The 122,828-nt window shown below is 39.7% G+C and overlaps 2 protein-coding genes across 2 annotated transcripts; both read right to left on the reverse strand.

Moving 5' to 3' along the window:
• Positions 1 to 1,635: 1,635 nt before the first annotated feature.
• LOC125373214 lies at positions 1,636 to 7,309 on the reverse strand. Its single transcript, XM_048384204.1, has 5 exons — positions 7,178 to 7,309; positions 5,218 to 5,362; positions 4,637 to 4,759; positions 3,655 to 3,723; positions 1,636 to 1,768 (listed from the first exon to the last, which is right to left on the reverse strand). The coding sequence occupies exons 1-5, from the start codon at positions 7,208 to 7,210 to the stop codon at positions 1,722 to 1,724; spliced, it is 417 nt and encodes a 138-aa protein (XP_048240161.1). The 5' UTR covers positions 7,211 to 7,309; the 3' UTR covers positions 1,636 to 1,721.
• Positions 7,310 to 23,857: 16,548 nt separating this feature from the next.
• Positions 23,858 to 104,874, reverse strand: LOC124126383 (probable cytochrome P450 CYP44). Its single transcript, XM_048384577.1, has 11 exons — positions 104,821 to 104,874; positions 69,451 to 69,506; positions 57,494 to 57,721; positions 56,430 to 56,652; positions 55,519 to 55,700; positions 55,080 to 55,278; positions 54,109 to 54,283; positions 52,390 to 52,556; positions 51,287 to 51,368; positions 47,205 to 47,417; positions 23,858 to 27,417 (listed from the first exon to the last, which is right to left on the reverse strand). Exons 3-11 carry the CDS (start codon positions 57,693 to 57,695, stop codon positions 27,304 to 27,306), a joined length of 1,557 nt encoding a protein of 518 aa, XP_048240534.1. The 5' UTR covers positions 57,696 to 57,721; positions 69,451 to 69,506; positions 104,821 to 104,874; the 3' UTR covers positions 23,858 to 27,303.
• Positions 104,875 to 122,828: the final 17,954 nt, after the last annotated feature.

Raw genomic sequence — 122,828 nt, forward strand, 5'->3', positions numbered from 1 at the left:
AAACATCCCATAATAGGTGAATATCATCAACATCTCTCCACTTGTTCCTGCATGTACATTTAATATTCTGTAGGTGTCCGCAAAATAACACAGACCTGGGCAAGCCGAGCAGAACTAGAAATGTATGCTCGTGTCTACACAGAGCTAATAAAAAATAATGAATTTCTATCACCATGCATCTTCCCGAGGCAAGGGCGTTAACTGACCATGCAAAGTCAAGTTTCCACCCTTTAGCCGAACTAGACAACATGCAGATTTCAGTGGAATGAAGGATTGCAAAGCATGTGCACGCCATCTGGGCGTCGACTGATATTTTGCAAATCTTTTCATGTTCTCTCATGGTGTAATTTGATGCACTTCGCAAGGTTTATGCCCGTTTCCTTACAATATAGAATCTGTTATATACTCTTATAATTACAACCAAACACCTTGCTCACTCATATACGTATAATAACAGCAGTCGTGGTGACTAGGTAACACGGCTGATAAACTGACATGCACAGTTTGCTCCCTCTTGCTTCGGTATGTCGCTGACATGTTTCGTAGTGAATCCTGCATCTCCAGTACAATAAACCTCTCCTTCCTTTATCTTTCTGATTGTATACACGAAACCACCATCACACAAATAACTACAACCTCAGGGCGTGGGAAGAGTGGGTGAGTGAGTATGGTTTTACGCCGCTTTTAGCAATATTCCAGTAATATCACGGCGGGGGTCACCAGAAATGGGCTTCACACATTGTACCCATGTCGGGGATTCAACCCGGGTCTTCGGCGTGACGAGCAAACGCTTTAACCACCAGGCTATCCGACCGCCCAGGGCGTGGGAAGACATGTTGAATGAGATGCACATAACTTCAGCAAATTATATGTATAGGGGAAAACACGCCTCCGAGGTTTGGGTTGAAAACTTAGGGGTAGTGTTTTCCCTGGCTGGAAGTGAAAATTAAGTTATGCTTCTGCTATTTAATTCATTCCAAACTGTATAATGTCCCTTTGAATCAGGTAATATCCTAATAGATCATGTTCCCCTGCCAAGTTGATGTACATAACTGTTACTAACAAACTTTCTGTCCCTATCATCTTGAAAAGTGTCTGGAAATGGTGTAATCTATTCCGGTAGATAGAAATATCAGAACGTTGAAGATAACGTTACAAGATCTTGGTATATTATTATTCGACCACTCTTCCTCCACGAACTGATCCGAACCCTAGCATCAACATAATGATTTTGATGAAGTTTGCATTTCAAAATCATTTAGCAAAAGTCATATCACGAAGGGCAAAATGAGAAATGACTTCCAAACTTGTTTATAGTTCTGGATTCAAACTAGGACCTTCGGCTCGTAACCAACAATTTGGCCATCATGTTACATATAGGACTCTTTCATTGACAATAATATCTCTACACGGTTTAGCACAAAATTCCAATCTGTATAAGATATAATTATGTCATTGATGTTTTAAGTGTAAGCACGTAAAGTGATCTCCATCGACCAGAACGACGAGAGGACAGAAGGAATTAACATAATTGACACTAAATATAGAACTGGACAAACACAAGTAACCCGCAGATAATTGACTATTTCAAGATTTTAGTTTAAGTTAAAATCAAAACACGATCAAAACAGTCAATAGTTTTAACAATGCAAATTTATTGACCGATGTTTACACATGTGCACCCAATGTGCTAACCGAGGCAGGAAACATGAACCGTGGAACTATTCCCTCATCATAGACTCTTCCAGAGACCGCGCAAAGTCAGCATCTGAAATGATATCAACATATAAAGTGGTCATAACTCTATGGCATTTAAGTCATTGTATAGCCTATAGGAATAAGTGTCAGCACATCAGACTGTATTGTTTTTTTTAGGAATCATGCCGACGGGTACGATGACACGCAACAGATCAAGTCACCTATCCTGCCCAGCCGACCTATTTTGTTGCCTCCTACGACAAGCATATGTAATATATGTGACAATAATTTTTTTTAATTACATGTGTACAACTTAAATATTGGTATTTTTAGTTGAAACAGGTCTTATACGTTACGTACAATCCCCGGCATAATGTATTATGGGACGATACTTCTGTATACCCTTATCTATCCGAGTTGTGGATACGTCGGTCGATTGTACGATTCTTCCTGGTAAATATTTGTTTGATGCTAAATGTTTTTTTCAGTAGATTCAGCTTGCACAGTGAAACATTGAATTTTGATTGCCGTTAGATCACGACGTGTCAGCTTGATGTGGGGCGTTTACTTCTTTGATGTAAACTCACGAAATACACATGACTAATCTGTGATTGGCATCCACAATTACAGGTCTGAGTCACGCCAGAGCTTATCAACTGGTCACAGCGAATTGCGGACCACACGACAACTATCGGGGTCACTCCGTAGAGAAACAAGTTCTTGTGTTGGAAGGATTTTGTGGAAAATGGGGATTACTACACGAGTGTCTGTCGGATACCATTGATCTTACACTTAACGAGTTGTTTCAAAACGTATCCAACGAGCGAAAGCGTCGTCGTTGTGCGTGATTTAGCGTCAGTCATGGCGTCACACAGGACGGAAACTTTAACGGTTTCTGTTGAATTCACCACATCATTGCAATGTATATATTTGAAATTCCATAATTAATGCAACGATACTCTTCCCATGAATATTCTCAAACGCGTGACCGAGCCAAAGTATGCAACAATTAGACGACATTACCTCCACAAATGCTACACAGTATAAAATCTGAATATTACTTTGTTTACATATCCGCAAGTACGGTTTTCCGAGCACAGTGTTCGTTTCCACACCTAATTTATTTCCCATGATTTCATCTAGATAATTTGCATTGGTGACAAAGTCCATTTGTCATTTATTTCTAAAGTGTATGAGGAATTCAGGGATGTATATATAGCAGTTGAGTTTGAAATATACCTGATCGAGTAGGCGTCTCATAACCGGCATTTTGTAAACACAATATGGCAGAACGTACACTTCGGCGTTAGTGTATGTGCCTTTTCCAAAACATTCTAAAGGATTCTAGGCTCATCTGCGACGTTTCAGAATTATCATGAATGATTTGATACCCGTGATCACTAATATGCTATTTTTCTACTTAAATTATTCGAGTAAATATCCGATATTTAGATTTATAAGCACATAGTAAATAACGCTGTGAATTGTGATTTGGCGAGATTTACGATGTACCTAATTTTTCAGCGGTCACTTTCAGTAATTTGACTTTGCCCCAAATGACAGTAAATGATAAACAGAAGGGGGAATTCGAAACTGTGAAGAATATTAGTTTGCGTGATGTATTTGGAATTTTATTCGTCTTCGAAGTGGGTGTTGAAGAGGAAGGACATATGTATCGCTGTGGCTCCAAAAAAGTTAACGTTGACATAACAACAGATAATGTAACTGTTAATAATAACAAACAAACTCGCAGACAAGGACGAGTTCGATCTCACACATATGTTTGATACCAGTTATCTAAAATGGGTTTCTCACCCACAGGTGTGTAAGAAATCATTACATCACAACTTAGATGGGATTCCCGGGATACCCGCATGTCCAGGGTAGCATAGGTAAAATTTTAATCCAGGCATACCTAATCCGTGACATTAATACAGAAACAAGATGAATACATACCCCTGTCTGTGAGTTTCAAGATGTTGTTTAGGCTTTCTTCAAATTCACCGAGACTCACGGTGGCATCACCTTTTGTCAAACATAAGATTATTAATAATTTTACATCACTTCAAATCAACGTGTATGTTCCACAGATACGGAACTGGGGTTTTGTTACTGATGAAACAGAGGATATTTCCTGTGTCGAGTTTTAAACAGAGTTCAAAACATATTCTTGAAAGCTGCGGGACCGCTGTTAGAAACGAAGAAATACTTGCTGGTCAAGTAACAAAATGGCGCTTTGCGAAACGAACAGTCTCGATTGACGAGTCAAATGAGAAATTTACAGCTCATAACGAAACATCTCCGAGAGAATAACAAACAACAAGAAGCGATATTAATTCCATAAATGACCATCTGTCATTATTTTGTCTTGTCAATGTGGAACCGTCAAAGTGTAATGTTCACTGCAATGAAAATATCCCCTTTCTCAACTTCAGAAAACATTGTATATAGGTATATGATAATTATGTTCATGAACGTAAATCAAAAAGTGATATTTGTACTTGAAGGGGCATTTACCCATCATGTCTGTAAGACAATTGTAAATCATGCGGTGTTATTCGATGGTTCCATGTAAAAGAAATATATGAGTAATATTTTATCTGACCAATGACGATAAATGTTCATATATTCCGCTACAGTGGTGTACAACTGGACAAAATATACCCCGCTGTCATGGCAACATACGTTTTGGTGATAACTCTGTAATCTCTTCAACTCAAGCTACTTACTGGGAAACAGCGTCGCATCTTACTCTCCGTTTGTTTTTAAATTCTGATAAATGATAAGCATGACGGTAAGGTAAGTCGTTGTCGGCGTATCCCTCGTGGAATACAGTTTGATGTACTCTCTGGGCGGCCGTATATACCTTGTGATAAGCTTACCACTTATAATACACTCACCATAACGCTACTGACTACGACTACGAATGTGTACGTACCATCCGTATCAGCCAAACTCAAGAACTCCTCAGCGTCCCGAGCTTCGAATATCTTCTCTGCCTCTGATTGGTCAATCTGTCCGTCCCCATTCAGATCATAACTTTCAGTGTCACGCTTTCCTTCTGGTGTAAAAGAAGGAGTCTTTCACATAATGTTTATGAATAGATACGGTAAATAATTTTATAATAATGACACTTTACACGATCACAATGCAGATCCGATAAATTGTTAAAGGGGTGCAGGTTCGGATCAACTGGCAATCCCAGCAAATGTGATTCCAGTCATCCAACACACTTACTTTAAAATACCAGTTCACACTACATTGTGTGTATCAGTCATGATCTCAACTACTCGGACAGAATGTCACAGTTTGAAATTTACAATTCATCATGATAATCTGGACCTTGCCTGGCCTGATTGAGTCAACTGTGTTCAATATATGTAGTGTACATAATACACAGATTTCCAATTACGCTAAATGCGATTCATGTTTAATTTATGGCATATTTTACGACAAAACTTAAAACAAAAACATATTTTCAAATACACGTCATAAGCTTCATGATGAATATGTCATTACTTATAATGGCTTCTGCTATAGGCAGGACTGTGCGCACAACCCTGATAACTCTTGGGACTCGGATACGAATCCTGAGCCATCGGCGACGAGCGTCGACATCTTGCAGCACCAGAACTGCCACTAGGAACAACAACGCCAGACGCATCTGTGGAGATCAACAATATCGGGGGTGAGCTACGAGGCCCTGTACAACATGAAGACCTGATAAATAATAATCAGTTTAACTATGGCTTCCCAACATAGACACACACATCTTACATTGACTCCTTGCCATTTTCGTGGTGGTAGGGCTGGGGGTTTTGAGGAGTGCGGTTGTTTGCGGATGGGAAGAGGGTGATCACTGCACATGCAAATGTTCCAGGGACGGCATTACCAGGTTACATGTATACAGTGGGCGATAAGGCAGCCAACTTGACAAAACGAATACCGGCGTTAGATTCTCCGCTAGTGAACGGGTTGTTATTTAGCCTTGGGATCAACAACGTTTACAGGTCTTTACAATGTGATCACCACCCCTAGAGTATAGTACATTCACTCTACGCAGTCAACATAACCAACTCGTCTGATGGTAGTTGACCATTTGGTGGAAACACGAACATACGAACATAGACCAGAAACACAAGTGACAAAACGTGTGGTGTCACCCTGGGCAAGTAACTTATTTCAAATGTGCCAGGGAATGGGTACCCGATATGTGATGTACAACGTGGATGTAAAAACTCTCTAGCCTAGGCTGTATACTCCTAAGGGAGTTGACAATGACAGCCGGCATGCAAACTGGGCGGGGAACAAATATAACAGCATTTAAGCAGATACTAGTATCTGGATACCTGCGATATATAAATGTGTTATATAATAATATTATGATAACAATATATATTAGAGATGCATACACACGTTGATATTAACATTAGGAATTTTAGAGACAATATTATATATCATAAATCATTATTATCATCGGGTTATAAGGAGTATGTACACAAGGGCACGAGTAGGCAAGTAGATGGTTGATCTTGAGTGTCATGGCACCCTTATGTACTACAACCACTACTACTACTACTACTACTACTACTACTACTACTACTACTACTACTACCACTACTACTACTACTACTACTACTACTACTACTACTACTACTACTACTACTACTACTACTACTACTACTACTACTACTACTACTACTACCACTACTACTACTACTACTACAACTACTACTACTACTACTACCACTACTACTACTACTATTACTACCACCACTACTACTACTACTACTACTACTACTACTACTACTACTACTACAACTACTACTACTACTACTACTACTATTACTACCACTACTACTACTACTACTACTACTACTACCACTACTACTACTATTACCACTACTACTACTACTACTACTACTACTACAACTACTACTACTACTACTACTACTATTACTACCACTACTACTACTACTACTACTACTACTACCACTACTACTACTATTACCACTACTACTACTACTACCACTACTACTACTATTACCACTACTACTACTACTACTACTACTACTACAACTACTACAACTACTACTACTACTACTACTATTACTATTACTACTATTACTACTACTACTATTACTGCTACTATTACTACTACTACTATTACTACTACGTATACTAGGCCATGTAAAAAGCACAATATTCCACACTACTGAGGGGTATGTCAAAAGTTCATGACACTATACTAGCATCTTCAGCTCCCTGGGGAGTATACAAACCACACTGCCTGTTTGGCACTTGAATGTTTCGAAGTTCACAAACCCATAACAAACCCACGAACAACACGTTACAACGTTAACTACATTGACTTATGTTATGTACACTCGCCCTTCGTTGTTGGAAATGAAATCTTTCAGGTTAACACACTACAAAACACGTCGACGTACGGGTACCCCAAATAAACATAGTAACTCACCTTGTAGAATCGAATGAAGAGATAAATCTGCATTATACCTGTCTCCTTATATACGTATGTGATTCAGGATGCAGACAAGCTGTCGATGTATCCGACTATGGTCGTGTGTCGCCTCTCCGTACAGGTGTCAGAAAACATAACAAACTCTCCTTTTAACAAACAAACCCTCCTGTTGCTGTCACGTCCATTGACGCTTCCAATCACATGATATTGTTATTGAATTGGAAATGATATATTGTTACACATACATGTAGCTGAATATATAAAAATGCAATACTTTCAAACAAGTATTTAAACTAAAAAACAAAAATGTGTTTGAGGGTCTATGCCAATATTTATCTCATCGTACGTGTGACCTGAGAAAGATGATATCATATTGACTTTCGAGATATCATACATGTATGTTCTACACATAAATATATGTATAGAGTATTAATTAAATGAAACATGATATTACAGACATAATATTTCATATTGTTTAATGTAGTCATTTCACATTGTACACCTTCTAGCAAATGAGCATGAGAGTTGTTTAGTCTATTCTGTCACCAAAGGACGGGGCACCGGAACATGTTTAGGATCAATTATGAAATACCTGAGTACACTCATTTTTCAGTTGCTCATAACTCAGTGGCATATGTATTGATAATACTAGCCAATGAAATATAATTCTTTGAGCGAAACCTGAGAACTAGGTTTTATTTTTCAAATTCGTTTTGGAGAGGCACCTTTTCCCTCCGACGATAATTCTTCTCCGCTTGGTTGATGCATGTCATCGATCCCAATTGCGTGGATCGATGCTCATGACATCAATAACCGGATTGTCTTGCCAGACTCGATTATTTACAGTCCGCCGCTATATGGCTGAAATATTGCTGAGTGCGGCGTTAAACAACAAACAAACACACTTCTCCGCTTTCTCCATGAAGTTCAATCAGATAAATAACATATATAACTGTATTGACATTTTCTTTTCTGAATACATTCATTACCAAATCGTAAAACTGTATTTTAACAAACTGCCTCAGCAAATTACAGTTTGATTTATTCGCGAAAATAATAATCTGGTTAATTCAGACGATACCAAGTTTTCATTTGAGACAAGTGTGTATCTAATGGTGGCATTAATAAAAATCATAAACAAGGCTGAGTGAGAGTCTAGCGACACTTTGAACAGTATGTCAGTTGTATAACCATTTTTATGTGAGAGGAAATCCCGAAGTGAGTGAGCGAGTAGGGTTTTACGCTGCTTTTAGCAATATTCCAGCAATATCACGGCAGGAGACATCAGAAATGGGTTTCACAAATTGTACCCATGTGGGGAATCGAACCCGTGACTTCGGCTTGACGAGCGAACGCTTTAACCACTAGGCTACCCAACAGCCCTAACCCGAAGTGATGCGGGTCTCAGACGTTGGTGAATCCAACGAGTATGGATGACTTCAACAGATTCCTGTATCCATCGGACATAAATGTAATGGTATGATGACCGTCAACATTCGCTTGTGAGGAAAGTTATGAAAATGGATATTCAAGATCATTATATAACATCGTGTGAGAGCCTTAAACGCCCAGGTATCTTTTGTGCTTTATTTGATACTGTATAGTGCGTGACATAATGTATGCCAGTTGCAGACAGACAGACAGACAGACAGAAACACAATAACCATGTGCAAGACATATATGCTGCTCACAATAGGCTTCAGCATCACATTTGAAAACAAAAGTATGAATGAATGGTAATGAAGAGACTGTTTTCATTTCCATTGAAAAATTACAAAGGGCTGTAAATAAAATTAAATCAAATTCAATCAATCTGTTTAATGAGACAATAATTATTTCTCATATCCTTATAATCAGGTAATCTCAAAGTATTTCAAAACTAAGCAAAGTGCTGATTAACCCTTTTCGCGAACACATGGTGTCGTCATTGATTTTCCGAACTGTTGTGTTATTGGCCGTTCCAACCGACGTGAGATGTGACTGTAGAGTAGGTCCCTGTCTTTGTTTGGTTAACGGTATTGTGTAGGGAGTGTCTGATTGAACACTGTCGTGTCAAAGACAATTCTCGTACATCAAACATTACAGCTGATGCTGACACTGATAGCTTCAACAGATGGTTGTATCCTGGACCAATCCTTCACGATACTGGTCAACATTCATCTCGCCAACAATGCACTTCATGAACCTTCAGTCATTGTAGGGCGGTGGGGTAGCCTAGTGGTTAAAGCGTTCGATCGTCACGCCGAAGACCAGATTCCCTACTTTGGTATATTGTGTGAAGCCCTTTTCTGGTGTCCCCCGCCGTGATATTGCTAGAATATTGCGTTTTGCGGCGTTAAACCTTACTAACTCACTCAGTCATGATGTCTCTGCATATGTTCTTGTACTCAGTTGAACCCTGTATATATTCCGAGTTGGAATAGCCCCCCCGCAACTTGTGCTGGAAATAAGATTTGTTTTTTTGTTTGTTGTTAAATGCCCCACTCAGCAATATTCCAGCTATATGACGGCGGTCTGAAAAAAATCGAGTCTTGACCGGACAATCCCGTGATTGACATCATGAGCATCAATCCACGCAACTGGGATACGATGAAATGCATGAACTAAGTCAACGAACCTGACCACCCGATCCCGTTAGTCGTCTCTTACGACAAGCACAGTCGCCTTTTACGGCAAGCGTGGGTTGCTGAAAACATAAACATGTATTCTACCCCGGATCCTCACGGGTCTGGAAATAAGAGGCGACTATATAGATCGAGTGTTCAGACTCGATGACGTGGTTGACTGTGTACAGAAACAAAACAGTGGATTCCATTGGATTTTCAGTGGGATGCAACGGAAATTGTACACGTGAGTCGTAATTCAAAATTAACATATATCGCTTTTAGTTTCAACGAAATCACTAAACGCGCTGTCGTGTCACTGTAGTTTCTGGTCCACTACGTCACAGAGCGTCTGGTTGCATGGCAGGAGAACTGCTGTGCGGCGGCAGACAACAAACAAACAGTTCTCCTTTTAGGCAAATCGTGTGAGTGGCGGATGGTACCTGTAGTGCAGGGCCAGGTAACCCCTGTGTCATCGCTGTGACGTCGTTCTATTGTTTGAACACTCCATTTTTTTCAGGAATGGAGAGTTGTTTGTCAACTATACATTATCTTGAATCAACATTTAAATGACTTCAACTTGGAACAGACGGAATTATTTTTTTACATTTATTGACAAGTAAATAATTTCATAATTTTTCGGAAAACATGTGTCGCCAGGCGGGGTTCGAACCCGCATTGTTTGATCTGAGGTCGTGTCATTGTCAACCTCAGCTAGGGCGGCACATGAAGGTATGGTGTGAAATTAACTATTAAGTATTTTCATAATTTTGCATAATGCTTAAAAGCAAGTATATATTCTGTGTTAGAGCAGGTTACCTACAAACATGTTTATAGTTATATCAATTAAATCAATTAGATCAATAAATAATAGTTCAGGACACACCGAGATTATGAAGAGCCGTGTACCATGCATTGTAAATGTTAGCTCGCGACGTAGCTTGGTGCACGTGCAACAGCGACAGAGAACGTATTCCTCGTGCATCACACAGTATGAATACAGACGACAGGGATTGCCTAAAAGTCGGGCCAAGAAAAGTCGGGCCGGGCCGGGCCAGCGGGTAATACTAAAAATGGATTGCAGAATAATAAAACGAAACGTGCATATCTAGGCAGCTCTCAAATGTCCAGAAACGGATAGTTTTGCTCATTTAATTGAGTTTGAATCAAAATGTATCTTCAGCAATGTAATAAACTGATAATTATAGCTACATACCGAGAGTTCATACCGAAAAGTCAGTGTCTTGACTGTGTCTTTACTTTGATGAGAAGGTTTCTCACCGACCTTAGCGTGCAGGGGTGTGATGTCCTGGCCAGGAATTCGAAATGACAGTGTTTTGACTACTCTTCTTTCATTCATTAACGTGTTTGGCATACCTAATTAACCTTTACTAATTCATGTTAAACCAACACAGGATGTTTTATGCAAGTTGATTTTCGCGAATGTCATAGGACTGACACGATACGTGTTAATAACTGTCAAAGCGCTTCTAAAATTACAACACATACTTTACATCTATAGGTTAATTATAATATCATATCTACCTATATAACACTTTAGTGTCTCATATTGCTGTAGCAAACACGGTGCTCAAAAGTGAAGCCCTTTTCCCTCTACATTCTCTCTATCAGAAGTGTTTTGCTTGTGTTGGGTCCGACTTGGCCCTGCCGGTCAAAATCAATTTTAAACACACATATGTATCTTCAAATGTGTTTACATCTATAGATTAGTGTTATATCTACCTACATACCACTTTATAATGTCACGGTACATCGTATTTAAAGAAGACAAGGTGCTCAAAGTGAAGCATTTCTACTGTATTTTCTTAAGAAAATCTATGTCAGAAGTGTTCTGTCCGACTTGGCCCGGGCTCTCAAAATCAACTTAAACCTCACAGATGTATCATCAAATGGATTCACATCTATAGATTAGTGTTATATCTACCTATATGAAACTTTAAATTGTCACGGTACATCGTATTCAAAGAAAACAAGGTGCTCAAAGTGAAGTATTTTTACTGTATTTTCTTAAGAAAATCTATGTCAGAAGTGTTCTGTCCGACTTGGCCCGGGCTCTCAAAATCAACTTAAACCTCAAAGATGTATTATCAAATGGATTCACATCTATAAGATTAGTGTTATATCTACGTATATAACACTTTATAATGTCACGGTACATCGTATTTAAAGAAAACAAGGGGCTCAAAGTGAAGCAATATTACTGTATTTTCTTAAGAAAATGCATTTCAGAAGTGTTTGGCTTGTGTTGGGTCCGACTTGGCCCGGGCTCTCAAAATCAACTTTAAACACACAGACGTATCTTCAAATGTGTTTACATCTATAGATTAGTGTTATATCTACCCATATACCACTTAATAATGTTATGGTACATCGTATGTAAAGAAAACAAGGTGCTCAAAGTGAAGCCCTTTTCCCTTTACATTCTCAACATAGTCTCTATCAGAAGTGTTTGGCTTGTGTTGGGTCCGACTTGGCCCGGGCGGTCAAAATCAACCTTAAACACACAGACGTATCTTCAAATGTGTTTACATCTATAGATTAGTGTTATATCTACCTATATACTACTTTATAATGTCATGGTACATCGTATGTAAAGAAAACAAGGTGCTCAAAGTGAAGCCCTTTTCCCTTTACATTCTCAACATAGTCTCTATCAGAAGTGTTTGGCTTGTGTTGGGTCCGACTTGGCCCGGGCTCTCAAAATCAACTTTAAACACACAGACGTATCTTCAAATGTGTTTACATCTATAGATTAGTGTTATATCTACCTACATACCACTTTATAATGTCACGGTACATCGTATTTAAAGAAAACAAGGTGCTCAAAGTGAAGTATTTCTACTGTATTTTCTTAAGAAAATCTATGTCAGAAGTGTTCGGTCCGACTTGGCCCGGGCTGTCTAAATCATCTTAAACCTCACAGATGTATCATCAAATGGATTCACATCTATAGATTAGTGTTATATCTACCTACATACCACTTTATAATGTCACGGTACATCGTATTTAAAGAAAACAAGGTGCTCAAAGTGAAGCATTTCTACTGTATTTTCTTAAGAAAATCTATGTCAGAAGTGTTCGGTCCGACTTGGCCCGGGCTGTCTAAATCATCTTAAACCTCACAGATGTATCATCAAATGGATTCACATCTATTGATTAGTATTATATCCACCTAAATACCACTTTATAGTGTCTCAGATCGCTGTAATTAAAGAAAACAAGGTGCTCAAATTGAAGCCCTTTTCCGTCTACATTCTCAACATAGTCTCTATCAGAAGTGTTTGGCTTGTGTTGGGTCCGACTTGGCCCGGGCTGTCAAAATCAACCTTAAACAAACAGACGTATCTTCAAATGTGTTTACATCTATAGATTAGTGTTATATCTACCTATATACTACTTTATAAAACACGGTACATCGTATTTAAAGAAAAGAAGGGGCTCAAAGTGAAGCCCTTTTCCCTTTACATTCTCAACATAGTCTCTATCAGAAGTGTTTGGCTTGTGTTGGGTCCGACTTGGCCCGGGCTGTCAAAATCAACCTTAAACACACAGACGTATCTTCAAATGTGTTTACATCTATAGATTAGTGTTATATCTACCTATATACCACTTTATAATGTCATGGTACATCGTATGTAAAGAAAACAAGGTGCTCAAAGTGAAGCCCTTTTCCCTTTACATTCTCAACATAGTCTCTATCAGAAGTGTTGGGCTTGTGTTGGGTCCGACTTGGACCGGGCTATCAAAATCAACTTTAAACACACAGACGTATCTTCAAATGTGTTTACATCTATAGATTAGTGTTATATCTACCTAAATACCACTTTATAATGTCACGGTACATCGTATTTAAAGAAAACAAGGTGCTCAAAGTGAAGCATTTCTACTGTATTTTCTTAAGAAAATCTATGTCAGAAGTGTTCGGTCCGACTTGGCCCGGGCTGTCTAAATCATCTTAAACCTCACAGATGTATCATCAAATGGATTCACATCTATTGATTAGTATTATATCCACCTAAATACCACTTTATAGTGTCTCAGATCGCTGTAATTAAAGAAAACAAGGTGCTCAAATTGAAGCCCTTTTCCGTCTACATTCTCAACATAGTCTCTATCAGAAGTGTTTGGCTTGTGTTGGGTCCGACTTGGCCCGGGCTGTCAAAATCAACCTTAAACACAGACGTATCTTCAAATGTGTTTACATCTATAGATTAGTGTTATATCTACCTATATACTACTTTATAAAACACGGTACATCGTATTTAAAGAAAAGAAGGGGCTCAAAGTGAAGCCCTTTTCCCTTTACATTCTCAACATAGTCTCTATCAGAAGTGTTTGGCTTGTGTTGGGTCCGACTTGGCCCGGGCTGTCAAAATCAACCTTAAACACACAGACGTATCTTCAAATGTGTTTACATCTATAGATTAGTGTTATATCTACCTATATACCACTTTATAATGTCACGGTACATCGTATTTAAAGAAAACAAGGGCCTCAAAGTGAAGTATTTTTACTGTATTTTCTTAAGAAAATCTATGTCAGAAGTGTTCGGTCCGACTTAGTTTTCTGTATGCTTACACATCATCACGTAATACTGGATTTAATTTAGTTTCCTATTCTAATACTGCTAATCTTTGTCAGTGGCCAGTGAAAGTATCACAAGGGAAAATTCCAATATATACAAAATATACAATTTGTTTATATGGTATATCCAAAAATATACAATTTTGTATATATGGTATATCCAAAAATATAGAATTTTGTATATATGGATAGATTTTACCACTGCTTTACTCAGTTCCTTTTTACTGGATTCTCACAATATGTGGTTGATATTGAAAATATTACAAATAATACCGGACAGTACTATTGCATGTGACAAATATACTTTAAAACTATGTTCATTATGACAACAATATTTGGAGTGTTTTACATAATAAAGAAATAGAAGATTTCAGCAGACTTTTGTAACTGTTAGATATATAATACGTCCACCTACTGTTTACAAATAAGATGATCTATACATACAAGTAGTGTAGAGTAGTTTTAAACAGTGACGGTAAAATAAATTTATCGTGAATAGCGACAAATATGAATATATACAATTTAGTATATATGTTTCTGTTATGTCATGGTATGTTGATTCTGAATCTAAAATATTGCTTGATATTGTTTGCCAAACAGTTGTATGCACTGTCCATCGTGATACTTCTTCTTAAGTATATAAAAAAGGATGTTTGTTTAGACATGCGTTCATTGTAAACAACGGCGCCGTGTTTCGTTTGCTGGTTAGCTTTTACAGGTCAAAAGCAAAGTCAATCGCATTACTTTCGTGACGCATTTTAGGCCTGTCATACAGTTCCTGAAACAAATATATCCAATACAGCCGATGCAAGTCAATCATGTTTGGCAAGACTAGATTACTGCAGTTATATATTTTATCAATATAATCAAACAATTGTTTTTATTTTGGTAAAATATGTTCATTTCAGAAACTAGATGTTAGTCTAGCCAGCTGTCTAAACTCGCATTAATTTGGTTACACGTTTCATGATTTACAGTATTCGTGAAGAAGATGTAACAATTAGCCACAATTAGAGCCTTTGGTAGGAGTAAAGGGAATGATAAGCATAGACTTGCTAAGTATTTTATGATATTCATGATAGCTCAAAAGAAACTTTGATTTATGTTTGTAGTACACCCCAAAAAGAGGGATAACACAAGTGATATATGAAGATGACATACAACTTATACATACTTACGTGTATAAACTACTATCAAACAGTGAGGATAACAGGTGTTTGCATAGAGGTGAGCGTATCCTGCACCACCGGTGGAACAAACACACGCAAAGGCAAGTTAGTTGTTAAACCCGAAAAACACGGAAACGATTAGCACAAGTCAAAACAGAGAATTTCATCGGACATAATTCCATTTGCTACTTCTGTGGTAGTCACCAATCAACCCATTTATTCTTCCAAAAATAGCTTTAACCCTTTTAAAGCTTTTGAGAAATTCAACAGTATGGGTTTGGTCTGACAAAGCAAGAAGCGCAAATGGGGCATGTTCCGGCCAATGATTAGAGTATTCTTGCAAGTCTAAGGGTCCAACAGGAGTTATTTCTGCGAGATGCTATTTCAAAACCCAAAATTCAGAGGGAAATATATGAAAAGAAAAATTGAAATAATACAAATATTAATTCCTTCCAGGTGAAGGCTATCACTTGAAATCAAATTAACAAAGCAGATTTTAGTCAATGACACATCTCTTGGGGTAGAAGTTCATCTCTGTCACCATGCTTTGGTATTTCTGGAAAGGAAAGTTAACTTACAAAGTTGTAATATACGTGAAAGGCTTAATGTTGCTGATTAAGCGCAAAGATATAAATTCTAACTGACTGCTCAGTAACATTCATGTAATATTAGTAATATTCAAATAAGTGTACTTGTTCTAGGTGTGTGTGACGTGGATACATATATATAAGCGTATAGAACGTCAACAAACTTGTAACTATGTATAAAATAATAAATAAGCCATGTCCTTCATATATAACTGATCTTATACCACCAGCTGTGTCACAGCAGGTCAGTTATAATTTCAGAAACCGCCATGATTTTGTAGTTCCATTTGCACGGACATCTACGTTTAAAGGGTCTTATATTATAGATGCATTAGGCCAATGGAATAATCTATCATCAGGAATCAGGGATAGTCCGTCAATATCTTATTTTAAAGCTGTCGCATCTGAGCAGCCTACATCACCACCTATGCACTATAATTGCGGTGAGAGATCTACAAACATATTGCACACTAGATTGAGACACAATTGTAGCACTATAAATTCCAACCTGTTTCGTGTTAATTATCTGATACTATTTCCTGTAAATGCGGAGCTCCTTGTGAAAATTCATTCCATTTCTTCTTCCAATGTACCTTATATGATGATATTAGGGTGACATTACTGACAGCTATCGATAATCTTGGAGGACAAAAAACTCTAAATAGTATTCTTTTTTGTGATTCAAACTTAGATGTTTTCCTGAATACAAAAATATTCTTGTCTGTACACAAATTTATAGAAACGACTAACAGATTCAGTAGCTAGCATATTATTGTTTCCAAACTGTTAATCATTAATATTGTTAAATCTATATACAACACTAACATGTATAATATTAGCATATGTATGAGATGCACACTGTCTTCACTTTCCAGCACATTGTACATATCCTTCATATGAGCACTGTATATAAATTTATATTGCGCACTATGTTTCCACAATGTGATGCTTCAACTATAAATTGTTAATTTTCATTATGCAATATTATGTATTACTATATATGCATGTAGGGAGAAGGTGGTAATAAGTCCTGCACTTGTGCCCAATCCCTTTTGACTTTTTGGACAATACAATATGTTTAATAGTAATAATAACCAACCAATGTATTATGATCAGGGTCCATTGGTATCCCTTCAGCAAGTGCGAATCAGGTCCTAACACATCTGTTTTGTCATGTATCACGCGCTATACAGTCGAACCTCGCTTATCCGGACAATTGCTTTTTCTAAAATGTTGTCCGGATAAACGAGTTTCTGGATATCTGAATACCTTGTTATCTGACCAGAAGTCATTCCCCTACCTCAATTCTACCGAGGCATATGTGAAATGAATGGCAAATATATGATTTATGAAGGATCGACCAATTACTAATAAAATACATTGTGCTGTACAGACCTACGCAGCATGCTGTGACAGTGCACTGCATTATTGAAACGGCTGAAGAAATGCACATGTAGCCTAGTTTAGACTATGCACTTGTTTTGTGTACAGATACGACGGCGAGGTTGGGGCAACCTGACACACATAAGCATTAATAGCCATGTTTACCTGTACTAGTTGAGAGCAAAGGTTGAACTCATTCATGTGTGAAAAATGTTGTCGAGGCATCTGTAAACGGCTAAAGAAATGCAAATGTAGCCTAGTTTAAACTATGCACTTGCTTTGTGTACAGATGTGACGGCAAGGTAAGGGCAACCTGACACACATGAGCATTAATAGCCATGTTTACCTGTACTTGTAGTTGACTGCTAAAAATGCTGTCGAGGCATCTGTACATCTTCTTTGTCGAATTGCATTATTAAAGTACATCAAGATGAGACATCATATACATTCATATATATTTGTTGAGCACGAAACCTTGAAGTGTAGCCAGGACATTTCCTCGAAACTATGGGCGGCCATGTAGCTTCAATATCTTGTAAATTATATCACTGAACATAGGTCAAGGTGTATTCAGTAAACAAAGATCTGAAGGGCTGTATTTCCTTCATCGAACACACTATGCGTTCATCACAGTTTGTGACGGATTACGGATACGAACGAACTAGTACTTGTTTGGCAGGTAGGTTTTGTTAAGATTTGTTATCTTGTTCTCTCTCTACCCTCTACTTCCTTAATCACAATTTAAATCCTAAACAGACTTTCGGGCTTAACACTGTGGCAATTTTAGACCCTCTGTTTCTGTATTTACTTGAGCTCATTTCCCCCAATGTTTACATCATCTCATAAGACTAAGTCATCAATGATGTCAAAGCTGTCTGACATGTATCTTATGAACAGTTGATGAAGCTAAACAATGTCCAAGTGACTTAAGCACAAAAATACGCGAACACTTCTGACATAGATTTTCTTAAGAAAATACAGTAGAAATGCTTCACTTTGAGCACCTTGTCTTCTTTAAATACGATGTACCGTGACATTATAAAGTGGTATGTAGGTAGATATAACACTAATCTATAGATGTAAACACATTTGAAGATACATCTGTGTGTTTAAATGTGATTTGACCGCCCGGTCCAAGTCGGACCCAACACAAGCCCAACACTTCTGATAGAGACTATGTTGAGAATGTAGAGGGAAAAGGGCTCACTTTGAGCACCTTGTTTTCTTTAAGTACATCGATCTGAGACAGTATAAAGTGGTATGTAGGTAGATATAATACTAATCTTAAGATGTGAATCCATTTGATGATACATCTGTGAGGTTTAAGTTGATTTTGAGAGCCCGGGCCAAGTCGGACCCAACACAAGCCAAACACTTCTGATAGAGACTATGTTGAGAATGTAAAGGGAAAAGGGCTTCACTTTGAGCACCTTGTTTTCTTTAATTACAGCGATCTGAGACACTATAAAGTGGTATTTAGGTGGATATAGTACTAATCTATAGATGTGAATCCATTTGATGGTACATATGTGAGGTTTAAGTTGATTTTGAGAGCCCGGGCCAAGTCGGACCGAACACCTGTGTGACTGTTGAGAGTATAGGGAGAAGAGGTCTACTTTAACCAACGTGTCTGCTTTAAATACGACGATCAGTGACATTATAAAGTGGTATTTACTTATATAAAGAACGTTCCTATAAATATAAACACTATGCTCACAGATGGAACGTTGTATCACGATAGCTAGAAGTATTTGATACGTTTCAAATCTTATTTCGTTTAACGATTGCTCTTTTACATGTTACCAAGATCAGCGACGCTTACACACTGCTCCACTTTCTGGTTTTCAAGCGATTTACTCCGAATTACTTATTTATGGTGCACTTTTTTGTTTGGTGATTGTTCATTAATGTCATGTGTGTATGTGTGTATGTTGCATCAATATATGTAGGTATGATCGCCGATAATGAAGTAATTAGCCAGTAACACTTTGGCCCGTCTTGGCCCGACCCGGCCCGAATTTTAGGCAATGCCCAAAGAGTTCTGGTTTATTTTTCAAATATTTTCCACAACAGAATATTTTGTCAAAGTGTAAAAGAAGGGATGAGTTTTAAGTAGGGGAATTTCCTCGTAACTCTCCATTCTTTAAAAACAATGGGTCTCGGCCCCTCCGGTGCCTCTGCTCCATTATTTTTAAGGAATGGAGAGTCACTCGAACATTCCCCTCTACGTAATCGACACTGATTATTCTCTGGCATTGGCGTTTCATATTTCAGAAACTCATCAACTCAAAACTCATAATACTATTCCTATAAATAATTCTAATCAACGCTTCCTTTTATATTCGCAAACTGTTATTTGAGATACTCGTTGTAATTACCCGAAACATCCCATAATAGGTGAATATCATCAACATCTCTCCACTTGTTCCTGCATGTACATTTAATACTCTGTAGGTGTCCGCAAAATAACACAGACCTGGGCAAGCCGAGCAGAACTAGAAATGTATGCTCGTGTCTACACAGAGCTAATAAAAAATAATGAATTTCTATCACCATGCATCTTCCCGAGGCAAGGGCGTTAACTGACCATGCAAAGTCCAGTTTCCACCCTTTAGCCGAACTAGACAACATGCAGATTTCAGTGGAATGAAGGGTTGCAAAGCATGTGCACGCCATCTGGGCGTCGACTGATATTTTGCAAATCTTTTCATGTTCTCTCATGGTGTAATTTGATGCACTTCGCAAGGTTTATGCCCGTTTCCTTACAATATAGAACCTGTTATATACTCTTATAATTACAACCAAAAACCTTGCTCACTCATATACGTATAATAACAGCAGTCGTGGTGACTAGGTAACACGGCTGATAAACTGACATGCACAGTTTGCTCCCTCCTGCTTCGGTATGTCGCTGACAGGTTCCTTTTCAATGGTTCGTAGTGAATCCTGCATCTCCAGTACAATAAACCTCTCCTTCCTTTATCTTTCTGATTGTATACACGAAACCACCATCACACAAATAACTACAACCTCAGGGCGTGGGAAGACATGTCGAATGAGATGCACATAACTTCAGCAAATTATACATGTATGTATAGGAGAAAACACGCCTCCGAGGTTTGGGTTGAAAACTTAGGGGTAGTGTTTTCTCTGGCTGGAAGTGAAAATTAAGTTATGCTTCTGCTATTTAATTCATTCCAAACTGTATAATGTCCCTTTGAATCAGGTAATCTCCTAATAGATCATGTTCCCCTGCCAAGTTGATGTACATAACTGTTACTAACAAACTTTCTGTCCCTATCATCTTGAAAAGTGAAAAGATAGAAATATCAGAACGTTCAAAACACTTTACTGACAGAATACAAAAACTAAAAGACTGACAGCAAAACATCCCAGTGAAATATTTATTCAACAACATTTATTCAACAACAATGTCACTGCCTATTTTCCTAATATAGAATATACATAACGCTCTCATGTAATTCAGATATTATTATGATGAAGAAAAGAATTTTCGTAAGGTATCTGAATTAATATGAAAACAAAATGGGAAATTTTGTCGCGTTGTAAGGATAAACGTTGTGGCACACGTAAATACAGTTAAACACCGTTGTGTCGAACTTTGATGTGTCGAACTTTGATGTGTCGAACTTATGGTAATCTCAGTGTAAAAGCTTGATTCCTGCGTATTCCTGATTTATTTATGATTTTCGGTTGTGTCTGGCCTCGGATAACTCGAAGTATTTCCGTAGGCCCCTTCAACTATAACACAACGGTGTTTTGACTGTATGCGTTTATAAGCACGTAGGCGGAGACATTAAAGGAATGAGCAATACGATTCCTTTTTGAATGCAATTATTATATATAAAGTTATTGAGATACTATCATGTACCGAAAGATTGACGGTATACAGGAAGTATGTGCACGTGGACATGCAGGTGCACAAAGTCCCTTTAACTTTTTTTAAACTCACTCACCGTTAACCAAATGTTAGGTTCGACCTTAGACTTTTCCTGTCTTCACATGGAGTCATTATATAATAACGCATGTCTGATTTACCCTTTTAACGATGAAACAGTCACATCAAACTGGCAAGAATCTTCATTAAAGGCATATAAGGATGTTTAACAAGTATCAAGTGGAGACAACCAATGGAAGGAAGAAAGTTTAATGGAGTTTTGTATGCTTTTGTAACACAGCAATGAAATAGAATAAAATAGGAAAACAAACGTTTTACAGTGGAACACAAGCGAAAATGTGAGGTTTTGACCATCTAATTTGCATAAACATAACGGCCGCCAAATTGCCAATATTTTACCTATCTTGAACCTTTTTCTGCAATAACTCTGTAACCAAACAGGCAAAAATGACAAATAAAATGTTTATACCAGAGAATCGGATTAAACATTTCTGACGTAATTAGTGGTAAACAGTACTCATAAATCTGCAAATTAGTGGCCGCCATTGCAGCAAACAATCATTTCTCTCCAACAAGGCACGCAAACATGACAAATGAAGTGTCTTTACCTATGTTTACAGGGTCAGGCAATGTGATCAGCGACAAACCATATACTTAATTATGCAAATGAGCTACATATCAGTGGATTTCATAACAATCCATGTATCAAATCTCAATGTTTAGATTCCAAATTTTACCCCAATTTACTCCTTGATGCTAATACAGGCATGGCTGGGCAATTGGCTTTACTCACAAATACCTCATCTTTGGTCTGGTATAGAATAATAAACTGTTTGTTTGACTAGACCATATTCATACAAGAGTTTGATCATTAATCTGTTGCTGACATGCACACATAGCTGTGCATCGTAACCCGGACTTGCGGCATTTGCAACGACGCGTTCTGCATTGCTTCTGGCATGCACACGGAATCATGTCCAGGCAACTTTCGAGGATTGGACTCAATGACGTCAGTATGGGCTGTAGTCCTGAATAACTATGTTTCTATCCAATGTCCACGGGCGTAGGAAGCTCAGATACAGCTCAGTGAGCATTTCTCCAAACCATTGCTTGATAGTGTACACGCAAATGGAGAGCATCACTCGTTGGGGACATTCTTGTTTCCCAGTCTTAGAGAACAGGATATGCCTTGATTCATCAACAGAGTCTGTTTGGTGCACATCATATATTCTGCAGGCAAAGGCTTCTGCAGATCGAACGGTCTCCTCTCTGTGTTGGCCGATTCCCAAGTTTTTGAGCTCTTTGAAGACTTTCCATGAGGACCATTAGATGTGATTTGCGAAGTAGGATATGGTGTCACACCCAGTTAATCTCTTGGTGGGTTGTTGAAAACTGCAACAATGGGTATACATCGGTACCAGACAACATCCAGAGGCGTTCACATTGTACACGTGGGAAGTTGGAAACCATAAGCGCGCGAATATAGGTGTCCCTTGATGACACAACACGTGTATTAAACTGGGTATCCACAGCATGTACATCGACCTAGTGTCAGCTTCTTCATGTGTGGCTCTCATTTGAGTCAAATCGGTGGTTTTCTTTGACGAAATTCCTCTCTGAATTCCCCGGTAACTACAATCTCCTTATCACCAGGTGCCTTAAAACACCGTTCCTCTGACAAAAAAATACGCAAGATTAACTTTATTATCAGGAAGCGACAGAAAGTTTGTCCAGTTATTGGGACATCACGATCTCCAAGCTGTCTTATTGGTCGAGCTAATTCGCGCGTCGTGTCCTGGTAGCACCCTTGATTGTCTCGTCTCTATATCTGTCGAACACCACCGGCCAAATCAGAATTCAAGACATTCTCAAGACGGTCGGTCAAAACGATATGTCTTGAGTCCCCAAGCTTTCTTCTGGCACTGGTTACATTTCACTTGCTTTACTAAGTGCAACCCTGGCTGTATGAGGTTGGCAGATTATGCCCAAGTTGTAACCTACAGATGAAGGCCCCTTAAAGCTAACTACTTGATCCACCGTAGTCTCCAAACAATTAGTTACACGTCTACACTGCGAGTGATAATTCTGTAAAATTGTTCTCTGAGAGTAGCCTACTTACTCAATTTGAGAAAGTCAAGCAAATAGCAATGGTTATCAGGTTATCGGATTCACCATACCTGAATTTTGTCATAAAGTCTCGTTCCCAACTTATATCCACAAATGTTCCTTGAACTTTAAACAGGGTCTTTTTTCAGAAACCCCATAAGTCTAGATCTACAACATATGTGACCAAAAGAATACAGTTTATGCAAGTAATGCATACAGGTTAGTGCATATTCAAGTGATCGTAGGAAGATTAGATGTTGTTAAAAAAAATAATAGAAGTTCAATAATTGCACTTGACAAAAACATATGATCAACAATTTATTCATTAATGAATACATATATATTGTACATAACAATTAGCATTTTGAGAGATTGATGTTGGTATGTGTTATCAAGCTGTTCGCAAGCAGAGAGTAGTGATTATTCACTGGATTGCTTTTCAACTAATTAAACGAGCAACTTGCATTGTTAATCTTAAGTGAGTTGGAGAACCCAAGCACCTATGCACCCGGAACTTATAGTTGTTAGTGGTATTAAATTATCAGGAATAACAAAATCAAACATTACCAAACGGTATTATTTAGTTTGGGGATGTTTGCTCGCTAGCCAGAGAAGACTTAACGAAGGCTAAACAGGGAACTCCCGATAATTAGAAGTCCCGGTGACAACTGATAATATGTTCAGTAATCCTTTTTTTGAGACAAGCAGAGTACCGCTTTTTGACCATCATACCGATAGGCATCTTCCGGGACCATTGACGTGCATCGTCTTAAACACTATAACGAGATGATGGATTTACGAGGTTTCGATGACCAGCAGGTACAGTGTCTAGTTTCACCAGCAGTTGCCCATGCTAGGACCTAATTTGCCTTTATCTGTTTTCATCTTATCCGAAGCTTAGCGTATAGGAAATGACCCTTATGTCATATTGCATGTCCATACCTCAATCTTCCAAATGCAAAACGAAAGGAACGCAGTAATGTTATAGACTTGCATGTAAGCACGCCCGTTGCGTTTGTGAACTGAAGTACGAAGGGACCGACAATTTGATATTCCTGTTTTTTGTGTGTTTTTTTCAACAGTATTTTGGGGTATGACATCCCAGTCCCCTCCACCTCGAAAATCAAATGGTCGGTCCCTAAGTGGGTAAACTTTGTAACACGTAACAAATGAAAACTCTCTTCCTGGAGTACACAATGACACGCCGTGAGGAAGCCAGTGTGATACACTATTTACAAATATACATGCATATATACAAATAACAGTGTTAGCCCTTGATAGCTAATCATATACTGCACGCATCTCATGTCTATACAAAGTGCTATACATTTCAACAAACGATCGCTTTCCATGAAGGAAATTGTCATTGATCGCAACAATCCATAATCATTCATTGTTAATGACGAGTCTGTAATAACCATCTCGATAAACAATCCTTAGCACGAAATATTATGTACATCTAAGGACCTCTATCATCTTCAACAATAGAAAGCAATTTGAGGCCACAAATAAGACTTGGCTGGGGGATGTGATGGATGTTGAGAGATGGGGTGGGTGTAGGGTGTGGTGTGGTGTGGTGTGGTGTGGTGTGGTGTGGTAGTAGGGTGGGATGGAGGGTAAGGAGGTGGTGGAATGTTCTACTATAGGAGGAAGAAAACTAAGGATAGTGTAAGATATAAAACTGTTTCCTGGTTGAAAGTTTTGACAAAAAATAAACAACAAATGATCACCAACAAGAAATTAATTAATATAAAACATCCAACCCAACCATGTCAACATTTTTGGAATAAAACAGTAGACCCCCTCATTTTGTTAATACTGAATATAATATCATATTAAAATTTCATCAATAAATAATACAAATTATATCATCATTGTGAAGTGTATACCTTTTATACATTCTGTGAGATTGTAATGTTGGCTGAATGCACTCCCAGAATCCCCAAACGCACTGTGTGTATGCATTATATGTACATTCAGATCTGCTGATATATTTTGTAATGTTGAAACAGTTTATATTGCACGGTTATTGATATTTCGCTTAGCAATGACCACTTGCCTTTATACTAACAAGACGGCAGCACTAGTTGTAGAAAGGTTAATTGTAGAGTGTTTATTCACAAGTTCCTATACAAAAGCTGCTTCTTCGGCATCAGTTATATTATTTTCCAGTGAATTGACAAGACAAGATAAATGTCCTTTTGAGATCACCGAAAATGTCAAATTTCAAGCGATAGTCTAACTATCATATTTAAGAAACAGCTTTGGTCAAAAGAATAAAAGAAAACCCCTTCCGTATATTCTCTACAATCAACCTTTGTGACATATAAAGTCTGAAATATCCATTTAGTGGTGTCATATGTCCCAAATATACAAATGTTGAAATAAACAGTCTACTTTGTATCATAAGAAAACATCTGATAACAGTAATAACGATTTCTGAAGGTTATAATAATTTCCTAATCATTATTAATATTGTTATTATTATTATTATTATTATTATTATTATTATTATTATTATTATTATTATACAGCACAGTTTAAGATTAAAATAATATTCCTCAGTATATATGCTACTCAAAAGAAGATAAACTATAGTAATATGAAAGCATCGGGTGTTCTGTAACGTCTTGAGAATAGTATATAATCCAGGGATGTTCTCGGGTGACGTACAACTTCCTACATCCACATTGAAAATCGCATCAAAAGAAATAAATATGTGTCAGATTACATATATGTACATCCAGTTCTGACTAACACTCTTCGATACACATTTGTATAATGTTCTCCGGGTATTGCGAAACCAATTTTCAATTTCAAAATATGAAGCGGGCGTAAAATACTGTGTTCGGAAGAACAATCTGACTGACGCTCTAACTTCATGCGATACAAGCATTTCCACGTTGAATAATCCCTGTAATGTAAAATCGATTTTTGCAAAACAAAATCATTCGAAGCGGACGTCAAATGTTCGCTTTAAAAGTGATCGTGCTGCCACTAATCTATCAGTAACACCGGGTGAGGCAAAATGAAGAATGGACCATCTTCCACAATGATGATAAAACAGTATGAAGCTCTGGGTTAGATTGTATCTTTTTTCGTATTCGTGGCCCGTTGGATGAGGAGAATTCTTATGATATATACACAGTTAGACTGACGAACAAATGACAATTCTAGTTTGTGGGAGATGGAAATGCATGGTACGAAACGTAGTGATTTCTTAAACTTGAACATAGTCAGTCTTGAGCCACTTCCGCTGTGTTGACATCAGGAGTATAAACTTCTGAGCTGTGTATAATGGATAGATATTTATGGAATGTTTGCAGCCATACCTGTTAGCACTAGTTTGTAACCACATTAAGTTCATAGTGATAAAAATATTTTTTTAATAATCCTGCAATAATTTACGACCGTATAAAGAGAACAGTTTAATTTACCAAAGTAAAGGAAACAAATGTAATTAACTGAATGCAACTGCAGGAACAAAGCAAATTATCAAAACAAAGCATAACACAGTTTACATTTGTACAGAAAATATGACACATTAAGGTTATATATATGTACATGTATACAAGATATATACAACCGCAACTGTATAATCTATACACAAGTTGTTTAGAATCAGGTACATGGTTCCTCTCTCAGATTACGAAGTTGAGCCAAGCCAGTTTTAGTTCGTGTAGAGCTAAAGCTCTTATCCTCATTGGTCAGTCTCTTTACTACTTGCACCAATCAGAAACAGCGTGACGTCTCAACGTCTTGTAAACTTGAACCTTACTGGCTGAGTCGGTGAGACGAACGTGAAGTACTCAACTTCCAGGTCCTCGTGATTGGGCTCCAGTTCAATTTTGAATTTCTGAATCAGCTGCAACAAAGATAAATAGATGGTACAATAATCTGCTTGATACATGGTCATGCTCATACGCATCTACCCGTCTGCACGATACGATACGCCATTAAAGATATAAAAATTTCAGATTAGTCTTTCAGCGTTAAACCGTACCTGCATGGCTACCTCAAACTCAACTACCAGGAAAAAGAAAGTATGAAGAATGAAACAAACAAGAAATGTTTTTTTTCGATGGTGATATGTTTGATACTGGTATCATAGTTGTGTTTTGGACCTGTTTGCAATATTTTGTCGACTGTTTTCAGCCTAGCAGTTAACGTTTTAGTAACGCTTGTAATGTGTTTTGACAAATCCAATTTTCAAGTGTATACTTTCTTTTGCCGGCAGTTGTTAATCCAAAGTTTACGAATCATGTCAGACGAGGTACACTCTGGAATTTGTAGAGTGTGCAAAAGTCACTTTTACAGCAGTAACAGGGGAGACAGAGAAACACACATCCGATAACCAACCTTTCACACCGCGACCTTTCTGTTGTCGTTCAACGTAGCCACGTGCACGGGATAAGGTTACACATGTTTATTTTATGCTTATTGACATTTTGCTAACCATTCGGGTAGTTCAATACATCATATTTTATTTGACATTGAGTGGATGGGATTGGTCGGTACAACGGGGAAAACAGTTGCTATAGTGCCGGATGTTTATTATTTTTACAGCAAGATGTAAACGTATTATAAATGCAATCTCATCAAAATCAGATCTAAGTTCTCGCTCCCGCTAAACAAAGATCTGAGGACATCCCATTACGGGTCACGTCAGAACGACCTTTCGCGAACTTTGACCGACCACTGAAATGAATAACAAGAAGTCGATATCAGCCAATGAGAAAGCAGCTTTCTCGAGCTTTACGGCACTTGTTTCAACCTGGCGACTTCCATTTCAGACTACGCTTGAAAAATATGTTGACACAGTTCTCGATTAAAATTTTGAAAACTGAACAAACGAACATTCCGGAATGTCTAATATATGGCTGAGATTGTATGGCAGTGCTTCCCACGTACTGTGTAACGCCTCCTCCGTTCAAATGTGTATCCCGCGGAAGCGAGAGATAGACGATAATTTTGACGGAATCAGTCGTACGGGCCGTAACTGTCGTTCGGAATACCCCGTGTTAACGTTTTCGAGGTTGCATGATTGGAAAACACATTCCGACTGTCACTTTTATGATCTGGTAAGCGGTTGATTGGTCGGATGAAAGGTCGTTCTGACGTGACCCGAATTGGGATGTCCTCAGATCTTTGTTTAGCGATAACGAGAACTAAGATCTGATTTTAATGAGATTGATTATAAATATTACTTCTGTCAGCGAGGATGGTGTCATCTTCATAAGGATGTTGCCGTGGCCAGAGACTATATACAATTCATCTCACTAATTGATACTTAACAAGTTAACCGTTACTTTTATTCAGATCGCCTCCGTCAGATTGCCATGACGACGCAAAAACGGTAGAACAACAGGGCCAATGATCTCGTCGCGGTAGCGCTGTCCATTGAGATTTCACTCTACCACTATCAAACGGGTCCTCTGTCTTGCTGTAAACCCACCCCATACCATAACGCTCCCGCCCCTGAACCGATCTTCTTCTATGACACAATGACTGACGTAACGTTCACCTCGACGTCGGTACACTGTGGCTGATGTGAAAACCAGATTCGTCAGTGAATAGACGCTGTCTGTACCACTGTAGACGTGCTTGACGTTGGTTTCCTGTCACGTTGATCATGACTCGATCCTGCTTCAAGCATACCAATGGCTCGCAGACGGTCATTTTCGGACAGGCCTGGCATTTCGTAATGTTGAATAATTGCGTAAATTTGTTGTTTTTCTGAGTGGTTGTTGTCAGGACGATGCTAAACAATGCATATGGAATCCCGTTAACGCACATGTTTTTATACCCATTCTTGGGTAGTGAAATGCATGGGGCTTGCATAAAAGTCAACTTTTGCATGGAATGCATGCTTTTCTGTAGCAGTTGCGTTGTTGTGACCTCATTCCATACATGTACTACAATACTGAAAACCAAACTTAACTTGTTTGAAAAATACACTTAGTCTATAATATTGGTGTCACAGGAACTTTTGCTGTTGAGTATATGTTCATGTACATGCTTTTAGGCTTGTACACCATGTTGGGGATCATCCTTTTTTCATTTTTATGTGGTCTCATAATGAACTGTCATTCGTGGTTCCAGGTGTTGGTATGTGTGTGTATGACTGTATGTGTGTGTTTGTGTGTGTAAGAATGTGTTTATTTGTGCGTCTATGTGTTTGCATTTGTGTGTGTATGTGTAGTTGAGTGTGTGTGAATTTTGTGTGTGTATGACTGTGTGTATGAGTGTGTGTGCGTTTGTGTTTGCATGTGTGTTTAGGTATGGATGAGCGTGTGTGTGTATGTGTGTGTGTGTGTGTGTGTGTGTGTGTGTGTGTGCGAGTGCGTACGTGCAGGGGTTCATATTATCTCCCCTAGTGTCGATTCCACAGCAGAATAGTACCCCAATAACCTATGCTTGCCGTAAAGGCTGACTGAAACGGGGGGGGGGGGGCGGCGGTCAGGTAGCCTAGTGGTTAAAGCATTCGCTCGTCACGCAGAAGACCCGGGTTCGATTTCCGACATGGGTACAATGCGTGAAGCCCATTTCTGGTGTCCCCCGCCGTGATATTGCTGGAATATTGCTAAAAGCAACGTGAAACCATACTCACTCACTCACTGAAACGAGAATGTGATGATGTGATGTGATGTTACCCTGATGGCACGCTATGGACTAAGATACTGGTTTCATTGGTCTCAGCTAGCAACAGACCACGGTGACAAACGTGTCCTAAACCTACACAAGTTTAAAAACGAGGGAGAGTCTTAAAACTTCACGCAAGATGAAAAATGCGCAAGAGTTTTAAACCTACACTCAAGATAAAAACCACGGGAACAAGGCCCCTGGAGAGATATACGAAATATTTCATCAAAAATGAAAATTCTTCACACACAAAAAAAATCAAGAACAGATGCCGTGAAGCGTGAAATAGAGTTGCCTTATTTAGCAATATCTAATGTTTCGCACCTACAAAAAATGATATATAACACCAGGTATATCACAATGCTAAGTTCGTGTATTCTTTCATGACCCTGTCCTCTGATCTAGTCCCATACATAGCTATTTTCCGGGTGAGCAGTAACACGACAAAGTAATAGATTGTGAAAAGGTGACCCCTGGCAAATACAGTACATGTGTTCTACGCTAGATTTACATAAGTAGCAACAGAAGCACTAACCACCTACAGACGGTCCTTTGCGTCAGTGTCTGTGTACGTGAACATACGTCAGGGCACTTGCACTGGTTTGTGATCACGGCATTCACACAATGTACGTATGATGGATATCTGACGGCTGGCTGTTGATCATATTGCGACAAAGATGTATGCGTTTGAAATATGAGCTTACAATGCAGCGGTTTTTGTCTACAATCATGGAAACAACATAGTCGTCAAATCCGGTTGCTCACGTTTACCACTTGGTGAAACCCGTTACAGGATTGTCGAGGGACGAAACTCTTCACAACGAATTTAATGGAATTGCTCATTTCCCAGTAGGCATGGTATATGAACTAAAGCTTTTGTGAGAAAATGCCCTACGTGTTACTTTCTCCGTTTTCGCTATGAGTCAAATTGACGCTTTTCAGACAACATATTATCTTCGTCATTCCTGAGACAAATAGGGTGCTTTGATGGGTATACATTCACCATATTTGACATATATTATTTCATTCGAAATAGAATTGATCTCAAACAAGCCATTCTTGTCGACTAACGGGATCGGCTGTTTTAGTTGATGCTTGTCATATCCCAATTACAAAAAATACTATTTCGCATTCCAAGGTTCATGACATGAGCGATGACATTTCTTTTTTCGATAATATTCCCGTCATGGCATGCGATACATCCTAGGTCACGACAGTATGTATGTCTAGTATTATGTAGATACCTGAGAGCAATGTCCTTTCTGCCGGTTTCAAGAAATTGTGTGTGATCAAAAGGTATAAATACATATTTGGTCCAAAATTTGTTCAGAAGACTCTTCTTGTAAAAGTATGTCTTCTTTGCGGACATACTTCTAGGTCCGGGTATAATGCCTCTTGTTGTTGCGAAGTGTGTGATTGTCTTAACAACGCACTTCAGTATCCACATTTCTTTCAGCAACAGCAGTGATCATCAACTCGTCAATCTAATGTTGCCTCCGTAGGTAGATTGTATCAATGCCACGGTCCGAAATGTTACCTGTCTTGAGAACTATTGATGTCTTGAACTGGTCTATCTAAGCAGGCCATCATGTAGGCCCACTCTGATTATTACGTTACCTACATAATACCCAGGGCACAAGGCAGCAGTGACACCGCATGTTTTCACTGGAGGCCGCATACCGATCTCTCTGTATTATACAATATGGCGGTCAATTGCTTGACACATAGTACCCATAGTACCCATAGTACCCATGTGGGGAATGGAACCTGGGCGTGACTATCCAACGCAATACGGTTATGGCGAGTAGCTTTTCGCATCTCAATCAACATTATTGCAAATATATCACGACAGGGCGACATATATATGAAAACAACGCGGTTACCCCAGAACCAGTGACTTTTATAATTGTACTTTAAACTAAATAGGTGTTTTAATTGCGACGTATCAGTCAAACTGTGTGAATGACCACTCAGTCCTAGAAAAAGTTTCCAAAATACCACGACAGGTGCGTGTATTTTGATAAGCTGGTGAACTCAAATAATTTCTGTTGATATTAAATTTGCAGGTGGCTAGACAATCTTTTGTTATGGAGAATTTGTCATCCATTATCTAAACGCTACAAACTGAAATGGATAATGTCACACGTGAAAGTATATACTGCCTTGAAGCGAGGACAGGAAAAAAACACTCTAACCGTACCGATTCTAATCAGTTTCTGTTATTCAATACTTCAAAGTTCACTTTGCCAAGCAATAGATTTTAATGTGTATTAAATTGCCATAGCCTCGAGGAATAAGGGTTATTGCATTATATACTAAACCGCAAAAGAAACGTCACCCCAAGTAACATTGAAAAACATGAAAAGTTGTCATTTATATATCTGGATAACTTTTGCTAAAGTTTCTCAAATTTAACATTACCTTGTCCGGAAAAAGTGAAATTTGATGATAAAAAAACAGGAGGATGACAAGGGGATGACAATAGACCCGATCGTCCAAACGCATCACGGCAACGGCCATGGTAACCTGATGCACGTGAGTTCCGTGCAAATTGAAATGCACATGCGTTCCCAAATTTCTTGCCCTATAAAGATCCACCCAGATCGGATAACATTAATTCCTTATTGAATTGCTACCAAATGCCAAGATTGACAAGAAATCAGCGACACCAAGCCCTTGGACGATTGCTAGCTGGACAAACCGCCAGGCAAGTAGCCAATGCATTCCAAGTCCACGTAAGGACCATATACAGGCTCCAGCAACGACCACGTAGTGAAAGACCAAGGGTCACCGACCGACGTCAGGATCGTCAAATTGTGCGACAGCATCTTCAAGATTGCTTTGTTACTGCTGCGGAAACTGCTCGACAGACCATGGGGACACACCAGCAACACATTAGTGCGGACACCGTGCGTCGACGATTGACGAGCAGACACCTCCGCCGTACAGGCCACACCGAGGACCCATTCTAACACCACGTCATCGCCAGGAGCGTCTTCAGTGGGCAACACAGCACCAGCATTGGCGCCAACAGCAGTGGAGAAGAGTCCTCTTCTCAGACGAGAGCCGTCACTCTATCTCAACAGCAGATGGCAGAGGGAGAGTCTGACGCCGTCGTGGGGAACGTTATTCGGATACTTGTGTTGTTGAGAGAGACTCGTGGGGTGGTCCGAGCATCATGGTGTGGGGTGGATTTGGTCTTGCACAGAGGGTCGGCCTGTGGTCTTCCAGAACATCGGTCCAGGGAGAGGCAATGGTGTCACAGCAGCTCGGTACATTGATCAAGTCTTGAGACCACACGCCATACCTCATTTGGCACGTCGCCGCAACCACGAGTTTCAGCATGATAACGCCCGTGCCCACACTGCGAGAGCAACAAGAGACTTCTTCCAGCAGAATGGCATAGTAACCATTAGTGGCCTTCCCTCAGTCCCGATTTAAATCCCATTGAGCACCTGTGGGACGTGATTCAATGACGGCTGAATGACGTCCGACCAAGGCTGACAACTGCAGCTGAACTGCGTCAGGCGTTCCTCAGTGTGTGGGCTCAAATGCCTATGGCCTTCATCGACCGCCTCATCCATTCCATGTATTGACGTTGCACGGTAGTCATCAATGCACATGACGGATACACGAGATACTGACTTGCGGTGCCATTTTCTCAGAGACCAGTGTTGAGTTTCACTTTAAGAACATTTGACACTTTAGTTTCAACCTTGATGGTCAGTTTTGCCAAGTTTCACCTTTTTAATATGTCTCAAAGTATGTTTACAGTGTTTGAACAAATAAGGTTTCTCATATATCTATCCATGGTGACGTTTCTTTTGCGGTTCAGTATATAAGCACAACTAGCACTACCTTACTAACCTTCGTACAACGTTTGTGCTCGTTGAAGTGCAGACAGAGTTTTATGTTGCAAGATCACGACCCAGATACCATAGGGCTTGTAATCATGCCATGAACGCAAAATACGGTAATTTCAGGTCCCATATCATGACTATTTGGCTCTCTGCCACAGCCATTGCAGTGAGGGCTATCGTGGGTATAGTCCTCTCGGGTTACTTTTGCAGCTGCACAATCGCACAGGTCACTGAGGTGTACACCATATCCTGAACTGGACATTATACGAGTATATGCAGTTCACATTCGACACATGAAATGGAAACATGTATAAACCTTCAAATCTAACTTTTCAATATATTGTTGATCAGGGACACATGTATCCGAGAAACGTTTGGGTAGAAGTATTGAAATGCCACTTCCCTGTAAAGTGTTGAACCTCATTTATCTCAAATGTATATATAAAATATATAAAAATAAAATTGATTGCAAAGTGTAATATATTCATTTACAAGACCATGATGAAATATAAAGAGGGGAGAAGCTTCTGTGTTATGGTAGAAAATAGTCTGTATGTATATGAAAACATGATGAAATGTGTGAAGGAGAGAAGCGTATGTGTGGTAGTAGAAGATAGTCAGTATACAAGAACATGATGTAATCTACAACGGAGAGAAGTGTCTGTGTGGTAGTAGAAGATGGTCAGTTTACAAGAACATGGTGTAATGCACAAAGGAGAGAAGTGTATGTGTGGTTGTAGAAGATAATCAGCATACAAGATCATGATGTAATCTACAACGGAGAGAAGTGTCTGTGTGGTAGTAGAAGATAGTCAGTATACAAGAACATGATGAAATGTACAACGGAGAGAAGTGTCTGTGTGGTAGTAGAAGATAGTCAGTATACAAGAACATGATGAAATGTACAACGGAGAGAAGTGTCTGATTGGTAGTAGAAGATGGTCAGTTTACAATAATATAATGAAATATACAAAGGAGAGAAGTGTCTGATTGGTAGTAGAAGATAATCAGTAAACAAGAAAATGATTAATGTACAAAGGTGCGAAATGTCTGTGTGGGAGAAGTAGATAGTTAGTATACAAGAACATGATATATGTGTGAGGAGAGAAGTGTCTGTGTGGTAGTAGAAGATGGTCAGTTTACAAGAATATAATGAAATGTACAAAGGAGAGAAGTGTCTGTGTGGTAGTAGAAGATAGTCAGTATAAAAGAATATAATGAAATGTACAAAGGAGAGAAGTGTCTGTGTGGGAGTAGAAGATAGTCAGTATAAAAGAATATAATGAAATGTACAAAGGAGAGAAGTGTCTGTGTGGGAGTAGAAGATGGTCAGTATACAAGAACATGATGTAATGTGCAAAGGAGAGAAGTGTCTGTGTGGTAGTCGAAGATGGTAAGTATACAAGAACATGATGTAATGAACAAAGGAGAGAAGTGTCTGTGTGGTAGTAGAAGATGGTCAGTATACAAGAACATGATGTAATGTACAGTGGAGAGAAGTGTCTGTGTGGTAGTAGAAGATGGTCAGTATACAAGAACATGATGAAATGTACAACGGAGAGAAGTGTCTGTGTGGTAGTAGAAGATAGTCAGTATACAAGAACATGATGAAATGTACAAAGGAGAGAAGTGTCTGTGTGGGAGTAGAAGATGGTCAGTTTACAATAATATAAAGAAATGTACAAAGGAGAGAAGTGTCTGTGTGGTAGTAGAAGATGGTCAGTTTACAAGAATATAATGAAATGTACAAAGGAGGGAAGTGTCTGTGTGGTAGTAGAAGATGGTCAGTATACAAGAACATGATGTAATGAACAAAGGAGAGAAGTGTCTGTGTGGTAGCAGAAGATGGTCAGTATACAAGAACATGATGTTATGTACAATGGAGAGAAGTGTCTGTGTGGTAGTAGAAGATGGTCAGTATGCAATAATATAATGAAATGTACAAAGGAGAGAAGTGTCTGTGTGGTAGTAGAAGATAATCAGTATACAAGAACATGATGTAATGAAAAAAGGAGAGAAGTGTCTGTGTGGGAGTAGAAGATGGTCAGTTTACAAGAATATAATGAAATGTACAAAGGAGAGAAGTGTCTGTGTGGTAGTAGAAGATAGTCAGTATACAAGAACATGATGTAATGTACAAAGGAGAGAAGTGTCTGTGTGGTAGTAGAAGATAATCAGTATGCAATAATATAATGAAATGTACAAAGGAGAGAAGTGTCTGTGTGGTAGTAGAAGATAATCAGTACACAAGAGCATGTTGGAATGTACAAAGGAGAGAAGTGTCTGTGTGGTAGTAGAAGATAGTCAGTATACAAGAACATGATGTAATGAGCAAAGGAGAGAAGTGTCTGTGTGGTAGTAGAAGATGGTCAGTATGCAATAATATAATGAAATGTACAAAGGAGAGAAGTGTCTGTGTGGTAGTAGAAGATAATCAGTACACAAGAGCATGTTGGAATGTACAAAGGAGAGAAGTGTATGTGTGGTAGTAGAAGATGGTCAGTTTACAAGAATATAATGAAATGTACAAAGGAGATATGTGTCTGTGTGGTAGTAGAAGATAGTCAGTATACAAGAATATAATGAAATGTACAAAGGAGAGAAGTGTCTGTGTGGGAGTAGAAGATGGTCAGTATACAAGAACATGATGTAATGAGCAAAGGAGAGAAGTGTATGTGTGGTAGTAGAAGATGGTCAGTATACAAGAACATGGTGTAATGTAGAAAGGAGAGAAGTGTCTATGTGGTATTAGAAAATGATCAGTATACAAGAACATGAAGCAAGCTACAACGGAGAGAAGTGTCTGTGTGGTAGTAGAAGATAGTCAGTATACAAGAACATGATGAAATGTACAAAGGAGAGAAGTGTCTGTGTGGTAGTAGAGGATAGTCAGTATACAAGAACATGATGAAATGTACAAATGAGAGAAGTGTCTGTGTGGTAGTAAAAGATGGTCAGTTTACTATAATAAAATGAAATGTACAAAGGAGAGAAGTGTCTGATTGGTAGTAGAAGATAATCAGTAAACAAGAAAATGATTAATGTACAAAGGAGAGAAATGTCTGTGTGGGAGAAGTAGATAGTTAGTATACAAGAACATGGTATATGTGTGAAGGAGAGAAGTGTCTGTGTGGGAGTAGAAGATGGTCAGTTTACAATAATATAAAGAAATGTACAAAGGAGAGAAGTGTCTGTGTGGTAGTAGAAGATGGTCAGTTTACAAGAATATAATGAAATGTACAAAGGAGGGAAGTGTCTGTGTGGTAGTAGAAGATGGTCAGTATACAAGAACATGATGTAATGAACAAAGGAGAGAAGTGTCTGTGTGGTAGCAGAAGATGGTCAGTATACAAGAACATGATGTTATGTACAATGGAGAGAAGTGTCTGTGTGGTAGTAGAAGATGGTCAGTATGCAATAATATAATGAAATGTACAAAGGAGAGAAGTGTCTGTGTGGTAGTAGAAGATAATCAGTATGCAATAATATAATGAAATGTACAAAGGAGAGAAGTGTCTGTGTGGTCGTAGAAGATAATCAGTATGCAATAATATAATGAAATGTACAAAGGAGAGAAGTGTCTGTGTGGTAGTAGAAGATAATCAGTATGCAATAATATAATGAAATGTACAAAGGAGAGAAGTGTCCGTGTGGGAGTAGAAGATGGTCAGTTTACAAGAATATAATGAAATGTACAAAGGAGAGAAGTGTCTGTGTGGTAGTAGAAGATAGTCAGTATACAAGAACATGATGTAATGAGCAAAGGAGAGAAGTGTCTGTGTGGTAGTAGAAGATAGTCAGTATCAAGGATATAATGACATGTACAAAGGAGAGAAGTGTCTGTGTGGTAGTAGAAGATAATCAGTACACAAGAGCATGTTGCAATGTACAAAGGAGAGAAGTGTCTGTGTGGTAGTAGAAGATGGTCAGTTTACAAGAATATAATGAAATGTACAAAGGAGAGAAGTGTCTGTGTGGTAGTAGAAGATAGTCAGTATCAAGGATATAATGACATGTACAAAGGAGAGAAGTTTCTGTGTGGGAGTAAAAGATGGTCAGTATACAAGAACATGATGTAATGAGCAAAGGAGAGAAGTGTATGTGTGGTAGTAGAAGATAATCAGTATGCAATAATATAATGAAATGTACAAAGGAGAGAAGTGTCTGTGTGGTAGTAGAAGATAATCAGTACACAAGAGCATGTTGCAATGTACAAAGGAGAGAAGTGTCTGTGTGGTAGTAGAAGATGGTCAGTTTACAAGAATATAATGAAATGTACAAAGGAGAGAAGTGTCTGTGTGGTAGTAGAAGATAGTCAGTATCAAGAATATAATGAAATGTACAAAGGAGAGAAGTGTCTGTGTGGGAGTAGAAGATGGTCAGTATACAAGAACATGATGTAATGAGCAAAGGAGAGAAGTGTATGTGTGGTAGTAGAAGATGGTCAGTTTAAAGGAATATAATGAAATGTACAAAGGAGAGATGTGTCTGTGTGGTAGTAGAAGATAGTCAGTATACAAGAATATAATGAAATGTACAAAGGAGAGAAGTGTCTGTGTGGGAGTAGAAGATGGTCAGTATACAAGAACATGATGTAATGAGCAAAGGAGAGAAGTGTATGTGTGGTAGTAGAAGATGGTCAGTATACAAGAACATGGTGTAATGTAGAAAGGAGAGAAGTGTCTATGTGGTATTAGAAAATGATCAGTTATACAAGAACATGATGCAAGCTACAACGGAGAGAAGTGTCTTTGTGGTAGTAGAAGATACTCATTATACAAGAGCATGATGCAATCTACAACGGAGAGAAGTGTCTGTGTGGTAGTTGAAGATAATCAGTACATAAGAGCATGATGTAATCTTCAAAGGAGAGAAGTGTCTGTGTGGGAGTAGTAGACAATCAGTATACAAGAACATGATGCAATCTACAACGGAGAGAAGTGTCTGTGTGGGAGTAGAAGATGGTCAGTTTACAAGAACATGATGTTATGTGCAAAGGAGAGAAGTGTCTGTGTTGGAGTAGAAGATAATCAGTATACAAGAGCATGATGTAACGTACAAAGGAGAGAAGTGTCTGTGTGGGAGTAGTAGACAATCAGTATACAAAAACATGATGCAATCTACAACGGAGAGAAGTGTCTGTGTGGGAGTAGAAGATGGTCAGTATACAAGAACATGATGTTATGTAAAATGGAGAGAAGTGTCTGTGTGGTAGTAGAAGATGGTCAGTATACAAGAACATGATGTAATGTACAAAGGAGAGAAGTGTATGTGTGGTAGTAGAAGATAATCAATATACATGAATATGATGAAATGTACAAAGGAGAGAAGTGTCTGTGTGGGAGTAGAAGATAGTCAGTATACAAGAACATGATGTAATGTGCAAAGGAGAGAAGTGTCCGTGTGGTAGTAGAAGATGGTCAGTATACAAGAACATGGTGTAATGTAGAAAGGAGAGAAGTGTCTATGTGGTATTAGAAAATGATCAGTATACAAGAACATGATGTAAGCTACAACGGAGAGAAGTGTCTGTGTGGTAGGAGAAGATAGTCATTATACAAGAGCATGATGCAATCTACAACGGAGAGAAGTGTCTGTGTGGTAGTTGAAGATAATCATTATACAAGAGCATGATGTAATGTACAAAGGAGAGAAGTGTCTGTGTGGGAGTAGAAGATGGTCAGTATACAAGAACATGATGTAATGTGGAAAGGAGGGAAGTGTCTGTGTGGGAGTAGAAGATAATCAGTATACAAAAACATGATGTTATGTACAATGGTGAGAAGTGTCTGTGTGGTAGTAGAAGATAGTCAGTATACAAGAACATGATGAAATGTACAACGGAGAGAAGTGTCTGTGAGGGAGTAGAAGATGGTCAGTATACAAGAGCATGATGTAATGTACAAAGGAGAGAAGTGTCTGTGTAGGAGTAGAAGATAGTCAGTATACAAGAGCATGTTGATATGTACAAAGGAGAGAAGTGTCTGTGAGGGAGTAGAAGATGGTCAGTATAGAAGAGCATGATGTCATCTACAACAGAGAGAAGTGTCTGTGTGGTCGTAGAAGATGGTCAGTATACAAGAACATGGTGTAATGTTCAAAGGAGAGAAGTGTCTGTGTGGTAGTAGAAGATAATCAGTACACAAGAGCATGTTGAAATGTACAAAGGAGAGAAGTGTCTGTGTGGGTGTAGAAGATAATCAGCATACAAGAACATGATGAAATGTACAACGGAGAGAAGTGTCTGTGTAGGAGTTGAAGATGGTCAGTATACAAGAGCATGTTGATATGTACGAAGGAGAGAAGTGTCTGTGTGGGAGTAGAAGATGGTCAGTATACAAGAACATGATATAATGTGCAAAGGAGAGAAGTGTCTGTGTGGGAGTAGAAGATAATCAGTATACAAAAACATGATGTTATGTATAATGGTGAGAAGTGTCTGTGTGGGAGTAGAAGATAGTCAGTATACAAGAGCATGTTGATATGTACAAAGGAGAGAAGTGTCTGTGTGGGAGTAGAAGATAGTCAGTATACAAGAGCATGTTGATATGTACAAAGGAGAGAAGTGTCTGTGTGGGAGTAGAAGATGGTCAGTATACAAGAGCATGATGTAATGTACAAAGGAGAGAAGTGTCTGTGTAGTAGTAGAAGATAGTCAGTATACAAGAGCATGTTGATATGTACAAAGGAGAGAAGTGTCTGTGTGGGAGTAGAAGATGGTCAGTATACAAAAACGTGATGTAATGTGCAAAGGAGAGAAGTGTCTGTGTGGTAGTAGAAGATAATCAGTATACAAAAACATGATGTTATGTATAATGGTGAGAAGTGTCTGTGTGGGAGTAGAAGATGGTCAGTATACAAGAACATGATATAATGTGCAAAGGAGAGAAGTGTCTGTGTGGGAGTAGAAGATAATCAGTATACAAAAACATGATGTTATGTATAATGGTGAGAAGTGTCTGTGTGGGAGTAGAAGATGGTCAGTATACAAGAGCATGTTGATATGTACAAAGGAGAGAAGTGTCTGTGTGGGAGTAGAAGATGGTCAGTATACAAGAGCATGATGTAATGTACAAAGGAGAGAAGTGTCTGTGTAGGAGTAGAAGATAGTCAGTGAACAAGAGCATGTTGATATGTACAAAGGAGAGAAGTGTCTGTGTGGGAGTAGAAGATGGTCAGTATACAAAAACGTGATGTAATGTGCAAAGGAGAGAAGTGTCTGTGTGGGAGTAGAAGATAATCAGTATACAAAAACATGATGTTATGTATAATGGTGAGAAGTGTCTGTGTGGGAGTAGAAGATGGTCAGTATACAAGAGCATGATGTAATGTACAAAGGAGAGAAGTGTCTGTGTAGGAGTAGAAGATAGTCAGTAAACAAGAGCATGTTGATATGTACAAAGGAGAGAAGTGTCTGTGTGGGAGTAGAAGATGGTCAGTATACAAAAACGTGATGTAATGTGCAAAGGAGAGAAGTGTCTGTGTGGGAGTAGAAGATAATCAGTATACAAAAACATGATGTTATGTATAATGGTGAGAAGTGTCTGTGAGGGAGTAGAAGATGGTCAGTATAGAAGAGCATGATGTCATCTACAACAGAGAGAAGTGTCTGTGTGGGAGTAGTAGATAATCAGTATACAAGAGCATGGTGTAATGTACAAAGGAGAGGAGTGTCTGTGTGGTCGTAGAAGATAATCAGTACACAAGAGCATGTTGAAATGTACAAAGGAGAGAAGTGTCTGTGAGGGTGTAGAAGATAATCAGTATACAAGAACATGATGAAATGTACAACGGAGAGAAGTGTCTGTGTAGGAGTAGAAGATAGTCAGTATACAAGAGCATGTTGAGATGTACAAAGGAGAGAAGTGTCTGTGTGGTAGTAGAAGATAATCAGTATACAAGAACATGATGCAATCTACAACGGAGAGGAGTGTCTGTGTGGTAATAGAAGATGGTCAGTATAGAAGACCATGATGGAATGTGTGAAGGATAGAAGTGTATGTGTGGTAGTAGAAGATAATCAATATACATGAATATGATGAAATGTACAAAGGAGAGAAGTGTCTGTGTAGGAGTAGAAGATAATCAGTATACAAGAGCATGATGTAACGTACAAAGGAGAGAAGTGTCTGAGTGGGAGTAGTAGACAATCAGTATACAAGAACATGATGCAATCCACAAAGGAGAGAAGTGTCTGTGTGGTAATAGAAGATGGTCAGTATACAAGAACATGATGTAATGTGCAAAGGAGAGAAGTGTCTTTGTGGGAGAAGTAGATAGTCATTATAAAAGAGCATGATGAAATGTTCAAAGGAGAGAAGTGATAGTCTGTGTGCTAGCAGTAGATAGTCAGTGTACAAGAACATGATGCAATGTACATAGGAGAAAAGTGTCTGTGTGGTAGTAGAAGATGGTCAGTAGAGAAGACCATGATGTAATCTACAACGGAGAGAAGTGTCTGTGTGGTAGTAGAAGATGGTCAGTAGAGAAGACCATGATGTAATCTACAACGGAGAGAAGTGTCTGTGTGGTAGTAGAAGATGGTCAGTAGAGAAGACCATGATGTAATATGTGAAGGAGAGAAGTGTCTGTGTGGTAGTAGAAGATGGTCAGTAGAGAAGACCATGATGTAATCTACAACGGAGAGAAGTGTCTGTGTGGTAGTAGAAGATGGTCAGTAGAGAAGACCATGATGTAATCTACAACGGAGAGAAGTGTCTGTGTGGTAGTAGAAGATGGTCAGTAGAGAAGACCATGATGTAATCTACAACGGAGAGAAGTGTCTGTGTGGTAGTAGAAGATGGTCAGTAGAGAAGACCATGATGTAATCTACAACGGAGAGAAGTGTCTGTGTGGTAGTAGAAGATGGTCAGTAGAGAAGACCATGATGTAATCTACAACGGAGAGAAGTGTCTGTGTGGTAGTAGAAGATGGTCAGTAGAGAAGACCATGATGTAATCTACAACGGAGAGAAGTGTCTGTGTGGTAGTAGAAGATGGTCAGTAGAGAAGACCATGATGTAATCTACAACGGAGAGAAGTGTCTGTGTGGGAGTAGAAGATGGTCAGTAGAGAAGACCATGATGTAATCTACAACGGAGAGAAGTGTCTGTGTGGTAGTAGAAAATGGTCAGTAGAGAAGACCATGATGTAATCTAAAACGGAGAGAAGTGTCTGTGTGGTAGTAGAAGATGGTCAGTAGAGAAGACCATGATGTAATCTACAACGGAGAGAAGTGTCTGTGTGGTAGTAGAAGATGGTCAGTAGAGAAGACCATGATGTAATCTACAACGGAGAGAAGTGTCTGTGTGGTAGTAGAAGATGGTCAGTAGAGAAGACCATGATGTAATCTACAACGGAGAGAAGTGTCTGTGTGGTAGTAGAAGATGGTCAGTAGAGAAGACCATGATGTAATCTACAACGGAGAGAAGTGTCTGTGTGGTAGTAGAAGATGGTCAGTAGAGAAGACCATGATGTAATCTACAACGGAGAGAAGTGTCTGTGTGGTAGTAGAAGATGGTCAGTAGAGAAGACCATGATGTAATCTACAACGGAGAGAAGTGTCTGTGTGGTAGTAGAAGATGGTCAGTAGAGAAGACCATGATGTAATCTCCAACGGAGAGAAGTGTCTGTGTGGTAGTAGAAGATGGTCAGTAGAGAAGACCATGATGTAATCTACAACGGAGAGAAGTGTCTGTGTGGTAGTAGAAGATGGTCAGTAGAGAAGACCATGATGAAATCTACAACGGAGAGAAGTGTCTGTGTGGTAGTAGAAGATGGTCAGTAGAGAAGACCATGATGTAATCTACAACGGAGAGAAGTGTCTGTGTGGTAGTAGAAGATGGTCAGTAGAGAAGACCATGATGTAATATGTGAAGGAGAGAAGTGTCTGTGTGGTAGTAGAAGATGGTCAGTAGAGAAGACCATGATGTAATCTACAACGGAGAGAAGTGTCTGTGTGGTTGTAGAAGATGGTCAGTAGAGAAGACCATGATGTAATCTACAACGGAGAGAAGTGTCTGTGTGGGAGTAGAAGATGGTCAGTAGAGAAGACCATGATGTAATCTACAACGGAGAGAAGTGTCTGTGTGGTAGTAGAAGATGGTCAGTAGAGAAGACCATGATGTAATCTACAACGGAGAGAAGTGTCTGTGTGGTAGTAGAAGATGGTCAGTAGAGAAGACCATGATGTAATCTACAACGGAGAGAAGTGTCTGTGTGGTAGTAGAAGATGGTCAGTAGAGAAGACCATGATGTAATCTACAACGGAGAGAAGTGTCTGTGTGGTAGTAGAAGATGGTCAGTAGAGAAGACCATGATGTAATCTACAACGGAGAGAAGTGTCTGTGTGGGAGTAGAAGATGGTCAGTAGAGAAGACCATGATGTAATCTACAACGGAGAGAAGTGTCTGTGTGGTAGTAGAAGATGGTCAGTAGAGAAGACCATGATGTAATCTACAACGGAGAGAAGTGTCTGTGTGGTAGTAGAAGATGGTCAGTAGAGAAGACCATGATGTAATATGTGAAGGAGAGAAGTGTCTCTGTGGGAGTGAAAGATGGTCGATGTACTAGAAGATGAAGAACTGTACAAAGGAGACAAGTTTCTGTGTGGTAGTGGAAGATGGTCAGTATGCAAGAACATGATGTAACACAGACGATGTTATGTGGGAATATTTTATTGTCGCCTGATGTCAGATTATAACGGGAAATGTGATCAGAGTTACCTCTGTATGATAGTATAAACTTGCTAGTATAAAAGTACAGGGTAGTTGATGCAAAAAAAACCCCAGCTGATATCTGTCTATCTATCAACAGTACCACATTAACATGTGAAGAGGGCATTACCTAGACGAAACATGTGAAATATGTGAAACAATACATCATGTGATTCTGACTAGTATTCTCAAAGGACATTAATGAAGCTGTAAAATGAAGGGGGAAATACGACATAAACTTTGTGGAGACGCATCATGACATTTACGATAACACATAATACATCAGGCTAGGGAACGTACCATACACTCAGAGGCGTTATGTAAACTGGTCGTGCTGCTTGATTGTTGCTTTGACCCAGTGTTGACACCTTCAACTGCGATCAACTGTGTAGCTGATTCTGACTAACAGGTTACGACGAATTACGGACAGAAATACATATCCCGGAACGCTGTAGGTGAAGGCCTTACATAATTCAATCACGAATTCGTAGGAGATTTACACATTGTTACTTTTAGAAAGAACTTGCTTGAAAACATTTGATTAACATTTATCAACCGTGTAAAAATTGTTTACTTGAGGTAACCTATTGAGCTGTCTTTTTGACATCATCAACATCATGATGCCATACCATATTGTTTTTACAACTGTTTCCTTATAACGTCATACAATTATTTGTGCACGCTTTGTAAATTTCTAAAATGCACATATGTCAATGTAGGAAAGTAAATACATCCTTTTCTTTCACCCCTTTTGAGAAAGAGTTGCCGATTATATCGCCCAACGAGTTTCGGTGTGATGTTACTTTTGATCATGGCATTCTCGATTCTAATACTATGGGTGCGCGTTCTCCTATTTGCAATGGTTCTGAAACATATTGACACATATGCAAGGTATGATAGATAGATATTTTTCATCCGTGCATCTGTAGAAGATCGTATGGTTGATACAAGTGAGATAATCTGGTCTTAAACCGACAGTCCCCGATGCATGCACATCGCTATATGAGTGGAATAATCTTGAACGCGATGTGAAACCCCATTTCATCTCTCCTACAGAACGTGTAGAAACCCTACAGCCGAATCACCATGAGTGACACCAAGAAGGGCTTCACAAATCCTATAAAGATTTAATGAATGTTCAGACAACCGAAATCTTAGTCCGTTACGACTTGTTCAACCAGCGGTCTCCTATGCTATTCGGGGCCGTAAATGTATCGTATTTTATAGGTTAATCGTTTCCTTTGTGCTTTGTGTAATTGATATGGTATCTGGAACACAGATAATTTAATATTCGAAGGTTAGAAATTGAGACAAGAGTCGGATTTGTATCTTGACTTTATTCGTGTTCGTACAGTGTGACCGTTATTGCATGAGTTTGTTGTCACTCGTGGTTTTTTATCCTACTTAAACTCAATACACATATACTCAGGGCGTAACATAAGTACGATTTGTGAACACAATACCCTACGTTATATACTACGGTTATAACGAACTCGAAGGGACCACTAATTGTAGTTCGTAATAACCATACATCGTTTTATACAACATTTATACAACAAATGGTCGGGACTAAAACAAAGTTCTTTATATCGGTCCGTTCTTTATAAGCGTGTTCGTTATACACGTAGTTTACTGTAATTATAAGTTTATGGACATATTTTGCTCCTTTATCATACAAGAGGTCGGGAAGTCGTCGGTTCGAGCACCCGTCCGCGTCTTACCAAATGACATTACAAGATGCTAATTAACGTCACCGTGCCATTGTCGGCGCTCAAAAGACACAAGGACTGGTCGGCTCGGAGTCAGTATATTGTGTCTGAGTGGGGCATCCATGTTTAACTGCCACATGGTATCTCAGTGGGCTAGCACTATAAAGGAAAGTAGTAAAAGCAGACACACACATACACACACATGCGCACACATGTGCATGCCGTACGCCGTGCAAACAGTCTCAACAGCGACGTTAAACCCCATCTAAACCCTTATATCACACAATAAATCTTGTGTTATCAAGTTTATATAATTCACATATTGATGGGCACCTATTTAGATGCTCGCAGGAAAAAGCACTTTCGATGAGAAATCCATGACACATCATTTAGTGTCACACCTTAACTCGAACACACCTCATCAACAACCTCCACCAATGTTGATCCATGTTAGCTTGCGCTAAGGTTGAACGAAGTTTCATGTATAACGGATCATGTTAATGTTGAATGTAAGCCAAAATATGGTCAAAAGCATTTACTTTGGTGAAAAAAGCAAGCAAAGCTTTGGAGCCTGCAGCACAATACCATAATGGAGAAGAATCTGGGATTCATCCTCATAACCAGACTCATCATAATTTCACATAATCCTGGTTTCGCCGCCTTCGACCATCAGTACCTCATACCAAAACATAATGGGCGAAGGATGTCCTACTAAATTTTCACACACCTTTATAGCCGCCAGGTATATCTCCTGCTCCGCAAACCGCCTCCCCAGACAGTTTCTAGGTCCGAATCCAAAAGGCAGAAGAGCCATAGGGGGGATCATGCGTTTTCTGTTGCCATCTTCATCTCGGATCCAGCGTTCGGGTATAAACTCGTCCGGACGGTCAAAATATTTCTTGTTTCTCACTGACCGCTGGTTATTCATCACAATCAGCGTCTGCAATAGAGAAGAATGGATCTCCGCATATGCACAATGCTTCAAGTCGTCAAGTGTTCTTATTCATTAAGAAGCTACTCCATCCTCCCCTGAATCCCCAACATCATCATTTTTTCATTGTCTCATTGTTCACCCCTGTATCCCGAACACCATCATTTTTTCATTGTCTCATTGTTCACCCCTGAATCCCGAACACCATCATTTTTTCATTCTCTCATTGTTCACCCCTGAATCCCAAACATCATCATTTTTTCATTGTCTCATTGTTTACCCCTGAATCCCGAACATCATCATTTTTTCATTGTCTCATTGTTCACCCCTGAATCCCGAACACCATCATTTTTTAACTACGAGTCTCATTGTCCACCCCTGAATCCCGAACATCATCATTTTTTCATTGTCTCATTGTTCACCCCTGAATCCCGAACACCATCATTTTTTCATTGCCTCATTGCTCACCCCTGAATCCCGAACATCATCATTTTTTCATTGTCTCATTGTTCACCCCTGAATCCCGAACACCATCATTTTTCACTCCGAGTATCATTGTTCACCCCTGAATCCCGAACACCATCATTTTTTCATTGTCTCATTGTTCACCCCTGAATCCCGAACACCATCATTTTTTCATTGTCTAATTGTTCACCCCTGAATCCCCAACATCATCATTTTTTGATTGTCTCATTGTTCACCCCTGAATCCCCAACATCATCATTTTTTCATTGTCTCATTGTTCACCCCTGAATCCCGAACACCATCATTTTTCACTCCGAGTCTCATTGTTCACCCCTGAATCCCGAACACCATCATTTTTTCATTGTCTCATTGCTCACCCCTGAATCCCGAACACTATCATTTTTTCATTGTCTCATTGTTCACCCCTGAATCCCGAACATCATCATTTTTCACTCCGAGTCTCATTGTTCACCCCTGAATCCCGACAACCATCATTTTTTAATTGTCTCATTGCTCACCCCTGAATCCCGAACACCATCATTTTTTCATTGCCTCATTGTTCACCCCTGAATCCCGAACATCATCATTTTTTCATTGTCTCATTGTTCACCCCTGAATCCCGAACACCATCATTTTTCACTCCGAGTCTCATTGTTCACCCCTGAATCCCGAACACCATCATTTTTTCATTGTCTCATTGTTCACCCCTGAATCCCGAACACCATCATTTTTTTATTGTCTCATTGTTCACCCCTGAATCCTGAACATCATCATTTTTTCATTGTTGTCTCATTGTTCACCCCTGAATCCCGAACACCATCATTTTTCACTCCGAGTATCATTGTTCACCACTGAATCCCGAACACCATCATTTTTTCATTGCCTCATTGTTCACCCCTGAATCCCGAACATCATCATTTTTTCATTGTCTCATTGTTCACCCCTGAATCCCGAACACCATCATTTTTTCATTGCCTCATTGCTCACCCCTGAATCCCGTACATCATCATTTTTTAATTGTCTCATTGTTCACCCCTGAATCCCGAACACCATTATTTTTTCATTGTCTCATTGTTCACCCCTGAATCCCGAACACCATCATTTTTTCATTGTCTCATTGTTAACCTCTAAATCCCGAACACCATCATTTTTTCGTTGTCTTATTGTCCACCCCTGAATCCTGAACACCATCATTTTACACTCCGAGTTTCATTGTTCACCCCTGAATCCCGAACACCATCATTTTTTCATTGTCTCATTGTTCACCCCTGAATCCCGAACACCATCATTTTTTCATTGTCTCATTGTTCACCCCTGAATCCCGAACACCATCATTTTTTCATTGTCTCATTGTTCACCCCTGAATCCCGAACATCATCATTTTTTCATTGTCTCATTGTTCACCCCTGAATCCCGAACACCATCATTTTTTCATTGTCTAATTGTTCACCCCTGAATCCCGAACATCATCATTTTTTCATTGTCTCATTGTTCACCCCTGAATCCCGAACACCATCATTTTTTCATTGTCTAATTGTTCACCTCTAAATACCGAACACCGTCATTTTTTCATTGTCTCATTGTTCACCCCTGAATCCCGAACATCATCATTTTTTTATTGTCTCATTGTTCACCCCTGAATCCCGAACACCATCATTTTTTCATTGTCTCATTGTTCACCCCTGAATCCCGAACATCATCATTTTTTCATTGTCTCATTGTTCACCCCTGAATCCCGAACACCATCATTTTTTCATTGTCTCATTGTTCACCCCTGAATCCCGAACATCATCATTCTTTCATTGTCTCATTGTTCACCCCTGAATCCCGAACACCATTATTTTTTCATTTTCTCATTGTTCACCCCTGAATCCCGAACACCATCATTTTTCACTCCGAGTCTCATTGTTCACCCCTGAATCCCCAACATCATCATTTTTTCATTGTCTCATTGTTCACCCCTGAATCCCGAACACCATCATTTTTTCATTGTCTCATTGTTCACCCCTGAATCCCGAACACCATCATTTTTTCATTGTCTAATTGTTCACCCCTGAATCCCGAACATCATCATTTTTTCATTGTCTCATTGTTCACCCCTGAATCCCGAACACCATCATTTTTTCATTGTCTAATTGTTCACCTCTAAATACCGAACACCGTCATTTTTTCATTGTCTCATTGCTCACCCCTGAATCCCGAACACCATCATTTTTTCATTGTCTCATTGTTCACCCCTGAATCCCGAACACCGTCATTTTTTCATTGTCTCATTGTTCACCCCTGAATCCCGAACATCATCATTTTTTCATTGTCTCATTGTTCACCCCTGAATCCCGAACACCATCATTTTTTCATTGTCTCATTGTTCACCCCTGAATCCCGAACACCATCATTTTTCACTCCGAGTTTCATTGTTCACCCCTGAATCCCGAACATCATCATTTTTTCATTGTCTCATTGTTCACCCCTGAATCCCGAACACCATCATTTTTTCATTGTCTCATTGTTCACCCCTGAATCCCGAACACCATCTTTTTTTCATTGTCTAATTGTTCACCCCTGAATCCCGAACATCATCATTTTTTCATTGTCTCATTGTTCACCCCTGAATCTCGAACACCATCATTTTTTCATTGTCTCATTGTTCACCCCTGAATCCCGAACACCATCATTTTTCACTCCGAGTCTCATTGTTCACCCCTGAATCCCGAACACCATCATTTTTTTTTATTGTCCCATTGTTCACCCCTGAATCCCGAACACCATCATTTTTCACTCCGAGTCTCATTGTTCACCCCTGAATCCCGAACACCATCATTTTTTCATTGCCTCATTGTTCACCCCTGAATCCCGAACATCATCATTTTTTCATTGTCTCATTGTTCACCCCTGAATCCCGAACACCATCATTTTTCACTCCGAGTCTCATTGTTCACCCCTGAATCCCGAACATCATCATTTTTTGATTGTCTCATTGTTCATCCCTTAATCCCGAACACCATTATTTTTCATTCCGAGTCTCATTGTTTACACCTGAATCTTGAATACTACTTAAAGGAAATCTCAAAGGCATTGAGAAAAGGGTGCGATTTGAAGTTACATTACTGAAATAAATATCGAAAAAAATAAAATATATAAAAGTATTTATTACGTTTATCAATCTTTTTGTGAAATTTAAATCTTGCGTCCCAAATACGATTTCATTTGTGCCTCGCGTACCAAAAATGGGTTGGCAGCCTCATTCAAGTTAGTATTACTGAGTGAGTGAGTGAGTGAGTGAGTGAGTGAGTGAGTGAGTGAGGGAGGGAGGGAGGGAGGGATTGGTTTTACGCCGCTTTTAGCAATATTCCAGCAATATCACGGCACCAGAAATGGGCACCACATATTGTACTAACGTTGTACTAACTTACCCCTGCAGGGACGTTGTAGCCACCCAGCACCAAGTCTTTGGGTATGATTCTGCCAGTACCCGACGCAGTAGGATAAATAAATCTGCAACAACCATACACACGTACATTAGTGCTTTGTTTGTCAATCACTTTTATCTCGCAGACATCGCAGAGAATCTCACTTAGCTACATTACATATATTGTATATACTGTCTCTTACGATCTCTGGACTAGATTGGCGGGGAGCTGACAGAATCTGAAAGTAGTCATATTTAACTTTCATGTCATGACACGGCAACTGCCATGGGAAACAATCGACGTTTAGTATTAATTGGTCATGAGATGGGTAGATGTTTAAGTGATCAGTCTCCAAGTGAAATAAATAAGTATCAAGTTGTAGCTAACATCTAACAAATGTATGTGACAGGCAGGAGATTTGGGATCTACTAATAAGGGCGATAGGAATCAGATGGCTGGAATGACCTCTTTGTTTATATACAGTGGGAGCTTCCTCCTGCTGGTCTCCCAATCGCAAGCCTCTACCGACTCTCCGTAGTGAGCCTTGCTCCAAGGCTCTACTGAATGATAAGTCCATGAGTGTAATGTAGTTCTATCCTTATAAGAGGCAAGTCTAGATTAGCGGACAGTTTAAAGACGCAAGTCTTTTATAGGGACAACTTGTTATTATAAATTATAAATCAATAATCTTCGCCTTTGAGACTTGTACAAGTCTATCTCTCTAGTCTGCTTGCCACATTGATAAACCAGCCCACAAGTGTTTATCAGATATTTACATCTTTTACTTATAAGAACATATAAGAACATTCGGGAACGTTGCTGATCTTTCCCAATCACTCAATGCATGTCGTTATAGCCGACTTAAACCAGGACCAAGTTGTCATATCAGTAAACCCAGCCGGCAGGGATATATAGATGTTCATGCTTTCACCAGCCCGTGTTTCGTGCCATAGACATGATAATCTACAGGATGTCGTGATCAAGATGGAATATAGCTGACTGTGTTAAACAAAATTCAAACCATCACTCCAACATGATACAACTATTACCGACACTAATTGAACCGAGAACCCCGATTGAGGTCACCTTTTGAATATATTGCCTACCGGAAGGATTCTCTGAGACAGGCCTTGAGGTATCCAAGCTTCCCCATGTGATCTTCTGTAAGAGGGCCCGAATCGCCCATTACGGAGTGTATCTCGTCAAACAGTTTCTGTTGCTTGTCAGGGTGCCGGGCGATGTTGTACAGAAACACCTGAAGGTTCTTTGCGGTCTGAAAAATCATTGCCCCGTCAATGCGTGGTTGATCACTTAAAGGACGCCAACGAGTGATACCTTAAGGCTGCAACACTTATAAGACCTTATACGTGACATTGAAATTCCTTTTTTCCACTTTGGATTATAGTCACGCGACACATACCCTGCTTTCTGATTAAGCAGCTCTTGGACCGAGCACTCGCTGGCAACCTTTAATGATGAATCTATTTATATAGAAACAGACTACATCTGTAGGTACAAGGCTTACCCAAAATCAGAAAAGAGCATCATACAATCAGAGCAAAGTCCCCCTAAAGGGCCTGTACTGCGGCGGTTTCGGGTCAGTGAGGTTCAACGTTACCATGTTCAAGACTGACTGCATGCCGCGTCTTGTATTTAACTTAGGAATATTTTATGTTTTGAAAGTGATTGAAGAAATATAGCCTGTTCAAAAGAGAAATATATATTATGTAGAATTTGTATTTCCAAAGGGCAAAGGAGGCACTGTTTGCAAATATTTTGTAAATAAATCGATAGACAAATATTAAAAAAAAATATGATATTGTTTTTGTTGGCTCGAAAATAAAATGAACACTCGTCAGAAAACGTATAAGGAAGATAGTTGGTGCTTTAATGGCGTGGAGTGCACACGTACAGCAATCATACAATGTTCGCTTCTTATTCTCCAGTAGACCATTTAAATCTTCAAAGGATCTTTCTTCGAAGATTTGAAAGACCATCACATACCATCAAAGACTCTTGCTCAAAAGACGTTTGATCAGACCAACAACATTAAAGGCCTTAGTAAAGCTTTCAATATGTTTTATGGTAGGCATGTGGAGGACATTTCGAAATTTGATCACAAAATTGATATCCTATGCAATTCCCTCCATTGACTTGTACCATATGCTCCCATGTTTGTTCAGATGAACACTTGACTTGCTTGTGTGTGTTTGTGTGACAGATGCGACCGGTGGGAAAGGATACGCTCAGCTTTCCACGAACACCTGGTATGATTACAATTTTACAGTGAGTCATAAACACACATATAGTACAGTCAGATTCGTAAAATGGACTCTGCTTTTAGAAGAGATTTCTTGGATAAGAAAAAGCGTTTTATCGATTATATTTACAGCTACTGTGCTATCTCAATATGTGTTATGGGTAAACATTTTTAACAGTATGTCAGCCATACTACTCAGAAGAGGTTAAAGACAACCGATTCTTTCATATAATTACAGTTAATCTTTCATGCCGTGACTTGATTGGGGTTTTCTTTAACAGCATTACTTTATTGTTGACTAGTATATATAACTAATTGTCCGTTTTAATGTGTTAGAAAGGTCGAAAGTGTTTCAGACTGTAGATGTTTTGCGGTTTGGCGAAGGACATGGGATGATGCTGAGAGACAGATGATCATCATCCTCTGTATCTATCAATTCAAAATCAGGAAAATGTGTATACACCAATCAATATGCTCAATTTATTGTTAGGAAATTACCCTACCATGCATTATCAAAACTACTAAAGACCATCTGATCTGTTGCAGTATCTGTTGAACGACTCACTGAATCTGTTCCAGCGATAAACAGATCCAGGACAATCATCTCTATCTCCGCCATGCCGAAAGTCCCATGAGCAAGCAGCGACGTGAGGAAGGTTGGCTCTTTCAGATCCAGTTGACCCATTTTCTCCTTTTGTTTCAAATCCTCTATTGCCTCACAAAGCAAACCACCGACCCGTCTGTGTGTGAGAAAAGATGCTACGTACATGCTCACATCTATTATTGATCCTGCTTTGTCTGCGTTCCATTGACTTTATTCTTGTACATGTAAATTACAGGAGATACTAAGATCACAATGATGTCTTATAACCTGAGTTGGATTATTTTAAAATAATTTCTTCAAAGAATCCAGTCTCGGGCATTACAAGAACGTGTTAATTGTTCGATGTTCATTATGATAATGATGACAGAATATGTCGTAAATATGATAATGTTCGACTCCACCTCCACCTTTCGCAATTGGGATACGATGACATGCATCAACCAAGTCAGCGAGTCTGACCACCCGATCCCTTTACTCGCCTCTTACGACAGGCATGGGTTGCTAAAGACCAATTCCACCCCTGATCTCCACGGATACATGGATACAATTAAACCCAGGTACTCAAGACAGTGCCTTCCAAGTGAATCCATCCGGTTTCACTAATCATGATTGTGGTCTCTTTGTATGGTGTGTTATATTCCATCTAGATGACAATCCAGTGACTTACATCATCCATCCATGCAATTGGGATAAAATGACATGCATCAATCAAGCCACCGAACTTATCCAGCCGATTCATTTTGTCGCTTCTAACAAGCTGGGGACCCCTATTCTTACCCGGAATCCGAAGGGGTTCATGTCTATGGAGTAATATATGGAGTATTGTCACTGTGTATATGTGTACAAATTCCAAATGTCACCGTCAGAAGGGTTTCCTAACTGACGCGGATCATTGTATTTATGAAAATGCAGCACGACAGTCAAATACCTACTCTCTGATGTAATCCACAACCCTGGAATACTGCTTGCACAAAGGGGTTTCGAAGGTGCCAAAAAACAATGGAGGAGCATGGAACCCTTTCATAAACAAGTCGAAAAAAAGTCGAATTTTATCGAATAATTCGTCGGCATTTTTCTCCATATTTGAATCCAAAAGACCTTGTCGCTTGTTGAATGCAACTACGCAAATACCTGAAACGGTAATAAATAGTTATCAGTATATATCAAAGCACCACATTATACTGATTGTTAGTTAACTATATTTAGCACTTAAATTTTACATGTATTTAAGCAATGTATTTCTAATGATATGGTCTTTGTGTTTTATGCTCCAAGCAACGGTCTGCGAATACACGAACAATGACCGATGAACGAAAGAACAATGACGCGCACATTGAAACATGGAACTGATTCAGTTTATGTATTACCTACTTTCTGATGCGTACTTGAAGAACTCATTTTGCAACTCGTCAGGAGTAAAGTTGTGATTAGTCAGTTTCCTTATAAGATCATCAGCGACTTCATTCTGTGCAGCAAGGTAACGAAGCGCAGAGTTCGGCTTCATTAATCTTGCATTCACGGCCCTCCTTAGGTTGAACCACTCTTCATTTTGCCTACATTGATCGGAGAAATTGGGAAGATAATATGTACTGCCAATGTAATTATGTTACACTGAACCCTCAATAATTCTAGGTTCTTGAGATAATAAAAAATGTACCGAGTTATCTATAGTTCCAAACAACGGAGCAACGTAACTGCCGAGAAAAAGAAAGTATCCACTTAAAAACTGGATTTGACCAAATCAAAAAACGTTTCTGGACTGAAAACAGTCGCTGAAACACTGCAAACTTAAGGTCCAAAACACAGCCATGATACCCGTATCAAATACTTCACCATCAAATAGCCATGATACCCGTATCAAATACTTCACCATCAAATAGCCATGATACCCGTATCAAATACAATACCATCGAAAAAACATTTCTTTCAGTAGTGAATACCACTTCTTGTTTTTGGATATTTTTAGCCAGCATCGAACATGGGTGTTTACATTCTTAATCCCGGCAGTTTATTGTAGATTACCTGAACAATATTTTGAGTAATTCAATTCACGTTTCGGGTACCCAATAGTTTCTGGTTTATGCTGTCAGTATTTCCAACTGGGTGTTTCACATACGTTACGGTGCAGCTAGTGTATAAAAACAACAAGGATTCAGAAAAACACTTACATATTACTATATAACTAAGTATTAGTTTATACATTACAAATATGTAAGCATCCAGTACAGATATGTTTAATACATTAATGTGCAAGAAACTGCAAGAAGTTGTTAGTGACTTACATTGACGCCAATCCAGGAATGATCCCTCTGGTTTTGCAGTAGTGAACATGCAGATGCGGAAGTGGACGTATAGGCATTCGTCCCTCGTTTCTGAAGACAGTTTCTATATCTGTGGGATCCTCTACATAAACCGTCCACGTTCCCATTCGAGTTTTGACCACGGGACCATACTTGTCGTGGAGATGATCAAACAACTGGTGGATCGTAGAAGGCTCGAAATTTGCTGCAACACATATCCCTCTTGTTAGAAATACAGGGTTTCAGGAAAAAGACATTTTGTGAAATGGCGTTTAGGGACGACATGTATGTTGTGGGGAAAAGGGTGTACCGTTGATTTTTGAGGATGGTTATTGTGAAGTGGGTGGAAGAATAGAGGAGGAGTGTGTGTATAGGGGTTAGTGGGGGTGAGTGGGGGTGAGTGAGGGTGAGTGTTGGTGTGAGAAGGGGCATGTTAGGGGAGGTAGGGTTTGTGTGTGTGTGTTTGCGTTTGTGTGTGTGTGTGTGTGTGTGTGCGTGCGTGTGTGTTTGCGCGCATGTGTGTGTGCGTGTGTACGTGCGTGTGTGTGTGCGTGCGTGCGTGTGTGCGTGCGCGCATGTGGGCGTGTGCGTGCGTGCGTGTGCGTGGAGGCCCAGGACTCTTTTGTGGCTACATGTCATCATGTAAAGTAATCGCTGACATGTTAGTTAACTTCGAGATCGAGACACGTAATGTATTATTGTAAAAGAAGAGTCTTAGATATCAAGCAACGTAAAGAAGTTTTGGTTTTGGGATCGGAAACTGCCTTACTCACTCGAATTTCAAAGTACATTACTCTCAAACTGTTACAACCATTGTTGTCTGCCGTGATCAACCGCAATTTAATGTCATATACAGGGGACATTTTGCACACAAACATTTATTACATACTAGACTTCCAACATCGTAGAAATAACAATACAGTCTGACACAGATTCGGTCAACTTCTTGAGTTAACAAGAATAATAAAAGAATGTTCGCCATAACTATTTGACGACATGCACTCTCTTCTAAGTCTAAAGTGTGTAGTGAATTGTGTAAAACCCACTGAATGGTTTGAAATGAAGCCTTGCACTGAACCGAGTCCAACTGTATATCCCCTTTGGGCCAGGTATGGTCTCGAAGGGCTTGACGTCTTTGGTAACGACATCGGCTGGCGCGACGGCTGCGGCGGCTGTGGCCTGTGTTTTGACCAGGATGTCATGGCGAGTGTGACGAAACTGGGCGACAAGGCGTCGTAGTGCCTTCATTGGGCTCACAAGCGGAGGTCTGTCTACTGAACAAAATAATCATGAACTGATGGATGACATTCGACTCTTTTAGGGTTTTAATCAGATTCAGAGGCGGAGGTCTGTCTACTGAACAAACTAATTTTAAAGTGATGGATAACATTTGACTCTATTGGTGTTTGATGAGGCTCAGAGGTGGAAGTCTGTTTAATGAACCGATCAGTTTAGAACTGATGGGTGACATTTCAATTTATTTGTTTCAATCAGGCTCAGAGTCTAAAGTCTGTCTACTGAACAAAATAATTTTAAACTGATGGATGATATTTATACTCAGAGGTGGAGGTCTGTCTCCTGAACAAAATAATTTTGAACTGATAGATCGTAGATCGCTGGTCGTTGACGTTTACGACATTAGTGAAACCAGAAAACAGACAGACCACTGAATCCGCCTGGGATTCGAACCAAAGACGCGTTGAGCATGACACGGTTAAGGGAAATTAGGCATTATCACTACGTGATCTTCATGAGTAACTAATCAATACTGGTCGGAAACTAATCATCGTAAAGAAATGCCTGTGATTGTTTTACGTTTTAAAATGTATAATTTATGTGCAATAAATTACCGTGAGTAGGTCTCTCAGGGCAATAACGTTGTAATTAATGTCGCGTTGTATATGATTTAGGAGTATACCGAATCCGTTACACTATCGTATATGTGAGATTGGCTTTAGGGCATTTAGAACACTGGGTTATAGTGCATTCCATGCACACGTGCCTATCATCGCGATATATATATCTGACATATCATAAATAACGCAAAACGTAATTCATCAGCTTATTCAAATGTACATTGTTTCTTAATCTTAGAAATATTTGGAACATGTTAAAGCAAAGAAAAATATGAATCATATTTTAGGGTAAATTTAACACTATGTGACCTCAAAACTACAAGCTATGGTAACGAATGATTAGAGAATAAAAACACTGTTTGAATAAAGTGTAAACAAATAAACATCATGGTCTCCGTGACAAGTCAAGTAAACTACATGTTGTAAAACAGATGCTTTACATGTAGATGTAATCACTTTTAATGAAATACATGGACCCATACTCCCCTCACCCACTCGTCTACCTTTTGCCCGGGGGCACGGGTGGCCCAGTCGTCTAAGGCGCCGCGATTCGCTGTGCAGAGTTGCGTCCCTTGGACACGACAGAAACCTATGATTGTGGGTTCGAATCCCGGTTCGCCCTGATTATGTTTCTAGGTTTGTCAGCACCATACCCGTGCTCGTGAGTTTCACCGAAGTGGTAAACGTTTGAGACTTGTATCACTAGGGGCTTTCCTCCCACATTGAGCTGACACGCCGTGATATAACTGGAATACTGTTAAAAGCAGAGTTAAACCCTACTCACTCACTCACTACCTTTTGCCCAATGCCCATATACTGCCTTGATGGATTATCGACCCTTGTAAGTTTCCATACGACCACTTTACCAATGCCTATTTGTTGAAAATCAATATGCATGTACCGAGCAACATGTGATGGAGGTGTTTCAACACAAAGGGGTCTTAGATACCAAGCCATGTAAAGAAGTTTGGGGATCGGAAACTGCCCTACTCTCGCGAATATCAAAGTACATTATTCTCAAACGGTTACAACCATTGTTGTCTTAGTGATCAACCTGAACAGAAATACACATCTTGAAGCCAAATTAACATAGCCACCTGTCGTCTATCACTAATTATAACAGTAACTCAGGCGTGTTACATCCCGTGCCTTTTGAAAGTGATCGAAACTTTCCGACATAACTGGATCACAATGGATAAATATACAACCCCTTGATTTTCAAGAGCAAACATTTCGATCTAAACAGGTAGTCTCGATGACCTAAATGACCTAGAACAGTGTGACCTAGTCATCCCTGTCTTTATGCACTTTACCAGTCATCACAACGTGTCCCAGTCTAACAAGGCAATGATAAGTCTAAATATAGCTGGAGATTGGTCTAGCCACATGCTACACATGTATTGCAGCCGTTAGCTGTTACCTAGCTAGCAGGAAGCTCATCAATAGATCGATATGCAGCTGACACTGCAGCGGAACGAGGAAGTGATCAATACCAATCACAAATTGTCGGAACCCCTTCCATCATTCAGTATAAAACACCATATGTAAGACAGCTGCTGAAAAGCAGGTTGTAATTACATATATATATAATATACATATATATACGTAATTACAACCTGCTTTTCAGCAGTCGTCTTACATATGGTGTTGTATACTTTCCATACCTAAGGGAAGCCCATGTACATATAATACTTTTATATATATATACAAGTTTATATGTGTCATCTTCTTTATATCAGTTTCAGACAGCGAAAGTACTATGTCAGAAACTGATGTAAAGAAGATGATGGACTAATGTGGACTTTATTATTTTATTACATATTACATGTACACCGAGTGAACATTTACCTCATTTATGTATAGAGCTGTCATGAGACAGTGAAAGTACTATGTCTGAAACTGATATAAAGCAGATGATGGACTAACGTGGACTTTATTATTTTATTATATATATATATATATATATATATATGACACATATAAACTTTTATATATATAAAGTATTATATGTGCATGGGCTACCCTTAGGTATGGAAAGTGGGTCACATACGATGAAACATGTATAGTGCACATATTTGTACAAATATATCACAATGCACTTATAAATATACATTTATGCATTGGCGCAGACGTATTTCAATACACATCGTTACACTTACAAAATACTTTGAATTTACGATTAGCAATAGTCAGAGAGTGCGTAAATGTTTTTTAAAGTTTCCGCAAAATATAAGTTGTATCACGGCGGTGGGTTATGTTTGGATCCGACAAACTGGTATCTGAAAACACGAGTCACACCCTATACTTGTATACGTAGCATAGCACAGATCCTACTTACATCAGCTCTTACACTAAGCATGAAGTAATTCGGATCTACTCTGGTAAGGTGAGGTGAGGTGAGGTGAGGTGAGGTGAGGTGAGGTGAGGTGAGGTGAGGTGAGGTGGGGTGAGGTGAGGTGAGGTGAGGTGAGACGGGGTGAGGTGAGATGGGGTGAGGAGAGGTAAAATGGGGTTTATGTCAGAATGTTTCATTTGTACATCGACGTGCATGTTTTTCTGCTTGTACTAGTCCGAACTTACGCCGGTTTAATAGCTCTTGCCCACTGAGACACCATGCTGCAGTTTAAGACGGATACCCTACTCAGAACACAGTATATCGACTCCGAGCCGACCATTGGCATTGTTTTATCCCATAAATGACGATCACCAAGCATGGTAAGAACAAGTACCATCCTATAAAACTATTCTGACCCAATGCCTGCAAGAAAAATGTAAATCAGAAAAAAAACATACCAGTGTTTAATAATTGTCTGAGCCATATTCATTTGTAGGAGCAGACACGGATGGAATAGATTTTACTCTAGAGGTTGTTAGAAGAATACTACATAATACAATATGTCATAACAGCAAACTCTTCAATGTAACACCTGAATAATCCGATACCTGTATAAACCGATACGGTAGGTCACTATCATTTTGACGTCAAAACATAAGTAAATCGGACCCTGTCTATAACAGACTTAAATGTCCCGATACATGACGGACTAAGCATTCTTTGTATCACACCCATTCTTGGTGATTATTATTTTATCAAGTCTTTGTATTTACCATCGACTAATAGGACAATTCGAACATGCTTTAACCTAATTTGATATATGTGATAAAATGCAACATTTGATGTGTTAAAATAAGCGGGTCATCTATAGTCAAGAGCATTAGCTGCAAATAGCACTGTCTGTTACTAACAATAAAGGTAACAATATATATAAAATAAATATATATAAATAATATAAATACAGGTTACCGACATAACGGTATAAATGTACTCTTGAAAGTCATCTATCTATCCATCTATCCATCTATCTATCTATCTATCTATGTGTTATAGTCAAAATTAAAAATAGCATATGTATGCAAATGCATTGACGCTATGGTTACCAACAAGTAAGCATTCACGTGCAAAATAATTGGCAACTGCAAAGGTATACGAAGATAAATCACATAGTACATGTACGTGAGTATAGAATTGTGATCACCCCTGTCGGGACCTGATAAGAATGCACTGTTGTGTGTTTACAGTTAGTGTTGTCCTACATATTCACGTGTGTACCATATTTAAAACTGCTGTGATAAGATGTTGTCTGTCGGCATAGTTTTACGAAATAAGTGTACTAATTCTTGCATCTCTTTGTATAACGAATACAGGCTATTTCAGCAGAAGTGTCTGGTTACATGCATTAATGTTTAACTCATTTGGTGTATAGAAAGTGCTGGCATGTACATCAATGTCAGGCCGGATTTCTCGGGACAGGCGTCTCTTAAAGGACAATTAAAGTGCACTTTGAAACACATTTATGTCAGTATTCATTGAACCTGGAACATTGTTTTATAAACTACATGTGTCTGGTGGAAAGGGAACACGCATACAATACGCTTATTATATGCAACAATACAAGAAACCGAGATGACAATATTTACCTTAAATTGTAAGAAGTGGTACACATACATCACATAAAATCCAGTGTCACAGTGTGCGTTGTTTCCATGACACTTTCACTGGTAAAGATGCAAAACACAAAGTTCAGAAAATCTCCAGGCTCAGTGACACGCAAATCGTTTAACACCAGCTGTATTGAAACAGAGCGAAGTGCAGCAAATGCATTCTGCAAGGAGATCCCGCAACGAGAATATAGATATAAAATACACCTACCATACAAGCTATCAGCTGATCCAACAAAGACTACAGTATTTATATCGCGGTTGACCCACATTCGGCCTCATTTCTGCTTCGTCGTTCGTCTATTGATTTTGTTGTTGCTTAAATCGAACTGTGGTTCAGTGACCTCTATGGGTTGTCCTTGTCGGGTATTTATGATTATTAACGGTCAGTGTTGTATATATATCATAAACATGTGAATAATAATCCACCGCATGATGTATCGATGCTTTTCGTTTAATAGTGGGTCCCTAATCTCGATCTCTTCTTAAATCATCAAAGGAACAATTAATCATCATGCAACAGAAATGTTCAAAATAAAACAATTTCATAATTTCATTATCTTGATTGCGCAAAAATTTTGACCTGGCTTTGTCTAAAGGTAACATATTAAAGCTGAATAATGAAATTAAATAGAAATAATCAAATTGGTAATCCAAACAAGATTAGAAATGATACAATTTACTTACTGTATGTTGCAATGTACGCATACAGTATTACCTGTATTTATGAGCATATGACTCCTTAAAAACTGATTTGATATATTCCGGTAACAGCAGATATTAAGCTAGCTTAGGGTATGCTTAATGTGGCTTGCATGTTTGTTTATCGCCCCACTCAGCAATAATCCAGCTATATGACGGCGGTCTGTAAATAATCGATCCTGGACCAGGCAATCCAGTGATTAACATCATGAGCGACCATCTACGCAATTGGGATACGATGACATCATCGAAGTCAGCGAGCCTAAACCCCCGATCCCGTTAGTTCCCTTTTACGACAAGCATAGTCGCCTCTTACAACAAGCATGGGTTGCTGAAGACCTATTCTCTCCCCGGATCTTCACTGTTTGCTTAATTTGGGGGTATACATGAATGTATATAGCACTATCAGATAATGCAACTGAGAACACACAGAGTATATGTTTATAGTTCTGTTTAATGATTAAAATCACAATTTTCTCTTTCGATAGAAACTGCAATTTCTTTTAAAAGTGTGATATTGGTTATGATCATGGAAGTTTGACAGTTAACATTGCATTGTTAGATCACATGACGCCTCGCGTATTAAATATATTCTCTTCAATGTTCAAGAATACTAATATTTAGATGCGATGATAGTACGCTTTAATGTAACTTAGCTTTTATGTCATGCGTATGTTTTAAATCATATTTTACTTCTGAAAATGTATTTTTAGGCTTTTTGGGCAAAATATAACTGAATAAAATGTAATGGAATAAATTTGAAAATAATGGGAACAAGAGTTGAAATGACACGCGTTACTCACTGCAAGCTGCAACGTACATGTGAAATATTATTTGTATCAGCGTATGTCTCCTTTAAAAGTGATTTGATATATTCCATCAAATATTGCTACTCTCTATATTGGAACTAATAAGTGATAATTCATACATGTACTTTCTTCTTCACTGAAATACGTTTTATTTTGTTTCATTCACATTCGGCTTGTTTAACCAAGTAATGAAATAGGTTTCTTGAACACTTGTACAATGCGACAACACACATGTATTTGCAATGAGAAAGAACAGTATTGCGGTCAAGAATACGGGCTGTAAAAACGAAACCCTATCGACATTGGCACATTAAGTATGAAGTGGGATAGGACAATGAATGATTCTTGAGAAAACAAACACAACATACTTTGTTAACACAAGTGCAACTATAAAACAGATTGACATTAGTACTTTCAAGCTCTCTGAACATGTACATGCAGCTTTTCTAACCCAGTGCGAACATACACTTTACTGACACGATCATACATGTACACACCATAATCTTACCGTATGAAGCAGTATTAATCATAGATGGCACGGTGTAATTTGGCATCTCGCCGTGTAAATGTATGTCTTCAGTCAAGGAAGAGGTCAGCGTTTACATGTTCATGGCTTGTGTCACATTTGTATAAGTCAATGTAAAAGGTTCAGTATCTGCATCGTGAAGTCGCACTGCTCCAGATTTCCGTGGAAGAATAGTTCGTTGGTATATCCTGCTTGACTCTCTATAGGGATTTAAGTGAGGAATAGGCCCCAACTATACCATACTTGTCTCCTATAGGGATTCCGGGGAGGAATATGTCCCCAGTGTACCATACTTGTCTCCTATAGGGATTCCGGGGAGGAATAGGTCCCTAGTATACCATACTTGTCTCCTATAGGGATTCCGGGAATGAATTGGCCCCAAATATACCATACTTGTCTCCTATAGGGATTCCGGGGAGGAATAGGTCCCCAGTGTACCATACTTGTCTCCTATAGGGATTCCGGGGAGGAATAGACCCCAAGTATACCATACTTGTCTCCTATAGGGATTCCGGGAAGGAATTGGCCCCAAATATACCATACTTGTCTCCTAAAAGGATTCCGGGGAGGAATAGGTCCCCAGTATACCATACTTGTCTCCTATAGGGATTCCGGGAAGGAATTGGCCCCAAATATACCATACTTGTCTCCTAAAAGGATTCCGGGGAGGAATAGGTCCCCAGTATACCATACTTGTCTCCTATAGGGATTCCGGGAAGGAATTGGCCCCAAATATACCATACTTGTCTCCTAAAAGGATTCCGGGGAGGAATAGGTCCCCAGTATACCATACTTGTCTCCTATAGGGATTCCGGGAAGGAATTGGCCCCAAATATACCATACTTGTCTCCTAAAAGGATTCCGGGGAGGAATAGGTCCCCAGTATACCATACTTGTCTCCTATAGGGATTCCGGGAAGGAATAGGTCCAAAGTACACCATACATTTCGGGGAACAATATCTGCCAAGTATTCCCTGCTTGTCTCCCTGTGGGGATTTCGTGACCACAAGGTCCCTTGTATTCCATGCTTGTCTCCCTGTTGGGATTTAGGGGAACAATAGCTGCCAAGTATTCCATGCTTGTCTCCCTGTTGGGATTTAGGGGAACAATATCTGCCAAGTATTCGCTGCTTGTCTCCCTGTAGGGATTTCAGGGAACACAAGGTCCCTCGTAATCCATGCTTGTCTTCCTGTTGGGCTTTAGGGGAAGAATAGCTGCCAAGTACCCCATGCTTGTCTCCCTGAAGGGATTTCGCTTAATAATACGTGCCCAGTATACATTGTTCGTCGTAAGAGCTCAGTAAAGCGGCTAGGATGGTTAGGTTCTCTGTTACTTGCTTGTTTTCAACCACTTTCTCTGTTCCATACTGAATAATGTACAGGCCGCCGTTATATAGCTGGAATATTACTGTGGCGTTAACACTCACTCATTCAGCCATTTTCTAGCCGTAAAATTTTAACATTATCGCTTACTATATTTGAGCAATGTTGAGGATGGATTACATTTTTAGGGGTGTTTTAAAGCGCCATAAGGCAGTTCATACACAATACATATGAAAACGGAAAGTGTTAAGCACCACTTCTGTTGTCAACTGTTCCAAACGTTCATGTATCTTTTCGAGATCTCTACATGAGATTTGCTTCATGTTGATACATGTCTATGATACACCCGATACCTTTTGAAGAGACATCAGAGCACTGAGACCGCCTCCGTGGTCTAGTGATAGAGCGTATGCCCGGAAACCGGGAGCTCGGTATTTCGATCCCTGGCCGCGTCACACCAAAAGACGCTAAAGGATGGTATTTGGAATTGTCTTGCCTAAGACAAGGACCGGTTTGGAACAGTGTGTCTGCATACTGTATCTGAGTGAGGTGTCTATGTTCGACTGCGGCATGGTATCTCAGTGGGCTAGCACTACAAAATCGGCATTAGTCCGGACTAGTACAAGCGGCCACACACACACGTGCATGCCGAGCTACATAAGTGCAATAATCTTGAAAGCGACGTAAACCACATTGTATCCCACCACCTCAGACTGTCTGTTACTCCAGATTGCCACAAGGACAGGTCGTGTCATATCATATGAAAGGGTAGTTAATAGCTATTGCCAAGGAATAGAAAATATATTATGGCATAGTCGATTTTAATTTCTCTATTTTAATATGAATATGTCACCTTGTAAAGAGAAAGAAATGTGTTTCGTCAGAAATAAATACAGGATAGGATTTGTAATAATGCTGCTTTTATATGGAAAAAAATATTTCGGCGTTCTTAATTGTGTTTCAGATGAATAAATTTACCATATGTTGATTGCTCCATGATACAAATGGTATGTTAACTTATGAGCATTTGATTTCATATTCAATTATATGTAATTAAAAAAAATAATTTTTATGCTTCGATTGATGTTACATATAACTTACTGTCATGTAACTCGTTGTACATTGGCCTGACGACTTACATGCAATAAGAAGGAGGCTTCACGTGTCTAATCTCTGATAAACGGCAAAACTTTGGCATATAATTACCCCAATGCAACATGAATTGATCATAACCTGTGTTAACATTTGTTCATGTTAACAAAATCAGTGAATAATTATTATTTCTATCAACTGAAAACTGTTTGACCACAGATGCATAGAATTTTATTCTGTTCTTGTGAAACAACATGTGTTTAGGTATTTTCACATGACATATGAGGGACAGTTTGTTATGGGAATGTTATAACTTTGCTTGTCAAACATTGTCCTGTAAAAGCATGTGCTTAATGTGGTCTCTATGTATATGGCTACAGAATATTTCTACACAGAACATTCTGGGGGATTGTTTTTATTGTTATTATTGACGTACATACATAAAGATCATTATATTCTCATTCGATACAAACTGCGAAAAGGTTTTAGAAATGTAGGTTTGAAGTTAACATTGCATTGTTAGATGACAGCCATACATATATGACATACCGCCTTATCAAATAAATCTTCAATGTTCTTGAATACCTGCAATATATTGGGACTTATAACATGTGGAGGTTAAGCTAAATATGTGAAAAAGCTGATTCTAGAGGTTTCTCGTTTTCTGACATTTATCTTTGGTAAAACATTTTCTCATACTTGCATAATCATTCTGTCCACAAATATAATTCGTCATTGTGTATTTGGTCATTTTAAAAGTCGAAAACGTGCAGGTGTAAAAAGAAAACATCAATTAGCACATATCTGATCGCCTTAGTTTGCATACCAATATCTGAAAGTTATCCGTAACTTCACAGTTTGTCATTACTAGTCGGTTATTATCCAACTTCGTCCTTTGTCGAAAAGTCTGTAATGCAATAGGGAGTAAACCCTTAATGGCCTGAATGACAAAAGCTTCACCTTACACTTTCCAGTTAACAAAAGACTTCTTTTAGGTAGCCGTACGTTCTAAATGAAAAGGCATCATCTTACATGGGCATATGTATGTATAAACCTGCATATATACAGGCATTTGGATCATTGTGATTTATTTCAATACAGTAAACTACGTTTATAACGAACACGCTTATAACGAACTGGCGGATATAACGAACTGTTTTTTGGTCCCTGCCATTTGCTGTATATATGCTATATATATGCTTATAACGAACTACGGTTATTACGAACTTAAGTTTGTGGTCCCTTTGAGTTCGTTATATCCGTAGTTTACTGTATATCATTTAGATTAAAGCGACAAAACCCTTTTCATAGTAATAAAGAATATCTACTCGAAGCAGAGACGATTTGACGAATCCGATTATATCATGAGCATGTCTTTATGAATCACTATCAAATAGTAATTATAACAGGGGTTTGCGAGAAGGTGAGCGTATCCTGGCCTGTAGCACCCATCACAAACACTTGCCAAGGCAAAGTTGGTTTAAATAAAATAGCATGTCTTGTCAGAGAACACCGGTTAGTACTGTGCGATATACAGGGAATCCTCGAAATTATTAGAACAATCGAATTGATATCGGGTTATAAGCTGAGTGACAATATTAGACCACACTGTAGGTACCTTAAGGTAACATCTTCATCGGCTCGGGCCTTAAACTTAAGTTTTGATAGTTGGACTTTTGCATCTGATATTATGTACATTACATTAACGGTTGTATAAACTGTTATGACCGTCGAGTGGTTCAGTGGTCTAGTGGATAATTGTCTGACAGGAAATCGCAAGGTCGCTGGTTCGATTCCCTGGTTGCGTCATGCCAAAAGACGTCAAAGGATGGTACTTGTTGTTACCCTGCCTGGCACTCGGAATTAAGAACATACAAGTACTGGTCTGCTTTAAAAGTACAAGCAGGCACTCATACACACGTCGCTACGTAGGTGAAAACTATCTTGAACACGTTAACCCCTGTTTCATCTCACCTTATACTTGATTTATTTCAGCCATATTACAATTAACGCCAACATCCAAAAACTTACTTATCAAGTTCTATTCTTTATAACATATTGGCCCAACTTTAACAATGATAAGTTGCTATAAACATCATAAAAGACAACACCTGAAGGTGCACATGTCTGTTTTATGGGAATAATCAAACAAGTGACATACCAATGTCTCGCCCGAGCCGAGGACTGACGCATACATGTGTCATGCTTAATGCTGACAACTGAAATATGATGCGAGGGGTAGTTTCAACTCTGATTGCTACCATGCATGTCTGATTTGCTCAATAAGATTCAAGTACAACATATAATTAATGATAATAGAGAAACAGACAGACGGTCTGACTGTATGAAGTGAATTGGTGGATGACTGATGCTGTGTCTGGTACCTAGACAGACAGACAGACAGACAGGCGGACGGGCGGACGGACGGACGGACGGACGGGCGGACGGACGGACGGGCGGGCGGACGGACGGACTGACTGACTGACTGAATAATTTGAATAGTAAACAGTCATACATGCAAACATAAACACATCAATAAAACAATGATGTTTCGAGTTGCTATTAACAACATGAATAAATACACACGTTGCATGATGCCCATGCAGACGGCTGTGGACAGATGTACTTACCCTATGTGTGTGTGACAACTATATCCTACCAGTGGCATGAGTGAAATACGCTACAGGAGCAGCCTACCTGAAGCCACGTGAGAGATCCTATTGTCAGCTGTGTAGAATATCAGCTGAGCGAGCCTGCAGTTACAACATTGTCATGTTCAACCGTACACTTTTCACAGTTCGCCGAGTACATGAAATTTCATAAGCAATTTCAAAGATACCTAATATCCAAAAGCCATGTGTCAGCAGATATCCTACATAGACTGTGAGAAGCACAGACAGTGTAGTAATACAGATGTGTAAGACAGAGATCAGCTTATTTCTTCCACCTGGGCTGTATAATATACGACAGTTGTGCTTATGCAAATTGTACCCTTTCAGGGTTTGAAGTCGCTGATATGGTCATTCATCTCTCGTACAGTACATTCCTTCACAGCGAAGTGTGTCAACGGACGGGAGGGCACATACCCCATTTTGTTATGAACACCCGTCTGAAAATTGAATATACAGTGACACCCGTTAATCCGGACTGTATCGTTTAAGTAAAATCGTCCCGATAATCAAAGTTTCGGATTAATGAATGTTGTTTTACAGCACTATCCCTTTCATCATATATTCCAGTCCATATAAATCTACTTAGGGGAAGTTTAACGAAGTGCCACTGTATATATATTATTTCCTGAGTCATTCGAAGATTATATGGTTTATTCGATAGTTCTTAATTCTACAGCATCAATCGGAATTAAGATGAAATATATAATATAAATGAGGGCATAACACACTCACCACAACATATATTCGAGTGTGAGGAAATGTCATGACCTATACTAATTTGTGATGCCATGTCATGGCATATACTCATGAGTGATGCCATGTCATGGCATATACTCATGTGTAATGTCATGTAATGTTATGTACTCATGAGTGATGTCATGTCATGTTATATACTCATGAGTGATGCCATGTCATGTTATATACTCATGAGTGATGCCATGTCATGTTATATACTCATGTGTGATGCCATGTCATGGCATATACTCATGAGAGATGCCATGTCATGTTATATACTCATGAGAGATGCCATGTCATGGCATATACTCATGAGAGATGCCATGTCATGTTATATACTCATGTGTGATGCCATGTCATGTTATATACTCATGAGAGATGCCATGTCATGGCATATACTCATGAGTGATGTCATGTCATGCTATATAATCATGAGAGATGCCATGTCATGTTATATACTCATGAGAGATGCCATGTCATGGCATATACTCATGAGAGATGCCATGTCATGTTATATACTCATGTGTGATGCCATGTCATGTTATATACTCATGAGAGATGCCATGTCATGGCATATACTCATGAGTGATGTCATGTCATGCTATATAATCATGATTGATGCCATGCCATGGCATATACTCATGAGAGATACCATGTCATGGCATATACTCATGAGTGATGTCATGTCATGCTATATAATCATGAGAGATGCCATGTCATGGCATATACTCATGAGTGATGCCATGTCATGTTATATACTCATGTGTGATGCCATGTCATGTTATATATTCATGAGAGATGCCATGTCATGTTATATACTCATGAGAGATGCCATGTCATGGCATATACTCATGAGTGATGTCATGTCATGCTATATAATCATGAGAGATGCCATGTCATGGCATATACTCATGAGTGATGCCATGTAATGTTATTTACTCATGTGTGATGCCATGTCATGTTATATACTCATGAGAGATGCCATGTCATGTTATATACTCATGAGTGATGTCATGTCATGCTATATAATCATGAGAGATGCCATGTCATGTTATATACTCATGAGTGATGCCATATGATGTTATATACTCATGAGTGATGCCATGTCATGGCATATACTCATGAGTGATGTCATGTCATGTTATATACTCATGTGTGATGCCATGTCATGTTATATACTCATGAGTGATGCCATGTGATGTTATATACTCATGAGTGATGCCATGTCATGTTATATACTCGTGAGTGATGCCATGTCATGTTTTATACTCATGAGTGATGCCATGTGATGTTATATACTCATGAGTGATGCCATGTGATGTTATATACTCATGAGAGATGCCATGTCATGGCATATACTCATGAGTGATGCCATGTCATGGCATATACTCATGAGAGATGCCATGTCATGTTATATACTAATGTGTGATGCCATGTCATGTTATATACTCATGAGAGATGCCATGTCATGGCATATACTCATGAGTGATGTCATGTCATGCTATATAATCATGAGAGATGCCATGCCATGGCATATACTCATGAGAGATACCATGTCATGGCATATACTCATGAGTGATGTCATGTCATGCTTTATAATCATGAGAGATGCCATGTCATGGCATATACTCATGAGTGATACCATGTCATGTTATATACTCATGTGTGATGCCATGTCATGTTATATACTCATGAGAGATGCCATGTCATGGCATATACTCATGAGTGATGTCATGTCATGCTATATAATCATGAGAGATGCCATGTCATGGCATATACTCATGAGTGATGCCATGTAATGTTATTTACTCATGTGTGATGCCATGTCATGTTATATACTCATGAGAGATGCCATGTCATGTTATATACTCATGAGTGATGTCATGTCATGCTATATAATCATGAGAGATGCCATGTCATGTTATATACTCATGAGTGATGCCATATGATGTTATATACTCATGAGTGATGCCATGTCATGGCATATACTCATGAGTGATGTCATGTCATGTTATATACTCATGTGTGATGCCATGTCATGTTATATACTCATGAGTGATGCCATGTGATGTTATATACTCATGAGTGATGCCATGTCATGTTATATACTCGTGAGTGATGCCATGTCATGTTTTATACTCATGAGTGATGCCATGTAATGTTATATACTCATGAGTGATGCCATGTGATGTTATATACTCATGAGAGATGCCATGTCATGGCATATACTCATGAGTGATGCCATGTCATGGCATATACTCATGAGAGATGCCATGTCATGGCATATACTCATGAGTGATGCCATGTAATGTTATATACTAATGTGTGATGCCATGTCATGGCATATAATCATGTGTGATGCCATGTGATGTTATATACTCATGAGTGATGCCATGTCATGGCATATACTCATGAGTGATGCCATGTCATGTTATATACTCATGAGTGATGCCATGTCATGGCATATACTCATGAGTGATACCATGTAATGTTATATACTCATGTGTGATGCCATGTCATGTTATATATTCATGAGTGATGCCATGTCATGTTATATACTCATGAGTGATGCCATGTCATGGCATATACTCATGTGTGAAACCATGTTATGATATCCATTCAGGAGTTATGACATGTCGTGACATATATAATCGTATGTGACACCACATATGACCAATAGTATCGCATGGCACGGTCATGGCGTTGCATACACTTGTCTATACAATCATGACACATATCCATATATAATGACGCATTTCAATTCATTATGCCTCAAAGTGAGGTCGACCAATCAGACACCTGAACTACTGACCCACATGAGCCCGAATACCGTCAGGACAAATCCATGATGGTTGTTACTGAGCTAATATGAGACCGCATACCGTCAGTAACAGACATTTTGGATATTCCAAAACCCACCTCACATATTTCACATGACAATTCCGGTACAGAAATTCGTCATTCGACACTGTTCTGTGTTTTAAATAATTAATTGTGATGTGCAAAGACATCATTTTGTTAAGAAACCACGTTCGTGACTTAATTAAGAAATACTATAAAGAGAAAAAAATCACAACGAAGGTCACTGAATTACAAATAGCAAAGTCATCGAACATAATATAAGATGACGTCCCAAACAAGAAATGTGACACCAATGACGTCACATAGCAATAGAAAAGATAGCAGCCCGTTGTTAGGAAGAAGCGGACTGCTATCAAGTTACAGTGGCCTCCAGATTTCTGCTAACATGTGGGCATATTTGTGACAGTACTATCCATTTTAGCTATAGTGTTTGTTTAAACGTTCGCATTTAGAGCTTTACATATTCCATTATAAACTTTTGTGTTAACATTAATGCGTTGTATCAGAAACATATGTACTGGTCCTGTCATTTATACCGGTTGTGAGTCAAGTTTCCATTTTGACATGACATGTACGATAAAGATACCAAATAGTGTAAACGTTTCGGCATATTATATTCGTTATAGTGTCTTTAGTGGCCGTATACGGTGTCATATTAGGTAAGTTGAAAGATATTGGGCTCGGCTCACATCTCGCCCAATATTTTACTTCTAACCTAATATGACACCGTGCACGGTAACTAAAGACACCATAACTAATAGTATGAAGACACATGTTCGATGATGGGCCAGCCATGGAGTGTATGATAATAGTCACAAAACCCTTTCCATATCCATAAGGTATCTCTGCCTAATGGAGAGTCGATTGCACGATTCCGACTGTATCGTGAGCCTGGTTATGAATCACTATCAAATAGGGATGCCAACGGGTGTTCGCGGGAAGGTAAACGTATCCTGCCCCACCGGTGGCAAATCGTCATTTGTATGCGGTTTCAGAAATACGTCAACTTCTTAAATACAAGGGTATATACTGAATAACGCAAAGTTAAACCAGAGTGCGAATTTGAGGCTCTAGTGGGCAATAACAACAGTGGGCATCACCCCGTCCGCCCTGGTTCATTCCGGCAGAGCAGTGTCGGTGGCTGCTTAGCATAGCGCAGTGTCAATTCAGGTTCACCTACTAACCCACACTCACCCCCTTTACAACACTGTTATCAAAACAACTGTTGAAAGGATGTCATCATTTTATAACTGACGTAACAATACGATGAAAGGGTTAAGATAAACCAGCAACGTCCCAAAGCTCTATACAGTTTATTTTTAAAGCCTGAATGACACAATTTCTTTATTGTGCTGTTGATTGATGGATGTCAGCATAAAACACCACGGTTGAAAGCAAGGAGTTAACGTTCGCTCTGTTGGTAGAGTTTTAGTTTTAAAATGTGTACAGTCGGCGTATATATTTACATTCCACCCTTTACACATACATGTGATACTCAGACATTTGTGCATTGTCATTGTTACTTATTGTCTCTGGTTTCAAGATGCTATAAATCAGACAAAACAGCCGTGAAGCCTTTGCTGAATCATTTCCCTGATCCAGTCAAACTAAATCACTAGCCCGATCTAGGCAAACAAATTACTAGCCTGATCAAGTCAAACTAATCACTTGCCTGATCCAATCAAACAAATTACTAGCCTGATCCAGTCAAACTAAATCACTTGCCTGATCCAGTCAAACAAATTACGAGCCTGATCCAGTCAAACTAAATCACATGCCTGATCCAGTCAAGCTAGTCACTTGCCTGATCCAGTCAAACAAATCATTTGCCTGATACAGTCAAACTAATCACTTGCCTGATCCAGTAAAACAAATTACAAGCCTGATCTAGGCAAACAAATTACTAGCCTGATCCAGTCAAACTAATCACTTGCTTGATACAGTCAAACTAAATCACATGCCTGATCCAGTCAAACAAATCACTAGCCTGATCCAGTCAAACTAAATCCCTTGCCTGATCCAGTCAAACTAAATCCCTTGCCTGATCCAGTCAAACTAAATCCCTTGCCTGATCAAGTCAAACAAATTACTAGCCTGATCCAGTCACACTAATTCTCTTGCCTGATCCAGTCAAACTAAATCACTGGCCTGATCCAGTCAAACAAATCACTGGCCTGATCCAGTCAAACTAAATCACATGCCCGATCCAGTCAAACTAAATCCCTTGCCTGATCAAGTCAAACAAATTACTAGCCTGATCCAGTCACACTAATTCACTTGCCTGATCCAGTCAAACAAATCACTGGCCTGATCCAGTCAAACTAAATCACTTGCCTGATCAAGTCAAACAAATTACTAGCCTGATCCAGTCAAACTAATCACTAGCTTGATCCAGTCAAACTAGTCACTTGCCTGATCCAGTCAAACAAATCACTTGCCTGATACAGTCAAACTAATCGCTTGCCTGATCCAGTAAAACAAATTACTAGCCTGATCTAGGCAAACAAAATTACTAGCCTGATCCAGTCAAACTAATCACTTGCTTGATACAGTCAAACTAAATCACATGCCTGATCAAGTCAAACAAATCACTAGCCTGATCCAGTCAAACTAAATCCCTTGCCTGATCAAGTCAAACAAATTACTAGCCTGATCCAGTCACACTAATTCTCTTGCCTGATCAAGTCAAACTAAATCACTGGCCTCATCCAGTCAAACAAATCACTGGCCTGATCCAGTCAAACTATATCACATGCCCGATCCAGTCACACTAAATCCCTTGCCTGATCAAGTCAAACAAATTACTAGCCTGATCAAGTCAAACAAATTACTAGCCTGATCCAGTCAAACTAAATCACATGCCTGATCAATTCAAACTAAATCACTTGTCAGATCCAGTCAAACTAAATCGCTTGCCTGATCAAGTCAAACAAATTACTAGCCTGATCCAGTCACACTAAATCACTTGCCTGATCAAGTCAAACAAATTAGTAGCCTGATACTTTCAAACAAAAACCACGGTGGTGTGTGATAGCTTTGAAATCGGATTTAGCAAACAATCTACTAAATAAGTGTCATGTATGTTTTTACATGATGACATCAAAATATGTGACCATGGTTAACAAGTGAACTACATCAATATAGGTTGTATATTCTCAGCACTGCGTAAATGGTGAAACAGTTTGGTATTGATTGTTATGGGTTTTGGAAATTTTAACTTTTTCTTTGTGATTTTATCCAACCTTGTCTTATAACGTCGAACCAGCAGACTCCTTAATATTTAATAGGATTTGCTCATTGTGGGTGTCCAGTTCGACTTCCAACTTGGATGCAATGTGTGAACCTCATTCTTAGTGTTCCCGACGACACATGGAATACATATTATATCTCCGATGTTGTACATTATGTACGTGACCATCCAAACGCACACGCACACGCACACGCACACGCGCACGCGCACACACCCACGTACTCACATGCACACCCAATCGAACGCACACATGCAACAAACGTCATAAAAATGGTCAAAATTAGGGTCCGTGAATTCTCCCCTTAATCAGGTACAGAGGTTGAGATAAAATATTGTTAACGATGTCCAGCTCGTATAATTGTCGCATCATGTAGAGTTTCATGTACATGTATAGATAATTACCCAATACACCAGGATCATAACATCATACAGCCCCATTCTTTCAGCGGGGATCAACATGACATTGTGTGGACGATAAGCTGGCAATGAAACCTGATCACTATTTACGACACAGAAAAGAAAGCCTAATGCAAGAAGCGGGTGTAGGCCATCGATCCCGACCCGTGCTTCCTTTCACGTATTGTGTTTGTCTGTTGTGGGTTTCCTATACACGAGAGACTTTCCGATACAGGCAACGCGTAAGTACATAATAAAAGTGTTACAGTAAGACCTTGGTATTCCAAAGGCTGAATAAACACCTCGGTGTATGATTTGTTTGTTTGTTGTTTAATGCTGCACTCAGCACTTTTCAAGCTATATGACGGCGGTCTGTGAATAATCGAGTCTGAGCTAGACAATCCAGTTATTGACATCATGAACATCGATCCATGCAATTCGGATACGATGACATGCATCAACTATGTCAGCGAGCCTGACCACCCGATCCCGTTGGTCGCTTCTTTCGGCAAGCTTGGTTGCTGAAGACCTGTTCTAACCCGGGTCTTCACGGCTGGGAATCTGTGTTGTACTGATGATACATTCATTATGTTAAGCTTTTAAGGCCAATACAGGTTCCAAAGGCCTAAACACAGGGAACGTGGAGGATCGTCATATTCGAATCCGTAAGTATTTAGCTGACGATGTATCAACTGTTAACACGGTTGTACTCCGTGCAACGTATCACGTTTATAGTTTGTGTCGGAGGTAAGTTCAAATTCTGTGGCATACGTGTTTGTCGACTAACATTACGTAATGCATTCAGGGCCATTTCAAAATACAACAACGGGACTGTCACCTATCCGATTCCCTGTATAAGATTTCTAGACACTTGACTCCAAGTAAACATTCAGCTTTATGGGTGTCACAAGATCTGTTTTGCACAAGTGTTTTGTTATGTAGATTTTCAGGTAGTGTCGAAATGCAATGACACGTTCACTTCTGAGTGGGACATGGTCACCCAGTTGCCTTAAACGACTTTGGAAAGGGAATTGTATACTATTGTTGTCTGAAAGGCACTTCTGGACCTTCAAGTCTTTTTACACAAATACCTATATACCTAAATGGCAACATGCATTAATATTCTATTGCGTGATCAGCACACTGGGAAGCAAATACTAACTGACGGCCAAGAGAAGCATTAGCATTTTAAAAATGAAATTGCAAACAATTAAAAAGCGAGCGGGCTTGGAGTCGGGACTGGTCGGCACGGAGTCAGTTTTCCGTGTCTTGAGTGGGGTATTCAGTTAAACTGCGTCATGCTATCTCAGTGGACAAGCACTATAAAATCGGCATAAGTCCGGACCAGAAGAAGCAGCCACACACACACACACACACACACACACACACACACACACACACACACACACACACACACACACACACACACACACACACACACACACACACACACACACACACACACACACACACACACACACACACACACACACACACACACACACACACACACACACACGATATATATATAATATTACCTCACCTCTAATCCATACATGGTTACCATGTGTCAAGTCCCTTTTCGTCTCTTTGTTTGTTTGTTGTTAAAAGCCGCTCTCAGCAATATCCCAGCTATATAACTATTATTATTATTGTTGTAGTAGTAGTAGTAGTACATGTAGTAGTAGTAGTAGTAGTAGTAGTAGTAGTAGTAGTAGTAGTAGTAGTTGTAGTAGTAGTAGTAGTAATCGTTTGTGCATCACACCTTGTCAACCATTAATCTACATCTTGATCACTACACAGCATACTGACACACATATCTATTATCTGTGTGAACTGTATATTGATGTAACCAAGGATTGACCCGATCATGTCAAGGTTACGTGCTTTGTCGGTCAAGTTTGTAATGGTAATTTACGAAAACACACAATATTGCATCACCTACTGGTTAGATAAATGCATAGCCCCACAGCGTGCGGCCCGGTGGTTCGTTTGTACTTGCAGCGATTGTGTTCAGAATGTGATAGACGGCGACAGTGACGTCAGATGCCACGATCGGTGGCAGTAGTTCACTGTGCAGACGGTTACATATGTCAGTGTAAGTAGGACACGTTCGATGCACTTTAAACGAATAAATGAAAACACATTGTTGTGCATACCAGGTTAAGAATCTTATCTTGCAATTCAATATAAATTTTAAGAAACCCTTTATTTATTGTTCGATTACCGTTAAGGGAAACATAAAAAACCCATTGCTTTGCAGTCAGATATATGTCGGAATCTAATTATATCATATTTATGTAGATCTACAGTTTAAGGAATGTATATAAATTGTTCTATATACCAGATTTACAATGCGAGATTCGTAACCAAACAGGTAATTTGTAGCCAACTTAGAGGTCGTTGTCATAGCTGCCAATTCCAGTCCTGGTCGTGATCTGTCGTCATAGCATGCTTGCATGTGTGATTGTGATCCCCGGTTGGCCACATGGCCTGCCTCATGAAGAGTCCCTTGTACAGTTCAGAATGCGGTTATTAAGGTATATGGGTTGCATGGGTGGTTTAGTCGCCTCATGCGCTGCAATTCAATATGCAAAATTGCGCCCCAGACACCTATGATTATGGTTTCGAATCCCAGTTTCCCCCGACTGTGTTTTAAGGTTTGTCAGCACAATACCAGTGCTCGTGGGTTTCACCGAAGTGGTAAACGTTTGAGACCTGCATCACTTTCCTCCCACATTAAGCTGACACAGCGTGATATAAGTCGAATACTGTTCGAAGCGGCGTTAAACCCAACTCACGCACTACCAAGGTATATTCTATGCAGCATTTAGTATTTGCCAATGCTGCTGGTGAGGTGTGGGTACAAATACAACAGGCTATAACTCGCGCACGTTCTCACACACTCACCAACTCACCTACCACACACTCATCCATCCACTTACTCATCCACTCATACATTGCTTCATCTACGCAGTCACTCACACACTCATGAACTCACCTACAACACACTCATCCATCCACTTACTCATCCACTCATACACTGCTTCATCTACGCAGTCACTCATCCACTCATTCACACATGGTTTGGTCAACAGGCGTAATGCCTATTTGAAGATCTCTCCGACAGAAGAATAGTGATATAGTATGTCACAACACACAGAGGATCATAAAAGGTTCAACATAAAATATATATAAATGTACAAAAAATGTTTAATATAATTTAAAGGCTCTAAAAGCATTTTCTATTAGTCTAGTATTTGCTTCAGATGACAGAGTTATATTTTCAAACAACACAGTTTTAGGTCTTTGAAAGGCATTTAGATGTGATACCCATGAGGAAGAAAATATATGGATGTCAACTTCTTTGTTATGAGGAACACAACGTTTCGGAGTATATGCTTACTCCTTCATCAGGTGAATGAATGCCATGAGGCAGAGAGCATCTATATGTACATGTTAGGACAACAAAATTAATAAGATAACAAAAGGTGGAAAATAACAAAGGTTAGAAATTAACACGGGAAGCCAACAGACGATGGCGCTGATGGGTGATTAGCAATAGACAATGAAAGCCAACACTGTGCAGTAATTAGCGCTGAAGGTATGGAAGCCAGTACTTAAGTTATCATAGATAAGTAATAGGTTATGGACACTGGGCAAACGTGGGGGTAATTAGCACTGAAAGAATGGATACAGCAAAACACCTCTCACACATGCACCTCTATGCTCACTCATGATCATCCCCTCACACTGTAATCAAGTCACCCACTCATCCACTCACACTGTAATCAAGTCACCCACTCATCCCCTCACACTGTAATCAAGTCACCCACTCATCCACTCACACTGTAATCAAGTCACCCACTCATCCACTCACACTGTAATCAAGTCACCCACTCATCCCCTCACACTGTAATCAAGTCACCCACTCATCCACTCACACTGTAATCAAGTCACCCACTCATCCACTCACACTGTAATCAAGTCACCCACTCATCCACTCACACTGTAATCAAGTCACCCACTCATCCACTCACACTGTAATCAAGTCACCCACTCATCCACTCACCTAATCAACAAATCATTCACTCAACCACTCACCTAATCAACAAATCATTCACTCAACCACTCATCTCATCAACAACTCATTCACTCAACCACTTACTTCATCAACAAATCAGTCGCACGCCCATTCATCCACTCATCTTCTAGGCTGATCATATCATCAACTCAGGACACACTTGTTTCCACTTCTCCGCTCATCCACCTCGCCACTCACTTAATCAACAACTCACCAGCTCATTCATTCATTCACTCATTCACTCATCTAATCAACCATTCATCCGTGCACAAAATCAACCATTCGTTCACTTCTCCACTCACCCGCTCAATAAATACTTTCAGATGTTCTGTCTATCGTAAGTGTTAATCTGGGTGACATTTCTGAGGTAGCGCGTGAAGTCGACCACCTCGGTGTCATTGACCCGTATTTGCGAAGGCCGTGCTATTCCGAAAGCTGGCTTGTGACCTATACTTACAGAGACCTTCACTAGGCTATATATACCTGCGTGGTTAAACCCTCACCGAGTTGACAGGCAGCCCCAGATAATAATAGTCATCATTACCTAGAGGATTTATAAAGGGGGGCACCGTTCGGCCAAGGGATATCTATATTCGCTTCAGGTCAAATGCACTAGGGCGTTTGTTAATCGGGGGGAGACAAGGGGATAATGTTTGTCGAGGAGTTCAGAAGAATCTAAAAAAGGAATACACGATAGTTTTCAGGTGTTGGTTATAGCAAGAATATAAATTATTTAACCATCCGTTTAATAGCATTGTTGTTTCAGCTACGTTGATTTGATACATATGTAATTCAGAATGAGTTGCACGTGGCATACTGTATGGTATTTCATACAATGGGCTAGTTGCAATTGGCAGATTGATCAAATGTGCATCTACAGATGATAATTATCACATCAGCTGTCTAACTGTTGACTGTTTATTTTTGTGATAATCTGATGATTATGTGTTTGGATTAACAGCGTTAAAATCATGTGCCACACCATGCACAACTACACCGACCTCTCCCTGTTGAAGCAGCGTGAGACACCGTGCACACCTACACCGACCTCTCCCTGTTGAAGCAGCGTGACACACCGTGCACACCTACACCGACCTCCCTGTCAATGCAGCGTGACACACCATGCACACCTGCCCAGACCTCTCCCTGTTGATGCAGCGTGACACACCATGCACACCTACACCGACCTCTCCGTCAATGCAGCGTGACACACCATGCACACCTACACCGACCTCCCCGTCAATGCAGCGTGACACACCGTGCACACCTGCCCAGACCTCTCCCTGTTGATGCAGCGTGACACCATGCACACCTGCCCAGACCTTCCAGTCAATGCAGAGTGACACACCGTGCACACCTGCCCAGACCTTCCCGTCATTGCAGCGTGACACACCGTGCACACCTGCCCAGACCCCTCCCCGTCAATGCAGCGTGACACACCATGCACACCTTCACCGACCTCTCCCTGTTGATGCAGCGTGACACACCGTGCACACCTGCCCAGACCTTCCCGTCAATGCAGCGTGACACACCATGCACACCTACACCGACCTCCCCATCAATGCAGCGTGGCACACCATGCACACCTGCACCGACCTCTCCCTGTTGATGCAGCGTGACACCATGCACACCTGCCCAGACCTTCCAGTCAATGCAGCGTGACACACCGTGCACACCTGCCCAGACCTTCCCGTCATTGCAGCGTGACACACCGTGCACACCTGCCCAGACCTCTCCCCGTCAATGCAGCGTGACACACCATGCACACCTGCACCGACCTCTCCCTGTTGATGCAGCGTGACACACCGTGCACACCTGCCCAGACCTTCCCGTCAATGCAGCGTGATACACCATGCACACCTACACCGGCCTCCCCATCAATGCAGCGTGACACACCATGCACACCTGCACCGACCTCCCCATCAATGCAGCGTGACACACCATGCACACCTGCACCGACCTCTCCCTGTTGATGCAGCGTGACACACCGTGCACACCTGCCCAGACCTTCCCGTCAATACAGCGTGACACACCATGCACACCTACACCGACCTCCCCATCAATGCAGCGTGACACAACATGCACACCCGCACAGACTATACCAACGTGTAACCTCCATTATTTAATGATTAGCAAAGGCAAACACCCGAAACATCAGTGAAACAAACTGCCTGTGTGTATACATCTCTCTAAATAATGATGACAAACTCATACTGTCATTCTGCACGTTGGTGATATCAAATGTCGGAATTAAGTAGAAGGCAATGTGACATGGGTGGCCTCGTGTGCTTTATCTAGAAACACATCGTCATGTTTTGCCAAAGTAAGGTCGTAAATCTACTTAATACACATACATATGTTAAAGTATGTTAAAGAGGACAATAAGGTAGCATACGTATCAAGACACGGGGTCTCTTGCCCACATGTACATCAACATTTGACGAAAGCTCAATTGATGTGCCTGCAGAAAAACTTTAACTGACAAGAATGCAGAAAGACTGTAGCTGACAAGAACTGTATGAAATAAGTACAGAATAGTAGAAATATGTCGAAATAAAAAAAAGAATAAAACATTTAATCATAGTTAATGTGAATTTGTAACATATATTTTGCTTCATGAAATAAACATATTATCAATTACATTGTGGCTATACGTATAGGTTGACAAGTGTTCCGTCTGTGTCGCGAGGTATACACTGATATCGTACACAGGCGTCCCTTGTGTCAGCGTGACAGTCACCGTCAATGGCCGTACATCGTACGTTGTGCATTTCTCATGAAGATGTCGTGAGAAGGATCATAAAACTGCAATATTTCTTTTTGAGTAAAAGCTTTTTTTTCACATAAATCTTTTCATGCTTGAAGCAGAGGCATTGTTGTGACATGTCCTGGAAGCAGTTCATGCTGCTAAGACTAAGTTAATGCATGGAAACGTTCGGTTCATGGTCTTAACGCGCTTTGTATCTCAAGGAGCCGTGCATTGTGTAAAGATAGTTGGTTTTAAAATAGGTACAAGGTCCATTCATGTCAGCTCGTCTGCCCATACAATGTTAAGCCTTTCTGTTATAAAGCAAGCAGATAGGGCAAAGTGACACGACTCAATATAATAACGAGCTTTCAACTATTGATTCATACGCAATAGAATACTTCAAGAACACTGAGTCGGCATGAGTTTCGTTTTGTAAGCTAGTCAGCGTCTATACGGTAACGTAGACAGTTATGTCACCTATTCTATTTTGGCAAATCTTCATCATCATCATGACCATCATCATGATCATTATCATTATTGTTATCATCATCATCATCATCATCATCATCATCATCATCATCATCATCATCATTTTAGGGCGATCTAAGTCCACCTGAACACATTTGCTTTGATCATCATTTACGACGGTTGATCATTGTGTGCCGAAAATATTGCCAATGACTGTGACGTTAAACTTCCACGTACAAACGCGCTGTTTGTCGACGGTAAGAGGACAGCATACGCATGTACTTCCCACGTTACGGGACCATCTGGTGTCATAAACATGATTCGTCAGTGCATAATGGGGACAGTTAACTTGAATTGGATAATTGTGACACTATTCCGCTCAGTGCAGTACGATCTTCCTAAATCCATGCAGCAAACGATAACAGCATTATATCAAATCATACTATTCCAACATATGTCTTCTTTACATACGCATGGCCATACAATGTATTTCCATTTTTTATGTAAAAAATATATATTTTAGCTCTGCATCTATTTTGTATGAAAAAACAAACTCCAAAGGATGATATCCGTGATCACGTTACTTCAAAGATAAAGGACGATCAAAGAAAGAGAAATCAGAAAGATCGGTAATGTGACGCAGCACACGTACAGCCAGCAACTTTTCTGTTTCTCGGATTTTGGGGTGTGTGTGTTAATGACGCGTTATTGGTAATATGAATATAATCGAAAGTGCTTTCATTGGAGAGAAAGTATATTTCTCCTTTATAACGACAGAGCACAGACTTCAAAATGCAGCATATTTAGCGGATAAACACGTTAGTGTAACGTTAAAATAAAATGTTACATACTGGGCGAATAATATTAAATTAATTCTTTAGTAACTCAAGAATACTTTAAAAAATGAATTAAATGAGATTAGAGAAAACGAGACTCTGGTGAATATCCCCTCGGTGTCTTCAACATCTTCAATTCCACACGGCTGACGGCGTTACAGGGTGATGTGGGCAGAGGTACGAGTGCTGCCAAACACTTGAAGGTAACTTGCTAAAATGTTATTTTTATTACAAACTTATGTTGTTACGCAACATGACGTTAAAATATCAGCACAGATAGCGTGTAATAAATGTTCTGTGTAAAATAGGCAGAGTTGCATAACATCTCATTCGTAAGCAAACATGTGAGCACATGTTGAACGAAATGTAGAGCAACTGCACTTGGACACCCACCATAAATCACTGAAATACATATATGCAGCTGGTGATTGACCTGAACCTGCATTATCCTGGATTGTATTTCACCTCTCTGATTATCGCGATAGCAAATTATCGGCAGAGCACTGCTGAAATCTAACATCATTATGATTCAGTGCGCGCCCAACTGCCAGCAAAAGAAAACGTAATTGCTATAATCCTTTCAAAATTATTACGTAAACATTACTTGAGTTTAGGATTGAGTTTCACGCACCGTTGGCGCTGTGAGCGAGTGCAGCATGCTGCTGTACTATCTGCGGCTTAGAGCTCGACATGCTGTAGCTCTCGGTTGTATCAGGACACGTCAGTGTAACCTTTTCTGTATAGAAGAGTGAGTGAGTGTAACCTTTTTTGTATAGAAGAGTGAATGAGTGAGTGAGTGAGTGAGTGAGTGAGTGAGTGAGTGAGTGAGTGAGTTTCTGTTTTTTTCACTAGTTTCGGATTAACGAACTTGTGGCCGTGCCTATACCCGATTAAAAAAAAATCAATGGAATGAAACTGAGAGGACAGAGTAAGTGAGGTTTAACGCCGCCTTTAACAGTATTCCAGTTACATCACGCCGTGTCAGCTTACCGTGGGAGGAAAGCCGGGAGTGATGCAGGTCTCAGACGTTTACCACTTTGGTGAAAACCACAAACACGGGTATGGTGCTGACAAACCTAGAAACATAATCGTGTCGAATCGGGATTCGAAACCGCGATCATAGGTTTCTGTTGGCCAAACAATGGCAATTCTGCAATGCCAATTGCGGCGCCTTAGTCGACTGTGCTACCCTTGCCCCCTTTTATAGAAATAGAAGCGTTAAGAAGAAGCATATTTGTTTAATAATGTTCTTTCAAGTGAAGGGCATGTGCGTTCTTTCGGATGTGATCGTTGAGGTCATAGGCATGTGTGCTCTTTCACAAACTCAAACGCATTCAGTGCACCACTACAGGAAAGGGTAGATCACTTAATGCGCCCCAAGAGGAAATGGTGGATAAAACATTACTTAATGCGCCCCAGGGGAATGGGTGAATTAAACATTGCTTAATGCGCCCCAGGGGAATGGGTGAATTAAGCATTACTTAATGCGCCCCAGGGGAATGGGTGAATAAAACATTACTTAATGCGCCCCAGGGGAATGGGTGAATTAAACATTACTTAATGCGCCCCAGGGGAATGGGTGAATTAAACATTACTTAATGCGCCCCAGGGGAATGGGTGAATTAAACATTGCTTAATGCGCCCCAGGGGAATGGGTGAATTAAACATTACTTAATGCGACCCAGGGGAATGGGTGAATAAAACATTACTTAATGCGCCCCAGGGGAATGGGTGAATTAAACATTACTTAATGCGCCCCAGGGGAATGGGTGAATTAAACATTACTTAATGCGACCCAGGGGAATGGGTGAATTAGACATTACTTAATGCGCCCCTAGAGGAAAGGCTGGATAAAACATAACTAAATGTGCCCCCAGAGGAAAGGGTGGATAAAACACCACAGCGTCTTTTAGAGGAAAGGGTGAAGAAAACATTACTTAATGCGCCCCAGGGGAATGGGTGAATTAAACATTACTTAATGTGCCCCTAGAGGAAAGGGTGAAGAAAACATTACTTAATGCTCCCCCAGAGGAAAGGGTGAAGAAAACATTACTTAATGCTCCCCAGGGGAATGGGTGAAGAAAACATTACTTAATGCGCCCCTAGAGGAAAGGGTGAAGAAAACATTACTTAATGCTCCCCCAGAGGAAAGGGTGAAGAAAACATTACTTAATGCGCCCCAGGGGAATGGGTGAAGAAAACATTACTTAATGCTCCCCCAGAGGAAAGGGTGAAGAAAGCATTACTTAATGCGCCCCAGGGGAATGGGTGAAGAAAACATTACTTAATGCGCTCCTAGAGGAAAGGGTGAAGAAAATATTACTTAATGCTCCCCCAGAGGAAAGGGTGGATAAAACACCACAGCGTCTTTTAGAGGAAAGGGTGAATTAAACATTACTTAATGCGCCCCAGGGGAATGGGTGAATTAAACATTACTTAATGCGCCCCAGGGGAATGGGTGAATTAAACATTACTTAATGCGACCCAGGGGAATGGGTGAATTAAACATTACTTAATGCGCCCCTAGAAGAAAGGCTGGATAAAACATAACTAAATGTGCCCCCAGAGGAAAGGGTGGATAAAACACCACAGCGTCTTTTAGAGGAAAGGGTGAAGAAAACATTACTTAATGCGCCCCTAGAGGAAAGGGTGAAGAAAACATTACTTAATGCTCCCCCAGAGGAAAGGGTGGATAAAACACCACAGCGTCTTTTAGAGGAAAGGGTGAAGAAAACATTACTTAATGCGCCCCAGGGGAATGGGTGAATTAAACATTACTTAATGCGCCCCAGGGGAATGGGTGAATTAAACATTACTTAATGCGCCCCAGGGGAATGGGTGAATTAAACTTACTTAATGCGCCCCTAGAGGAAAGGCTGGATAAAACACCACAGCGTCTTTTAGAGGAAAGGGTGAAGAAAACATTACTTAATGCTCCCCCAGAGGAAAGGGTGGATAAAACACCACAGCGTCTTTTAGAGGAAAGGGTGAAGAAAACATTACTTAATGCGCCCCTAGAGGAAAGGGTGAAGAAAACATTACTTAATGCTCCCCCAGAGGAAAGGGTTGATAAAACACCACAGCGTCTTTTAGAGGAAAGGGTGAAGAAAACATTACTTAATGCGCCCCTAGAGGAAAGGGTGGATAACCCATCCCTTAATGCGTCCCTAGAGGGAATAATGGCTTGAGTTATAATTACACGTCACTTAATGCGCCTCGAGAGGAAAGCGTGGATAAAACATCACCAAATCCGCTTATAGATGAAAATGTGGATGAAACATTACTTAATGCGCCCCTAGAGGAAAGGTTGGGAGGAACGTTAATGCTCTCTATTTTCAAATTTTTGAGGAAGGAATGATGGGGTATTCATTTGCGCAATTCCCCATCAAGGGAAGAGGGTGGACGACTATACTCACCACTCAGATCACTGCCTCGAAGAAAAGGGAGAGATGTCTCTTATAGGGATATGTGCTCCAGCTATTCCGCTGTGAAACGTTTGGGACCTATGTTGAAGGCTGGGAGAACCCTAGGTCTGGATGTCCCTCAACTTCCATCAATGAAGATTCAATCAAGGATATAGATCAGATAGACGTATTACCATTGCTGAGCTTCAGGAAGCCACAGGTCCAAGCCATGGATCCACTGGAACTATTATTTATGAACATTTACAGATGAATAAGATATCTGCTCGTTGGGTGCCAAAGATTCTAAATTCTGATCTTAATGACAAAAGAACTGGCATTGCCAGAGAAACTTTAGAGCTAATTGAGGAGGATTGCGCCACATTAGAAAAGTTATGAGTAACGGGTGATGTAACATGGGTCTACCACCATGATGCCGAGTCAAAACTTCAATCCATGGAATGGCACCATGCTACTTCTCCGGCACCAAAGAAACTGAAGTTTTCAAGATCAGTGAAGAAAGTTATGGCCACTGGATGCAAAGGGTGTGATCCCAGTTGATAACTTAGAAAGTCAAAAGACGATTGTAGGTGCCTACTGTGCTGATTTGCTTCATTGTCTGAGAGAAAAGCGGCGAGGAATGTTCTACCACTTTATGACAATACCTCTTCTCACACCTCTGTGCTTGCAAAGGCTGCTGTGCGACCATGTGGGTTCGAAGAACTTCCTCGCCCTCCATACTCACCCTCCATACTCGCCAGACCTGACACCAAGTGATTTCCACCTGTTTCTTAAATTGAAAGAACACCTTCGTGGAAAGCGCTTTGACGACAACGATGACCTCAAAGCTGCCGTGAATGGGAATTTCGGGGTTGCTTCAGAAAACATCTTCCTGACTGGAATTGAAAAGCTTCACTGTCGACACGAGAAGTGTTTTGAAAAGCAGGGAGTTCACGAATGTCAAAAGATTGGTATTACACGTGAGCGAGTTTAGTATTTTAGTTATTACTTGCCGTTTAGAACTTATAAATCCACAGCATAATCAAATTTTCAGTTTCACAGAATGATACTTCAAACACGTCAAAAGTTTATACGTATTAATTTTATGCCATACAACGGCCCACCTTTAGAATTCAAGGTAACTTTGAACCAGAGACTCAACAAGAAATTTTGTAGCATACCTACCTATTGATACAAGTACATACACTGTCATTTTTTCATAAGGAATCTTTTCAAAGCAATAGCTACAATGTTGTAATACTATTTATACTGAAGCAGTGTCTGAAACTCAGCAGAGTAAACGCAGTGCCTTAAGGGCCAGCACATTTCCAAAACTGTAGGCCCAGTGGAAAAAAACTGTGGGCCCAAACGTTTGAGCTGAAGCAAGGAGCCTCTTGCAATATAAATTACAAAACACAACCAGTCAACAAGAAGCTTTTACTGCTATCACACCGAGTTGCCAGAGCCTCGGTGGTGATAGATGAAGCCTACATTTGTCCTACAGGAAATCATAAGCTTGTAAAACTTCTCTGCGACTACATGTCATTTGAAAGGTCTAATCCTACTGTTTATATATATGAAAGTTATGTTTATCACATTACCTAAATAATGCTTAATAAATAATTACTTAAATAAACTGTAGGCCGTAAGGGCCTGCTGAAATTTAAAATTATCAACCCGAGAACAAATCTGTCGGCCTCGGGCCTACGGGCCGATGTCTATTTCGAACCCTGTACTGAAGTAGATCTGCACGTGGAGACATGCAGATACTGTTAAGATTACAACCCACAACGTTGTGTGTCTGTTTGTTATTCAAAACCATGAACCATACTTCCTAATGGTAATATGTTTACTCCTGTACCCTGACACGTCAATCATTTACTGTCCAAAAGTGCTAATCTCTCGCTTCACGGAAATGAGTCAACGTATCACCACAGCTAAATGCTGTATGGGAGAAACAAGTCAGATAGAGCTAGACTGGTACCCTGCCCTTCGCCTCCTAGCGGCTGCAGGCGAGGAGCTCAAGCACTCTAGGGTAGGTAAACATGTCTATGACAGGACGCGTCTCCCTCTTATGACTGTTGCCGAATAACATAAAGATCTTTAGTGTAATAATTAAAAGTGGGTTAGATCTCTGACTTAGTGTGCTGGCGATTAGGCGCCTCACTCTGGCAGTGTGGGTTCAAATCTCGGACGGGACTCAACCCCTCTTTACATCTTTCCAACAATTACTCATCCCCATTGCCCGTGCCCCCATGTATTCTTTTTCAAACTCAAAACAAATAAGGCAAGGCGCCATTTGTGGAATGTTGTTGCAAGATCCATCGGCGAAACAATGCCATGTGACGTCTGCCTAGAAACAGGGTTGCTTAGGTCATCGGGTGTGCATAAGCTCCACTCAGTGATCTGTCTTCTCTACAGGCAATGCCGTTGAATGAGCCCAGGGATGTTGGGAGTTTTCAATATTTGTTAGTGAAACTTGTTCCCGCCGTGCATAAGCACGCGCTTTGGTATTATCCAATGTGTAATCAAGCTGTATGTTTATTAAACGGATGATTTCTTCACGGGCGAGTAAAAAATAATGATATTTCCTTCTGTGAAATACTTGCTACAACTGTGTCATCCTCAATGAAATGAGATCAACACGGAAACATATTCATTGTAATTTCTTTCCCTCCAGGTCGTTCACCGGCCCGTATGTATTTGTAGGTTTGTTCCCCAAACGCTTGCTATGGAAAACGCGGCCTATCCGCACCAATGAGGGCGTACGAGGTCGTTGGAGAACAAAGGGTAAGGTATATCGGAGGGGTCAATGACATGTACAGGCTGTGACCAGTAATACATTACCCCGCGACAGAAGGAAATTAAGGTAGAACGTCGTCCCAAAGGTCTGCATTGCAATGCTTACACGCTATTTTGTCATTAACCTGGAATCTAGATTTCAAATGACAGGATATGCTTCCTTCATTTGTAACTCGTTCACACGTGGACTAAAATTAAATACATTGTCTGCCTCGGTAGAGAGTAGATTATATGATAAGAACATAAAGGCAATGTATATATTACGTACTGACGATCGGAGCAATACATGGAAGCCAAACAAACACCCCTTGGTAACGATGACGCAAGTGTCAAAGTCTTTTGTTAGTAACGTATCAATAACCGATTTCCGAATCCTTGGTGGAAAGAATGTTTGTTGATAAGAAGTTGGTTGGTTTGTTGTTTAACACCGCACTCAGCAATATTCCAGCTATATGACGGCGGTCTAAAAATAATCGAGTCTGGACCAGACAATCCAGTGATTAATATCATGAGCATCGATCAACGCAATTGGAATCGATGACATGCATCAACCAAGTCAGCGAGCCTGACCACCCGATCCCGTTAGTCGCCTCTTTCGACAAGCATAGTCGCTTTCTACGGCAAGCTTAGGTTGCTGAAGACCTATTCTACCCCGGGTATGTTGTAAAAGAAGAAAGATATATAGCTGGTTCTTTGGAAAGCGTTGAGTGGTGTTTTACGCCATTTTAGCGACACATTAGCTATATCACGGCGGGGACCAAAGAATGGTCTTCACAAATTGTATTCATGGGGACTCGAACCCGAATGTTCGCTTCAACCACTGTGCTACCGAATCGCTCATGCTTCTCAATAAAAGCTGCAAAGGCCTTTCCTTAATCATGGGACAACGTCGCTTATAACAGAGTACATTGTAGGAATCCGACTGTGTCCTAAGTAGATGTGTACATACCATCCATACATTGATATGAGACATATATGTAATCGTTCTTTATTTTCTTGCTGCCTGTTTTACACCGCACTCAGCAAGATTCAAACTGTAGACGGCGGCCTGTAAACAATCGAGTCAGGACCATACAACCCAGTGATTGATTTAATGAGCAACGATGCAGGCTGCCGCGGTAGGCTATCAACGATCCATTAAGTAGCCTCTTTTCGTCAAATTCCGTCAAAATCATCGAATTTCACTTTCTTCAATGGGACAAACATTTGAACAGTGGAGACATACATAGCCCGTGGGATATACATGTACTAGTATTGAGTCACGGTAATGTTATTTTGTTCAGTTTTCAAATTTGGAATGGAGAACTTTGTCAAACTACTTTCAAAGCGTAATCAGGAATGGAAGTCGATTTTGAAACTAATGCCGTATAGTTCGAGAAAGATGCATTTTGCTCAAGTCGACTTCTTATTAGTCATTTCATGGGTCGGTCAAAGTTCGCGAAAGATCTTCCTGACGTGACCCGTAATAAGAAGTATTCATATCTTAGAGAGGTCTGAGGTCTGCTGTCAGCAGCATGGCGACGACCTAATCGTTAGAAGTCGGCACATTTATACAATGTATTTTTTAATTAATTTAATTTAATTTTTAAGTCCCAATGTATCCAATTATCTCCCCTTCCATGTAGCAAGTTCTTAAATTTTGTAACGGTCTCTGTTGGCTCAGTTGAAACTTCCGGGAGTATATTGTGAAGTTGTATTGCAATTGTCGATGGTATAAATGAATCTGCAGGTGTTTTTATTTAACTCTTCGAATTCACCGTTAGATTAGCTAATTCCCTAAGTTATAATTTGTGCTTTGCGAAACTGTATTATGAATAAGCCTACAAAGATATTTGGGTGACAGATGATTATTCATTTTGTACAACGTGACAAATTGTGTTAAAATCTTTCAACTGAATTGCATTCATCATATTTCATTTATGACAACATAACAACATTACCAAACACATGATATCACATCATAATTACACGTATGATCATATACACTCTTCAAAAAAAAGATTTTTAGTAAATTTATTGTACCTAATAAAGTCGATATATTTAATTTAATATCATAGATACAAATATGAAATTTTTAAGCTCGATAGTCGAATGTTGTCGTTGTACAAAGGCATTGAAAACTGTTCACATAAGGCCACAAGGTTCCGCTGAACTCAGTTTCTAATGTGACCGCCCCGGGCAGCAATCACGGCTCTGCATCTCCTCGGCACTGACTTTATGAGTGTACAAATCCTGTTCTGCGGAATTCTGCGCCATTCTGCTTGTAACGCGTTGGCCAGTTGTGGGAGTGTCTGTGGCGTTGACGCACAGTCGATCGAGTTCATCCAAGAAGGGTTCGATTGGGTTGAGATCTGGAGATCTCGGCGGCCAGGGCCAAACGTTGTTGGCATTATGAAGGTAGTCTACCGTGACACGAGCTGTGTGCGGTGGAGCGTTGTCCTGTTGAAACACCTCCCTCTGGCGGTCAATGATTGGAAGAAGGTGAGGTTGAAGAATTTGATTCACGTAGCGATTTGCTTTCAAATATCCCTGAACCACAACCAAGTCAGATCTCGTGGTGTAGGATACCCCCTCCACCCCGCACCCCCTCACACACACACACCATGACACTACCGCCACCGAAATTGTCGAATTCACGTACACAATGTGGGGCAAAACGCTCATTTCGACGACGATAAACACGTTGACTTCCATCTCGCCGGTGAAGAAGAGTTACTAATGCCATAACTTGCACGTGCATTTTGCTTTACTGTTTTCCTCCATGACATTTATGAACAAGTGTGAAAACAATGCCGTTTAAGACATTGCAAATGGACAATGGCTGCGTTTTGACGCACCGTTTGTCGAATATCAGGCCAACATTTTCCAATAACATATGTCCAATTTATATATTTATATATATTCATTGTGTAATCAGGTTCAATAAACTCTGCGTTTCTTTCTTTGAAGAGTGTATGTCATCTTGACATTAAATAAGTCAAGTCACAATTCAAATACAATGTCAGAAGCCCGATCTCAAAGTATGTCATAAGACAAGATAGGTTGATGTTTATTCACATTTCTTTTACACTTGTCTTTTATATGTGTTAAAAGGACTAGTTAATTATGAAAAAGGAAAGACAGGTATTCAGTCGTTTGGATTTATTAAACGTATTATGTGTATTGTTAACTGTAGGCAGAATGGGCTGTAGGCAGAATGAGCTGTAGGCAGAATGGGCTGTAGGCAGAATGAGCTGTAGGCAGATTGAGCTGTAGGCAGAATGAGCTGTAAGCAGCATGAGAGGTAACCTTCACAGCTGAGAGCTTAGGTATTCAATGGGACACTTACCAGAGGTGCCCTTCTACACGTCTGTGGGACGAGTGACCCAGTCATCTTCGCAAAGGTACATCCCTTGGGCGCCCCAGAAAACTATGATTTTGAGTTCGAATCCCGGTTTGCCACGATTATGTTTCTAGGTTTGTCAGCACCATACCCGTGCTCGTGGGTTTCACCAAAGTGGTAAACGTCTGCATCGCTTTGGGCTTTCCTCTTAAATAAGCTGACACGCTGTGATTTAACCGGAATACTGTTAAAAGCTCACTCACTCTACACGTCTGTGTAAGACACAAGCAGTCACACCTTCACTGTCACGAGAGAGTCATTTGGTTAACTGCTTTGTTTATTGTTTAACGCCGAACTCAATATTCAAGCTACATCACGGCGGTCTGTAAATAAACGAGTCAGGACAAGACAATCCAGTGATTGACATCATGAGCATCGATCTACACAATTGGGATACGATGACATGCATCAACCACGTCAGAGAACCTAACCACCCTGGTTTGCAGAGTATATGCATACATTAGTCCAGATATCAGATTGTCGGTGCAGTTAGTCGCCTTTACGACAAGCATAATCTCCTTGTATGGCAAGCATGGGTTGTCTCTACCCGGATCCTCACGGATCATCTACTTAATACATCTACCATAGATAATAAACCCAATTTGACCTCACTACAAAGAAGCACAATATTCTTAGCGGGAGAATGCATTTTGAACTACAATTCTTTAAAACAGAAAAATTGTGAGTGTTGGGTTCAACGACGTTTTGAACAATAGTTAAGCTGAACATTTGCCGCTGCGTTAGCTTAATGTAGGAAGCGGGGCGGTCGGGTAGCCCAGTGGTTAAAGCGTTCGCACGTCCTGCCGAAGACCCGGGTTCGATTCCCGACATAGGTACAAGGTGTGAAGCCCATTTCTGGTGTCCCCCGCCGTGATATTGCTGGAATATTGCTAAAAGCGGCGTAAAATCAAGCTCACTCACTTATGTAGGAAGAAAGCTGGAATTGACGCAGGTCTTAGACGCTTACCACTTTTGTGATAGGTATAGTGCTCACAAACCGAAAATAATAATTAGGGCATTAGGAACCTTAATCATTGACTAAGGGTCGCTCCCAAGCCCACTGATTTGGGCAACCGAATATACAAATATATATACATGGAAACCGATTGTAAAGTATAACTTTAACCCCTTTTAGCACAACATCAGGGTGTAGGCAGAACAAATGGTTTTCACACAATGTACCCAAATCGAACCCGGGGTCTCGGCGTTACGAGCGAACGCTTTAACCACAAGACCACCCCACAGCTCCGCATCCTGAAGTGTTTAAGCCAGGGGCGGTGGGTTGACATGCTGACATTCTACTTGAATACTGTTCAAAACGCCTTAATCACAACTCTCTCAAATTGCCATCTCTCCACAGGATTGACGTTAGTTGACAAGCGCAGAACAATGAAACCCTACTGTAGATGTCAACCCAATTCCTAATCGTGGTGTAGATGACGTATAAACACATGTCGCGATGTCAGTGACCCACTCACTCGACCACCCGATTTGCCTGTCATGGCAGAAGATCGCTGGCGCTAATGTCTGTCATGAGAAGCCAATGACACTCATCTGTGACGTCGGTAGTGGCTTAATATGTACGTCTAGCAGGATGGGAGAAGTTCAGGCCCCTCTGTAGCCGTGTTGTAATGTCATGACTATGCTAGAAAGGATACAGTTTTTTTCCAAAAAGAGAGGTGCATTCAGGGATCAAATGTTACACACCTGAAGCAATACTTCTCTGAATCAGCGTATGTTCTGGCAGAATTCCGTGTGTGATCTCCCACCCTATACCTCTCACCCTCACCCCTTGCTAAAAGCGTATTATGGAAGCGTATTAGTGCCATATTCTAAACAAATATACTTTCACCACGTAGATGATATTATACCATATATATATATTTCGTAGATGAAAATATCTTCTGCGTAGATTTTAGTTTTTTATCATCCAAAACTGGCTCCCACATGAGATATGGCTTGGATGAGATCAAGCAGTATCTACATTATAGATATCGCTGCAATGTAATTACATCACAATGCCTTGCAGACCATTGTGATGTCATTGGTTATCATGACGTCACAAACAAATGACATCACAAATGGCTGCTCTGCTACTGTTTATTACTGTCTACGAACTGAAACAGTTGGAAGAATGATGTGGGATAATAAATAAAATCTCACCCGAGTGTCTTTTGATATCAAATATATCAACACTCCTTGATGAGATCTCTATATCTTCTACGTGGATGGGTCATCTGCGTAGATGAAAGAATATTGTTTTAGAATGTGGCACTAATACGCTTCCATACGTGATATATCCCCTCACACAAACACCCTCCATGACCTGTTTGTTGCCTGTGCAAAAGGAAACCGAGTCAAGGCCTGTACTACGTGTTTACAGATATCTGCTTTGTTGTAACATATGGGAAAGACATCATCTCCGCCGTGAAGCCATCTGCAGGAGTTGCGGCATAAGAACACCAAGGTTAAATAGTCAGAGTAGTGTAAGGAAACGGGGTTGCCTTCATGTTGTTTTATTGGGCACAGGTGACCCATCGTCTAAGGCACCGCAATTTCGCTGTGCAAAGTTGCGTCCCTTGGGCACATCAGTAACCTATGATTGTGGGTTCGAATCCCGGTTTTGTTTTACAGTAAACTACGGTTATAACGAACTCAAAGGGACCACTAATTTTAGTTCGTTATGAGCATATATACAGCATAACTACAGCAAATTTTAAGGACAAAACAGTAAGTTCGTTATACCCGTCAATTCGTTATAAGCGTGTTCGTTATAAACGTACTTTACTGTATATTGAAGGCAAATTGAACTGTCCTTTCAGTTTCATTGAATTGATTTCTTTGAAACAGACACGGACACTAGTTCGTTATTCCGAGACTAGCGAAAAATCCGAACCTCACTCACTCACTCTTCTGTACAGAAAAGGTTACACTGACATGCCCTGCTACAACCCAGAGTTTACTCCAAAGATTCGCTACAGCATGTCGAGCTCTAAGCCGCAGATAGTACAGCAGCATGCTGCACTCGCTCACAGCGCCAACGGTGCGTGAAACTCAATCCTAAACTCAAGTAATGTTTACGTAATAATTTTGAAAGGATTATAGCAATTACGTTTTCTTTTGCTGGCAGTTGGGCGCGCACTGAATCATAATGATGTTAGATTTCAGCAGTGCTCTGCCGATAATTTGCTATCGCGATAATCAGAGAGGTGAAATACAATCCAGGATAATGCAGGTTCAGGTCAATCACCAGCTGCATATATGTATTTCAGTGATTTATGGTGGGTGTCCAAGTGCAGTTGCTCTACATTTCGTTCAACATGTGCTCACATGTTTGCATACGAATGAGATGTTATGCAACTCTGCCTATTTTATATAGAAAATATATTACACGCTATCTGTGCTGATATTTTAACGTCATGTTGCGTAAGAACATAAGTTTGTAATAAAAACAACATTTTAACAGTCCTTTCAGTCTCAATCAATCTTATATAAACTATCCTTTGAAATCAGGGAAAGATACAGTCACAAGTCCGCTGGTAAAAATCAAGAAAGACCAGTTGTTTTTTACCAAAATCAATATAATAAGCAGAACCCACGTGTCCAAAATGAGCTGCAGACTTGTTGGTGTTGACAATCATGGCTATCCCTGGGCATGAAATCAGGTCCATCATTCCCATTAGATTAGATATTTACTTTAATCAGCAGACTATCAAACAACGAACTAGATAACAAGACACATATGACTTTTGTTTAAAACCCAATCAGACTTGTTGGTGTTGACAAACAGTGGCTATCCCTGGGCATGAAATCAGGTTCATCATTCCCATTAGATTAGATATTTACTTTAATCAGCAGACTATCAAACAACGAACTAGATAACAAGACACATATGTTTAAAACCCAATCAGACTTGTACCGTTATCAAACAATATGGATCATCACAACTATTTCAACTGGCTGTTCCAAAAACTCATGCACGGAAGATGAATAGTGATTACTGTTCCCTCAATGACGCGATATACAGAATATAACGTAATGATACATTTATATATTGGCGACATATGAATCTTGAATATATCTTCTTTTATAAAGTAATCTCAATCACTTGAAATTTAAGTGAATTTTTTCACTTATAATATTTGAACCCGATCAATAAGCGACTTTAAATTACACTTCCATCTTGTGAAAATATCAACAACGGACATTGAACTGATTTTGATACTTATGTAAGATTCCTGCTGAATACAAAACAACGATATTCCTTCAGATAACCGCAAAAACTGGTTCTCGTTACACGACAGTTACAAAATAGGTCATGAGATAATTGATTTCGCTTTCTGTGTTGATTTTTAATATGAGTACATGTATGTCGTTTTGTAAACAAAAACGAACGCGTTCCTTCAGAATATCAACGCACGAAATGAAGTTTTAACAAAAAAGTACTGGTGCATAAACGATATTCCAGGTACATGTATTCAGGTTACGAAATAGAAATTAGTGTTGGAAAAGTAATCATATATGAATGTATATACCAGCCATGCCCTTGGTACATTGTTGTTGTCTTGTCATATCTACATCTGTGTTCAATTGCCACATTTGTTTGTTTGTTCCGAACATAACAAGTATAGCCAACCCAAACAATATATGCTGCCATTATCCATGGCATTGCATAAAATGACGTCAAAAAAGGAACCGACATGCAATAACTTTGACATAAACGCTTCACTTTTCGTACCAGTTATTCATTCAGAAAACACTTAAGATGAACACCACCACCGTGCATATTGACTGCATCTTGGTTATTGCAAATTAATATTTGCATCATAGAGATTCAACATTACCATGCATCCTGTTTGTTTTACCATTGGCACCAACGGTTTTGAGTCACCGGAAGTAACCCTGATAAAATTACTCGCGCGTCATAATTTTAATTACTGCGGTAAAATGGTTATCTCTCCGCTCGCGTTAACCGCCACAAAAACGTGTTCTGTACCGCAGCATCACCTGTCTCCCGCGTGGAGGTTCAACCCCTTCCATGACGTAATGCGCGGTAACGCTAGCTTCAGGCGGAAACTGTATATCTTCCTATAATTACACTGCATTCTTAAACACATATATGCCTGCTTTCTACTGCGCTACTATCTGGCAGCGAGTTGGTGAATGACGCTTTGCTCATTTATATGTCTTTAATGGTTTCCACAGCTATTTTGTACATTACGCAAGAAGGAAAAGTCTTCAACCTCGCGAGCAGCAACCGCATTGTTTTCTATTCTACTCAAAACAAGTTAAGGACCACCCGATTATTAAATATTTACAAATTAATCTGTCAAGCCATGCCTGATTAACTGGTAATATTAAAGAATCGGTTGGTACATAACACACACAAACACACAAAGTATCTTCATACAGTGAAGCCTCGATAAACCGAACTCCTCGGGTCTTTTTATTATATAATTCTACATTCGACATGTTTAGTTTGCGCAGCCCATGTTTTGGGCATAGGATATAGATAAGGAATTTGCCAAAATGGGTAAAATTTGCCACTTGTTAAAAGGTGTTCAAGTGAATGGAGTGAACGAGGTTTAATGCCTATCCATGATTAAGAATATACTTATATGTCTGTTATTTCTTCATCGCCTGGTGTTAACATCGCTTTGTGATTTGTGCATAAGATCAAACAGTTTTGTAGCCTAGTGGTAAAGTGGTCGCTAGTCGCGTACAGAAAAGGGTTCTTTTCCCCCTTGTTACAATGAGTGAAGCTTATGTTTGTGTTTCCGTCGGTGATACGGTTAGACTATTGTCGAAAAGCTGTGTACAACCCCACTTTCACTGGTGAAGACAGATGTGTTCGGAACTAGCTGCATGGTATTGCAGAATAATCACAGCGTACTTAATTGAGCTTGCGTGCTTTGGTCGCTTTGAACACAGATTAGGAAAAACTCTGAGCATATGTAAGTCATGTAGTCGAAGGCAGAAAGAATTTTTGTCAGCAAAGCTTTATATTGCATAGGAGATCAAATGAGTGAGTGAGTGAGTGAGTGAGTGAGTGAGTGAGTGAGAGAGTGAGTGGGTGAGTGAGTGAGTGAGTGAGAGAGACGTTTACCACTTTAACTGGAACCGAAGAGCACGGATATGACGCTGAGAAAACACAGATCATAAGTCGAATCTTGCATGGGTGGGTGGGTGGGTGAGTGAGTGAGTGAGTGAGTGAGTGAGTGAGAGAGACGTTTACCACTTTAACTGGAACCGAAGAGCACGGATATGACGCTGAGAAAACACAGATCATAAGTCGAATCTTGCATGGATCCTTGCATGCCTAAGGAACTCAACTCTAAACGGTCAATTTCGGTACCTTACACAACTACACAACTACACAACTACACAACACACAACTACACAACTACACAACACACAACTACACAACTACACAACTACACAACACACAACTACACAACCACACAACCACACAACTACACAACCACACAACACACAACTACACAACTACACAACACACAACTACACAACTACTACACAACTACACAACTACACAACTACACAACACACAACTACACAACACACAACTGCAGCCCCCCCCCCTACAAAACACGGGTGGATACTTCCTATTGTGCTCTGGTTAATCTCTATACAAGGTGTCGCTTTGATACATAATTTTTTTTTTTTTTAAATGCCTACATTGTTATATAACTTGTGATTGCTAGTGTTAAGTGGTACCGCGTCCATGAAAAGCTGTACGCACGCTCACATAGGTCAGTGACCCTTCTGATCCTTACTTATCTGATATGAGTTGAAGGCCAAGCCAAACCTTGTTCGTGCGGTTAGCTGTCAGTTCGTTGCTCTACTGATTACTCCGTTTAGCAGGTGCTTGATGTAACTGCACTATTATCCACATAGGTCAAACCATTGGTAACTGCACTGCACAATCTGATATCTGGGCTATTGTATGCATTGCTCTGCATATATGCACACTGTATTTACCAAGATTACTTCAAAGATAATATATCAGGATGAATCACAAATGACGGTACCCAAAAAAAACCCCCTGGGTATCAAACCATATGGCCAAGAGTTGCATCCATTTTTTACGATACCATATTGGTACCCAGTTCAGCTGGCCCTTGAAGATCCGGGTTAGAACTGTTTCTCAGCAACCCATGCCTTTAGACTAACGGGTCCAGGCCGTCAGGCTCACCTGACTAGGTTGATGCATGTCATCGTATCCCAATCGATGCTCTTGATGTCAGTAACTGGATTGTCTGATCTAGACTCGATTATTTACAGATCGCAGTTATATGGCTGCGTTAAACACAAACAAACAATTGTTGACGTTAGATAAGACGTGCAATTGGGTGGTCATAGTGTGTTCATTTATGTCATTGTTCACAGATCGCACTGATATCGTTATAATTATAGATTAGCGTAAAACAACATCCACGCGTCGTTCAAGATAAAGGTAGGGGTCTAAAAGTACGTATGATAAGAGAAGAACCTGATCTTGTGGGACGCAGTTTGATGCAAGGTCCAACGGTTCCTTGAATAACGGTATCTAGTGTCCTGGTACCTGGTCTCAAACGTTCTGACCAAAGACAAGCCGCCCTGTACAGTGTAAAGCACTCGGCTGTCTAACTGTGACGTTCTGTTTGAAACGGGTTTAACGGTAGACAATGTAACGGTATCTGATCTAATGAAAGTCGATCTAACGGTGTCTGGTAAAATGATAGCTGGTCTAATGAAACACATTATTGTCAACGACAGGCCGTCATATCGCATCCCAGTAGTGTATAAATCACACATCTATAAACCAAACTGTATTTGTGTATATCATATCGATATTGATATAAAATATTCATAATTTTCTTTTGAGCAGCATCAGTAACAGTAAAAGGATATCTGAATGAACAGCGAGACCTGATTAATGTCACAATGTATCAATTAGAATGTAACTCCGTGTTAAGGCCAACCGACAAGAGGTTTCCGTTGACAGTACTATAGCGCCTTGTCGAAGCTGACTTCACTGATAAGACGGCAACATGACGTAGTTGTTTTGTTTTTATGGGTGCCCGGAGACGAGCGTAATATAAACATAGATAAATAACGCTGTGGTTTTATCACCGCTTTAGTGGCCCCACAGAACATATTGTCACGAATTCACTGGGGTGATTTTATTGTGACGTATATATTTTTATGCGTGTATATTTACATTACTTAATATATATTTACATATTATTACCGTTATACTAAAATGGCTATCAATACTTTTCGTTTTATGGTTAGAATAATATATAATAAAATATTGTGCATTATGTAAATTCAATATGTATTTCAAAGTAATATAAAAAGCTGTTACACGGAATAGCATAGATCACGTCATTAAACATGACATTAGCATCGCTACTGAATGAATCACTGATCAAGCTTCAGTATGAACAGAGGCGCAACGATCCGTACTGTCTAGGGCTTTCGCATATCCACACGCATATATTTAAGAAATAAACTACTCGTGGTCGTTGTTTATCGTACATAAAACACTGTAGGGAGAAAAAAACATTTATTCTCCCTACAGTGTTTTATTGTACGATAAACAACGACCACGGGTCGTTTATTTCTTATATGAGATATCAACGTTTTGTTCAGCCTCTTTAACTATGTTAATAGAATGTACAAGCTTCAAAAGTATTCACCCGTATTAAAATAATGATGACTCCCTGAATACAATCCGGTTTCCGCAGTGTCGGACAAATCCATTTATGAAAAGGGGGGTAACGTTTGATATTTCCCAGATATTCACACAAGTTTCACGTTAACTAGACACCTCCTTCTCACAAGTAACGTCGTACAATTTACAACGTCATCAAGTTGCGGGCAGGTGTTCGATTCTCCGGAAATGACATCATGATAGAACAATGTTTATCGTGAAATAAACCACGCTTCGTTTTCATTGGAAAAAACATACACGCATACACTGACACATACATAATATATATACTGCATAAGCGCACAGGCAGTCGCAATCGTACATACACATACACACACTAACGCACGCACACACACACACACACACACACACACACACACACACACACACACACACACACACACACACACACACACACGCAGACACACACACACACACACACACGGACACGCAGACACACACACGCACACGCAGACACCCACATTCACACTCACACCCACACTCACACCCACACTCACACCCACAACCACACCCACAACCACACCCACAACCACACCCACAGCGCACCCACAACGCACCCACACTCACACCCACACCCACACCATCACCCGCATCCACGCCCATACCAACACCCACACCATCACCCGCACCCGCACCCACACCGACACCCACACCCTCATCATGACCCGCACCCACGCCAACACCCACACCCACATCCACACACACACTCTCACACACAACGCCAGCAAATGACCCTCAACCTCACCCGCACCCGTATCCGCACCCACATTCTGTACATGTGGCGCGTAAAGCGAGAGATTGTAAAATTTGTCCTGACAAACAAAATCTATCAAAGAGGGTGGTTGTATTGAACTACATGTACACTGGTAGCTTGAAACAAAGTGCGCAAGTAACTGATACAGGTTATGCACTTTAAACAAACCCGTCTGTTGGGTAGATAAATACAACCCTTTAATGCAAGTCTAGACATGGTCGTTCATTGTTGAAGACTGTCATATGCCGCTAAAATCATATAGTTTATAGTCTAAGTAGAGGTTATTTATTTTGCGCTGTTTTCAGAAAAAATAGAGTATGGTAATGAATTATCACAATGTGTTGCAGTCGTGACATTAATATACAGAAAGAAACATGTGAATATCGTTTCACAGTGACAAAACAATACCTAATAACATTAAATGGAATTACCATGCTTGCCGTAAGAGGCGACTGTGCTTGTCGTGGCGACTAACAGTATCGGGTGGTCAGGCTCGCTGACTTGGTTGATGCATGTAATCGTATCTCAATTGCGTAGATCGATGCTCATGATATCAATCACTGGTTTACCTGGTCCAGACTCGATTATTTACAGACCGCCGTCACATAGCTGGAATATTGCTGGGTGCGGCGTTAAATAACAAACAACAACTAAAGAAATCAGAATGTCCCCGTACCATATTAGTTAAGGTTTATAAACCTTTATCATTCAATAAATGCATAAAAAAACTATAAAAGTTGTAATATATCGAATTTTCCCGATTCAGTAAACATGACAATTTTGAACTTCTATAACATATATGTTGTTAAGTCGTTAAATGTTTCTTAAAGTGCACATATGTAAGCGCACACTTTGATTTAAATCTAAAGTGCAAACAACATATTCATGTGTTCAGTTCAATAAAGATTTAGAATTGAATTAAAGCAAATTAACACCTACCTGAATATATGAGGAAGCTTGGTGGATTCACCGACTTCTCCGACGTGAGGTTGTATTTATAGCGGGGTCCCTGTGACCCTGCCCAGTGTCACATAACAACATTCAATTGATCGGGGGATTCCGGAATTCCAGTAAGATGTAGTCCCTTCATCGGTCGAGAAAATCGTAACAACAAACACACCACACTTCATGTTGTTCATATATTGACTAAAGCACAATGTGTAGATCACGTTAAGCCTTTTACCGTGCATTGTCCTAATTAGTTAAGATTATATCAACAAACCCGTTTACAGACCATAACAATGTTCATCCGCGGTGATCCGCCAGGTTGCGTATGATTGTGTGATATTGGAGCGCACGGGTTCAACGACCGATGTGGTGATATCCCGTTCCACCCTGTTAGTAAATAGTACAATGAACCTCACTTCATAGCTTTTATGGAATAAATAAAAGATTCTTATATATACCAAAAAACTTTATGGTTGAGTATTACACAGACATTTAAGTATTAACAGCATGAGGGGAGACTATATAGTAAATCTATTTATATTTGAGCAATAACATTTAAGACGCAGTACTCGACAGGCGAGGCAGGCAGCGTTTGCGGGCAGTCTTACACGCCTTCGACCAGTTAGGGGGAAATCAGGTCAAGTTTACTCTATGCCAGGTGTCCAAAGAGGGATTTCAGAACTCAATTGAGGTTATTCACACGCTGAGTTCAATAGCGTGCAACAGGTTACCGCGTGTGGTTACAGAAGCTGCACGATACCACAACTATTATGCTGTTTAAGTGCTATATATATTTGATCAATTTTAGTGTACGTTATACAAGTAGACAAACATACCTCAGGATGAGAAAGTTCACACACCTTTTATTGAGTTGTAAGAAGTATTTCTATGTGTGTCAAGAAATACATGTGTGTGGTTATATATTTTACACCATATAAAATAACATACCGTGCTCTGCCACATTAAAAAAAAAGCAGTTTTCGTTACATTTAAATACAGAAAAGGTAAACTCGTTCTGAATGAAGTAACTTTATCAATCGTCCCCAAAAAGTAAAACTGCGAAATGTGCGAAATGCTTGCTACATACTACGCTTGGGAATACAGTCAAACACCGTTGTGTCCAACTTTGATGTGTCGAAATTCCGACTGTATCGAATTTAAAGCTTGGTCCCTGCGTTTTCCTTCTTTATTCATCATTTTTCGGTTGTGTCGAACCGCGGATACCGCGAAGTATTTACGTAGGCCCCTGTAACTTCGAAACCACGGTGTTCGACTGTATGGGACAAACATTGCGTAGTAGTAAAAATGTTTTGTTTCAGATACACCCGGGAAGGACAATCATTGTAACTGATCCCACGGACCTATAACCAAGTCCGTGCTGATCCATAAATAGTTTTCTTAGTTAAAGTAAAAGAAGTAATTGAAATTTAATTTTTTGATTATTTTATAATTAGACAATGATGTGAAGAGACAAGACAAACATATTGGTACATAAGGGATATTTTAATATGTGAGGAAATCCCAAAGTGATGCAGATCGTAGCCGATGACACGTTGGTGAACCTCTAGAGCACCAGTATGGTGCTAATAAATCACGGGATATCATCAGAGTGTTTGGATTCGAACCCACAACCATGGACTCCTGGCATCCTGGGCTTAAGTCCTCACTGCGTTTTGCGGCTTCTCAAACGATCGGGCCATACGTCACTTTAAGTTGATATCAATGTGTCTTGAGAACTTTCAGCCTTTGTTAGATATACGCTCTTCAAAAGAACCTCTGGAGCGTTATAACCGGTCCAAGTGAAGTTATCGTTACATTACCGGTTCATATCACACACTGATGGAGATGAACAAAGTGACTTTATAGTTGAAGATGTTGACAAGGTTTGGTATAACATAACCGTACATACGATTTAAAGTACAATAACCTTCTCTAGGGTGGATTTAGAACTGGATGATTGCCAGTGCTTGGGACCAGTATTTCTGTCGAAGGTTCAACGACCCACACAATCGTTATACAAAGGCATATGGTCCAGATGGGAACGTCCTCACTGAACATTTAGTTTAGACGTCCTCGGATGACCTTATATGTTAAACATGGGAGTTATGGGTTATCCATCTTTTGTGTTATTTCATTATAGATATGTCCCATTAATGTTTACACATTGGACATTGCGTAACATTGTTTTTCCCTCGTATGAAACTGTATATTTGTAACATTGTAACACATGCATTATATAAAACATATAAACTATAGATATTATACATAGCATGTACTGCAAAGTCTAGACATCACATACAACATGGATAGTATTGTAACTATAGATACTATATATAGCATGCAAAGTAACGTGTAGACATCACATACAACATGGATAGTATTGTAACTATAGATACTATATATAGCATGTACTGCAAAGTCTAGACATCACATACAACATGGATAGTATTGTAACTATAGATACTATATATAGCATGCAAAGTAACGTGTAGACATCACATACAACATGGATAGTATTGTAACTATAGATACTATATATAGCATGTACTGCAAAGTCTAGACATCACATACAACATGGATAGTATTGTTACTATAGATACTATATATAGCATGCAAAGTAACGTGTAGACATCCCATACAACATGGATAGTATTGTAACTATAGATACTATATATAGCATGTACTGCAAAGTCTAGACACCACATACAACATGGATAGTATTGTAACTATAGATACTATATATAGAATGCAAAGTAACGTGTAGACATCACATACAACATGGATAGTATTGTAACTACAGATACTATATATAGCATGTACTGCAAAGTCTAGACATCCCATACAACATGGATAGTATTGTAACTATAGATACTATATATAGCATGTACTGCAAAGTCTAGACATCACATACAACATGGATAGTACTGTAACTATAGATACTATATATAGCATGCAAAGTAACGTGTAGACATCACATACAACATGGATAGTATTGTAACTATAGATACTATATATAGCATGTACTGCAAAGTCTAGACATCACATACAACATGGATAGTATTGTAACTATAGATACTATATATAGCATGCAAAGTAACGTGTAGACATCACATACAACATGGATAGTATTGTTACTATAGATACTATATATAGCATGCAAAGTAACGTGTGTGTATGTTATTATCGTTGGATGTTGATTCAAATCAAATTTGATCACTTTTTACATATAGCATTTTGAGCATTCCTAATTATGTTCTCTTATCTCATAACACACAAACATAAGAAATGATATATATGTGCATGTATAAGACGTTTTGTATAAGCCTTCCAGATGTTAATTTAGAAATGGGAACAAATAAAAGTGCTATCCATGCAACTGCATGTTTAAAAATAATTCATTTTCGTCCCCTCAGACACGACAAATCCAGTGTGTGCATTTGTGGCATATTCAAACAAGAAATGGGGTTATCAGACCGAGTCATAATATCATCATACATCCATCTCCAATCAACTTGCAAATGGGCGTATCTTCTCTCATCATACTTTTGAGAGTATTGATACATCAGTGTGATATACATTCCAACATCTTCTGAGACAAATATAGTTTTGATGTCGTCTCCCTCTGTTGTTTTGTGAATGTGTACGGTTTCTACATGTAGCTACAAACCTAAGGCTTTACGAGACCTTTAAGAGAACACAATGTGCTGTTCTGACATGCTCTTGCTCTTGTGCTTATGGTTTAGAATTTTGCACTTCTTGATTCATTAGGCAAATCGCTAAGTTTCTTATTTTGTTATTTTGTAAGCACTTAAAAGTAGTTATGCTCATGAAAATCAGATTTGTAATGTATCGAAACTGCATCGTAAACATACCTAATCACGCCTAAAGTACAGGCCGAGTTCAATGTTCTAGGTAGACATTGCAAGGGGACACACTGACCCGCTGGCGGGTCAATTTGACATTTTAATCGGTCAAGTGGATTTAGTGTTTGATGGTCAACCACCTTTAATGCTATACAAACAAAAGTGATATACATATATATATATATATGTATATATGTGTGTATTTAATATGCATTCGACAGGTAAGGGTTTGCTTACATTATACAACGTGTTTACTTAAACTGTGTTGGAGATCTGGCAACATCGGAATGCCCATGTCTCGGAACTGAACTGGGCTCCGCAGCCAATTTACCTTGTCACAGTGGGGATTATGGGGGCATGGTGTCTTCATTTGTTTAGTTGAAATCAAAACATTTTCTGTTCTCTTAAAATTGATATGTCCTTATTGCAAATGTTTATAGGTCATTACTTGATTTTATATTTGAGGGTACTTCCCCCAGATCAGAGAGGACTAAGGTATGATCCTACATCTAATTATTCAGCTAGCAAAGTTTGCCAGTTATTAAAACTTTCTTGGTTGTTTAACTCACAGCTCAGCACTATTCCTTCTACGGCGGGTCTAGACCAGACAACCCAGGCATTTTATATCATGAAAAACATCTTACTCCATCTTACACGCTATCAGCTAGATCACCGAGCCTGACCACCCGACCCATTAAGTCGCCTCTGACATATATTGTTGGGGACCTATTCTACCCCTGACAGCCTACTCGGCAGTAAGTTAAAGCACCAAAATATAATTCACTGTTCATGATTAAGAATTCAGAGATACCAATGAATAAATAAGAAAATTGTTGTGGCCTCTCGTTCAATTGAGAATAACACTAGTATCACACTTTTCTCAGTCATAGCTTCATGGCAATGTATCCCACTGATTTATCGTTAGTAGAACACCCTTTAAACACCAGACTACAAATATGAACCCTCTTAATGAAGGCAGGGTCGTGTTACTCTGGAATGAACGCTTCCCTCTCGCGGCAAGGTATGCCTTGTTAAATTATATATCATTATTATCCAGCTTGCGCGTGGAGAGAATGTAGTTTAAATACAAGTTTGTTGTGATAGATATGTTGCCACATGTTTCTGCCAAACACGTTGGCTATAAACATGATTTAATTCATTCCACACAAGACCACAATTCGTGTGGAACAATGATGACTAAGTGTCTACTGTCTGTAATATACACATTTGACAATCATTCTACTTTGAATGTTAATGTATACATAGTTGTACAATGGTGGACATGCATTTTCGAGGACAATCGTTTCTATTCGCCATGTTAATTCAATATGGCAAATAATTTCTGCAACAGTTCTTTTGAATTTACAAAATTAATATGGGCATATTTTCATCAACTCAAACGCACTCTCTTACTGAACAATTGCAACCGTTAAATCAATAACAGGCATGCATGAGTACAATTGTATATGCTGGCTTTGTTTAGTCATATTGGCGTTTGGTCAATACTAAATGTCAAAACGAGAGCATGATATATATATAAATATATATATATATAAGGCATATGGCAAAGCAATGCTATTTTCCGTGTGGAATAAATACATGTACTGATGAAAAATTAAATGTGTTCATATGCTCCTAGTTTGTCATAGTGTGGTTTTGTTGAAGTGACTTACTTCCTGTCATCATATTTCTGCCTTAAGCTGTAGTGGGGTTACTGTAATTGGAACTTTACTTACAGATTTTGAACTACTTTATTTTTTAATTTACACCAACAATATTTTTATGCTGACTTGGATTGTTCTGTATGTTAGTTTCAATTGCAGTTGGCAATGAGCAGCAAATGTAAGGGATAAACTGTGTGAGGTCTATCTTTTATGGAACCTAATAAACACAGTGCCATCCTACACAATCGAATCGCTTAGCATTGGCAGAAACGGAGTACAGAGTAATGAGAGTACAAGTGGTGTGTTGTGTATACGGTTCAATCTGTCCTACTGTCTCGCTATATATGTGCAATAATCTTGGACGCGACGTTAAACCTTATTTCCCCTCACCACCTGTCCTACTGTCCTTACAGACATAATTACTTTTTGTTTCCAGTTAACAATGTATTTATACGATCTCAGTATATTGTGGCTATTGTTCATGTTTTTAACGACTGCTACCGTGAGTGAATGCACAGAACTGTTCGCACATACTTTTAAGCGTGTCTGCTGTTGTGCAGATACCTGTATGTGAAGGTGGTGGTTCTTAAAGCCATCGCTTTAATCTTCAAATCATTGTGACAGAAATACGAATATGAATTCCCTTAAGGCCTGGGCTTTCAAATGGTGATTGTAATGTCCCATACTCTTCGACAAGTAACCGGGCAATACTATTACAAGTTTTGAGTATCTGCCCAATGCATGTGTGTCCTCACAGTGGTGTACTTTAGGGACTCTACTTTGTATTGCATACACCCAACCTCATCCTAGGACGAACAATTGATAATGTTCGTGCCTGCTCTCCAAAGCTCAATGAAATGCATAAATTTCGACCGGCCTTTCCTTGGGTACTTAACATGTCTATAAAAGACAATCAATCGTACTTTAATATGTACTGCATAAGACAGGGTCAACGTGACCTAAGCTAAACATTATGATTCTATGTCAACACAACCTGATATACTTTATCATGTTTGACAGGCATTGTGCTGATCGTGCACACAGTTCGGTTCGCATGGCTACATTTAATACAGGTATTATGTGTCGTAAAGTCGAGGACCAAAGATCCCATTGTGCATACAACTATTTCATCAGATGCTGGTTGATTGTGACCTCGATACTGTGTGGTTTTAATCCCTGATCGACACTTAAAGGTAGGCGACATTGTAAGGCATCCCTTTATTGCTTCTTGTATAAGCAGACTAAAGCGGTTAAGTGAGCCTTAACAATGACATTGTTTACATTCTTGTCAGCCAAGTCCTGATACTACAGTAACCTGTTTTTTGTTTTTTTTGTAGAATCTCACGTCAGGAATAAGATAGGATCTTCTTATCTTACTAATGCATCTTATCTTATCAATTTGAAACTTAATATATTCCACACTTAAATTACTAGTATACAATTACCCATTTTAGTTTATTCTCCATGTAATACACTCCATATAATACACTCCAAATAATACACTCCATATAATACACGCTATATAATACACTCCATATAATACATGTTCATCACTAACTCACAGCATTGGTTTATAAAACAAAATATATAATTGAATCTGCAATACTTTCTGTAAAGCAGTAGACAATATAACTGAAGCATGGGTAGGGATTGGCACATGTGATCGCTTTATGTCATTTATTCATTTCGTTTTGGGGCTGAATGGCAGATAAAAAAAGAAAGAAAATTGTTCATGTATTCTGTCTGTAACTATTACGTTTGACTTAGGTATGGGGTATTCTGTTTATGGGTATATGGTCTTCGAACCCTTCACAAAGAAACATATTAGGTCGTATGTTACAGTATGGGGGTGGGGGAGAGGTGTTAGTGGGGGGCACGGGTCTCCCAGTCGTTTAAAGCGCCGAAATGCGCTGTGCAGAGTTGCGTCCCTTACGCGCCAGAAACTTATGGTTGTGGGTTGGAATCCCGGTTCGCCCCGATTATGTTTCTTGGTTTACCAGAAGCATAACCGTGCTCTTGGGTTTCATCAAAGTGGTAAACGTCTGAGACCTGCATCACTTCGGGCTTTCCTCCCTCATCAAGCCGACACCCCGTGATATAACTGGAATATTGTTAACATGGGCCGTGAAATCCAACTCACTCACTCACTCAAGAGTCATGGAATTGAGCCATATTGAATTGATAACGACCACGTAGTTGTCCCGTGTGTTTTAACTGGAATGGTTTACTGCAAGGAACCATTATTATATTCGTCTGTTACTACAGACGTCCTGGTTAATCTATTAATTCTTCAGCTATTTAGAACATCTGCTACTTTGAATGACAATAGACGAAGAATAGCGCCCATGTAGAGTGTTTGGAAATATTAAGCTATTTTAAGATATCTCCATCCACCGGCAAACGCCATGACAGCCAGGAAATGTTGTGTTATCGTAAATATTGATTTGTAGCATTATCCGTATTACGGCTTCTTGTATAAATATATATAATCAGGGTGAGAGCACTTTCACTAAGTCACGGAGTGCACACACAATCAGGAGATCAACCTCAGACTGTCAGCAAGTGCACCCCGCAGCAGGTCCACTAATCAACCCGGGGACGAGGCCGGTCAGGATTTGTTTGTTTGTTTGTGTTTGTTGTTTAACGTCGCACTCAGCAATATTCCAGCTATATGACGGCGGTCTGTAAATAATCGAGTCTGAACCAGACAATCCAGTGATTGACATCATGAGCATCGACCTACGCAATTGGGATACGATAACATGCACCAACCAAGTCAGCGAGCCTGACCATCCGATCCCGTCAGTCGCCTCTTACAAAGCATAGTCGCCTTTTACGGTAAGCATAGGTTGCTGAAGACCTATTCTACCCCTGATCTTCACGGGTCACATGCTTTTATGAAGATTTGGCGCCAGGGACTTTTGTTGGAAAAAGAATCAAAAGATATTGACTGAAAAATATACCATTTACGCTCAATACATTTAAGCACAGATTTTAACACTCAACCCTTTTTTTTAGCAGAGTATTAATATGGAACGACTTGTCGCTTCTACTTTCAGGACATCTAGTATATGCAGCGGTCCTTTATTTGTTTTTGTTTTTAAATTACTACTTTGTTGAAACCCAGTCCAGAATCTTAAAAAGGAAACTTGATTTCCGGCTCACGAGACTTATCGTCATCACACACACACACACACACACACACACACACACACACACACACACACACACACACACACACACACACACACACACACACACACACACACACACACACACACACACACACACACACACACACACGCACGCATGCATGCATGCATGCACGTCGCAGTAGTCTAAGGGCGACAATCTTGGACTTCACGTCACCCAAGACGCTCGATAGCTCAATAGCATAACACAAAAGAAGTGTTAATTCCTATATGACTCGCCCTGACTCTTCTTAAACTGTTTTACACGCCCTAATGCTTGTCACTGAAACACGTCCTGTGACATTTACAGATGTTGTTAGGTGAATTAATCGTGGTAGAACGTTACAGTCATTTATAAATTGCTGGCCAAACTGATTTGTGAAACGTTATGTAAGGGAGACAACTCCTGCAAGTATCACAGTGCAGCCTCCCTCTGGCAATATGGTACACTTTGTGAAGTATTTATGTCTCTGAAATGTCCACATATACCACTTAAAAGAAATTAAAGAACACCCGATTGCCAACTAACGAACGTTTTGCGATTACATATTCTGGTGGTGCTCCCAACATAAGAAGGGAACACGTGGTGTTGAGCTGATGAAAGTTAACTATAACCTAAGCGGGGGGTGTTGGAAGGCACGGATGGCTCTGTCGTCAAAGGCGCCGCTATTCGCTGCGCTGTGGAGAGTTGCGTCCCCTGGGCACGCAAGGAACCTATGTTTATGAGTTGTTAAATATTGGTGCAAAATTTTGAAAATGCCAGAATCTAGATATGTAAAGAAATGCTATAATATGCAACTGCAAGCTGTAGGTAATGGTTAAGTAAACTGGGTTTCCTAAATTAGACACATAATTGTGTCAGCGGGTTGGTCTTATATGGGATCAACAGTGTGTTGCAAATATACCTTTGTTTATAAACGGTTTTTTTGTGAGACTAAAATTATCGTACCAACAAGACTGGCATTCAGCTATACATGAAAGTTCGAAATCATATTATTATTCTTTGTATAAGCAAACATTTGGTGTTGAAATGTATATTACAAGGCTATCATGTGATAAATTTAGAAGTAGTATGGCTCGTTTCAGATGTAGTTCTCATCATCTAAGAATCGAATCAGGAAGACATAATAAGGAACCTAGAGAAGAAAGAGTCTGTACTGATTGTAAACATGATTATATCGAAGATGAGTATCACTTTTTTTTAATTTGTGATTGTTATCAAGTTTTGAGGTCAGAATATATACTGAACCAAATTAAAAACTTCATAATCCTAAAATTTTAACATTTTGACCAGTTATCCTTGTGGGCCCTTATTGTGTATTTAAACAATAATGGCCAAACATTGTCTTCAGATAACACCCGTTCTTGTGCAGGTGAATCGATCAAAATCATGTGCACAGCACTATAGTGGCAAAAGTGTTTTTTCACGTGCAACTGGTCACGTGGCCATAATACCGCACGTGTTTTCAGTCATACTTGTTAGCAGTCATTAACAAAAAAAGAAAAACACAAGAAAACAAAAGTCTTTTCGGCCATTTGTCATGCCACGCCTTTCAAATGTGCAACGTGAACGTGCCATCGGCATGTTGCAGACGGGAACGTCCGTAGCTGAAGTCGCAAGGACGATGGGTTGTAGTCGAAGGACTGTTTATGATTTACAGACGCGTCTACAGCAAACGGGTACCACCGCTGGTCGACCTCGGCCAGGTCGACCACATGTGACGTCACATGCAGAGGATCGTCAGATTGTCTTAGGTCACCTCCGTAACCGATTTTTGACGGCTACATCAACCAGAAATGAACTGTTTAGGGTTAGACTGAGTGCGCAAACTGTTCGAAACCGTCTGAGAACTGCTCAACTTCAAGCACGACGGCCATACTGCGGGCCGATTCTGACTCAATTACACAGACGTCAACGTCAATTGTGGGCACAGCGACACTTTTGATGGACTCAGAGGAATTGGAATCAAGTCGTCTTCAGTGATGAATCCCGATTTAATCTTCGATTTGCTGATGGTAGGGCGAGGGTGTGGAGGCGCCGTCATGAACGTTACGCCCAGTGTTGTGTACAGGAAGTTGACATATTTCGAGGCGGAAGTGTCATGGTGTGGGGTGCTTTCTGTGGCAATGCACGTTCCAGGCTTCTTGTCATCCGTGGCAACCTCAACGCTGCTGCTTACCGCGACCAGGTAGTGGCACCAGAACTTCTGCCTTTTATGGCAGCACACGGACCCGGTTTGATCTTCCAACACGACAATGCCAGACCCCACACAGCAATTTTGACAAGGAATTTCCTTCAGAATGCGGGAGTCAACGTCATGGACTGGCCGTCAAGGTCTCCCGACCTCAATCCCATCGAACACGTCTGGGATGCTCTTGGTAGAAGTCTGCGCACTCTCCAGAACCAACCACAGAATTTGCAAGATCTTGGCACCATTTTGCAGCAACAATGGCGTCGTCTTCCCAATCATGTGTTCACAAGCATCACAAGGTCCATGCGGAGGCGTTGTGTGGCAGTTGTCAACGCACATGGTGGCCATACACGCTACTGAACTTGTGTGCCATCAGATTCTCGTGCTTGGGACTTATGATTTAAACTGTTGATGTTATTACCGAATACCGTAAGTGCTTGGAACAAATTATGGTTACCACTGTTAATTAAAATCCTTCTTTGGACATTAATGATTACAAATTACCTTCTCTGATACATTTGTCCGTTGTATATCATATATGGGATAACTTTTAAAAATGTGAAGTTTTTAATTTGACTCAGTACATATCCTTGAATTATTATGAGTTCCCGACAAGACATAAGTACAATATTTTAATGTCATCCACCAACCCATTTACTGTTAAGAAACTAGCCATGTATATTTTAAAAGGCAAATCTCCAACTCCCATCACCACACTGTAACCATTGTATAATGGGCCTATGGCCTACAATACATCTGAATAAAGTGTATAAGAGTTTGGATCCCAGTTTGCCCCGATTATGTTTCGAAGTTCGTCTGCACCATACTCGTGCTCGTGGGTTTCACCAAGGTGGTAAACGTCTGAGACCTGCATCACTTAGGGCTTCCTTCTACATTAAGCTGACACGCCGTGATATAACTGAAATGCTGTTCTAAGTGGCATTACACCTAAATCTGTCACTCACTCCCTTGTTGCAACATGGTATAATATCATATATAATCCAAATATTGCGCGACAATTCTGTAACAATGTCGGACGCATGGACAGTTTGAGTGAGTACTTTATAAATATTGAGTTTACGATTGTCCTTTTTAAACTGATTTTATTAAGATGTTCTTCTTTCTTTCTGTTGTTTTTTTGTTGTTGGTTTGGTGTGGGTTTTTTGGGGTTTTTTTTCTTCTTTTGTTTTTTTTTTGGGGGGGGTATACGACGGAACCCCAATTCTAGACTAAACGAAAGTGCATTATATTGATGATTAAATACTAGATATTGTTTTAGATCTAAAGTGTTTCCTGGCGTGTAATAATGTGGAAGTTCGTTATTCATCCACACGTCAGACATTATGCAGAGCATATTATCTGATTATTTTTTGTAGAAACCCAGTTGCCAAGGGAACGCAGACCCTGGCAATAAGGAATCATATGGGTTGACAAGGAACCAGATGAGATGTGTCTCACCTGTGACATTAACTTTTGATTTGTGTTTATTGATTTTTCTCATCGCTATATCCAGTATAGAATCCAAGAAAGGACATTCGCCCTGACAAAACTAAGCACAAAATTACAAGATTAACCAAATCGTGACGAGGCCATCTTTTTTATATCCTATATTTTAATATTTCATCTGTGACTTACTCACAACTATATAGTCTCACAGTAGTGTAGTCGCAATATACATATCTGTGAAGTACCGATAAAGTAGCAATCGTCGAAAAGATTTCAAGTAGTTGTCTGTCTGTAATTTTATAACCAATATAGAAAATATGAATAATAAAATGATATGTATTTAATCAAATGCTTGGCTATGACAACTTAATTACAGAATTGCGTATTTTTGTTGTTATTAATAAAATATGATATAACAGTTGGTAGAACATGAAGAGGTAAAATGCTGTATATCAACTTCGTTATTCCTTATTCCTTAATCGCAAGGAAAGTTTTAAAATGTATATAACTGTACAGAACATGAAGCAGGCACGAAGCAGACACGATGTAGACAAGAAAGAATCAGTGATATATTTGAGAATAGAAGACAACAATATACATACGTTATCATACTTAAGTGGTTCATATTCAAATACTGGACAGATTAGTACAGACGTTACAGGTAATATGACGGGTTTTTTTTACAAAAGCGAACGGATGATTTTTAATTGTGAGGTTATATGCATAATGATTATTTTAGAGGAAATAAATTATGTTTGAATAAAAAATAATTTTCCTCTGCGGAGAATACAAGGAGTGGATAGGGATAGTTTAACGCCAGTTTAAACAGTTTAACAGTTATATCACGGCTTTTAAGCTTGATGTCGATGTAAAGTTCGAAGGAATAAAGGTCTTGGACATTTACCACTTTGGTTGAAGCCACAAGATCGATTGTCTGACAATCGAAGAATCTGGAATCTGGAATCACATTATTGTGTCCTGGATCGCCCAAGAGACGCAACTCTGTACAGCAAATTGAACTAAAGAGCAGTAAGGGTAAGCGTGGTAAAATCCCTTTAAACAATATTTCCAGTACTTCCTTTGCAGGGAAAACCAGGGATGGCTCCACGTACTGTACCAATGCGGAGAATCAAACCCGGGTTCTGGGCGTGAGGAGCGATATGTGAGCACATTTCCAAATTCGACTCATTGACAAATATGATAGCTGCGATTCCCTATTTTGACTTGTACCATATGTTCCCGCGTTTTATTCCTGTGTTTGTGACGGGTGCATCCGGTGGGGCAGGATACGCTCAGCCTTTCGGAAACACTTGGTACCATCACTATTTGTTGGTGATTATCTAAACACATGCATACGATATATCAGAATCGTACATGGGGATGTCTCATGATAATGGAAGGGGTTTGGTTTTTCCTTTTTGCCAATAGTTCAGAAAACTAATGTAGCAGCATGTAAATATTGTGTATTTAACTTACTTGTTTTAAACTTAGGTAAAAAATTGAGTAAAGTATGACAGTAGCTCCTTAAACTAATTACCTGAGCACCCTCTACTAATCCTCAGGTAAAGCACGGGGTATAGTTATGTAAGGTCATAGTGATATGGTCCAGCCACAGCTTGGCCAGTGATTGCACGCATAATCGATTGTTTTAGTAGCATGTGACCAGGTGTTTAGCTTCAAACACTTCAACATTTCGCTTCTCTGGTCACTGCTGCATTACAACTCTGCATGATTCACAGCACTGCACTGAATCGGGTAAGTGAATTCAGACTTCTTTAGTATTTATATTTATCATAAGGAGGTTAGGATCTGATATTTTAGTCTTATTAAATATACTTTTATCCTTTTAATTGTATATATATTATGTAGTTAATTTGTAGTATCACAGAGATGATATGTAATGTTGTAAATATATTACTTATTCTTTAAAGTCAACATACATTAGTGTGTATTGTGATACGTCATTGCAAAAGTAACCAATTAGAATACAATGGAATTAGTATGTGAAGCTACCATGTTGCCTTTAGGTGCTTTCAGTAATGTATATAGTTTATAGCTTGTATTTGTATCTGTTAGAATACATGTATCTCTTGAAGCTAGCAATAATGTATAGCTTACAGCTATAAATGTCAGTAATATAATGTACAGTAGAACTTTATTAAGTCTTGTATGATTTAGTTTATTATTATATAGATAGTTATATTTTGAATATTATTGGTAAATATGTACTGATGTAGTGCATATATAAGGTTTATATCTCTCTGTGTGCCTGAGATACAAAAAGCATATGTACCTGGCGTATGATATACATTTTATTTAATTGTGTCATTTTATTATTAGGTATAAGATGCACATAAAGAGTGTCACTTTTGGCTTCGCCGTGATGAGCCTGCGTCCCTGAGACGAGGTTGCTATTTATGTGCTTAGTGTATGTATGTATACTAGTATATTGTTATATTGTGATGTGTATTGTATCATATAAATAAAATAATAAGGCTGACATCACAAGCAAGAAACGATATGCCATTGACATGACATAACAATAGAATATATAGTAGCCCGTCGTTATGGAAATGTTACAGTGGTCGGCAGATTTCTGATAACATGTGGTCATTTTTATAATCATTCTATCCATTTTAGCTAAAATACCTAATACCCTCAAATCTGAAATAACACAATGTTGATCTACCAATCAGGAGGCCTGTGAAGATCCGTGTGAGAATATGCCTTCAGCAACCCATGCTTTCTGTAAGAGGCAATTATGCTTGTCGTAAGATGCGACAGACGGGATCGGGTGGTCAAGCTCGCTGACTTGGTTGATGCGTGTCATGGTAGCCCAATTTTGGAGATCGATGCTCATAATGTCAATCACTGGATTGTCTGGTCCAGACTCAATTATTTACAAACCGCCGTTATATTGCTGGAATATTGCTGAGTGCGGCGTTAAACAACAAACAAACAAAACGAAACCAATTGAGAGATAAGTGAGACACACATCGTACTGCATGTTTCCACGCACCTTTGTAGAAGATCAGCTGTATAATGTAAACCCAGCAATCGCAGGTAGGCTGTGGCTCAGGTAGATGATATGCAGATAACACGCATGATGACCGAGTTTCTGTCAAAAAATGTGTTAAGATCAAGGGCATACCTCAGCTCTTATGGTTGTATTTCATGCAAGGGTACACCTCTGGCCTGCCGTTTTGCTTACGTTCACGAGAAGGAATTAGCCTATTGGAGCGTCCCCTCTATAGTTATGGTTGTAAACGTGATGAGGGAGAGAGGGACATTTTCTTATAACACTTGGGATAAACATGTCGGTATGACGTCAACGTGGACATGGGATACTATTACAGGGGTATAGGAATGTGGAGGACATTGTATGGACGAGGTCGATGACGAGGATCATTGTGAGAGAGGGATATAGGGTAGGTGTGTGATGTCATTGTGTGAGAGGCATGTAGAGTAGATGTGTGAGGTCACTGTGAGAGAGGCATGTAGAGTAGATGTGTGATGTCATTTTGAGAGAGGGATATAGGGTAGATGTGTGAGGTCATTGTGAGAGAGGAATATAGGGTAGATGTGTGAGGTCATTGTGAGAGAGGCATGTAGAGTAGATGTGTGATGTCATTGTGAGAGAGGCATGTAGAGTAGATGTGTGATATCATTGTGAGAGAGGGATATAGGGTAGGTGTGTGAGGTCATTGTGAGAGAGGAATATAAGGTAGATGTGTGATGTCATTGTGAGAGAGGCATGTAGAGTAGATGTGTGATGTCATTTTGAGAGAGGGTTATAGGGTAGATGTGTGAGGTCATTGTGAGAGAGGCATGTAGAGTAGATGTGTGATGCCATTGTGAGAGAGGGATATAGGGTAGATGTGTGATGTCATTGTGAGAGAGGAATATAGGGTAGATGTGTGAGGTCATTGTGAGAGAGGCATGTAGAGTAGATGTGTGATGTCATTGTGAGAGAGGCATGTAGAGTAGATGTGTGATGTCATTGTGAGAGAGGGATAAAGGGTAGATGTGTGAGGTCATTGTGAGAGAGGCATGTAGAGTAGATGTGTGATGTCATTGTGAAAGAGGCATGTAGAGTAGATGTGTGATGTCATTGTGAGAGAGGCATGTAGAGTAGATGTGTGATGTCATTGTGAGAGAGGCATGTAGAGTAGATGTGTGATGTCATTGTGAGAGAGGGATATAGGGTAGATGTGTGATGTCATTGTGAGAGAGGCATGTAGAGTAGATGTGTGATGTCATTGTGAGAGAGGCATGTAGAGTAGATGTTTGATGTCATTGTGAGAGATGCATGTAGAGTAGATGTGTGATGTCATTGCGAGAGAGGCATGTAGAGTAGATGTGTGAGGTCATTGTGAGAGAGGCATGTAGAGTAGATGTGTGATGTCATTGTGAGAGAAACATGTAGAGTAGATGTGTGAGGTTATTGTGAGAGAGACATGTAGAGTAGATGTGTGAGGTCATTGTGAGAGAGGCCCGTAGAGTAGATGTGTGATGTCATTGTGAGAGAGACATGTAGAGTAGATGTGTGAGGTCATCGTGAGAGAGGCATGTAGAGTAGATGTGTGATGTCATTGTGAGAGAGGCATGTAGAGTAGATGTGTGATGTCATTGTGAGAGAGGCATGTAGAGTAGATGTGTGAGGTCATTGTGTGAGAGGCATGTAGAGTAGATGTGTGAGGTCATTGTGAGAGAGGCATGTAGAGTAGATGTGTGATGTCATTGTGTGAGAGGCATGTAGAGTAGATGTGTGAGGTCATTGTGTGAGAGGCATGTAGAGTAGATGTGTGATGTCATTGTGTGAGAGGCATGTAGAGTAGATGTGTGATGTCATTGTGTGAGAGGCATGTAGAGTAGATGTGTGAGGTCATTGTGTGAGAGGCATGTAGAGTAGATGTTTGATGTCATTGTGTGAGAGGCATGTAGAGTAGATGTGTGAGGTCATTGTGAGAGAGGCATGTAGAGTAGATGTGTGAGGTCATTGTGTGAGAGGCATGTAGAGTAGATGTGTGAGGTCATTGTGTGAGAGGCATGTAGAGTAGATATGTGAGGTCATTGTGTGAGAGGCATGTAGAGTAGATGTGTGAGGTCATTGTGAGAGAGGCATGTAGAGTAGATGTGTGAGGTCATTGTGAGAGAGGCATGTAGAGTAGATGTGTGAGGTCATTGTGTGAGAGGCATGTAGAGTAGATGTGTGAGTCATTGTGAGAGAGGCATGTAGAGTAGATGTGTGAGGTCATTCCGAGAGAGGAAATTGAGGGAGACGAAGGAGGTCACTTTGAGAGAAGAGCATTGGCGTTAAGTGGGATCTCTTTGTGAGAAGGTCACTAGTCAGAGAAGGAGAATACCCCAGGAGCAATCTTGAGGTCTGTCAGTATAAAACTTTGGCCTACATCAACCAAATTGTTGATAAGTGAGTGAGAATGACGTCGTTGTAGTTATGTTCCAGCAACATCACGACAATGAACACCAGAAATGGGCTTCACACATTGAACCGATATGGTGAATCGAACCTAGGCCTTCAACGTGACAACTTGATTAAGTCGGACCGGCTGTTTGGTCCTCACGTCCTGTATACCACAGATGGGGTTTTCTCTAGGACGTCTGAACTGAATGCGAGACAAT

The sequence above is a fragment of the Haliotis rufescens genome, unplaced genomic scaffold (assembly GCF_023055435.1).
Source record: "Haliotis rufescens isolate VD_foot unplaced genomic scaffold, xgHalRufe1.0.p SCAF_5, whole genome shotgun sequence".
NCBI classification, from domain to species: domain Eukaryota; kingdom Metazoa; phylum Mollusca; class Gastropoda; order Lepetellida; family Haliotidae; genus Haliotis; species Haliotis rufescens.

Coding starts and splice junctions, on each gene's coding strand:
- LOC125373214 (XM_048384204.1), bottom strand. CDS start 7,210: ATGCAGATTTATCTCTTCATTCGATTCTACAAG. Junction 5,363..7,177: donor TCTTCATTCGATTCTACAAG/GTGAGTTACTAT, acceptor TGATCTCCACAG/ATGCGTCTGGCGTTGTTGTT. Junction 3,724..4,636: donor GAGTTTGGCTGATACGGATG/GTACGTACACAT, acceptor GTTTGACAAAAG/GTGATGCCACCGTGAGTCTC.
- LOC124126383 (XM_048384577.1), bottom strand. CDS start 57,695: ATGAAGGCACTACGACGCCTTGTCGCCCAGTTTCGTCACACTCGCCAT. Junction 55,701..56,429: donor ATTCCTGGATTGGCGTCAAT/GTAAGTCACTAA, acceptor CGATCAATGTAG/GCAAAATGAAGAGTGGTTCA. Junction 51,369..52,389: donor TGTCTCAGAGAATCCTTCCG/GTAGGCAATATA, acceptor TGGTTGTTGCAG/ATTTATTTATCCTACTGCGT.